Source organism: Heteronotia binoei, chromosome 10 (genome assembly GCF_032191835.1).
Source record: "Heteronotia binoei isolate CCM8104 ecotype False Entrance Well chromosome 10, APGP_CSIRO_Hbin_v1, whole genome shotgun sequence".
NCBI classification, from domain to species: Eukaryota; Metazoa; Chordata; class Lepidosauria; order Squamata; family Gekkonidae; genus Heteronotia; species Heteronotia binoei.
Window position 1 is genome coordinate 46,276,894 of NC_083232.1, and position 144,179 is coordinate 46,421,072.

The 144,179-nt window shown below is 42.9% G+C and overlaps 1 protein-coding gene across 8 annotated transcripts; it reads right to left on the reverse strand.

The window, feature by feature from the left end:
- Nucleotides 1-1,007: 1,007 nt before the first annotated feature.
- ICA1 (islet cell autoantigen 1) lies at nucleotides 1,008-93,999 on the reverse strand. 8 transcript variants are annotated; one of them, XM_060248574.1, is made up of 15 exons: nucleotides 93,728-93,999; nucleotides 81,377-81,415; nucleotides 80,869-81,037; nucleotides 77,926-77,998; nucleotides 73,755-73,878; nucleotides 67,626-67,824; nucleotides 41,020-41,145; nucleotides 40,737-40,835; nucleotides 24,851-24,948; nucleotides 21,259-21,308; nucleotides 19,462-19,521; nucleotides 19,331-19,372; nucleotides 11,911-12,195; nucleotides 2,713-2,808; nucleotides 1,008-1,913 (listed from the first exon to the last, which is right to left on the reverse strand). In XM_060248574.1, the coding sequence occupies exons 2-15, from the start codon at nucleotides 81,391-81,393 to the stop codon at nucleotides 1,792-1,794; spliced, it is 1,560 nt and encodes a 519-aa protein (XP_060104557.1). In that variant the 5' UTR covers nucleotides 81,394-81,415; nucleotides 93,728-93,999; the 3' UTR covers nucleotides 1,008-1,791. The 8 variants fall into 8 exon arrangements, with proteins under 8 accessions (XP_060104557.1, XP_060104554.1, XP_060104550.1 ...); XM_060248571.1 differs by having other exon boundaries at nucleotides 19,462-19,524; XM_060248567.1 differs by having other exon boundaries at nucleotides 19,462-19,524; nucleotides 80,869-81,040; nucleotides 93,728-93,990.
- Between the last annotated feature and the right edge of the window lie 50,180 nt (nucleotides 94,000-144,179).

Genomic DNA, 144,179 nt, shown 5'->3' on the forward strand with positions numbered 1-144,179 from the left:
ACACCTCCTGGGAAATGTCTACTTAGCCTCAACCAGCGCCAGAACTTTTTCAGCCCTGACGGAATATGCTCCCACTTGTATGATGGGAGTTGTTCCGCCAGGCCTTTGGGTGAGGCAGCAGGCATTAAACTGTCTCGGCCTCCCCTGACTTTGGTACCTGCTCAGTCCTTTCAGATACTGTCTATTATGGGGCACTGTATGTTAGGGTGCCTGCTACTGTCTGATTAAATATTATAAATCAGGCCATCTACTACTGCCTGTTAAAATGTTACAGGCAAGGTTGGACTACTAGTGTTTTAGTGCCATCTTGTTTACATTGTTTAGCTGTTTTTATATGATCAATCTTTTGTTATGTTGTGAGCTGCCCTGAGCCCACTTGTGGGGTAGGGTGGGATATAAGTTTAATAAATGAACAAATACATCGTTATTGCTGGCTGCAAGCAAGGATTGTTTTTTCCTATACAAAAACCTTGCAAGTAAAACAAAAAACTAGCACAGCAAAGACAAAAGGAAGGACATAGGGAAGTTTTTACATGGGGGAAGCCTTAAAAACAGTACCCTTGCTTGCAGTCTGACTTGGCCCAGTCTGCTTAGCCTCATGACTTGCACATTATTGCTCTGCTGTATGTGTCAATTTGCTTTTTAATAGAGAATCTCTCTTTTCAAAGAGAAGGGGAGGGGGGAGGGCAAGCATGCTGAATACCCTACTGCCAACCAATTCTTCTTCCACACTCTTCTCAAATCACTTGACCAAAGTAAAGGATAGTACTGATCTCTTTAGCTTCCCATGTTATGAAGGCCAAGGAAGAAAGGGTTGGAGATATTAATCTGAAGAGAAAGGTCAACCTGAAGCAACATCTTGCCGACATGATTCTCTTGCCAGCTGACTGCATGAAACATGCCTTCTGGCAGTGAGATGAATTAGTACCTTGTGACAGAAGATGATTGTCCTCACTGGGCGAACAGCCCACATTCCAATTGACAAAAGAGAAGGTGTCCACACGCACTTTATTTTATGTCAAAACCATCTTTATTAAAGAAGAGTGTCACAATAGGCTCAAGAACATGGGTTTATGAAACCAGCTGGGATGAAAAGTGCTTGGAGTGGAAACTGCAATGACTGTAAATGCACATTCTGGCAAAGGCAATGCCCACCTGTTCTCCAACTGCAGAAACCGTTGGCACAACAGAATGCACTAGAAGGGTGTCGTCTGGGCAGTAGGTGTGGACTTGTGCAATGCTGTTGGCCTAATAATTTAAAGTTAGAGAATGAGCGTGGCTGATTCATGGACTCAGATATAATTCTTGGAACGATTAGACCCAAAGTATTGATTTTTCACTACGGATACTAAAAGAAATGTAGTTTACATTTTCACATTGCAGCAGCGTACTGCATACTACTGTATATACAACCGATACATGCAGCTTTTTTGCCATTATTTTCTTTTCTGATTTACACAAATATAAAAAATAGGTTTGTCATTTATATGTTGCTCTTGTATTAGCTGTGAACACCCCTCAGCCAAGAGCTGGTCTACGGCAGCACATTAATCTGGATAGTCATCTCCCCAAAACGGAAGCCCTCATCAGTACATTCACAGACAAAAAGGTGCAGCTTCTTTATACAAAACAAGAGCAAGGAACTGTTACCTACAGAAAGGGGAGGGTCAATCCCTTTGATTTTATTAGAATGGCACAGATGTGAGAAGTCGTACAACAGCACACTGATCTCCTTCTATAAATCCTCTAAAGGCCCCAGAACAATGTTGATGAAGTGTGAAGGCAGACAGCTCAAGCATTGAGCAATTCGTGTTCTTTATCTGTTTTCCCAACAGCATCGGGGTTGGACAAGGGGTCCAGATCAGCAAAGAGGCTAAACCAAGCAGTTAAATCTTTAGAGGTACTTGCAGCTTCTGCAAAAATAAAACACAATCCCCACCAAGTCAGGTTTCTGTTTTTTGTTCTTGCTTGACAGCTATTTGAAACAAGACTCATTCTGACAAGAGATTTAGGATGCCCTGCTGAAGAAAGAATACATTTCTGAGCTCCAAGGAGATGCATTTTAACATGCTGGTGATAACAGAGAAAAACCAAGCATTGGGCCATTTTGTCAAACTCTTGTTCTCTCTCTCTTGTCTACCACCACCCAAGTAATACATGCTCATTTTACCTAGTCTGTTCCTCACAGCATCCCCCGAAAGCCTGGAACATATCAGTCTTCTGAGACAATGGCATAGTCCTAGAACTTGCCTCTTTCTTGGGGGTCAGGTGGGGATTAAAAGGGCCATCAGGTGGCAAGATCAGGAATGCCAAAAGCTTGGCAAGGTCACAGAGTAGGGTCTATGCTGCCTGCAGGCAGAAGTGTTTCAGTTCAGATTGCCAACTGGAAACGGGAAGTGGTTGAGTCAAAACAAAGCAGGGTCTCCAGCTGATGAAGTGGAGGTTTGTGGCCAACGGCCTTTGTAACTCAAGCGCTGCTGCTGCCTTGCCATTCTGCCTTGGCTGCACTAATGCCAACGAACACACAGGCATAGGAATCTCCACACTGATTGCTTAAATTATGCTTCAATTAAAGCATAATTCCTGAAAGAAAACTGTTTCATGTAAATAGATCTGAGAGCGACTGGGGGGGGGGAAGTAGGCTTTAATTACTTTGCTGGTAAAGCAAACACAAATGACACTGAACACCCCAAAGGGGAACAGATTTATCACCTTTCATGGGCGTCTTGTTGAAGCTCGTGGTCTGGTTGCTGGGTTTCTGCGCTGTCTGCGGTGCAGGGGAAGGGCTAATGCTGCTGGCTGCCCAACCTATAATTCAATAGCAAAGTCACACTCATGTCACTCATCAGTAATTACTTAATGAACTCAGACTTCTCACGGCAGCAATACCTAAAGTAGACCCATTCCTTTTTTGCTCTCATGCAAATAAACTCCAGTTTATTTTTAGGTGCTATTTACTTAAAACAGCAAATCTCACTCTCTCTACCTGTCTTGCTCACTTAAATCCATCAGCCTACAGAGCAGTATACTGATGACAATTCTGATACTTAACAGAAATCCTGAACAGATTTGGTTGGGTGGGGGAGGGGATTCTGGCTGTTGCAAATGGCAGCCTGAAGCCTCCCCAGCATGCAGTGCTGTGCCACCTGAAAGAAGGGTGCTAGCCAGCAAGAGGCTGCAGCTCTTTTTAGGTAGTTTGGCTGCTTGTGGCATGACTGGCAGTGGCAGTCTGTCCTTTGCACAGGTGGGCTCTGACAAAAACAACAGTTTAGGGAAAACCCTACAGAGTAGCCCTATAGAGAGTGGATTTTCATTATTTACAAACGGTGAATCCAGAAGAGACAAATTTACCTGGAGGAAGATCCTACCCCCAGTTTTAAAGCCTTTGCTGGCTGAAACTCTATGCTTGCTTGCATTCAAAGAGCAGCTAGGGGCAAGGTTATCAGGGAGAAACTCAGGAAACCAAGCCTCCCGTTCCTCTGCCAGCCACTGTACGAAATAGGGAAAGTTGACACAAAGAAACAAAGAGTCATCCTCCTAACCCGCCCCCCCCATTAAACTTAAAAATGGAGGCAGTCACCAGATTATTTCACTTTTGCCAGAGAGCACAGTTCCTATACATATAAATTAAATACAATTGCTTTAATTATTAGCAAAATGGAATGTAAGTAGAGCTGGTGGGAAGGAAGAAGTGAATGCCTTTTATTTTATATTAAAGCAGTCTGTACAATGAGACAGGCAGCAAGATGAGAGAAATATATCACCAGCAGACCACTGAAAATACCTACTTGATTTTTCTGGGAAGCCAGGCTCTCCATCTGCACAGAGAGTGCTTCAAGCAACAATAACTTGTTCTACAAAAGGGCCGAGAAGGCCTTCCCACCCCCACCCCCCCGAAGTCAAAACAGGATAAATGTGCCTAAGAACAATATAATTTTGTAGACAAACAAAACAAGAGTGACAGAGAAGGCCTGCATGATCCTTCTTTTGCCAAAAGGCCAGGGGATGGGAGGAAATGCTAAAAATAATTTCCTGAGCCTGCGAAATGTCATATATATGCTTAACTTGGTGTCACCTGTACCTGAAGGAAGTCTGTCTGGTCTGTGGTGCTTCACAGATATGCAAAATTGATTAATAGCTTGACTGAAGAATTAGGCTGAACTTCTACGATGGGCTCAGTAGGATTAGGCAGGGTAACTGCACACAAGTTTGCAGCCTTAGAAACATCTCCAATTAATCACATGAATGAAAAACAGTAGCCTGAGCAGTTTTCCGCATGCACTGCTGGGAACCTTGGTTACTCTGTGCATTCTTCCATACTGATGAAAGTGACCCACTATGGAGAAAGTGTCACAAAGGGTGGGGGGAGGGGAGAAGTTCCCCAACAATCTAGGATTCCTTTTGGCAGTGATGCAGAAGAACCTATTGCTGCAAATCTTTTTGGCAAATCTGCCAGACATCAAACTGAGATACTCCATTTCAAGCAATGCACTACAATTTAGGTCCAGCCTGCACCAATTGAGGGATGTTGCATTTCTTGCTTATTAAACTGGAAAGCCAACAGCAGGTCAAACACTGGAGAAACTCAAGGACATAGGCATGCTTCAAGTCCTTGCTGGTTCTGGCTCTCTGAGGCATTTATGACACAGGTGGGCCATCTCCTGTTGCTTGTAAAGGGACTCTGATGTATGCACACGCAGTACACCTAAGCAAGCAAAATTAATTCAGTACTGGGGTTGTTCCAAATGTTCATTCCCTATAGTCCATACAACACTGACATGGACAGACAAGTATGGAACTTCAGACTGATATAGCTAGAAATGCCTTGGAGTAATTCATTATACTTAGAAACATACAGAATTTTTTTTTATAACATGATTTTTACAACTGTGGTTACCTACCCAATAGCAATGTCCCTTTCTTTTGAATAATAGGGTGGGAATGGATTTCTAGGAACACCTAGCTCAGGTTTCCTTCTACTCCCACATAGCGGTGGTAGGATTCTCAACTATTTGTATCTCTAACAAGGAAATTCCACAACTTGGAGGAGGCTCAGTGGAGCACATAATTCAAATTCCCAAAGATCCCAGGTTCAATCCCTGGCATCTTCAGCTGAAGGCTCCCTAGTAGCAGGTGATAAGAAAAGCCTTTCTCTGCCCTGCACAGCCACTGTCAGTCTGGACAGACAAGACAAAGCTAGATGGCTTCATAACTTTTCATGACAACAGTATGACTCTTCTTGGACATTTATTTTGGCATGCAAATTAATCTCTGCACTGCTTAAACTTGAGTATCAGCTTTGCCCTTCAAATATCTCCTGGAACACTTCCTTTTTGTTTGTTTTTCCAGAGGGCAGACATGTTGGTTGGCAGCAGAACTGTTAGATTCAAGTCCAGGAGCACCTTAGAGACCAACAAGGGTTTCAGGGGATAGTCAAAGCTCAGTTTTGATTCTTGAAAGCTTATCCCCTGGAAATCTTACTGGTCTCTAAGGTGCTTACTGTTACGTTCTGTGCCCCCATTATTTTCTCAAATGGTATCTATTCCAAGCCCTTGACCAACTTTGTCATTGGTCTGCTCTCTCTGTGAAAAGCCAATAATTCAAAGCTGTGGGTAACCCAGTATCCAATGGAGCAACACCTATTAATGCTTTCATCCTGTGTATGAGGCCTTTGCTAATACAATTCACATTGGCATTAGTCTCTTTGGTGAGCAGCAGCATTGGGCAGGTGGCATACATCAATCTTTTGTGATACGCTATAATCACCATGTTCTTCAGTGGAGCCTGCTCTCTCCCCCTTCTTTGAATTTAGACATTCTCTTTGGAAATGTGCAATACTTCACAGCTGTCTTTATAAACTTCAGCCTACACCACAGCCGCAGATCATGCAAGGAGTCGCAAATGGAAAATGTGTTGTTTATGATTTCAATAACACACTTTCTGCTTTGCCAAAAGCAATTGTCTCGTTCATCCTCTCAATGACCTGCTTCTTACTAACTTACTTAGTTTATTATGATCCAAGATTAGCAGTCAAGAAAATCAACAATACATAATACACGCTGGATGCATAAAATAGATATTCTGTGCAGAAAATGTACAATTACTGGCAGCCCCGTAGCTAGGGACCACAGGGGGAGGGGGCCACTGGGGGAGGGAGCCCTTTAAATTGTGCAGGAGGCTGGTGACTGCTCCTGCCACCCCTCCTGCATAATTTAGACCCCACCGATCAGCTGATTTCTGGGCCCTATATATGGCTTGGGAGGGGCAGCAGCTGCTTCTGGATGCCCCTCCCATGTGATTTAAATCACGCAGGAGGGAGGCAGCAGCCTGAAGATGAGGGGCCACCCAAAACTGCCAGGAGGTCAGGCCCCAGGGGCCCCTGGTTAGCTACTGGCCTGATAATATTACTGGTAATAATGAAATTATTAAAATACTAGACTAAAACTAAAATACTAGACTGTCTTCATCTGCCTTGCTGAACATGCCAGAGCACAGAATCTTGCTACCTTAAAAGTAGATTCATTAAAATGAACAGCAAGAAGAAAAGAAGTATAAAAATCATTTGGTCTGGCTGGGTATTTGGGGTGATGTATGTCTTCCAAATGCCTTGGTAAAATCAACTATGTAAGAGGACGTGTTTGATTGTTTCAACTGTTCCAGACGTTGCACATATGGGATATGCGCACATCTCCCTTCAAGAAGGGCAGATGGAAGTACTTTAAAATCAGCCAGAGTGAAGACTCTGTGATGTTTGGGGAATTCTAACGTATAGAGGTAATTTGATGGAATGAAATTTTTGTTGCAGTTCCTATTCCATAGTCTGTTTGATTAATGCTCTGGTTCCTGAGTACCCAAGATGCAGTAAGGCTGAGCAGGAGAAACAAAATAGTTGTAATTTGTTCTTTACTGCTCTCACCCATCTTGAGTGAAAACTGTCTAAGGATTAATGAGGTTACTCGGGAGGGAGGGGGATAGGTTTAACCTGAGCCAGAAGCATTTAGCTTGGAACCAGGCACGTGCTTCAAGACAAATCAACCCTGCTTCTAGCCTCAACAGGGCACTGGGTACACAACAAGGCACTCAAAATAAGGATCTGAAGAACTGTTCCTAGTTTAAGGTAATCATTGTACAGACATGTCTGTGAACTATACATAATCTGAGGTACCACCTTGCCCTGAAAGACTTTTAATGTATAAAATATGTGAGAACCCCCTTTTTAAAAGAAGAATCTCATCTTAAAGTTGCTTTGGCTGCTCTTTGGGCAGACTTAGTTACATGGGAAAGCTGAGCTGAATGACCTGTCTCAGAAAAACTGCCATACACTCATAGTACCCTCAAGGATCTCCGGCTGAAAGACTTGCCCAAGGCCAGTGGGAAACTTCATATCTTGGCAGGGATTTAAATTCACGTTTCCTTGATCCAAAGCCAAAATGCTTCCCTTTAAAAAACTTTAGCTGGCATGGTCAGCTGTTCAGAGAAGCAGTGATTGTCCATGTAATCCAGCAGAGTTTCAAGAGGGCATGTTTTTCTTACCATTAAAGGCTGTCCCCCTGTTAAATCACTGAGAGACTATTATAAATGCAAATAACCCCTAATTTGCATGAATGAAGGACCAATTGTGGCAGCTTCTTTTTCCAGAATTGTCATTTATTGTAGTGTGAGTGGCTTGCTTATAAAGTACACTTAACTCAGGCCTTGCTTGTTAAATAAAAACTGAATGCATGTCTAAAAGAACAAGCATCTTGTGCTTGCATATGTTACAACCCAGTCTGCGTGTTGCCAGAATAACGAATTACTGTAGAGTAGGGATGGGCACGAACTGGGAAAATCGAGGTTCATTTTGGTTTGTGGGGCTGCACGAACCACGAACCTTCACTGACCTCCCTGTTTATAGAACCAGTTAGTTTTGTGTGGTTTATGATGTGATAGAATGCACCCCCTGAACGCTGCAGAAGAGCCGTAACTGATCATGGGGTCAGCTTCTCCTTCTGTGGCGCTGTTTAAAGTGTGCTGCGGGAGGAAAATCCATTGCAACAAGTATCTGTTTGTGGCTGAGAAACAGATACTGCATGAAGCTGCATGAAGCTCCTGGGGTTGCATTTCTCCTGGTTGTGTGAAGCTGTGGCCAGGAGAAAGTGGGAAGGAGATCTGCCAGGAAGAGTCTCCCATTCTGGCTGTGGTGAGCCTTGGCCATGAAAAAGCAGAAGGGATCTCCCATCTTTCTCCTGGCCCCTGAGGCACTTCACATCCCCACCTTGGGCTTCCTGGAGCAGCCCCTTTACAGGCTGCATGAGGAGTGACAGTTCAGTGGTGGGGAGGGACCTTTCTGTGCTGGCCCAGCTGTCTCAGGCTGCCTGGGGCAGCCCCTTGGAACAGGTTGCACAAGCAGACCTGAGACAGCTGGGCCAGCAGAAAGGAAAGGGTGAAGTACCTTCCCACAGGCACTTCACCCCCACCTTTCTGCTGCCTGCAGCTCATCACAGCCACCAGATAGGAAGGGGTTAAGTGTCTTTCAGGAAGCAATTTACCCTCTCCTTTCTGCTGGCTACAGACAGGAGGGGGTCCCTTCGAAGCAGCAGGGAGCAGAACTAGAGGCTTTAAATGGCTCCACCATTGTAGACAGGATCTTCCTTTGTCTGAGAGACCTCTCTGCCACATGCAGATCCTGGGGTCACCTTTTTCCTGGCTGTGGTGAGCCGTGGCCAGAAGAAAGTGGTGAGGGGATCTCCGAGGACGGTTCTCCTTTTCTCCTGGCTGTGGCATGCCTCAGCCAGGAGAAGTGGGGGTGGGAGTGAGAAGGATTGCTAAAACGGCTTGCATTGATTTCAGCCTAGTAGCTGACAGGTGCTCCAGCCATGCTGTTAAGTTGAAATTGATTCAAGTCATTTCAGTGATCCCTCTCATTCTCCCCTCCGCTTCCACATGAACGTCTGAAAGAGAAACACGAAGAGTCATGGAGGGGAGCTTGCATGAACCTCAGTTCATGAACCATGACCTAGGCTATTTTAGCCTGAAATTAGGTTCACGCGCAAGTTCATGCCCATCCCTACTGTAGACCCTCCAGCTTCAGACTGGGAGTATACAAGATCTGTGTTCAAATCCTGTCTCAACTAGGCCCAGGTACAACACATGAACACATGAAGCTGCCTTATACTGAATCAGACCCTCGGTCCATCAAAGTCAGTATTGTCTGCTCAGACTGGCAGCGGCTCTCCAGGGTCTGGACCCTTTTATAGTTGGAGATGCCAGGTATTGAACCTGGGACCTTCTGCTTACCAAGCAAATGCTCTACCACTGAGCCATCGTCCCTCCCCTGGCATCAGTTCCTCATCTGAACCTGAGAACTAAAGCAAAGAGTTGTGTATCACCCATCTCAGAGAACAGCTATGAGATCAAAACCAATGCTGTAAAACTGTGCATTCAAATATAAAAAGTTCTGCCTATTTGAATTCAGTACTGTCCTTGGTGATATTAGATCCCACAGCAGAAGCTTTGCTTGTATCAGATCCCAAGATCAGTCCTACCATTTAAAGCAGGAGCGTCGAACTCATTTGTTATGAGGGCCAGATCTGACATAAATGAGACCTGGTTGGGCCAGGCCGTGTCGGGTTAGGCCAGGCCATGTTGGGCAAGGCCATGTGTGTACCTATTTAAGATTAGGTAGCAGAGATAAAAACTTTATAAAGGACACAGAAAACACAATTAAAAAAAAAACCCTTGAAATATGCTTAAAATGTTAACACTTGTTCATCTTAAAGATGCTTTCTTTGTATTTCTCCCATGGGATCCAGGAAACTGGGTAAACAAAGCTGTGGCTCTTTCCTTCCCTCCCCAGCTCTGCCTCCCCCCTCTTCTTCCCCAAGGGAGGAACCTCAGCCAATGGAGAAAATAGAGGTTTTGCTCTGTAGCTGTGCAACTGAGCAAGCCTTGCAAAGCAAGCTGTTATGCAGAAGAAAGCAAGAGATAAGGAGAGGGAAGCAGATGACAGCCAGTTGCTTGGGGGCCTGATAGGAGCCCTCCAGAGGCCTGATTTGGCCCCCAGGACGCATGTTTGACACTCCTGATTTAAAGTGAAAGGATGTTATTAGTAAGGTTGGGAAAGCCCATAGTTGGAATCACTTCCAGTAAAGACAAACGGGAATAGGCAAAGATAGAACTATGTTCTGATTAAACACATCCTGATTTTGTTCTATATAACTGGCCCCTGACGATCCCCCCACCCTGGGGGTGCAGTCAGGATTAGATGCTTCACCCTACCCCATCAGCCATTCTTCCTCCCCAAATGCTCTTCCCTTCACTGGGAAAAAAATAAGGTCCTCATGTCTTTCCCCTCAGGGGAAGAACAGCCGCTTCAGGATGGCAATTTTGAGAGAAGAAATGGTAGCAGGAAAAGAGCTAAGCACTCTTTCCCCCACCCTTGACTACTGCTTCTTGTGTTTCAAAAGTCAGAAGAACCTACAGGAAACTCTGTGCAACACGCAGTTTGGTCTTATGACAAAGTTTAACAAGGTACGGCATACCTTAGCAGTAAAGCACATGCTTTGCTTACAAAAACAAAGGGAGAAAAGCTGGCACAGGTCAGCACCTGAGATTTTGGAGATCAGCTGCCAAAGAATTCAGTATTTAGTTTGGTCACCCTATAGCCCTATTCAGGAGAAGACGACCTCCCAGATAGCACTTGTATAGCACCTGAAGTGTTGAAAATGCTTCCCATACATCTATCTCAGCAATGCTTACAATGAGCTTGTAAAGCAGGCCAATATTAATTCATGGCAGAGGTGAGATCTGAACTGCAGGCTCCCTGATTCGCAGCTCAGTTTCTCAAGCCATTAAGCTTTCCTACACTGGGCTACTCTACAAGCCCACAAGAGCTTTAAATTTTCAATACTTTGTTTTATTATACATTTTGAACTAGAATGAGAAGCCAGTCATGTCCCTAGTGACACATCTATGAAGCCAAAGTACAGGGATTTCAGCCACTGATGCCATGCTCCTATCTTAGGTCTGCCAGTCTTGACAAAGTCCCTTTAATAACAGCTTTCGTACTGCTACAGCAAGCTCTTCTATTTTCCTCTACCTGAAAAATGTCAGAGGAATAATTTTCCCATCAACAAATGACAAGCAAACCAGCCCACGTTAACACCCTGGAGGAGTTAAGAACCCGTCACACACGTCATCCCTTCGCTCTAAAAATAATGAGGAAATTTTTTCCTTTCACCCTTTACGCCTCCCTCCCACAACCACCATCTGCCCAAGAAACGCTGGAGAGGAACACACAGAATATTGGCAACAAGGAGGCTAGTCTGCGTATGAAGCACTGAAGTAACCAGCAGTGCGAATAAATAGAGCAGTTTCATTTTAAGCCTGGATGCAGCTATGTGTACTTTGCAACACAAGTAGGTAGCTACATGACGCATACGGAAAGTGAAAATGGGAGGGGGGGAGATACAATATATACCTCCCCTAGTGTGGCTAATTGGAGGGAGAGGGTCATCCTGGGATGTATGCAGGCAGACTACCTAAGGGCTTGGATCCAGACAGAATTTTCCAACAGCAGTTTCTGCCTTCTGCCCCTCTGTTCATTGCAGCTGTCAGATCTCCATGAAATGCTACTCTTGGGGGATAGGTGATCTCAAAGAATAACATAAAGGAGAGGGGGAGTGTTTGCAGTGAGAAGGCGGAATCAGTGAAACATGCTAATACAGTCTGGATCCAACCCAAAGAGTACATCTAGGCACATGCACTTGTCATACAAGGCACAGTCCGTAGTTAAAATACTTAGCAGGAAGGAAATGCATAGGGGCAATCTAGTTCCCAACAAATCGGGAAATGCACTAAGCAACAAGCTGTGTTGAATTACTAAAAGGTTTATCATCATCATCACTACAACCACCACCACCCCAACAATACCTTGAAGGGAGGATTGTAAATCATTCATATTTTGGTCTAAAAGCTGAGAAGGAAGAAAGCCTGAAGGTGATGATAAGGATGTTGATTGACTGGTCTCCATTTCTCCTCCTGAAGAATTTGTGGCTATGTCGGCAAGTGGATCCTCTCCAAAGACAGCTGTCCATTCCCTGCTGAATTCGCCGTCATCCAAAGAAGATGCATTGAGAATCTCATTCAGCAATAGTATATTATCCTTGTCACTAGCCTCAGGCTCCAAAGAGGTTGCACTTGGGTCCTTCGATGCCGCTGAAAAAACAGGAGCACCCATGTAAAAGATCCAGTAAAGAACAGAGGTGGATGCTTAAGGCCTGCCCATCTCGATCCACCAGGAGGGATCTAGGTAACATTAATTCCATTTAAGGAAAGTAGTTGATGCTGACAAGCTTCTAAAGACTCCTTCAACTTTGGAATTTACTCTGGAATTCCATCTGGGCATTTATGATTTCTTACTTCTCAGGTTAACCTTTTTGGAGGCCATGCAGACATTTTACTTTGGCGGATTAAGCTTCACGTCATGTACATAAATAGAAGAACTATTTTGGCCTCTCCTATGAAATATTAAAATTATTTTTCCTTTAGTAGTCATCCTTTTCTTAATATCAGATGTCATTTAGTATGGGTATACATTGAAGTTTACAAGTGGGGGTCTTTTAAGGGGCACCTCATTTTCTTTTCCCCTTTCATTGAACCCCCCACAGCCTCTCCCCTTTCCCTGCTTCCTTCTCTCCTTCCAACTCACCAGCCAACCTTTATCTGCCTCCCCCTATCCTCAGCTTTCCCTTCCTCCCTCCCCCTGGCTGCCATCCCCTGGGAAAAGGCTGGTCCAGTTGTGGAAGGCCAAGTTCCACTGTGGAGAACCTGCAAGGACTTGTGAGGGCACCTTCTTGTCCTCTGAATCTTCTTCCCCACACTATTTCCTTGTTGTCTCCTCCAGGCAGCCCCTATATCCTCAGCTTTCCCTGTTTCCTTCTCTCTTCCCTTCTGGATTTCAGATTTTTCTGCAAAACTGGGATTTTCCTCAGGTTTATAGAAAGCTTTTTTGTTTGTTGGTCCGTAGCTCTGATCTCTGGATATAAGTAACCACAAACTGAGGCATATTCTGAATAAGATATACTGAAGATGGATTACTTAGTAACAGTAACTTTAGGGCTACATTATTCCTAGCAAGTAGGGCCTTCAAACCAGGAGTTTTGCTGGACAGGGAGGAGCTTATGCTGCTGGCTCAGATGTCTGGGAGATGAAAAATTAAGGAAGTCCATGACTCAGAAACACGGGATGCCCTCTCTTCCAGATGACTGAGTAAACAGAAAGTAAGAAGGATCTGGGTGTCTGACCAATGTAGAACACAATGAGATGTGGCAGTGCTTTGCAAAGGGACTGCCTCTATTCAGACATCATAAAGAAACAGAAGTTTGTTCATTAAGGGCAAGCATCTGGCATGTCGTTGTGCTCATGACTCCCCCCACTCCCCTTGTGGTTTAGGACCTCAGGTTTGTGGGGAAGAAAATACTGCAGATTCTTCAGTTGCCCACAGAGGGATATCATGATACACCAGGATTTTATTCAGGACTTCTGAAAGTCTTCAACCTGGAACGTGAATTTATTCTGGATAAACATTTCCCTTTCCTCCCCCCCCCCCCCCCCCCGCCGATACACCATCTTGCAGAATGTCTTTTGGGCTAGTGAGCAGGTTTCCAGTTTCAGTGTGCATGCTTGGCCCCATTGGCCCCAGTTTACATACTGTGACTGTTCCTTGTGTGCTCCAGAAAACAACATTTTACTAGGCATGTGTGTGTATGGGAACAAAGAGGGAGGGAATATCAAGAGTCCCAACTAATACTGCAGTCAAAGGCAGAAATGTGATGCAACCTGGCACTGTCTACAGCCATGCTTCAAAATGCTGGAAGTTTTGCCCCACAGCTGAAGATGAGGCTAACTGGAAACTTCTGCAATAGGCTTCCTGTCACTGTTGCAGCATGGTGAACCTTGGTAGCCTCTCTCAAAGAAGGGCTAAAATGCTCAGTAAGATTTGTTTTGAAAACTTCAGTTGACTAAACACCGTGCTGCAAACTAAATTCTCCACACATAAAACCAGCAGTGATCATAAACTCTTGTAATGAGTTGGGCATATCAGAAATAGCTAGATGAAAGGACTTTCTGAAGTACAGAGGACACTACAGTAGGTTTTACTTTAAAGCAACTGTCTTCTTCCTTAGAAAGGATCTTTCTTTAAAAGAGCACAACATTAGAGCAAAGTGATTGGGGGTGTTGAGGAGAGGTAGGGGACAGAGCTGACTTTTAAACAAGCTTATGAGTCAACACCACATGGGAGAATCAGAACACCTACACATGGAGAAAACCAACTTGGATAAAAGGAAGTAGGAGCTTAAACTTTTATCAATTATTGGCAAGAAGGTCACAGGCAATCTGAGCTTTGAACTATTCATTTATATTTTCTTGTCTCCTCTGCAGCTATACACTTGTCAAGAAAGGGCATCAATGTAAGAAAATAATATTGAATATCATCATCAGGTGTCCTGCTATATCAAGATGGCAGGCAAAGCTTTCAGCTCAGCATATCAAATTTAGTAGAACTGGGTGATTAATGGCACCTCCTACCTCTATGGAGCATGCTTTGCACTTAGCAGTTCATCACAGTCAGCAAATCACACTGTAGAACATGCAAGCAAGTGCTCAGGCACAATAAAGCATATTTTACAAGCTGGTGGCGCCACTGATATGTCGCTTCATGACCTGTAGCTGCCCTGGAAGGCTCAAACTATAAACAACTGAACTAGAATGCTATTTCATTGACCTAGGAACTGCACAGCACCTCTGAGAATTGTGGCATAAACCACTGCTGCTTTGTCTTCTGGTGATATGGCTCATTCTGACCCATGTACTATCCTGTTGTGTTCTGCTGCATTAGGTAGGGTTTGCTTCCAGAAATGTAGACGCCTATCAGGGAGTGGTGAAGTGACAACAGATACTAAAAGCAGTGTTTCAATGATAAAATGCCCACCATTTCCCTGGTATGCCATCAGTGCCAGGCTTTTTGGTGCCCTAGGGAAGGCTACCTACTTGTGTTACCAACCAATTTTAAAAAACATGTTCCAGATATTTCTGCAGTGTTGCAGGATGGGTGAGAGCTGGAGTCTACTACAAGTTTCTTGTCCTGTGCAAAATCAGAATGCGATTACAGCTCTGTCCGATTATCCAGTTCATTCAACAGTGACTTGCATTGGTTTAAACTTCACATACTTCTAATAAGCATGCTAAAGATGCTTTAGAGTGATTGCATAGTGGGCTTTCTACCTGATTCTACCCTTTCTGTCAAGCCATATGGTCCCTGGGCATAGCCTCTGCTGGGACCTATGCCTTGTTTGCACAGTAGGTGTGATCCAAAAGAGGCTGCATGCAGGAGGTCTGGACTGGGAAAAAGATAGGTCAGCTTTGGTGCATGAAACCAGGCATTTTATAGCTGGTAGCTTTAAAATTCTGTCAGGGGCTGCCACAAACAAAGATGGCAAATGGATCACTCTATTTAATATGCAAACAGTGACTATAAAATCCATTCCAGCTGTTTTCCAAAGAGAGTTTCCTTCAAAACTGACATACCAGAAGAACCTTAATTAATAGAGGGGTGATTTTTGCATAATTACCAACACAAAAAGTCTATTCATTATAGTTCTGGTTGAAGTTTACTCCCCTCTCCCTGCTATGTGAAACCCTGGGTATAAATCTGCTAACTAAATGCAACACTGCATACATCTGACAAAGTGGGATCTGGCTCGTGAAATTTCTGACCACGATAAATGCCTTCGTTTTCAAGGTGTCACAGGATTGAATGGAGCTGCCTTGATGCTACTTTGAAGTTGTTCTAACAGGTTTCAAGCAGTGTTCCCTCTAAGCTGAGTTAGTGTGAGCTAGGAAAAAATGGCCCCCCAAAAAACTAATTTATGCAGTAGCTCACAACTTTAATGCCAGTAGCTCACAGAATAATTTTTTTGCTCACAAGACCCCACAGCTTAGAGGGAACATTGGTTGCAAGCTCTGCTACCCATGAGATTTTTGCACCACCATTTTCTCTTTTTGGTGTGCATCTATACTGCATTTAATGTTGGTCATTTAAGTCATAACGTATTCATATTCTCCTGAATACAGTGTAGGATGATTTTTGAAAACTGACTTTAAAAGCTGCTTGTGTCATATGCACACCTTTAACATAAGAAACTAAAAGTCTTCAATGGTGGACTCCCATTCAAGTACTAACCCTGCTCAGCTTCTGAGATCTGCAAGATATCATGCTGCTTTTCTGCCTATGCTGAAAGAAAGGATTCTATAAATTAACTTGAAAAGCAACTCTGACGAGGGCTGAGTATGCTCAGAAAGGACAGAATATAGAGAGCAATTAAGGGGGGGGAAAGCCTTCCAAAGTTTCAGAAAGCTTAAACTCTGAGAATCGAGGAGAAGGAACTGAGGGGTGGGATTTCCAAATTGCTCATTTGTTTGTGGGGCCCCAGCTAGTATTGGCCACTTATGTACATTAAAAGACTGCTATAGAGAGCATCTGATTATTGCTGTGACTGTTCCTCTACATAAAGAAGGATCCAGAGCAATAGGGAAGGGAGAATCCAGTTGAGGGAGGCAACGGCAAGCTCACTGACAGGATCTGAGGGAATGCAAATTGTGATTGGGGCCTTGCTGGGGAAGAGAGAGGCCGCTGCTGTCCTGCTGCTGCTGGGCCCGGGCTGCCCCCCCCCCAGCCCTCCATCCCCAGGGGATGATCCCAGCCCAGAAAGGCTTGGACTGGGGTCCGTATGCCTAGTGTGTGCCCTGCACCCTCCCACCTGCCATCGCTTCCTGCTGGCAGCTTGCAATCCCAGGGAGTGGTTGCAGTTCAGGCATCCCAACCCCCCTAGCTGGCTGGGGTGCCAGCGTTTCCCAACCTGCCACCTGCTGGATTCCACTGGGGGGCAGGAGGGCTGTCTGTGGGCACTTGGCCTTCTGCTTGGAGGGGGGGAGCCCAGCGGGCATCAGTTCAAAGTATGTAGTGGAGGCAGCAGGTTTGGGGGGGGGCAGTGTGGTCAGTAGTGGGCAAGCGTGGGGTACCCTTGCTCTGGTGGAGGAACTTGGTGCCCATGCAGTCAGTGAAGTCCTGGGCATGCAGCTTCTTGAGGTCCAGGCCATGACTGCACTCGAGCCACTTGCAGCCGCAGCCACGCACATCCCCCCCAGCTAGGTGCCTTTCTCTACCGCACTACGCACCTTTTCCTCCTTGTTCAATCCCTGGCTGCAGTGGCCTGCCCTTGCCACCAGATGGCACCCTAGGCAGCGGCCTACTTGGCCAACTCCTTAGCGCTGGCCCTGTATGCCATAATTCACATTTATCACAATAGGGGAAAAAAAATTGAGATCAGTATGATCCAGAGGAAAGCTATTGAGCTGCCTATTCAGTAATTTGAACTGCCTATTCTTCATGAAGATATATACATATGATATAAGCCATTACTTATCCTAAAAGTGCAGCTGAATATTCATTAAGAAGCTATTGTCAAGTCCTATAGCACCTTAGAAACCAACACGATTTTCAGGGTATGAGCTTTTAAGAGTTAAAGCTCAAATCTAGCTGTTCGGTTGCAGACCAATGCGCCTGCCCTCTGAAACTAAGAGGTTCCTGTGGCACATCTCAGTAAGCTTCATGCTTGCTCATTTGTTTTGCTGTAGCTTTCCCCTTTCCCTTCCCTCCCATTCCCTGCATCAACTACTTCTATGCCTTTTCCCAACGGTAAAACTAGCCTTTATTTTCCTAAGTTGCTCTCACAATATTTAAGAAAACACGCCACAACACATAACCTGTTCCTAACCTCTCCATGTCAATTTAGTACACGTAAAAGAAATATGAGAAAGATGTGAGAACACATTTTTTAAAAAGGGAACAACAGAATCAAACTTATGTGATAATCTTAGCAGGTAAAACTGTATTAAACAAAACTACAGTACTCTGCATGCAGAATCTAAATGAAAACTGTGCGCCATGATCAGTGCTGGTCTTTCTTTTAGGGGAACGTGGAATGATCACCGTTGATAGGTAGCAGGTCAAAGTTGCTTTAACTGCTGTTACTGCCAGAAGCCTGACCACTTTGCTCTTCAGGAAGTCTGCTGCTCCAACATTTGAAAGCAAATCTGGCAGCTTGATGTGGGTTCCTCTCATGGCACCGTGCTATGTTTCGCTGTTATTTCCCTTTAAAAAAACCCTCCAACCCTGTGCATATGTACACATGAATGGTAACATTTAAAAAATATGGATTTGTACTAACTGATTAGCAGAAATTATTGACAACAGTAGCTAAGAAGTTGCCCTTTTCTGCACTTTTTCCAATGCTATAATTTCTTTTTTGAGGTGCAGTGACCAGAATTGTACACAATATTACAAATGAGGCTGCGCCATCAATTTATACAGGGGCATTATGATGCTGGCTGATTTGTTTTCAATTCCCTTCCTAACAATTCCCAGCATGGCACTGGCCTTTTTTATTGCAGGCGCACACTGTCTTGACATTTTCAATGAGTTATCTACCACAACCCCAAGATCTCTCTCTTGGTCAGTCTTTGCCACATTTGCTAAGGTGGCAAAAGCATCAGAAGCCACTGATGGATATGAAAGCTCAGTAGTTTAGACAGCATTATCTGCTAAAATTATCGTGAACTTCTGATTTTGTTATAATAAGCAGTATTACTCTCTTCTTTAAGATGTGTTCTCATGCCCTTTCACACATCTCCAACTGGGAAGCATCTTTAAACAGTGTGATATTCACTTGTGGAAAAAATAGGTTTTAATTGTTCACCTGTTTTTCAGGAATACACAAACACACACACACTTCAGCATGTCAAAATGGGCTGTGGGAAGTCACCCTCAGATGCCAGCAACATTGGAAGGACTGGTATAAGAAACCTCACAACAAAATGCGACCTTCCCCCCTCCCCCCAAAAAAGGTAGTTGCCAAGGTAAGTACATTATGCAACACAGGGGCTTAGAAACTCATACATCTGTAACAGACTACTTAAGAAAAGTTGGCCTCAAGCATACCTGGCAAAAATCCACTGGAAGAACATCCAAGGCCTACAATAATATCTAACATTAAGGAAACTGAAAAATAGTACACTATTGCTGTCAACAGTATCTCAGGAAGCGATATGTTTCCATACCAGGATCACACCAAAAGCCCACAGATTGAGCTGAATTTTCTCTTATATCCCCTAACCATCCACAGCAAAATGAACACCCTGGAAAAAAAGGTAGATTCTACAATGTAAAAATTAAATTATACTACATTTGGTGTCTGTTTGCAGAACCCAGTTGGTCAAAGACATTACATACCATTTTCCTCAGGTTTCAAGTCTAACAAGTCATCTATAGCTCCTAAAAATAAGGCAAAGGAAAACAGAAATCATTAATCTGTATGTTTCATAGTTACAGTGCTATTGTTTTCATTAATCCAGGAAACATACCTGAACTCTCTCTGTGGTTGAAGCTCTCCCCAAAAGTACTCAGGATGTCCTTGGCATCTTCTGCTACGCAACCAAAATATTTACTGAGTAAAGTCACATCCAGTAGAGACATAGTTTCAGATATGGAATGCTCTTCAAAGCGTCTTCAAAGCTTATCTAGTAGGATCACCTGGCAGGATTTCTTACTTAACTACTCCAGACTGTTGATTCAGCTATTTACATGTTCCTAAATATATGCACTGCTCTTTAATAACATTTCCAAATCAGTTCACAACCCACAGATAAAACAATAATCTTAAAACACTTTTTAAACATTCAAGCCACAGACAACACACACAAACACTGAGGCAAGCAGAAGTACAGCAACAAGAAAAGTCAATGTGCCAATCTCAGTTCTTACATGCAAACTCACCCAAATCCCTGACAGAAGAGAATAGTCCTTATTGACATACTCCCCCAAATGAGATGACTGAAGAGGGCAGGGGAGTATCAAAAGGGAAAGCATTCCACAATTTTGGAAAGACCTCTGAGAAGAGTCTGTTTCTGATCAAAATCAAATCTCATCTGCATATCTTAGCAGATAATCCAGTAAGTTTTTTTAAAAAGGAGTTTTCTCAATATTATCTTAACATGTCTAGACTCTCCCCCATTTTGTAGACAATTGGCAGGCATTGAGGGAAACCTTTGTTTAGTTTACAGGGGTGCTTCTACAAATCAATCCCCCCCCCCTCAATTCAGGTCATGCCTACAAATGAGTTCAATTATCACTTCCATTAAAATGCTAGGATTTTATGTATTCTATGTAATGGACCAACACTTCCAAAGACACTAGATTTCTTCCAAATACACTTGTGGGTTTAAAAAGATTTTTTTTAAAAAAGAAAATGTATAAAATTCAAGATTAGTTTTGACACAACCTTCCCTGCTTTGTCTCTTCTTAAACCAAAGAGATCACCACAAAATGGAAGGTTGCCTGTTAAAACAAGATACTTAAAGTGATGTTCCTGCTTTTCTTTAAAACCCTAATACTGTCAGACAAATAACATTTCAGTCTTCAGTATCTACTTGATGGAATATCTCCATCTGCAAAGTAATTTGGAAACAGAGGTACTTCTGATCATGATGTGGAATGGATTTATTACAAAATATTTCAAAAGGCAGATCTTTTGCTTAGCTGGCATTATTTAATTGATAAGATTCCTCATTTAGGAACAGAGAGTCTACCTCTCCAATTTATTACTGATTTGTCAGAGCATCAATAATTTATGATCCTTGACAATCTACTTATCCAGGGCAAGTTAAATCTGCAACCAGGCCTATCATATCTGTGCACATACTTTCACTTCTTGAGAAAGCACACACACACAGAACCTGCATATTCTAAGAAACATAGCAAAATGCCATGGCTGCATTAGCTGCACATACTTTCTCTCCTGGAACAGGGTTGGGGACAGAACGTACCCCAGGAATAGCAGCAGTCATGGTGTGATGCCATGTTTCTCCAGCTGAAGGAGGTGGAGAGGTTCCATTGAGCATGGTAGCAAGCAAATCCATGCAGAGGGTTGATGCTTACTACACATCATTTATGTTTCAAGGTGCCTTGACAGTTGTTAAAGAACCGCCCCCCAAACTACTCATAATTGATTCCATGTGATTTAAATTTCTAGAGCTAGGATGGAAAACACTCTCAGACAATGCAGTACAGATAGGCAGCAAAAAAATAAAAATAAAATTGATTTTAAGATAACTAACAAACATGAGACACATGGCATCTGAAAGACATAATAAACAAAATACCTGAGCTTGCCAATTCCTTTGTGTGGCTTTCATCATCTAACGAAATCAACCTTAAATTGAAGGGAGGAGAAGAATATGAGAGTTTTGTTTTTGTCTCTGGCATAGCACATCCTTACAGGGAATATATATAAAATATAAAATGGATGCCTTCTCCATTCTTTGTTCTATAGAATAATCAAGAGACCCTGAAATTTTGTGGATGCTTGTATTTTAATACTGTCTATGAAATAAAGTTGTGAATGACTGGCATTTAATCAACTGCTACGCAATTTCCAGGCATATTCTTAAAGGTTTTCTGCTCCAGCCAATTAACACTCAATGTGGGATGCACCAACTGCTACAACAGTTTATCATCATAAATACTAGCAGTTCACTTCCTCTAGTACTACAAGCTTCTGCTGCTGCTACTGAGTTATAGAGTGGGATCTGATGCTCTTATTGGAAGGTGTCCTGAGGTCATAGGCAGTGACTGCTACTACTACCTTGTGCAGGTGCACAGCTGCCGAGTGGGCAGACATTCCTGCCACTTGCAGCATTGTCTGCGCTGCTACCCACTCAGCATCCATATGCCTGCAAGATGGTGAAGCAGCAAGCCCCAGTGCCTCCGCTGCCACGTCATGGTGCCTTCCAATAAAATTGCTGGATCACGTCCCCCCCCACTAGTAGCTCACCAATAACAAGATGTTGCTGATCACAAGCCATCACGCTAGGTGCCATGAACAAACAGCATGACAGCATGCCAGATAGTAAAAGTAACCAAGACAAGAAGAAGGATGCCTGTGAATATAATTTCTCCAGAGGGCAGAATGTGCTGCTCAGCTCACATGAGAAGATTCAAACAAAGCCCTTCCAAAACAGACTGCGGCAAAAATAAATTGAAGACCATTTTTGTGTTGAAATGTCTCCATCTCCACAATGGCTTTATTGCCATAGTGAATTCTTTTTACCATAGTTCAATTCTACCACATTCTCCAATGGATGGAAAACAGTCTTAATAAGCACCTGTACTGAGAAATATTAGATTGAGAGCACTTTGGGATTTTCTTCTAAATATTCTAAGCATTGTTCAATACTCTGGTAGGAGGAGGAGAGCAGCTCCTTTCTTTGACCTTGAAGAAGAGTGGCCTGCAGAGCCAGTGGACTGGTTACATGGCAACTGATGCACTGGGTTGGCAGGGATCACTGCTGTACTATGCCTGATGTCACACCATGATCTTATCTGAACCACAAGCCAAGCACTGAGGACAGATCAGCTGTTCCTTTAGATCTATAACAGGAAAGCAGACACAGCGAGGTTACAGATGTTCTTTGAGAGAAGCTCTGAATTGAAAGTGGGGGGGAGGGACCTGACAGCATACTGCTTTTACAGACCCTTCCAGCTTTGCTTCAGAATGAAAAAAGAACTTGCACATGTACGATTCTGAGCAATTTACATCAGGCAGGCTGGAAAAGAAGTCTGCATCAGTTTTATGTACACTCTTTAGAGCACAAAGTGCTTACCCCCACCTAGGCTGCACAGCTTAACACAGTGAGGACTCAGAGGTTGGTGCATGTCAGCGAAAACAAAAGAAATAGCTACTGAAGAATTATGCAGCTTTAAGGTTGGTGATGAAGAAACTGGAATTCTTAAAACATTTTCTATTCCTTGGCTGAATTATCAACTAAAAAGGAAACTGCAACCAAGAAATCATAAGGAGACTGAGACTGGGAAGGGCAGCCATGAAGGAGTTAGAAAAGATCCTTAAGTGTAAGGATGTGTTGCTGGTGATCAATATAAATCATACTGTGGTATCTCACATTACTATTTATAGGTGTGAAAGTCAGACAATGAAGAAAGTTGATTCATTTGAAATGTGGTGTTAAAGGAGAATATTACGGATACCATGGACTGCCAAAAAGACGAATGGATTCCAAATAAAATTGAGCCTAAACTCTCCATAAAAGCCAAAGTGATGGAAAAGAAGCCACAGTTATCAGACTACAAGATCTGAGCAAGGCTGTTAATGATAGGACATTTTGTATGTCATTAATTCATAGGGTTGCTTTAAATCAGAAGCCACTTGATGGCACTTAGTGCACACACATACACACACATAACCAGAAGTGCCTCAGGCAACTTAAGATTCTACCTACAGGATGTGGTTTCATGCAGGGACATTCTTTGTAGCAGTCATTCAGAGCCACTCATCAACAGGCTTTTACGTGGATGCCATTTTTGGTGTAGGCAATCTTGAGATGCTTCCATGGGCACATGTGGATGTAAAAATGGTTTCTATGTGTTCAACCTCTAAACATGCAATGCCAGTCAGCATGTTTATTGTTTATCTGGAAACATAATGCTAAGACTTTTTGTGAAATGTGTAGTCAAACATCAAATGGCCAGTACTCAAGAGCCTGTTCTTCAATACATGCTGGCAACTTAACCCTGGAAATTCAGAATAACAATTGGCAGTGGAAACATAACAATGCCGATATCTTCAGATCTGACTCTGGGTGTTCCCCCCCCCCAGAAGAAAGTTCAGTTCTCTTCCTCCTTTTCTCCTCACAGCCTGACCAGTCTATTTATATATTTCCCCTGACACCACTAACTAAAGTTCCACCAGGCTTAATTCTCAGGATATACTTTTACAGATATACTGAATTACTTGTCAAACTTTGTATAAACTACAAAAGTGAATGAGTGCTCACAGTGCAGATTAGATCAGTTCCAACTATTGTGTCCAAAAGTACACTGTAGGATGGAGTGAAACATGCACATGCCTCCCATAGGATAGTCTTTGTCCCACAAAACTGTAAATGAAGAGAAGTAAAACTGGGCAAGCTATGCTCCCAGGACTTTGCCCGGCTGAGGTTCAAGCAGATTAGCAGACAAAAAAGATTATTCCAGTTATAATGCTGTTATAATGGATATCCACGGAGACATGCATGGAACACTGCATGAAAGGCGAAAATGATGTGCATTTTGCATTCAGACATAGTGTATTTCAAATGTGCTCTTCCATGAAAGGAAGGGGAAAATGTGATGGCTTCAGCTTTAAGAGAAATATCTGCTAAATATTCAGCTCAGGGAAGCAAACAGTGCATAAAACCAGGTTATTCCAACAGATTCAGCCACTGTTAAAACAAAACTAAAGGGAAATTTTCTGCCTCCCATCACAAACAAAAAGCTCAATGAAGCACTCCACTTTTCTCTGGGATGTCTGCCATGCTCTGAGATAAGGAAGATTAGTCCTTAGGCACAGGTCCTCATGTCTATGCAGAGGCTGTCACCCAGAAGTTTCCTCTGCAGCACCCCATCTGAGCTGTAACATGACATTCTTGGGGGTGGGTAAGGGCTGTCAGTTCATGTGACCAAGGCAGTTAGAAATGACTAGTAGAAAAAGACTATGGGAAAAGGTCAAAGTGCAGGCACTGACAGGAGGCCTTCACATTAACATATTGTTTCAAGTCTCATCTGCTCAGATAATTGCTAGCTTTCTATACTTTCAACCAGAAACACGAGGTTTTTTTTAACTGACAAAGCTAAAACAAACCTGGAAATATCATCATGTAAAAGGTTAATATGTCTCCAGATGTATATGTCAAGACTTACTGACTCTGCTGATCATCTTTTGATTTGGTGTTCTCTAGCTGCAATTCCTCCTCCTTTTCTTCATTCTCTGTTAGTTTATTTACAGGTTCTTGTAAGCTCTAGGTCATCCATCAATCCATGCATGAAAGAAAACAAGAATTCCACAATAAGGAATTTTGGGTTTTTTTTTTTTTAATGTGGCTGATAAATGTTGCATAAAATAGAAGACTCACAGTGATAGGAACTACTTTAAATAGGAAGTATTTTAAATAGGAATAATAAGATGTTTGTAGCAAAAGAAGGTCAGTAGACAAACTACTGTGAAAATAGAATAAAAACAGGAAGACCAATCCTATAAGCTTGCGTTAGTTATCAAAGGGCAACCATCAGAGCTAGCTTGGTATTGTGGTTAAGAGTGTTGGACTAGTATCTGGGAGACCTGGGTTCAAATTACAATTGCTCCATGGACCCTCATTAGGTGACTTTGGGACAGTCACACACTCTCAGGCCAACCTACTTCATAGGTTATGAGAATAAATTGGAGGGCAGCAGAGTGACATAAACCACTTTGGGTCCCCACTGGGGAGAAAGGTAGGGTATAAATTAAAACATTTGTTAAATAATAAATAATAAATGGTCATTGCAAAACCAAACCCTGGTAAATAGAACTATCTTAGAGAAGAGATCTGCAGTTAGTCCAGCTGGTTCAGCTACACAAAACATTGAAGCCAGAGACCAAAACTGTCACTATACCAACAGCTGTGCTGGGTCCCTTCATTAGTTTAAGAAATACCACTTTATGCAATTAAGTAGACCTTGGTTAATGAAAGCTTGTGCTAAAATGATTTGTTCATCTTATGGTCTTTTTGCTGTGGCAAATTAACATGGCTTCTCTTTTTGAAAGGGTGCTCAGCCCTGAGGTACTTATGCTATGGGCTCTCCATGAGGTTTCGTCTTGTCCCCCCTGCTGTTTAACATCTACATGAAACCACTAGGAGACACCATAAGAGGATTTGGAGTAAAGTTGTCACCAAAGTGTGAATGACATTTCTCCTTAAAAGCTGAGTCAGGTGAGTCTGTGGAAATCTTGAACAGGTGCCTGAAGAAGGTAATTGGACAGGCAAGGGCCAATAAAGTGAAATCCAGCCCAGGGAAGCCTGAGGTGCTGTTGATCTATGACAAAGATCCTCAAGGAATGAAGGGTCAGCATGTCCTGGGGATGCCCTCTTCTCAAAGGAGGAGATTAGTAGTTTAGGATGCTGCTGGAACCTGGCCTAAGGCTACAGACCCAGGTCTCCTCTGTGGCACATGGAACCTTTTATCAGCAACAGCTAAAATGGTCCTTCCTTGAAAAACATGATTGGGTCAAAGTGACCCATGCTCTAATAAACTCCAGGTTAGATTACTGCCAAGTGCTCTACATTAGGCTGCCTTTGAAAATGGTCCAGAAACTTCAGTTCATCCCAAATGCTGTTGGCAGGTTAGAGTCAGGGCTGGATACAGGGATCATATCATCCTTGTACTTCAAACACTGCACTGGCTGCCCATTTGTTCCCGGGCACATTTCAAAGCACTGGTTCTTACTTTTAAACTGCTTAGAGATAAGGTACCTGAAGGACCGCCTCCTCCCATATTGTCCAGTCTGCCAGTTATGATCTGCCTCATAAGCCCAGCTCCCTGTGCCCCCACCTTCAGAGGTGAGGCAGGTGGCAACCAGAGGCAGGGCTTTTAGTGGCACCTTGCTTGGCATCTACTCTACTATCTTTCAGGGGCCAGGCCAAAAGAGCTCCATTCACTCCAAGCCCATAGCAACTTACTCAGGGCCGCCAACTGAAGAGGAGGTCACGGTGGGTCTCCCTGCTTCTTGCATCTGGCTTTAAAGTCAGCTGCAAAAGCACAGAGACCTGGCTTGTCGGCCTGGCCTCTTTCCCATCCTGCTCAAGCTGAGCAGAACAGAAGGGAAGAAGTGGCAGGTCTCTCTCTTCCTGCTTCTTGCAGCCAGCTTTAAAGCTGACTGCAAAAGCACAGAGACCTGGGCTGCCAGCCCCACCTCTCTCTCTCTCTCATCTTGCAGGACAGTAGAGCAAGAGACAGTGGGTCTCCCTGCTTCTCACATCCATCTGGCTGCGAGAAGCAGGAAGACCTGGCTGGCCAGCCTCACTTTTTTAGGGGGGGGGGGGGGCTTTTTAGAAATTGGACTGCCTCAAAAATTTTTTAAAGCCCCCCATTCTAAAAAAATCTTGGCTATGCAACTGGTTCACCCATACTTTTATTGAAGAAGTTTTGCCTGGAAACAGTTAAATTCATTCTAAGCTCCTCAGTATTTTATGCCCTGGCTGGGCTTTTAATGCTGGACTTTAATTAATAACTCTTAATACTTTATATTGTTATTTATCCTGCAATCCACCTTGGGCAGGTTCCCTAGAGAGGCAGAATAGTTTCTTTTTTTCTAAACAAAAAATACTCGCTGTGCCTAGATGATCTTTGGAATTCATATACTATTAACATTGAACAGCTGCTTGCCTTTGCTTCCTGTATATTTGTTTTGCTCTTTGTTCATCAGTTTTTGCTGGCTCTGTCTGTTAGAATACATATGGCAATCTCCCAAGTTTGCAGGAAAAAATCCAATTTTAAAAATTCCTAATTCAGGACTAACTGTACCTGACATGTGCAAAAGTCAGCATTCTCTCCTTCAAAGAAGCCAGAGTTCAGGGAGCATTTGGGGTTGTTATGGCATGCAAACAATGGAAGTGGCCAGCAGAAGGCAGAGAGGAAAATTAGGCAAGAAGAGCCTGCAGGCATTAACAAAGCAGAGTCAAGTAGCATCTTTAAGACCAACAAAGTTTTATTCAGAATGTAAGCTTTCGTGTGCTCTAAGCACACTATTGGTCTTAAAGGTGCTACTTGATTCTGCTTTGTTCTACTGCTTCAGACCAACATGGCTGCCCACCTGGATCTATCTGTAGGCATTATGTTAGAACAGGACTGGAGAATAAAGAGGGGGATTTTACCTATCCTGTAATCCCACCCCCATTTAATTCGTTTTGTTGTTCTTTTTTCTGCATTCTTGTATGGGGACTATTAGCCACAGACTAACCACACTATAGATCTACTATGTGCTGATGTCACTGAACATATTTTGCTCAGTGCTGCAATCTTGCTATGTATGAAAGGTGAGTTTTATTTATTTAGGAGATTTTTATGCTGCCTCTCTAGAGTCCTGCTCAGGATCGCTTACAATTTATTTATTTATTTCCGTATATTTCCGATAGTGGGCTCAGGGCGGATTCCAGCATAATAAAACCATTAAAACCAACAATAAAACATCTGTGCAATTAAACAGTTAAAACAATAGGTCAGAATTAATTGAGGGTGGCCTATTGATAATTAAATAATAATTATCAATATAAAAATAGACAAACTATTAAATCAAGCCCAGGGACATAAAAACAGCTTAAAAGTGTTAATAAAAGAGACAACAGACCAGAAGCAAGCCCATAAAGCAGCTGGAAAGACACAACTCCTTAAAAACCTTTGTAGAAAGACATGTTTTGGCCTAATGCCTGAAAGATAGCAATGTAGGCCACTGAGCAAACCTCAAGAAGGAGGATATTCCAAAGGTGCGGGGCCACCACAGAAAATGTCCTGTCTCTAGTTGCCACCAGTCTTACTTTTGAAGACAGGGGCGCAGAGAATAGGGGTTGGGAAACAGTTATCAGCTGCTGGGCTGGACAGTGTGGGAGGAGATGGTGCTCCCAGTACCCTAGTCCCTAGCCATTTAGGGCCTGAGGTAAAAACAGGCAATTTGAATTGTGCCCAGAAACAGACAAGTAGCCAGGGCAGATCTTTCAGCACAGGGGTGATATGAATCCTGTAATCCAACCTCTAATAATAGCCAAATAAGGTTGCCAGGACTTTAGCTGGCTTCTGGCAGGGGGACCATCTTCATGCACATGGTGCAATGATGTCACCCAGAAATGATGTAACATTGTTGGGCTTCATGCAGGGACTCTCTGGCATTTGGGTAAAAAACTCTCTGGCACCATAGAGTTTCTTCACTCAAATGCTAAAGCGTCCCCTTGTGACATGCCTGGCACAATTATGTCACTTCCAGGTGATGTCACTGTACCAGGCACATTGGGAGCCAATGGAGCACTTTGGGGGTGGGGCTCCCCCACTGGCCAATCCTGTGTGAGTGGATTGGAGGCTCCAAAATCAGGGGAACCCCTACCCCCAGTTCAAGGCTGGGAATCCTATAGCCAGCCATATTTTGGACCAACTGAAGTTTCCAGATAATTTTCAAAGGCGTTTTCAATGGCATATAGAGTGCATTACAGTAATCTAACCAGGATGCAATCAGAGAATGGATCACTATGGCCAGATCATGCTTTTCAAGGAATGGCCATAGCAGAAAACCATTTGGAGCTGTTAAAAATGCTACATGCCATGGAGGAAATCTCAGCCTTCAACCATAGCCCAGGATTTAGTAGCACTCCTGTCACAAGCAGAGAACCAGGGAGGGCCTCTACAGATTGCCACCACTGGAAGGGACCAGAGCACCCACCAAAACTCCTTTATCTTCCTTCCCAGCAAGCACCTGAAGAGGCATCCTGGCCCAGGCAGTATAACAAGTTTGGTTGTTTGTGAGTTCTTACAATAAAGTGGGTTGTAACTTTTTAAAAGTGCAATAGAGAACAAGGAAAAAAGAAGACAGTAATAGTGGTTCAAATAAATAAAAGCCCTGATGCAACTAGCTACACGTTCCCTTCTTCCCTGCTTTCAACTCACTCACCCTTCCCTGTATGAGGGAACCCTCATGACTGCAACCTCTACCCAGCTCAACCTTTTCCAGAGAGAACACACTTCCCTCTCTAGCATGCCTATTTTTGCTCTTCTCTCAGGTCCTACCCCTCTGGGCAAGTTTTCCCTCCAAAACTGCTGCCCACCCAATCAGAGGGACAGAAGGGATCCTGGTCACTACTCTAACACAGGCTTCCCTGGAGCCTGTGGGCCACCTTAGGCATAGGATCATGACAACCTCCAAGCTACAAACCTGCTCCTTCCAGTAGAGTGCAACCTCCTCCAGGACAGGCTGGCTCCACAGCCCACAAGTAGCTTCTACATTGACCAACAGCATAGGGTTGCCAGGTCCAACTCAAGAGATACCTGGGGACTTTGAGGGTGGAACCCAGGATAAAGGGTGTGTCAAGCATGACTGAACTCTAAAGGGAGTGTTGGCAATCACATTTAAAAGGACCACACGCCTTTTAAATGCTGTCCCTCCATGTGAGAATAATGAAGGATAGGGGCACTTTCTTTTGATGCTCATAGAATTGGGCCTCCTAATCCAATCTTTTAAAACTGGGAGGGGGGTATTTTGAGGAGGGGCACTGGATGCTATGCCGCAAATTCAGGGCCTCTACCTCAAAAGCAGCCCCTCCAGAGCCCCAGATGCCCACAGATCAATTCTCCATTATACCCTATGGGAACTGGTGTCCATAGGGTATAATGGAGTGCCCAGCAGACATCCTCCTCACTTTTGGATAACCCTGAAGCTGGTGGAGGGCTTCCAAACTGGGGGATCCTCTGCCCCCAACTGGGGATTGGTAACCCTACAACAGCATCTCAGTCTTGTCTGGATCAAGTTTTAGTTCATTGGCCCTCATCCATCACATTACCTTTTCCAGGCATCTCTTCAGGATTCCCACTCAGCTGTTAAGAAAGAGTCAGGAGTCATCCACATATTGGTAACACCTGACTCCAAATTTCGAATTGACCTCTCCCAGTGTTTTCATGTAGATGTTAAACAGCATGGCCAACAAGGTGGATCCCTGTGGGACCCCACAGCAAAAATGTCATGGGGCAAGCAGCAATCTCCTAGCATACCTTCTAGATTTGACCAGTCAAGTAAAAGTGAAACCACTAAATGCTCCCTATCCAGAAAGATGCCATGGGTGACAGTTTCAAAGATGTTCAGGAGAATCAGGAGGAACTCACTTCCTCATCACTTTCCTCATGAAGGTCATCAGTCATGGTGACCAAAGGTATACAACAAAGTGGGGCACAATCAGAGTTTCTTCTAATATTACCACATTATCTACTACAGGGCTGTAATTCCAGACAGAGCGCCAAGTGGAAAATATTCCCTCTTATCTAGTTTGGCTCTTATGTTGTTCCACAGCTAAACAGACTGATTCACTAGTGGAGGCGTTGCAAAGTCCTGCCAATGTAATTTTGATCTTTCTTTAGCTGAAAACAGCTGTTCGCACTTATGTTACCTTTGGTATTTTTAGGCACTAACATGTAATTTCATTTTCCCCCTATTAAAATATAGTTTTCCATGAATATTTACATGGATAAGAAGCCCAGGAGACCATTTATCCCAAGAACAGACCATGGGAAGTGGCAATACCAACATTCTTATTAAGGAACATTACTTTCTAACCAAACCCAGATTTAAGATTCCAAGATGAGACATTTATGTTAGTTTTTTTCCCTTTTGTTTTGCTTTAATGGCATGAGTATTTATCAACAGACCAGAATTGAAAATAACTACCCTCTGATTGCCTGTGGGAATAAGAAATCACCTCCAGGTGACCAGAAAGAAAAACTTTACAAAAGCTGGTGGTTCTTGTCTTTTTTTGGCAAAAAATATAAAACTACTTTTAATAAACATAGCATATGTAGACAGACAGTCTAGTAAACATTTTTGTGGCCTAACCATCTTTGTGGACATTTCCAAGTTTGCATCAGCCACTTAATCAAGAGTCATCCACATGAACATAGTTAACGGCATGATTCCCATCCTAGTTCCTCAAAAAGAGTTTTAAAGGAACCAACAAGCTTTAGGTATGTACAGGAATCCTGTCGTACTAAGAACATAAGAGAAGCCATGTTGGATCAGGCCAATGGCCCATCCAGTCCAACACTCTGTGTCACACAGTGGCCAATATATACACACACACACACACACACACACAAACACACACACACATGTACTGTGGCTAATAGCTATTGATGGACCTCTGCTCCATATTTTTATCCAATCCCCTCTTAAATCTGGCTATGTTTGTAGCCGCCACCACCTCCTGCGGCAGTGAATTCTACATGTTAATCACCCTTTGGGTGAAGAAGTACTTCCTTTTAACCTGACTGCTCAGCAATTTAATTGAATGCCCACGAGTTCTTGTATTGTGAGAAAGGGAGAAAAGTACTTCTTTCTCTACTTTCTCCATCCCACGCTTAATCTTGTAAACCTCTATCATGTCACCCCGCAGTCGACATTTCTCCAAGCTAAGGAGCCCAAAGTGTTTTAACCTTTCTTTATAGGGAAAGTGTTCCAAACTTTTAATCATTCTAGTTGCCCTTTTCTGCACTTTTTCCAATGCTATAATATCCTTTTTGAGGTGTGGTGACCAGAATTGTACACAGTATTCCAAATGAGACCGCACCATCGATTTATACAGGGGCATTATGATACTGGCTGATTTGTTTTCAGTTCCCTTCCTAATAATTCCCAGCATGGCGTTGGCCTTTTTATTGCAATCACACACTGTGTTGACATTTTCAGTGAGTTATCTACCAAGACCCCAAGATCTAATAACTGGATGAGTATAAAAATCATGTATTCACTCTGCAACAACGATCAAAATCAAACACGTTAGGACTGCCAATTCCAAGTTGGGAAATAAATGGAGATTTGAAGGTTGAACCTGAGGAGGGACCTCAGTGGTTGTCACGCCCCTGGTGGCCCCCACCACATCCCGCCGTGGCTGCTGCTCTAGGTGTGCCCTGACTTGGGGCTGGGCCCGTCTAGGCATCCTGGAGGTCTCAGAATTTGGGAGGGCCGAGCTGCGTGCTTCACCCTTTTTACTCCTGCCTCTCCACAGCTGTGATTGGGCTCCACTCTCTCTCAGTCGGCTGCCCTTGCGCTGCATCAGCCTGCTTCCTCCTCGACCTCTCAGCCTCTGACCTTTTATCCTTCCCATGGCCCTCTCCCTGCCTCCCAGGTCCAACTCCTGGTTAGCTCTGCCCCCGCTCATAAGCGAGGATGCTGAGGATGGACTTCCTGGGGCGTGTCCTCCTTGGGGCTGCAGAGGTGACTGGGGTGTTGATGCTCTGTCAGGGTGGAGCGGCACTAGCCACCGCAGCTCAAGGTTTCGACCTTCCCCACTCTCTCTGCTGGGCGTTGTTCTGGCTTCCCCCTCCACGCTGCAGTGGTGGTGGCTCCACCAACTTCCCTGGGCCTGGGAGTGGGCACATCGACTCCTTGGGCTGGCGGGCGTTTCGGCCGGTGGGGCCTCACCGGGAGGCCGGGCGGTAGGTCGGGGCCCCGGGGGGTATGGGAAGGGCTCCAGGCAGAGTCCCATCTCAGCCAGGAGGGGACAGTGGTGTATAATGTCAGTGTCCACCATCTAAAGCAGCATTTTTTTTCCCAGGAGAACTGATTTCTGTTGTCTGGAGATCAGCTGTAATTCTATCAGATCTCCAGGCCCCAGCAGGAGGCTGGCAACCCTAGGACAAGTACAACCATGCAAGGAAGGTTGTTTGGGGAGTCAAGAGTTCTCCCTGATGTTTAATGGCAACCACACCACTTCCAGCCAAACCACTTGGGCCTGTGCGTATTTAGCTGTCTCTTATTTCAGCTGATGTGAATGAAATAAGAACCAGGCACAATAACTCTGGAACTGACCCAAAGCTTGATATGCATTGCGAATTACATATGCATACCTGTGGGCATAAGGATCTTCTGTATCAGGGTGTCTGATGGCTTACTGGCTGAGCAGGGAAACAGAGGCAGAGGTTCAGTGTCTGTCAGAACAAACACAACTGGCTGTACAGCATATAGTGCTATGCAGTGTTCCCTCTAAGCTGAGTTGGCGTGAGCTAGCTCACAGATTTTTAGCCTCGGGCTCATTTTTGTCTTAGCTCAGGAAAAATGGCGCAGGAGCACACTAATTTATGCAGTAGCTCACAGCTTTAATGCCTTTAGCTCACAACTTTAATACAAGTAGCTAAGAAAGTAGAACTTTTGCTCACAAGACTCTGCAGCTTAGAGGGAACATATGGTTTCCTTTGGTGTCCTTTTTATAATTAAAAACATCTAGTGTATTTGTTTGGATCCTCAGTACTGTGACAGACACTTAGAATATCTGAGACCAGCAACTTCAGTAGGGCTGGGGGGAGGGGGGGGAGCACCTCGAGAATATCCCCCCCCCCTTTGGAGCTCTCTTTCACAGGGATTGGGAAGGGATTCCTATAAAGAACAGACATGTCTTGAAACATACAAGCATCTCTTCACCTCACAGCACCTTAATCCTCAACTCCTTTTTGGTACAAAAACTTGAAGAACATTCCGCTCAACCTTAATTCTTACATTGTGGATATTATCCAAAGGCACTTGACAATATGAGCAGAAAACAAAGAATCCCAGCATGAACTCATGTGCCAGAGCACAAAATGACCAAGAGAAACAAAAGAACCCTCTACAACAGATTCAGTTTCTATGGTGAGTCATGTAAGCTTCTCCTGAAAATAAGGTCTTATATTGGCTTAAGTCAAGGGTGTCAAAATCATTTGTTATGAGGGCTGAATCTGACATAAATGAGACCTTGTTGGGCCAAGCCATATGTGCACCTATTTAAGATTAGGTAGCAAAGATATAAACTTTCTAAAGAACACAAACAAACACAAAGACTTTTTAAAAAAAACTTAAAACATGCTGAAAACATTAGCGCTTATTGGTCTTAAAGGTGCTTTCTTTATATCTCTCCCATGGGATCCAGGGAACTGGAGAAGCTCTGGCTCTTTCCTTTCTTCCCCTGGGGACCAGGAGGGGGAGGAGCCTCAGCCAATAGAAGGAAGAGAGAACTGGCTCAGTGGCTTTGCTCTGTGATTAAGAGAGCCTGGCAAAGCAAGTTCTGCTTCCCCCCCCCTCCTCCCCAAGGGAGGAACTTCAGCAAATGGAGAAAACAGACTTTGCTGTGCAAAGCAAACTGTGATGCAGAAGGAAGCAAGAGAGAGGGAGAAAGGAGAAGATGGTAGCCAGTTGCTCAGAGGTCTGATCTGGCTCCCGGACTGCATATATGACATCCCTGGCTTAAGTAAAGTCCAGCTCTTTAACAAATAGCACCTTACAGAACAATTATCTATCAATAAGCATACCAAAACACAATAGACAGAGTTCCTGCAATGGATCCAGATGTGCAAGTTAACACCAGCAACAGAGTTTTAGGACCAAACAATACTAACTACATTATGGGGGGGAAGTCTTACATCTTGAAGAAGAAAAAGAAGAAGCTGCCGCCATGAACAAAATGTCTTGCCTAAATTTATTCCATGAATGGCCTGTTTTAGCCCAGTGTTAAAGAAACAAAGGAATGGATATCTCCAGAACTAATACAGCAAAACCAGTAAGTGAATATTTCAGCCTTTTTGGAAAGCATTAGAGACATTAGGGTGGCCATACTTAAGAAAATCAATTTCGTTGTATGCTTACAGCATCAGAAAAGGAATTCTGTTCCTATCCCATTAAAAACAGGGACTACTGAAGGTAAAACTGCATTAACTCTCTGAACACCTTTCTGCTGCTATTTACATCCACCCACCCCCTATTTATGCCCTGATGTGGAAAGCCCAGGCTAGCCTGCTCTAGTCAGATCTTGAAAGCTAAGCATGGTTGGCTGTGGGTGGTATTTGGATGGCAGATCACCAAAGAATATCAGGCTAATGTCACAGAGGCAAGCAATGGCAAACCACCTCTGAATGTCTCTTGTCCTGAAAACCCTATGGTGGTCACTATAAGTCAGCTGGGACTTGACAGCAATAAATACACACACACACACACAAGCCCTGTATATATACACACAGGGCTTTTTGGTGGAAAAGGCCCAGCAGGAACTCATTTGCATATTAGGCCACACCCTGATGTAGCAATTATTTTTAACTGGGCTTTTTGTGGGAAAATCCCAGTAGGAACTCATTTGCATAGTAGGCCACACCCCTGACCTCAAGCCAGCCGGAACTGCGTTCCTGTGCATATCTATCTATCTATCTATCTATCTATCTATCTATCTATCTATCTATCTATCTATCTATCTATCTATCTATCTATCTATCTATCTATCTATCTATCAGTCCCGGCTGACTTGGCATCTGTGGGTGTGGCCTAATATGCAAATGAGTTCTTGTTGGGGGGTTTTCTTCAAAAAGCCCTGTGTGAAACAATGGTGACATCAGAGGGTGTGGCCTAATATGCAAATGAGTTCCTGCTGGACCTTTTCTACAAAAAAGCCATATGTGAGTGTGTGTGTACACACACACACACACAAATATATGACCCCTGTGATGCAGAGTGGTAAGCTGCAGTACTGCAGTCCAAGCTCTGTTCATGACCTGAGTTCGATCCCAGCTGAAGCTGTGTTCAGGTAGCCGGCTCAAGGTTGACTCAGCCTTCCATCCTTCCGAGGTCGGTAAAATGGGTACCTATCATGGGTACTGGGGACCCTGCAGAAGAAGCTGAGCCTGCAGAAGAAACTGTGCCCCTGCCACCTGCACCAGTGCCCCTGCCTCCTGCTGGAGAAGATCCAAGCCCCCCTGCCTCGCCCTCTCGGGTGGCTCGTGTGCATGACCGCCTTCGTCAGGACCTCAGGGATCGGAGGAGGGCGGCACGCTCACGAGCAAGACGCTCCCTGAGCCCTGAGTTTTGAAAGGATTCTGGCCCTTCTAGGAGTGAGGATGCTTGAGTCTCAGCAGGATCCTGGCTGCCTCTCTGAGCCAGCAATTAGCCCAAATGGGCAACAGACAGTAGAGGGCTATATAGCTGTGGGCTTTGGGAGGAGGCTTTGTGGAAGCAACTAGTCACTTACCGGACGTTCTAGCATCCACTCCGGCTTTTGACTTTGGCTTCTGGACCCCCTGACTTTGGCTTTGATTTCTGGACCCCCTGACTTTGGCTTCTGAACCTCTGACCTGCGATACCTGGACTGTGATTTGGTTTTGGCGCCTTGGACCCTCGTTGCTCACCGGCTACAGATCTTGGACTGCCCCTGGACTTTGCCTGACCCGGCCCCAGCCCATGACAGTACCCAGCTTGCTGGGGGTAAATGTAGATGACTGATGAAGGCAATGGCAAACCACCCTGTAAAAAGTCTGCCATGAAAATGTCATGATGCGACGTCACCCCAGAGTCAGAAATGTCTGCTGCTTGCACAGGACACTACCTTTACCTTTACACACACACACACACTTTCTCACTAGGATTCAGGGTGGATTATGCTCTTGTTAACCTGTTCAGGTACTACTAAGGTACTCTTGAAACAGTAATGTAACCAAACACTAGCACAACTAACTAAACATCTAAATAAACAGAGCTCTCAAATATCCAAGAAAGAATACAGCAAGACCACAATGAAAGCCCCTGCTTCCTGCATTAAGAAAATATAACTATAGTGCATGACCTAAGACCTGGATTAAATTGAATTTATTCCAGCTAACGAATTAAAGCAAAAGACATCTTACAGGAAAGAAAATTCACATACAATTTGCTTTTCTTCTTCACCTATCAAAAGTAAGATTTTTCTTCTAGTAAAAAGGGGGGGAGAATCTACCTGCTTGTAAATAACATGGTTTATGTTAAAATTTAATTATATTGAATAAAGGCAATGATGTATCTTCTGGTGACAATTATTACATAACACAGAATACATTAAAACAATTAAGAAAATTAGATTACCAGCAGTGATGCAATTGCAAAGACAGTAATTTATATCACAGGCTTTGGAACGGCCTCTGTGTCCAATCAAACTGGGTAAATATCAGTAATATCCCTTTTTTCCCTCTCTTGAAAAGATACAAGGCGAACATATAATATAATTTTGAACATAACAGATGCCAGACATGGTTCCTAAAAGTCCCATATGCCTTTCGATGAAGCAGTTTAATGCAGTGATGGTTGTCAGGTTTCAGGGCTTGCCTCAAAGTTTCAGAAGAGTCTCTTTTTCTGAGCCTCCAGGAGGTAAATCTCAGCGCATAGAGAGCCAGCTATCTTCTTTACAGATCAGCCCCAGCCCTCTTCAAGAATGTCTAAGAAACCCCACAGGCAAACTATGAGATGCTGCTATTGATGTCTGCACCCTGAATCATCAGTTCTCATTCAATTCAGCCCACTCATCCATCTTGTGACGATGATGATATTATTAGATTTATATCCCGCCCTCCACTCCGAATTTCAGAGTCTAAGAGCGGCTCACAATCACCTTTATCTTCTCCCCCCCACAACAGACACCCTGTGAGGTGGGTGAGGCTGAGAGGGCTCTCACAACTGCTGCCCTTTCAAGGACAACCTCTGCCAGAACTATGGCTGACCCAAGGCCATTCCAGCAGATGCAAGTGGAGGAGTGGGGAATCAAACCCGGTTCTCCCAGATAAGAGTCCACTTAACGACTACACCAAACTGGCTCTCTCGATGCCAAGACCTACCACACCCTGACCATCCAATGGCACTAGGATCTGTCCTCCAGCTATCTACCACTACTTTGAGCTCCCAGGCTCTGACTTATGATCTTCAGGGAACCCAACAACTTTAATTCCACTCCCTCTCTGGAACGTTCAACCTCATTTCCATCTCTGGCCAACATCTTCTTTCACTGCCACAGGACTGTCTGATTATTTGATAGGATTAATAGCTGCAGAAGTTTACAGTAAGCATGGAAAAGCCATATGAAAAAGCAACAAAGGTGGTTTGGGACACTTCCAAATGGAAGGGAAGGAAATCTTAGTTAACAAAAGACCATCTTTAAGAAAACAAAGCATTTATTTATTACGCTTTTATCTCATTCTTCCTCCAAGAATCTTGGGGCCCTTTGCAGCAGTTTCCCCTCACCCATTTTTCCCTTACAAACATCCTGTGAGGTATATGAGGCTGAGAGAGGAGGACTGGCTCAAGGTCACCAAGTGAGCATCATGGTAGAGCAGAGATGTCAATCTCTCCTCTCCTGGGTCCATAGCAGTGCTTAAAAATAGACCAGCAAGGGGGAAAAAATAGCATTTTGGATGTTATCAAATCAAGCCATTTCAATTTACTCTTGCCCTTACTTCCTTGCTTACACCCTCCTTACCTTATTTATTCCTATAATTCATTTTCTTCTCCTTCTACCCCTGAATACTTCATTAGCTACAGAACAAATCTAACCTTCAAGGTGCCACTGGACTCCTGTTTTATTCTGCCACTGCACAATAACATGACTACACATCATCTTCATTAGCTACAGACTTTTATAAGTTTAATAAGTGCTGGATTCAAGTCCAGTAGCACCTTCGAGATCAACAAGATTTTCTGGGTATGAGCTTTTGAGAGTCAAGACTCCCTTCATAAGATACAAATTAGTGTATTTCTAAATGGTGTCCTTTTTTCCTTTCTTGATATAGTTCAAAGGTCAAATTGTTAGTCATTAAAGAAAACAAGAGAACAAAGAGCAATTAGCATTCGCTCAGTGACCGAACAGAAGGTATTCAGGGGAATGAATCTTGAAGCCTGAACAGCCTCCCCTCCTCCCATAACTGTACAGCAAAATCCTATCTCCTCAACAGGATGCTTGGAATTGTTAGTGCATTAAAAATTGTTAGTGCATCAAACACAAACTTGAAAATCAGGAAATACACCTGCAATCACATTAGTCCTAGAATACACCCTGAAGCAAAGAAAACAAATGGTTCTCATTATCCAAGGCTAGTCAAAAGGGGGGGGGGGGGATTTTCCTAAAACAATGCATTCTTTAAAGAAATAATCCTAAGGGCATTTAAGAGTCCTTCTGTAGCCAACACTTCAGAGTGAATAAATTATCAGTATGTATAACTAATTAAAACAGACCTCTGAAAGTAAGCTGTCTCTTCAAAGGCCTGACATTCTCCAAGTTGAGCTCAGATGCATGCATCCTTAATTTAGGCTATTCCAGTGTGGTCTATATAAGTACATGTTGCTGGTTTTACAAAGGGATAGGTGTCCTTATATGTCTGACTCAAAACCCAGTTCTGAAACTATCAGCGTGTACTTCCATTTGCAAAAAAAGGAAACCTGGTTTATACGGTATGTTGACACAAGTTTAGAAAAATGGCGGATGAATAAAATTTTTCATTGATATTTTTATTTTTTTAATCAACTTTTACAGCTGGCTTACTTTATTAGGATCCCTTCCATGACTGCTCTCTCTTATGTCTTTTTATTATATTTTATTGATTTTATTGTACCTATTCATTGCTATGTAAACCACCTCACGAATTACACAGATTAAAACACTTGCTTCAGCTTCACTAAGAACCAAGTGGCAGGAAGGTACCTGTGTTGGTCTGCAGTAGCAAAGACTATACTGGAGTCTAGTAGCACCTTAAAAAGAGCCTTGCCAATCTCCAGGTGATGGCTGGAGACCTCCCACTGTTACAACTGGCCTCCAGGCAACAGGGATCAGTTCACCTGGAGATAATGAGCACTGTGAAAAGTGGACTCTAGGGCATTATACCCCATTGAAGTCCCTTCCCTTCCTAAACCTCACCCTCCTCAGGCTCCACCCCTTCAAATCTCCAGGTATTTTCCAACCTGGAGCTGCAAGCCTACTTAAAGACCGATAAGATTATCAGGGTATATGCTTTCCAGAGTCAAGCTTTTACTCTCAAAAGCTAATGCTCCAAAAATCTTATTGGTCTCTAAGGTGCTATGGGACTCGAAACTAGGAACAAAAGTTGACTTATGAGAGATTTATAACTGAAATTAATGGGTCACAAATCATATCAAATATACAGCTTATGAAGTCCACTCCAAAATGTTCTGCAATGAAGTCCACAATCCCTTCTTTATCTGATTCACTCTCTAGAGACTAGAAAGTAAATATTTAAAACACTATATACAGCTTACCTTCAGCATAGTGAATACATATGGCTGATAGCCCTTGAAACTTTCATGGATAGCAGCCATGGTGTGAGATGTTTTTTCCCAAAAATGAAGAAGGGTTGTCTGTGAGGAAGAGAAATTTCTGGTTTCAATATTCATACATTCACTAATGGTTAATATTCCCTGCACTAGCCTGCACAACATTTACCCAGCTTCAGTCTTACGACTAAGATGACTTTATTACACAGCCATTTAAAATGTACATTCTATCAAGGTGTAAGCCCTAGGTTACTTTCTTGCTAGTTACCTGGTATGTTGTCAACACATGAGACAGAAGATTGCATCTGCTTGCTCCAAGAAGATCCACTTTCTGACAAACATCAGTTTTCAGCTTGTCAAAGTTCAGTTTTGTATGACGGACTTGTGCTTGGACCTGTTAATATAAACAATATTTACCACTGATGTCACCAAAAGATACCTGTTGGCAGGGCTTTTTGCAGCAGGAACTCCTTTGCATATTAGGCCACACACCCTTGATGTAGCCAATCCTCCAAGAGTTTACAGGGCTCTCCTTACAGGGCCTACTGTAAGCTCTTTGAGGATTGGCTACAACAGGGGTGTGTGGCCTAATATGCAAAGAAGTTCCTGCTGCAAAAAAAGCCCTGCCTGTTGGAAAGAACAGCTCCTTCAAACAACAGCAGATCACAAAAAATGTCTAATCTTAGCATGTCCAATGGACTGTTTATTCCTTATGTTAAATTCTGTAAACAGTTTAATACCTGGGAATACTGTTTGGCTGTCATCTGCTTCCTTCTCCCTCTCTCTTGCTTCCTTCTCCATCACAGGTTGCTTTGCAAGGCTTGCTTAATTGCATAGGCACTATAGAGTGGCGGGGGTGGAGGGGAGGCAAAGCTTGCTTTGCCAGGCTCTCTCAATCACACAGTAGATCTACTGAGAAAAGCCTCTCTTTCTTCTACTGGCTGAGGCTCCTCCCCCTCCTTATCTCCTGGGGAAAGACGGAAAGAGCCAGAGCTTCCTTTGGCCAGTCCCCTGGATCCCATAGGAGAAATACAAAGAAAGCACCTTTACGACCAATAATTACTAATATTTTAAGCATGTTTTATTTTAAGTTTTTTAAAAAATCTTTAATTCTGTTTGTGTCCTTTATATCTCTGCTACTTTGAGCATGCCTCGGTGGGGAGGGTGGGGTATAAATCGAATTAAACATTAATCTTATATAGGTACATACATGGCCTGGCCTGACAAGGCCTCATGTCAGATCCGGCCCTCATAACAAATAAGTTTGACATCCCTGCACTAATAGTTTATTTAAAAGGTCAGTGTTTCAAATGTTATAAACTTGACATCCAAATATGCTGGCTGTTCTACCTATTGTGACTGTACAAGAGTATTTCTATCCATATATTTTCTTTTGTTTACTGCAGGGTTTCCATTTCTAATGCCAACTTTTGCTTGTCAAAAATTAAAGTACCGTACATATACTAACATAAATCGGGTGCAGCAGTCCACACTGCTCTCTCATTCACAGTTTTTTTGGAGCAATACTAAGGCAGACATTCCTGAAGGCCATAACTATGCCAATTAATAGAATTTTATGTTAAGTTTAAAATTATGCATTTTATGTTGTTTAAATACCAAAGTAAGTTCAGGTTTGATAGAAAATATTACATATATTTCAATTTCCCAAAAAAGTTCAAGTTTTTGTTTTCCTTTAAGGAAAGGAAGGCAATTTTGGCTTTGTCCTTGGCTTCAATATTTCTGCAGATTTTCCATTTTTTATTTGCAAACAAGCAATATTAAGCAGAGCAGAGCAGACCCTGCCTAGTTACAGCCATGTTCAGCATAAAGGAACCACATAAGCAAGGTGACCAAGGTGCTTTGTTCTCCTATCCATTTCAAGAGAAAGAATCATGCCTTGCCTATGCTTCTTCTTCCATCAAGATGTTAAGGGGCCTCTGTTTCCCATGGCTACAGATTTTCTATTAAGACTGTCCTCAAGTCAATGGAATAATCTGAAACCTCACCCAGAAATATTACCATTGCTGTTTTCTGTACTCAAACCTTATCAGTTCTAATGTTGCGGCTTGACAGTGGTCACATCTTTGCCATGATGTGGGATTCAATCTCAATTGCAGCTTGAAAATCTCTTCTCAGCTTGGAAAAAAAGTCTGAAACACCTTATATTCAGTGTTTTTGAAGGATCCTCTAATTACTCCTCTTGTTCCCCTTCCCTCTCTGTACATTCACTGGATTATAGAGAAAGCATCAAGAAAAATACCCTTTACAGCATCCTTGCCATTCTAGTGGGGCTGTCTTTTATTTTTCCTGCCTCTCAGATGGCAAAAATTAGGCTATGCTACGTTACAAACAATACTCCCTCTAAGACTTGTGAGCAAAAATTCTACTTTGTGAACTACTGGAATTAAAGTTGTGAGCTACTGCATAAATTAGTTTGTTCTGGGGCCATTTTTCCTAAGCTAAGACAAAAATGTGTAAACCAGAGGCTAAAAAACTGTGAGCTAGCTCACACCAGCCCAGCTTACAAACAGCTTTCTACTACAGCCTTAAACAAGGTAATGGACTTTGTTACTGAAAGAGCCTGGTCTGTAGCTGCCCCATGCATGTCAAATGAGCATTAACCGGAGGAGCACTATCAGTCTTTGGAAGGCATATGATTAATTAAATGTTTCATAATCCAGAGTCATGTCTCACAGTATACTGTAATATCCACTCAAAAGCTCATATGAGATAGCCTAGCATAGATTGTTATTGTTGTTGTTATGAGAGACAAAGTTTGGCCTATGCAAAACACATTTTTCCTGTTTTAAAGGAAAGATGGTTTGTAAACAGGAAAGATTAAGTAATATTAGATCTTCTTGACTTAATATGTAATATAAGACCATATGCTTTCTGTGTCAATACTGGTTATTATGATACTTAATGCACTGCTGTGTTCCCAAATGCTGCACATTTTCCTCTGCCAAGCAACGGAAAGGATCCAGTATGAAGCACTATTAAAATGTCCGGCTTTTGTTTTGTATACCCTTAAGTGGTATAACTTGCTGTGTCCCTAACACAGCTGTACAAGACAGTAACCCCAGAATTTAGAACAGCTTCATCAGCATGAAGCTACACCTATTTTTCAAAATCTTTGCAAGTTCAGAAAATGATCAAAACTTACATTTTGAACTTCAAGTCACTTAATGGTTGAATGCACACATACTCGATCTGATCTCCTAACCTACACCAGAACCAACAACACTGATGAGGGCTGGTTCTATATAAGAATTCCCCCCACCCATGTGGAAAGTTGGAAGGCCCTGGCTTAAAAGGGGACATCCACATTATACTGTGTTACTTCTGAGCTTGATACAGCACTCCTGTGATTTCCTCTTTAATCTGGAGGGGGAGATGTCTATAAGAGAAATCATGGCCACGGAAGCGGGGGGAGTCTGTGTGGACATCTCCTCTGCCATCACTATGGGGATGTGGCAGAGTGAAGCTCCACTTTCAAAATGGCACAGGGCAGCTTGCAGCTGCTTGCCGTTTCCCTCCTTCTGACCTTCAAAAGGCTGTTTTTCTTTCCTTGCTGAGCTGTGCAAAATGTTTGGATATGTTTGTTTTGCATGACACTATAACACGTTGTCAACCTCTTTAAAAATGGATATTGCTGGCATATTACACCATTTCTACCATTAGGTAAGATTCTTGGTGCAATGGTATGCTAGTGCCAATCAACTCAAACTGGAAAAAAAAACATTATAGGGGGATACTTATACTGACAGAGAGTTGACCAAGGTAAGTTCATGTCGCAATCCTGCTTCTGTCAAAATTTGCAGCATCCCTAGTCTGGGCCTCTCAGCTGTATTAATGCTCAAACATTACCGCTGCTCAAACATTACCTATGTGATCTGAGTCCTAAACAGCAACAGAGCTATTTAGTAATTCAGAGATGGTGATGTCATCCTGAGAGCAGAGGATGGAAAGAGAATGATGAACAGATCCAGAGGATGAGGATTTCTGCTGGAGCATATAAATTGCTAGACAGATTCTAATGTTAACGAGATCAGATTGTTTTTACCTTCCCCTCCAACCATGCATGTTGAGAGTTCACCATCAAAAGGTGATGCTGCACTGAAATGTCCTGCAATAATATTAACTGCATTTAACATCATTTGTATACCTGCTAGAATTCCAAATGTTGTATGCCCTTTCCAAATACCTAAATAAAGATGTAAAGTGCCCATACATTGAAGCACCCTCCTTTTTTCCTCAGGAAAAAGAATGAAAAATTCAGGAACACAGAAATATATACAATACTTTCCTCAAATGTAAACTGATCTTGCTGTTTTAATTATATAAAATGCATCATTTATAACTATAACTTTGCATATTTATGGAATTCAAAAGCATAATGCCTACATTTCCAAGAGGTAAAACTGCAAATATGCCCATTACACAAGACAGTGCAAACTGCCTCACTCTTTGCTAACTTAGTATATCCTAATTTTTGTCATCTGAGAGGCAGGAAAAATAAAAGACAGCCCCACTAGAATGGCAAGAACTTGTATCAGAACATTGTAAAGGGTATTTTTCTTGCGGGGGTGGGGGGAGAGATGCATTTTAATTTGTCATTGTAGCTTACAGGTGGTCATGCCAAATTTTTAAAGGAAATGTTATAGTTGTAGTACTGTTTAGCCCAGGATGCTCCCATGGTGCTCACAGTGCTTAATCTTATTCCATTCCACAGGCCTAATTGGACAATATGATCCTCTGTTAATTGCCTTTCTAGTTTCTAAGTCTGGGGGAGAAAAAAAAAACCCTTGAGATCTGGACACTATTTTCTAAGCCTGCAACCCCCATTGAAACTTTCCAGTGCTGACACTACAGAAAAAAACTAAATGTAAATGCATTCAAGTCCCAAATGCTGGGAATAACCACCACAGGAACCAGCAAGATCACAGTGTTCTACCATTATGTAATTGCTTATTTCAATTTCTTCTCTAACTTCAGACTTCAGCAACTAAAATGAGAATGTTAAACATGGCCGTTTGAAGCCAACCCAGACAATGCACCTTCTAGAAATTATTTATACTCTAAAGCAAGTAGAGAAAGGGGAGGGGAGAGACAGAGTGAAATATAAAGTATGAAGAAGTGAAGGATCTTCTTCGTTTTCATATCCAGTTTGTGGGTCAGCTGCAGAACTATGTATTAAAAATGAATTACAGCTGGAGTAGAACAAGGGAGAGAGAAGAGTAAAGAAAGAAGAGATGCACGGAAGAGTAAACAGGAAGGCAAGACAGCTGTTGGGTGTATACCGTTTACAGAAGAGATTTGCTAGGATTGCTACTCTTGCTTTTTAGAGTGTTGGGATCATACCTAATGTGCACCATCTGCTTCTCTTTTATATAAATTAACTGCAAGCATAAAACATAAATGACGTTTCACCTCCTTTCTTCTGCTCAAGACTCAAACACAAATATTGACTGAATTAAAAAGACAAGCACACAGTTACCGAGGCTAGTAAGCCACTTCTAACTTTGAGTTTGAACTGCTCTCCCCTTAGATAAATGCATATATTTCTACGCTGAAAGCCAGTGAAACCTGAGCAGGGTGACAGAAAAGACAGCCTAAAGGGCATGGTTAGAAAAGAGCTTCTAAAGTTGTACACATGCATGGGAAACTGCTCAAGATCAAGTTATTCCAAGGAAACTGAAACAAGTGCCTTCATTCTTTCCATTCAGAATGAAGTTGAAAATGTGTAATATTGGAAAAGATTTCAGCCCCAACAGAACTGTTTATTTAAAATGAATTTATCTTCAAGCAGAGCTGGGATAAGGTTGACTTGGCCACACAAGTTCATACACAGTGAGCAATCTATACTAGTGGTTATGATAAGCAGTTGCAAAACTGCATCATCTGATTTCAAATTATGAGTGGAAACATGGAATACATTATTAATGTTAGCATCTCATTTATTTAAAAAAAGTCTGAATACATGTTTTAGAGTCCAAGCTTATCATTAGCCAGACTTTCGAACTGGCCCCAAACCACATTATAAGAAATAAAAATTCATAAACCTACTTATTCCTACTTATTCCAGAAGGGTAGCACTATTAGTCAGTTGCAGTAAAAAAATGCTAGAGCCTAGGGGCACATTAAGATTAACACAATTTATTCCTGCATAAGCTTTTTGGGTCAGAACACCACTTTGCAGACACACTAAGTAGTAACCTAAGTGGCTAATATGCAATCCTCAGCAGACCTGTGCTCTTATAAGTCCACTGACTTCAACGGACTTGGAAGGGCTCTGCTCGGAACTGCACTGCAAGTAGCTTTACCCACAGGGCTTTTTGTAGAAAAAGCCCAGCAGAAACTCAGTTGCATATTAGGCCACACCCCTGATGTCACCACTGTTCCACACAGGGCTTTTTTGTAGAAAATACCCAGCAGGGACTCATTTGCATATTAGGCCATACCCCCTGACACCAAGGCAGCTGGAACTGCATTCCTGTGTGTTCCTGTTCAAAAAAAAGGCCCTGGCTCTACTCTTAATAAAGAGAGGAGGGGAAAAGGTTGCTTTTGTCAAGTTGGACAGCAGGACAAGAAATGAAAGAGATAGCTGTATGTGTGTCACAATATTATGATCAATATAAAATCCAGTCAAAGGAATCAGACTGAACTACTGTTACAGACCACTCCTGATTTCCATCCACCACTACAAACAGGCACAGCAGGATCCATAGCTTAAGCAAACTAGGTGACAACTACTTTTTTGTAGTAAGGTAAGAATTCATAGGATTGGCTGAGACCAATCCTCATTGTTAAATCTGCTGATGAATTCAGTAGCTTCACACTGAAGTTTTCTTTGCAACTTTGCTGTCCAAGCAGAGTGACTTTAAGGTTTGTTACAGAATGTTCCAAGAGATTTTGAAATATGCTCTCACTGGTGTCTCAGCATTTCCATTTTTTAATGTGTAACTCATACCCATTAATCTTTGTGGACATAACCTGACCTAAGGTCTGATCTCATAATACTGAAGGGGCAAAAATGATGTCTTTACTGTTTGTTACTCCTTCCCATTTGACTCAAAGAAGGAAGAAAAATCAATCACAGAATGTCAAAGAAGTCAGAAGACTCCATAGCAGAAGAGGGAACTGCAGCAACCCATACTACAGTGCCATTCTATGTTAGAAATACCATATTCATTTTAAAGTATGGAGATTCCCGTGAAATCCCTTTTTAAGAAATCCTTACTTGGCATGAAATCACCACAATATAAAATACCTGTTTACACAGTTATTTCAGTGTACCAAAATGTTAAAGGTAAAGAAAGGTAAAGGTATTCCCCTGTGCAAACACCAGTTGTTTTTGACTCCAGGGTGACGTTGCTTTCACAATGTTTTCACGGCAGACTTTTTACAGGGTGGTTTGCCACTGCCTTCCCCAGTCATCTATACTTTCCCCCCAGAAAGCTGGGTACTCATTTTGCCAACCTCGGAAGGATGGAAGGCTGAGTCAACCTGGAGCTGGCTACCTGAACCAGCTTCCACTGGGATCGAATTCAGGTCGTGAGCAGAGGGCTCCGACTGCAGTACTGCAGCTTTACCACTCTGTGCCATGGGCTTTAACTCATATTCTCACTGAAGAAGAAATTAAAGAGATAGGTGAAGAAAGAACACAAATTCCCTGTAAATTTTAAGTGCACAGACTGCCAAGCTGTTTGTTCACATGGACATTTGGCTCCATATCTTCCTAAAGCAGATCTGTCTTCCTGAAAGAAAGCTGGCTAGAGGAAGATTGAATGTTATCTTCATCTGAGCTCACAGATTGTAATCTTTATGGAGAAAAATTGGAACTTGCTTGTCCCCCTTAAAGGAGGGGTTATGGCCCAGTGGTCATACACAAATCTTGTATATAGAAGGGCCAAGTAAAATTCCTGACACCTCTCCTCAAGTATTTCAAGATTCAACCCTGGTAGATTCAAGGTCTTATCTCTGGTAAATCACAGCAATACTGAAGACAGCTACAAGACAAACTGCTCTGTAGCACTTGTCATTTATTTATTTACGTATTTATTTACTTATTTAAGCACACAAGAAATTTTAATGTCCACACCAGTCCCGTGCTCCTTATAAAAAAGAGGGACAAAGGCAATACAGTGAAGGCAAGTAGGTAAGTGGATCCAGTGAAACTATCCTACTAGGGCAATAAGTTCTACAGTTTTACATCAATGGAGTAGGGGGAACTACTCACAATGGAGTAGGGGGAATTTACAAAAGTGACCAGAAGTCTGGGCAGGGCTGGATTTTAAGTAATAGATATTATCTATATTATTATCTTTAGCCACTAATGCAGTCTGTGTTACAAAAACCCATGCAGTGCAAGGTACTCTAAAGTCAGTTCTGTGACTGGCACTTCAGATGCATAACCTGGCTTGAAAAATCAGCTGGGGAAGGATTGATTTGGTTTGGATGGTGTGGGGGAAGGAGGAGATTAGCTGTCGTCCATGACATTTCCCTGACTGAAAATGGCCTCACCTAGGTTCCTTCAAGGATCAATAGGGGGGAAATATTATAACAGCAGCAGTACCCATCTCTTGTCCCTATCAGAGTTTAAAGCAGCCTGAGGCAGCCATTTTCAGTCAGGGATATGGTTTCCCAGGGAGAGGAGACAAACACCCATGTTTCCCCAATGTCTTGACTCTATCTCGTATTGCCTCCCTCCCAGATGCTTTTTAAGGTCATTAAACATGAGTCCTGACCATGGCATTCTGGGTGTCTGATGTAGTTTGATCCTAAGTGGATGAATGAGACCTCACTGGGTTCAAATCTAGCTCCCTATCTGCTAACATTAGCTTTCTTGACTCTAATGTAAGGAATTTGCTTTTAATTTTAATTGGACACAGAAAAGTGAGCTTTGGAACATTTATTTTATGTCTCTCCTTTCTTACTTAACAAATTCTATTCACTAACTGAAAACAACAAACATGGGACATTGCTCTCTCACAGAGTGAGAATAGGAAGTCTTGCACAGTGACAGGAGGTATGTATTAAGTTAGAAAGTAGACACTTATTTCTCAAATGCTAAATATATATTTAAAACATTACCAAGGTAGGTGAATAGAGCATTTAACTACAGGGATGACCCAGGTGATTTGTGTGGTCAGCTCCACAGTATTATTTCTTTAAAATACCCCACCTTTAAAATAACAAAATTGTCTTAAAGTAGTTTAAAACATGGAAGTGTGTTTATTTTGATCTATAGCTTTGGGGGGAGGTGAATCAAAACAGAAATGTAAACAGGAGATGCCACTGATTTTTATCAGAGACCTCTGGGAAGACAAGAAAAAATTGTTTGTCGGCTATCTGAGAACTATAATCACTTTGCTAAAAGGGTTTTGTTTCCAGGTGCTGGAAGTCTTGCTTGCAACAAACAAATCCTGCTCAGCTACACCATCTTTTAAAAGGAAATATTTATGATGGTGATTTAGATTTCATAGTCATAGAGAGCATAAAAATTAATATATTTAAAAATGACATCTTTTAATTCTTTAAAATGACGTTGCTTCTTTAAACACATAGTTCAAAATGAGTCTCTATACAACTCAGTACAAAGTTAAAGTACTCTTACACTGAAGGCAATTTTTTTATAACTGTAGTAAAACTGGATCATAATCTCCTTGCATGTTCCCTATGTATGCTTGTGTGTGTGTCTATATATATATATAGACACACACACATCTTTTAGCATACAAATTTCAAAATGCAAATCTTTATTTAAATCTTTATTTTTTTGGTGGTGATTTAAATTGCCTTGATATAAAAAAAATCTGTCCACCCACCATCAAGGATTTTTCATATGCTCATAATAGTAGAAAGGAGGATCTGACTAATAATGAAACTTCTTTTGTAGCAAATTTTGAGTCATCTGTATAGAGGCACCTAGAAATATATGGTATCCTGTCATGAGAAGAAAAGGAAGGCTTTGTTTTGCTTGTAGTCTGTTAGCTCTTCTTTATTTTCAACTAACAGCACCAAAGCATTTTAATTCAATTTTTTAAAAAGATAAGTAAGCTCCAGGCAGATCTTTTCTATGAGGCAGAAAAAATGAATTCCACACACCTTCAACTCTGTGAGTAGAATATTAAATTGTAGGACTATGCACCAAATATAGACAAACCTTCAGACAGATGAGAGACTATAATCTGATTCAGGGCATGATGCTCCTATATACAAAAAGTGAAAAATGCTACTTTAAACTATCGGTTGCCCTTTCCTGTTAATTTTATTTAGTTTTGAAAGTCAGTGCCAGCCACATCACCGTTTTCTGAGTGTTTGAGGAAAAGGTTACTTGTTTGAACTCAATGTGTACTCAGTGAAAGCTTTGCTACTCACGTTTTAATCTCACTTAATGGAATGTCTACTTTGCTTAATAGTACAGTGCTTCTCTTGCTCCATACAGTCTAAGCATGAATGGATAACCAGCATCTGCATTGTGAAGGGCAGAAAAACCATACCCCTGAAAAAGGGATCTCACAAGGCAGAAACCATGAGAAGAAGCAAATCAAGAGTGGATAAAACACAGGTCAGTTAAGAAAACGGAAATGCATGTGCAACAAAACGTGCAATGAAGGCACAGTTGATCTCCAGTGTACAAACAGGAAAACAGTTATATGCAGTCTTACAGGAGTTGAAGAAGATTGGAGCCCTGGAGCAGGGCCAGGGCGTCAATCAATCAATCAATCAATATTGCGGAGAGGGCGGGATATAAATGTAAAGTAATAAATAATAAATAAATAAATCCCGCCCTCCACACCGAAGCAGGCTCAGGGCGGCTAACAACATCAAATACAATAAATTATATAATATTTAAAAACAGTAACTAGTTTTAAAACAATCTACCGTAATTTAAAAAAAAAATTAAATTAACATTCTGGTGCTATTTCCAATAAGCATGGTGGTGAAAATCACTTAGGCGAGTCACTCTGTCATTTAATCGGTAAAGGCCATCCCAAAAAGGATGGTCTTGCAGGCCCTGCGGAACTGTTCAAGGTTCCGCAGGGCCTGCACTTCTTCCGGGAACTGGTTCCATAGGTGTGCAGCTACAATAGAGAAGGCCCGCATATGAATCCTCTGCAGTTTTGCCTCCTTCGGCCTGGGGATGGTCAGTTGGTTCTTGAGTAGGCCGTGAGTGTAGGCCAAGTAGGTGGCTGCCTCGGATGCCACTTGGCCCCCCCTCCCCACGCCTGCTGCCGTCCCCGCCCACTGCCATGCTGTGCCACCCGTCCACTGCTGTGCTGCTCATGGCTGCCCCCTCCCGCCACTGTTTGCCTTGCTGCTGCCCCCTCCCAGTCCCTGCCCACCGCCGTGCCATGCTGTGCTGCCTGCCGCCACCCTTCGCTGCCGTTCCCTCCCAGCTCCCACCACTCGCCTCCCACTGCTGCTCGCCTCCCTGTGGCCTCTCACCACCACTCGCCTCCCCACGGCTGGCTGGCTGCCAACCGCTGTTTATTTTCCTGTGTCCACTGCCGTCCCAACTGCCCCCCCCGCCAGCTGGGCAAAGTCCGGGTGGACGCACATGGCAGTGACATCATAACGGCATCATTGAGGTACGCGTGCTATGCACGCGCGAAAATAACCCTGGGGGGGCTGAGGTGAGCCGTTCTGCCTAGGGGCACAGGCACCCCTAGCACCGGGCCTGCCCTGGAGATAACAGAGGGAGGTGGCTGTTTATTTATTTTTCTCCTCAATGGGAACTCAAAGCAGCTTACAATATTGTTCTCACTTCCTCTGTTTTTATCTTTGCAACAACCCTGTGCAATAGGTTAGGCTGAGAGACAGTGACTAACCTAAGGTCACCCAGCAAGCTTCCATGGCACAATTGGGAATTTGAACCTGGATTTCCCAGATCCTAGTGTGACACTTTAAGCACTACACCACACTGGTTCTTCAGCATGATGTGATCCAACCCTTCTGAGCAAATTGTACAAACAGAAGAAGAAAATGTTCACCTAAACAAACTATTGCATTGAGGTTAAGAAGGTAGCTAAGAGCTAAATTGCTTTTTGCCAGGGTTTCATTCTTTATAAAAATCCTTTTATCCCACTTTTCTTCCTGTAGCTAGCCCCAAAAAGGCTATAAATATATCAAAACTCAACAGGACTATACAAGCTGCAATACAGCAGTAATTAATAATTTAATTGTTTGTAGATGCGTTTACACATATTTTTGTTTATACTGCAATGCACAACCAAAGCATTTTGACCACTGATATTCAAATGCATATGTTGATTGTGACTGTTTCGAAACAGACAGGTATTTCTTACTTGTTGAGATATATCAGTAACTCCTGACAGTCACCAGTTAGGCCTCTTTATTTCAGGGAGAACTTGCAAGATATTTCTGGGTCTGTCTGTATGTTTACGATAATAGAATTTGATATCCCTTGCAAAATAAACATTAAATCTTCAGGATTCCTGAGTAGATTCTAAGAAGCAATTTAGCCCAGACTACCTGTATTACAGAATAGTTTGAGATAACTGTAAAAAAAATGCTTCATGTCTACAAGATCACTTTTAATTCTAACCACTGATTTAAAAGCACTTGTCCTAGATAAAAAGTAATTTTTAAAAAAGGAAATGGAGCAGTTTACGATAACCACTAAAGAGCTTTTTAGTCACCCTACAGTTAACATTCTACAAACAATACCTCTTAAGATGATGTAATATGTTCCCAGAAGCTTGCTTCTATTTTTAAAGAGCAGTCTTTTCATTATGCTTTTGAAGGGCATCTCTATTAGACATTGAAACATTGCTTTTAACCTATGAACAGCAATGATATAGTCCTCCTGGCTGTATATAATATATTCTGACACAACAGGTAGATGATTATTGATCACACAGTCTACAAAGCTTTGACCAGTAGCCCAGCTATAGAAATTAAAATTCATGCAGGATATACATTTGCATAATGAAGACATTTCTTAAAACATACTGGTAATTCTAAAGAGAGTGCCCTTTTTCCATTTCCCCCTGAAGAGTAATAATGGTATGAAAGATCATAAAGTGATCTGGCACAGACAAATTAGGAACAGAGTCATAGAATCTCCTGCAGCAGTGTGCAAAGAGAACCAAAACAGATCCCAGAGAGGGTGCAGACAGGCCTGGCCCTGGACCCTTTGGCGCCCTACACAAGGCTAACCATTTACTTCCCCTCTGGGGGTCACTGGAGAAAGATCTCTCCATTCTATCCTATGGGCCCACAGGATAGAATGAAGAGATTGAGCTGCTGCTGTGGTGTGACCACAGAAAAAGTGTTTAAAGTTTAAAATCTCTTCTGCAGTGTTGCATCGTAGTGGCAGCCCAATCCCTCCATTCTATCCTATGGACCCATTCTATCCTATGGACTCCATTGCACCTCTGGGGTGCAAAAGCAGGGAAAGGATCTCCCCGCCCCCCACAAGCTGCTCAAATACTCTGAGAGATGCGGTGGTAGGGCAACCCCTTCTCGGGGGCACTGCCATCCTATTCCCCCATTCTATCTTATGGGCCCATCGGAGAAAGCCCCGCTGCCCACTCCTCTTGAAGTCTTCGAGAGACGTGGGGGGGGGAGAGATCCTTTGCACCCAAGGGTGCAAAAGCAGGGAGAATGCCCCTCCACCCATGCCTCTTGAAGACTCCGAGAGGCCTGCACGGAGGGAACTCGGAGATGTGGCCAGGCTGGGCAGTGGCATGACCTCACCAAGTCACATGGGGGTCACCCAATTTGGTGTCCCCAGAAGGCTGATGCCCTAGGGCCTAGGCAATCGCCTAGTTTGCATAGTGGCAGGCTGGCCCTGGGTGTGGAATTTAGTCAGCTGGTCCAAACCTCAAGGTGCTAGATCGTGATATGGAGATCACCTCTCTGACTTTATGCCACCAACCCACAACATATATAGGATTGATTCCCTTCCCTCCCACTGCCATCAGCAAGTTAAGAGTTAGATGTAAACTTGTCTGATAATCTGCAACTAGGGTTGCCAATCCCCAGGTGGGGGCAGGGGATCCCCTGGTTTGGAGACCATCCCCCCACTTCAGGGTCATCAGAAAGCAGGGGGGAGGGGAGGGAAATGTCTGCTGGGAACTCTATTATTCCCTATGGAGATTTATTTCCATAGAAAATCATGGAGAATTGATCTGCGGGTATCTTGGGCTCTGGGGGGGGGGGTTGTTTTTTGGGGTAGAGGCACCAAATTTTCCGTATAGCATATAGTGTCTCTCCCCAAAATACCCCCCAAGTTTCAAAAAGATTGGGCCAGGAGGTCCAATTTTATGAGCCCAAAAAGAAGGTGCTCCTATCCTTCATCATTTCCTATGGAAGGAAGGAATTGAAAAGGTATGCCGTCCCTTTAAATGTGATGGCCAGAACTCCCTTTGGAGTTCAATTATGCTCATCACAGCCTTGATCTTGGCTCCACCCCTAATGTCTCCTGGCTCCACCCCCAAAGTCCCCAGATATTTCTTGAATTGTACTTGGCAACCCTATCTGCAACCTGTACCCTCTTCTGGTTCAAGGAAAGAATCAAACTTCTACTCCAAACCACCATGATATGGGAAACTGTGGATTTGTCCCTTATAAGAGTGATTCAGATCCAAGCAACAGACTCCCCATATTCACATTTTAATTTGGTAAGCATGAACAAAGGAAGAGTCTTAATGGGCACTAACTAATCATATAACACAAGCTTCAGGAAGCAATTTTCTCCAGGTCAGTTTGGCCAGGGACCTAGAGGTTTTGGGGGGTTTGTTTTGCTATCTTCTGGGTGTGGAGTAGGGGTAACTGGGGGTGTATAGAGGGAGGTATTTGTGAATTTCCTGCACTGGTAGGAGGTTGGACTAGATGACCCTAAAAGTCCCTATGATTCAGAAAAAAAGAAAAAGACAACTTTTCTTGTAAAAGCAAGTTATTGGTTACAAAAAGAAAACACCAAAGCCTTCAATCCTGTCTAGAATTTCCATGGCTGCATGGGGGGGGGGGGGGCGGTGTGTGGATCACCAATGCCCCTTTGCCACAGGTGACATGATTTCCCAGTAGCAACACTTCAGGGAAGCCCATATGGGGCTTCTGTGGGAGGAAGAAATCAGTGGAAACTGACTTTGAGCCTGCAGACATTCTAGGGTGAATCCAAATCATACATGTGTGCAAAAGAAAATAAATGAATCTGACCAAAAGAAAATAAATGAATAATATATGCATTCTCTCACCAGAGATCTAAAACTCACCTCCTTTTGATAGTGAATTAGGCAGTAGGCAGAATAATCTTAAAGCCTCCAGATTTCTGTTCAAGCTCTGTGCATGTCAGTCTTTCTCCGCCATTTTCTTGGCTACCTTCCTTCACAAGGTTTCACTTGATTCAACTCTTTCCCCCTGGAATTCCCAGTATCATCAACTTATTCTCCCCCTTCTCTTTCCTTCTTTTAAATAGCCCACGAGACTTTGCCCAGTCTACCAAATGGAAAATTAATAGCCATCTCCTCAAAAATTCTCTACTGTCTTCATTGCCTAAGTGCAGCTCCTGGGTGTTTCAGGGAAAAAAAGACAGGTTGCTTACCTGTAACTGTAGATCTTCGAGTGGTCATCTGTGCATTCACACTCATGGGATAGTGCGCCTGCGCCGATCCCCGAATCGGTATCTGAAAAAGCCCGGGATTTTTCCGCGCTCGGCGCCAATGAGCATGCGCAAGCGACCCACTGCGCATGCCCACCAGCGCTCGCGCGGCAATCCCGCCAGTTCCTCCCTGACCGCTGAAAGCCCCTTTACTGAAGAGAGACCGTCAGCAGCGGGGAAGGAGGGCGGGTAGTGTGAATGCACAGATGACCACTCGAAGATCTACAGTTACAGGTAAGCAACCTGTCTATCTTCTTCGTGGTCTCTGTGCCTCACACTCATGGGAGATTAGCAAGCAAAGCATACCTGGAGGCGGGAAGACGGTCAGCCTGAAGAAACAGCTTGCAACACCGCAGCTCCCAACCGAGTCCTCTGCTGAGCATGCACGTCCAGCGCGTAGTGCTTCATGAAGGCATGCGGAGAAGACCAGGTAGCCGCCTTGCAGACATCGGAAAGGGACACACCCTTCAGGAATGCCACCGACGTGGCCATCGCCCTTGTGGAGTGTCCACGAACAGGTCCAGGTAGAGGCTTCTTAGCCAACAAATAACAAAGTCTGATCGTCTCAGTGAGCCATTTGGACAGTCTCTGAGAAGAAATTTTGGACCCTAACTTTGGGGCAGAGTAGGAAACAAAAAGTTGATTGTCCTTACGAAAACCCCGTGAACGGTTTAGATAAAACAGGAGGGCACGCTTAACATCTAACGCGTGCAGTCTGCGTTCCTCATCCGAGGAAGGGCTAGGGTAAAAGGTGGGCAACCAAACCTCTAAGTTAAGGTGAAACTGGGAAACCACTTTCGGGAGAAAAGTAATGTCCGGGGCCAGAGAGACCCCAGCCTCTCTAAAGGCAAGGTATGGGTAGTCACACCGCATCGCTGTGAGCTCCCCTGCACGACGTGCCGAAGTGATGGCAACTAAAAATGCAGTCTTCCAAGACAAAAGTTGCAGGGAACATGTCGCCATAGGCTCAAAGGGGCGACGAGTCAACTTGTCCAGGACCAAAGTCAAGTCCCACAGCTGTGGAGGGGATCTAGACGGGGGATGAAGGCGGAACAATCCCTTCATAAATCTCTTGGACTGCGGGTGAGCAAAGACAGAGTAACCCTCAACTGAATCATGAAAAGCAGAAATAGCTGCTAAATAGACCTTAATGGATGAGAATACCAGCCCCTCATCCACCAAGGACAAAAGAAAGTCAAAAACTGTGGGCAGCCCAACAGTGTCAGGTGACATTGGAGAGTCAACCACAAAGTCACTGAACTTTTTCCACTTCCTCTCGTAAGAGGCACGGGTGGAAGGTTTCCTGCTACTCTGGAGCACTTGCTGAACCCTGGTGGAGAAGTCTAGTGGTCGATGAACCACGCTGTCAGCTTCAGGTGCGGCACGTTGTGATGGAGCACGTGCCCTCCCTGGGCCGACAACAGGTCCGGTTCTGCCGGGAACTGGTAAAAGGTCCCCCTCGACTGCTGGAGCAGAATCGAGAACCAGCCCTGACGGGGCCACCACGGGGTCACCAGAATGCAACGTGGCTTCTCCTGCACTAACTTGTGGACCACCCTCGTTAGCAAAGGTAAGGGCGGGAACATGTACAGGAACCAGCCCTCCCACCGAAGTAGAAGTCCGTCTCCCAAGGAAGCCGGATCCGCACCTCCCCTGGCACAGAACAATGGGCACTTCTTGTTCTGCGCTGTGGCGAAAGCATCCAGCTGTGGGTAGCCCCAGAGTTGGAACACCGGCTCTAGGAACCTCCATTGCAGTTCCCATTCGTGTGGGGAGGCTCCACCCCTGCTGAGAGAGTCCGCCTGTATGTTGAGGACCCCCGGCAGATGTGTAGCTTTTACAAAAATGTCCCACTGGAGACACTCCTCCCAGAGATCCATCGCCAGCGAGCATAGCCTGCGAGACACTGTCCCCCCCTGTCTGTTTATATAGCACAGGGCAGTGGTATTGTCCGTAAGCAATGCCACAGTCTGTCCCACCAGCAGTGGACGGAACGATCGAAGGGCAAAGTGAACTGCTAGCAGTTCTAGGTAGTTTATATGGCACCGGCTCAGTTTCGGTGGCCACTTGCCTCCCACACACAGCTCCTCCAGGTGGGCTCCCCACCCCCACATGGAGGCATCGGTAGCGATGGTTACTGTAGGGGTCGGCAGATGAAAAGGGGCCCCTTGACGGATGTTGCTCTCTGTTCCCCACCATTGCAGGGAGCGGGGAGTCCCGGGTGGAATGGTGAACCTCTTTCGAGGTGAGTCTCTGAGAGGCCGAAAGTGGCGCAAGAACCAAATCTGTAGGCCTCTCATGTGCAGTCTTGCGAAACGTAGCACGCTTGTCGTCGCGGCCATCAACCCCAGCATCCGCTGGAGCTGCTGAGCCGTGCCCCACCGCCGCCTTTGAAGTAGCTGCACCAGATTGATGATGTCCTTCGCTCTCTGCGAAGGGAGGAACGCTCGATGTTGTTGAGTGTCCAACAGAGCCCCTATGAATTGAACTGTCTTTGAGGGAGTGAGATGGGATTTCTCCAGGTTGACTTGCAGCCCCAGGGTGCCAAGAAGACGCAGAGTGGTAGCGATGTGGGTTGTTAGACTCTCCCTCGACTTCGCCACAAGAAGCCAGTCGTCGATGTATGGGAAGACAACGACTCCCTGCAGACGAAGATGGGCAGCCACCACACTCATCAGCTTCGTGAACACCCGAGGAGCAGTAGACAGTCCAAACGGCAGGGGCCTGAATTGGAAGTGACGAGCACCCACTGCAAACCGTAGGAAACGCCTGAACTCGGGATGGATGCTGACATGAAAATAAGCATCCTTGAGGTCCAGGGTCGCCATCCAGTCTCCCTGATTGATGAGGGGCAGGATCGTTTGCAGCGTAGCCATTCTGAACTTCTGGTACAGAATAAATTTGTTCAGACTCCGAAGGTCCATGATAGGCCTTAGGCCCCCGTCCCTTTTGGGAACCAGAAAGTACCGGGAGTAGAAGCCTCCCGTCCTGGCCTCCGGTGGAACTACCTCTATGGCTTGTTTCTGTAGGAGGTTGTTCACCTCCGCCAGCAGAGGTGGGGAAGGGGGAGTGGTGACTACCACGGACTGGTTTGGGGTCTGAACAAACTCTATTTTGTAGCCCTCTTCTATGATGGACAGAGCCCACCTGTCTGTGGAGATCAACTCCCAGGCAGGCAGGAAAGGGCGTAGGCGGATGGATGAATTCCCAACGGGGACGACGACGCGTGCTTGGAAGAAGTCAAACCCCCTGCTTCTGGGAGCGAACCCCCTTCGACTTGCTGGGCGGTTGTGATCCATAACGGTTCCTGCCGTTACCCGAGTAGGGTGATCGCTCAGACTGGGCAGGGCGAGGACGCCATTGCTCAGGAGAGAACTTCTGATAAGGCTTCTTGGTCCAGGGTTTGGACCATTGCTTGGATTTGGAAGCCTTAGGAGCAGATTGGACACCCAAGTTCTTAGAGGTTTTAACACTCTTGTCGAACTCTTGCAGCGCCGAGTCAGTTGTGGTGCTGAAGAGCCCGTCACCCTCGAACGGCAGATCTTCGATGAAGGTCTTAGTGTCCTGGTGGAGCGTGGTAGACCTGAGCCAGGAGTGCCGTCGGATACAGACTGCAGACGTAATCTGTTTGGCCGAGGCTTCAACCATATGTTTTGCTGCGGCCAGTTGTTGTCTGGCCACAGCGAGACCTTCTTTTTGTAGCCTGGTTGCAGCAGCCCTCTTTTCCTCAGTTAACGAGGAAAGGAAGGGGGAAAGTTGTTCCCACACGGCATACTGATATCTAGCCATGCAGGCGGCATAGTTAGACACCTTTATGCCGAGTGCCCCCGCGGAGTAGACCTTGCGGCCCATTCCATCAATCTTCCTCCCTTCTTTGTCCGGTGGGGAGGAGTGGACCTTCCTTGCCTTCGAAGAGGAGGAGACGACCACCGAGTTCGGGCGCGGATGGGTGAACAAGAACTCAGCCCCAGTCTCTTGGACCCTATACATATGGTCCAGCCGTTTCGATGAGACCGGCGTCGAGGAGGGTCGCGCCCAAGGCTCTTTGACCACCTGGAGGATCACCTTGGTCACTGGCAGGGCAACCGCAGTGGATGTGTTCCTTTGCATTATATCGAACACATTGTCGTCCACTACTGGCTCCGGTTGCGTCACAGGCAGCTTGAGGGTGGCGGCAATCCGCTTCACAAGGTCCCCATAGGACTTCAGATCCTCCGACGGCGAGATCGGAAGATCCTCGGCCGTCTGGGAACCCGGTGAAGGCTCCAATCCCTGGACTTCACTCTCCGACTCCGACGACGAGGAGTCCTTGTGTGTGGAGTGCTCCGAGAGCATCGGGGTCGATTCTCGCGGTGGAAGGATCGGTGGTCTTCGATCCACATCTACCGGAACCAACTGTCGATCCGGGGGAACCGACGCCGACGCAGAGGCCTTCCGAGACCGATGGGATACCCTCGACACCGATGAAAATTGGGATGCTTGCTCCCAATCGTGGTAGTCGTCCGGGTACCAACGACAGGTCTCGTACCGGGAGTAGGGAGGCTGCCACCTGCGTTGCTCCCACGGTGGTATCGGGAAGCGTTGAGGAGGATAGAATGTGTCTCGCCTGACTCGAGGCTTGAATGGTGGGTCGATCACCGGTGCCGACGCATCAACCTCCGAGGTCGATTCGCTTTCGGAGCGACGACGGGAGCCCGAAGATGAAGACCGTTGGGTTAAGTCGATTTCCGGCTCTTGTTCCGACGCCGACAGGCGCTGCTGGTCAGCTGGGCTACGGCGCGGAGGCGTCCGAGGTTTTTTCGGAGGTTTTGCCGACGTCGATGTCGACGCACCGCCCGATAGGGAAGGAGTGCGGGGTCGCTTTCGCTTCTCCTTCGACTTTTTCGGAGGTCGGGTCCCCGAATCCTCCTGGCGCTTTTTAGCGGGCGTATCCACCGCGCCCTCAAGGGAGCGTTTCGTGGAGCCACGCTCTTCCGGTGAGTCCAAAGTCCGTATCGGAGCCGCATCGGCCGATGCGAGCTCCAGGGCCGGGGTTTCGGACGACTTCGGTGCCGATACCTCCATCGGTCGATGGGGTGTAAGCGCCGATTCGATCAGTGCTGCAGATAATCGAGCCGCCCGGTTCTTCCTCGTCTGCTTCGAAAAGCGGAGACAATGCGGACACGAGTCTACTCGGTGGGCCTCTCCCAGGCACAGTAGACACAGGGAATGACCGTCTGGAGGGGCGATCTTCTTCCCACACGCACGACAGCGTTTGAAAAACCCCCAGCGACTTTCCATAGAAAGTAGCCGCAAAAAAACTCCCCAGAACAATCTGAGAGAGAAAAAGAGGAGTGGGGGAAAAGCGCGGGCGAAGCGCCCCGAAGGGCCGTCAGGCGGGCGAACACAAAACGCTTTTTTTTTTTTCTAACTAACTAACTAACAACTATGAACTACAACTAACTACTAAACAACAACGGTAAACGGGCTAGAACGAGAAGAAAAGGCGAAGCCAAAAAACTTCTCACCGACCGGGGAAACGGAAAGGTAAACCTCTCAGCGCAGCGGTCAGAAAGGAACTGGCGGGATTGCCGCGCGGGCGCTGGTGGGCATGCGCAGTGGGTCGCTTGCGCATGCTCATTGGCGCCGAGCGCGGAAAAATCCCGGGCTTTTTCAGATACCGATTCGGGGATCGGCGCAGGCGCACTATCCCATGAGTGTGAATGCACAGAGACCACGAAGAAGATCTTTTGTTCTGCTAAGTTATTCCATCAAAATATGAACCGACGGCCTGCTCCTTTGTGAACTGGAATTCAGAAGGAAAACTTGTTCTGCAGCTTTTCAGCTACTGTGATGTTAGGTTTAGGTTTGTTTCCGAGCATTCCCAGAATGCAGCTTGCAAAGTTGTACCCAGATACTTGTGGTGAAATATATTTCATCACAGAAGGAATTTGCTTCTGTGCAAGCTTCATTTAACAGAGCACTCAGTGTGTTATGTGCCATGCAGATGCTTCAAACCTATGGCAATGCTATGAATCTAAAATGTCCTATTAACAGCCTTGCTCACTGAAGGCGTGCCTTCCTTTATTAAGTTAATCCATCTCATACTGGGTCTTCATCTTTTTCTGCTGCCTTCAACTTTTCCTTCCATTATTGTCTTTTCTAGTGTCTTGCCTTCTCATGATGTAACCAAAGTACACTAGCCTCAGTCATTTTCGCAAGTTTTGGCATGGAAAGCACACTACAGAGATGTGCTCTGGTTCAAGCTAAACCCTGTTAAAAAAAAAACCCTGCATTGTTGCAGCTAAGCAACAGCTGTAAAATTAGCTTTCCAAAGGGAATGCCATTAAAAAAAAAAAAAAAAAGGAACAAGCAGGGAAACAAAGCACTTTATAAAAATTCCTTGTCCATAATACTTGAAGGTGAAGCCACTGGGTATATCCTAAGCAACTTATCTCCCCTTCTTGCAGGTCTCAATGCTCCTTGCAATTTTTCTCCTGCAGAGGGAGGAGGAAATTTACAAATTTAGGGCAAGCAGAAATGCTGCTTGCACTAAGAGAATGAGCCTTAGAATCCACCCACAACAGTTTTGCATGTAACTGCAACTTTCTAGTAAAAATGCAAATATGTAAAGAAAAAACGGAGGTTCAAAGAGATACCAAGAGACATCCTTTTAAATGATGTACACATTCTTCCTCTTCTGGCCTAGGGTTTAATGTGTTAAAGAAGACGTGCCACAGTATAAGCCTACTTGAAAGTCATGACACTTCTATCCTAGTTTTAACGTAAGTAAAATGTATTATGTACACATACGGGCCATTCCTGTGGTGAATGATTTTTATTGCTGTATATACTGTGTGCTAAAGCCTTAAATTCTGCATGGCGAAAAGATGAATTTTACAACTTACATAAATTATAAGTATTTGCATGTATTTGCTTACTTTGCCCATTTATTCTTCTTCTAACCACAGAACATGACTATGGTGCCATGTGGGGAACTTAAGCCTTCACCTTCTTCAACTTTCCCCAGACTTCTGGGATTCTGCAAGGCATTTTTTCAAACCTATTTCCAGTCTTCAGGATTTACAAAAGCCAAGATCCTCGGGATGCTGAATTATGTTTCTGAAACTAAATTATTCACTTGCACCAAAAGAACAGTGGCACACTGAGAGCTGTGGTCTGTCAGGATAACTTAAAGTAATGTCTACTGGTATACACACTCTAAGAATTTCATTACTTTGCTAACAAAATGGTTGCCTAATTGAAGAAATGGGAGAGAGTGAATTTATCATTAAGAAAATAAGCCAATATTCCCTTTCTATCCTGCATACCTGACTGATGGCAGCTCTGCTGGATCAACAAACCTCCATCTGCCAGCTATCCTCAATCAACAGGAAGCCTACCATATCTGACTTGATTAAAGTCCAAATATTAGAAGGAGACAGTGAAAATAAAAGCACAGAGAGCAAATGATCCCCCCACCCCATTAAGAAACAAGTGTTCAGTATGCATACAGAAAGGCAGCTCCCACGTTCTCATCAGCCTAATAAGACAACAAGCATGGAATTACTGCTCTAATAAAAGCCATAATTCAGGAAATGTTTAATTGTAAGGATAGTTGCCCCTAGGATTGCCAGACCTCAGTCTGGCCAGGGGATCCCTTGGTCTTCGGGACTTCTACATGCCACCAGCCAGCTGGTTTTGGAGGAACCCTAACCCCCCCCCCCACCCCCCCAAAAATGGTTGTCATGCTTCGGCGGGGAGGGCGGGATATATATGCGAAAATAAATAAATAAATTGTGTGACATCCCTGACACAATGACATCACTTGAAAGTGATGTCATGTTGCTGACATCATGCGGTGACGCTGGGTTTTTTGGACAAATTCTATGGGTTTGCAGCCAAAAAGCCATAAAGGTTTTGCCCAAAACATAGAGTGTCACGTGCAATGTCAGCAACACAATGATGCCGCTTCTGAGTGACATCATCATGCCTTGTGCACTTCACTTCACAAGCCTTCTGGAGCAGCTCCAGAATCCCCCAGCCAGCAGTGAGGTAGGACCTGGCAACCCTGGTCTCCTCCCCCCCTTCATATCTAAAACAAAATATAGGTTAGCTGAGAAGATGAGACTAATAGGTTTGTGGACAGAACAAAGATCAAAACTGCACAGAATATTTGTTTCTTCTGATTTGGCACAGCAAAGGCAAGGCAGAGAACCAAATGTATTAGAACAAAAAGACTGTTTACTTATAATCCAAAAAGCACCTCTGGAATACCTGTGTGCAAACCCATCATAACTTTTTTATAGTCCAATCAATTAGATACATGATGAGAATTAGCAGATCCATTTTCCACTTCTTAAAATGAGATGCTTGTTTCTGATAACTCATTCTTGCTAAACATCTTAATTGCATGGACTGCAGTTGACATATAACATTTAACAGAAGTCCGAAATGTGGCAACATCCTGTGGCAGAGTGGGTTAGATATGGTTCTTGATTTCTGCAACAGCACTGTAAGCTGTTTTTTGGTTATCAAGATGGGAACAAACACCATGACACTAGTGCCATGCAAACAGAGATACTGCTTGCTGGGCAATAAAGTAGTTGAACACAACAATGTTAAAATCATCTCAGAAGTCACTGCGGAAGTGGTACAAACACACTAGTGCTGACTTACTAACTCCAAATGGAGCAGACTTTCAAAATAGTTTTTTTTAATTAATACCTTTTCAATTTATGAAACTTGTCCTCTCTTTTATACTCCCAAAACATGAAAAACTCTATCTGTAACTATATGTTCAGAACTAGCTTCGGGTTTTGTAATAATTTATTGGGGGAACTCCACCAAAGAGTTAGAAATACTGACACCCGCTCAAATAAAAGTACTTTGATGCATCGTACCTTAGGCCAGGTAGTTGTCTACATTTACAATAGTGTGTGCATTAATCTTGAGAGCAGACAAGGAATGCCAGCTAATTTTTCCCCTTCTAGCCCAGTGCTTTGAATAAAACCATTAGTTACATTTAGAAGACAAACCCGTTATGAATACTCCTGTTAAAAATAATATTCTAGTAATATCTTACTTGGCTTATATCAAGAACTATGAAACTAAGTTTAGCAAGATTAATAGTAGGCATGGCTATTACAGATTTTGTTCTCCGAGTACATGCACAATTATCTCCTGAACAAAGACTCAGTCTCCCTTATCCTATAACAAGCCCAAATAATTCAGTAAAATACTGCCACACAGTGGTACATAACAGATTTGCACTTAAGAAGAATAAAAGCAGTGCCTCTTGTCTTTTCAAAACTGCAGAAATCTGAACATGGATCTGCTCATTCTCATCAAGTACCACACATGAGCACCCCCCCCCCCAATATTTCAACCATGAAGTAATGCAGACACCCTCTAATGCTAAAGGATTCACCAGCAACATTTGGTTTCTGGACTGCAGTTAGCCAATTCAAAATCACAGGACATTCGAGCTGGTGACTTTTTGTGTAGCCAGTTCTAAAGGTAAGCTACACAACAAATGCTACACACTCTAAAGCCCAACACTGTAATGTTTCAAACCTTTTTTGGGGGTACTGGCCATTCTAGTTAGTAAGGTCAAGAGTTAAAAAGATCCCCCCTGTGAATGAAACATGTGGCCTCCTCTTAACATTTTCAACACTCTCAGTGATCTACACACACAGCTATAGACCAGCGGCATCAAGTTACACCAGACAACTTCCTTATTGCTCTAGCTGCAAATCCTCTGACCTTCCCCCACTATACACACAGCCAACTAGTTGTACTTATGGGCTCACAAGGCTTTAAAAATGTTTTTCTTTCCCCCAAACCTCCATAGTTTCATATGTTTCCATAGATTCATGGAAGTTTCATATGTATCTTCTCTCACTTATTTGTTTTCTGTTTATTTATTGAAAAAACAAGCATAAATTATATTTTTTCAATGTTTTTCTACTAATAAAATTTAACATAAGATCTAGGCTTGCAACCAAATGCTTTATTTTCATGAATTTTCTATGACCAGAAGGGGAAAAAAAATACTTCAGGCACACTGGATAAGCACTATGCAGATGTTTTTAAAATGCTAATGATACTTCTAATTCATACTTCTAATCTGTAACTGAAAACTGCATCAATGTTTTCAACACTACACTTCAGTGATACAGTTCAGATTTCGGTCACGTAAGCATGAAAATCAAAAATATTTTTGAAGTGTCTGAATACAGATGCCGCAACATGTAAACTATGGAGATCTCCCCTCAAAACTGAACAAGAACTACTTCTCTACCCTCCCCACCCTCTGCATTCTTCCTTTATGCTTTTTCTATTTCCATTCAGTTGATGAGGCCTCATTTTCAAACCCCGCCCCCCCCCAACCTAACCCCCCAACTGGTATCTGGTAAAAGGAATTTTGTTTCTTGAAAGCTTATGCTCCCAACATCTTGTTAGTCTTTAAGGCTCTACTTTTCTGTTGCATGGATACCCTTTGAAACTACCCCCAAACTGTTATCCAGGAGCCTGCACCTGCTGAGTTGAGACTTAGGAATCCCAAACAATGGAAGGTTTTGAAGAGTTGTTGCAACTGGATAAAAAAACCAAACTCTGCTAAAGAAAATATCAGCCTGCTATCAAAAGTCTGCACAGGACATCACTGACTGCTCAAACCCCGACTGATTTCACATTACGCTTGTTCCAGTCTGGGAGCCCTTTTCCCCTTGGAGCTTCTGTCCAATTTCGCACAAGCTGCTGCGGGCCTGCGACTTGCCCTGCTTCTTTCCTGCAGCAAGCAAGATCCTCTGAAAACCAGTTTCTGCTTGCCATGGGAAAGAGGTGGGGCAAGTCACAGCCCCGTGGCAGCTTGTGCAAAATCGGACAGAAGCACCAGGGGGAAAAGGGCTCTGAGACTGGAATAAGCCTAGTAAGAAATCTGTCTCCCTTTCCCTGGGACCCTGAAGAGATGCTTACTTGCTATGCTTTTTGTAAGGGGAGGGGGCAGGAATTATGTAGGTTTTTAAAAGTCATATCTAGTTTGAGTCAGATACTTAGGAAACAATTTCTCACTATTACCTTTCATGGATGAATAATATGTTCTATGCCACATGAACCAATACCTTGCCACATGGAAAAAGAAATTTGTGATTAATATCACAGTGCTGCCTGCTCAATTATATCTTTCTTAGAGGTATCCAGAACATGCTCTATTATTGTCACCAAGTATTGCCATCCAGGAAATTGCTGAAACTTCATACCTTCCTAAACTTCTCCATCTGTTTGTAAAGATCAGGATCCAGTTCCTGAGACACGTCTTTCATCCACAACAATGCTCCTCGATATTCAGTCCGGCACTGCTCCATTCGATTGACAGTCAACCATGTATCAGAAATAGCTCGGTATCTAAATGTCTCCACTTCTTGGTATAGCCTACACAAAGGTGTGCGCAATGCCAACCTGTGGCAAAGATTAAAAAAGATAAACTGAAAGTGTAGAGGACTTTGAAAGCAAACAAAAAGGCTTTTAAAGTCTTATTGTGAGTAGCAACCCAAAGAGAGATACAGAGTCACAGGAATGGAAGCTAATATTAGGAATGGCACCAAACAAAAACCAGAATAGGTAGAAACCTTCAATGCTGAATTCAGAAGGAAACATTTAGGCTTATTTTCTTCAGTACTTTAGACATCATTTCTGAATGAAGGAATTACAACTGTCACCACTTATCCAGCTGATGCCAAACTTTTATCCAGTAGTCATATTTTTAAGTGCCATCCCCCCTTTAAATATTTCTAGAGAAGGTGGCAAGTATAAGAAGAAAATTCAGTTATACTGAACAGGAAGACAATGTGCTATATAGTTTTTCACAGATAAGCAAAACTTCTAATGATAATTTTGGTTTGCAAGCTTTAATTTAAATTAATTCAAACAGCAGTTCTGCCTTTCAACTGCTCCAATGTGTTTTTACTCCTCCCAGTGGTAAAAAAACAGCACTGCTTACTAGAAATCTTTCTGCCATCACTTGAAATAAATGGACTCAATGTTTAAGTACAGCAAGGCTGATTTAGCTAGAAATGAAAGAATTACATCAACATAGACTTCTAAATGCATGGATAACTTGGTCAGAAATTCAACAACTGCCAGCTTAAGGGCAAACATCTAGTGGCATAAAGGTGACTTTCCATTTTGATTTGCTGATTCACATATCATTTATATTAATAGGTGCCTTTATTTGATAGCTAGCTAATTTTGGGGGGATCATTATGGAACTCCCAGTTTCTACCATCTGCTTCACATGCAGATGGTGTCATCCCTGGCAGCTCAATATAAAAAAAGAACCAGGTGATGTGGAAGACCTCTCTACCTGAGACCTTGGAGAACTGCTGTCAGTCAAGAGCTGGCAATACTGGCTTTAACAGACTAATGCTCTGATTCAGTATAAGGCAGCTTTGTGTGAGCAGGCTGCGATAAAGCATGCCAATTCCCCATTATAATTTAAGCAGCGGTTTAAAAAAAAATTATTTCTCCAGCAGTAGAATTTTAAAATACCCTTTTCTTTATGCTTTTGAAGGAACCTCTATCAGACTTTTTTCTTTAACCTGGGAGCGGTAATGGTGCAATGTTACCATCATGTATCTACCCTAAACTTCCTGGAAAGAATTTCTCCATCTTTATATTTGCCCTGGAATTGTTGTGACCCACATCTAAGTATCAAAGCTTGCCTGTTGGTCAAAACAATTTCTAACTAATAGTTTAAACCAAAGGTTAAATACAGCTTCATAAATAAGAGTAAAACCTCATAAATGTAGCCAAAGACATATGAACATATGAAGCTGCCTTATACTGAATCAGACCCTTGGTCCATCAAAGTCAGTATTGTCTTCTCAGACTGGCAGCGGCTCTCCAGGGTCTCAAGCTGAGGTTTTTCACACGTATTTGCCTTTCACACCTATTTTTTGGAGATGCCAGGGATTGAACCTGGGACCTTCTGCTTCCCAAGCAGATGCTCAACCACTGAGCCACCGTCCCTCCCCTAAAAGACTTTTTAAAAGTTATGTTTTGCATCTTTTCCTAAGGTGTAGCTGAGATGTTATAGCCCTCATTTCTTTGGGCAACCTGTTCAATTGAAGTGAGGCCATCACTGAAAAAGCCCTCATTGGAGCTGCCACAGATCCTACTTCCCTCGCAGAGGGGACGGTCAGTATTCTGCAGGGAGGAGAAGCCAATTCTCATTGACTGGTAAGAGAAAGGCTGCTCAGTGAGTATGCAAATCCTAGGCCATATAGTGTTTTAAAGGCTGAAAGTAGCATCTTGAATTTAACCCAGAAACAGTTCCCCCTAATCCCACCTTCTAAGTGGAGCAATTTTTCTGCAAGGACAGCCCTATGCAAAATGAGTTGCAGTAGCCTTAGGGTTACAGAAGCATGGATCAGTATGGCCAGATCAACTGGATCCTGGGGAATGTGCCACTTCAGAGAAAGATTTAACCAGAAAAATGCATTCCTAGCAATACCGTCATCCTGCTTCTCTAGCCATAATCCATCAATTTCAAGGGTACGTCATTCAAAATTGGTACAGCAACTCCTCCCATAGAATCTGTTTTTCAAGCTGCATCACTGCCATCTGTTTTAACCTCATTCTTCCTTACCTATCTGACCACTGCCTTCCAAGCAGCACCCAGGCAAAGCCTGCCTTTGCCTGACAGGGAGGTAGGTAAATTTTCTCAAAAGTGTCTGGACATATGGATTTCCTCACAAGAATCCTACTGTGAATAGGTAGCTTTGTGCCTGCATAAGGAGGAGCAGAAGGGTTTCTACAGTTGCCCCTTGACCCCCCAACCACTGAGACCCATGTCTTTGTGTACCCCAAGATCATTTTATCTTGCAAAGTTGGAGGCTTGGATGAAATCATATTTTGATATCAAGGCAGGGACTCTCGATCCAGGAATGTATTTCCCCAGGCACTTTCAAGAGAAAGTAGCCTGCCTACTTGAGAATTCCAGAGACACATTAATCAATTCAAGGCTCTTTTGTGTGATCCTCTAGCAACTCCACATCCTGGCCATGATCAATGACCAAGGGTCATTGCAGGACAGAGGATGTCAGAATCTCCTTCACTATTACAATGTAGCTTTCTTCTAGAAATTCAATCAAGAGCCCAGGAAGGGTCATCAGTCAATCTGCTAGCCAATGTCATCTAGTCAAGAGGCACAACTACCACAACTGTCCAACAAGCAACCAGACACTCCTTCTTTCTCCATCACCTACAGGTACCCCCCCATAACTAGTTTGAATTAGCCAATGGCCACTTACATTCTGACCCTTTCATTAATGATATCTCATATCCTAAAGTTTTATCAGTACTGTGCAAGCCAAATTTCACCAATAGCAGCAAGACCCTGAAGTCTGGGCCCAATGCCATTATGGATTCTAGTTCTCAACCAGTTTTGGCCTATAGCATTATTTTGCCTATGAATGCCATCAGGGCTTTTTTGTAGCAGGAACTCCTTTGCATATTAGGCCACACACTCCTGATGTAGCCAATCCTCCAAGAGCTTACAGGGCTCTTAGTACAGGACCTACTGGAAGCTCCAGGACGATTGGCTACATCAGTGGTGTGTGGCCTAATATGCAAAGGAATTCCTGCTACAAAAAAAGTTCTGCATGCCATAAATCCAAGTGTATATAAAAGGCAAGTCATGGTCCTCATTTTTTTGTAGTTGGTTCTGCTCTCAAGCCTTGATTAAGGACTCCTTCCTTTTGTATCCCAAAAACCCTTCCCCATTTACCTTTGTATCTTCCAATCCCTTTCTGGCCAACCCCTACAATTCCCTCTTCTCTTTTGGCAGTTTTCTGTGAACTAGGCATGAAAGAGGAACACCATTTGGGCCAACAATAACTTTAACTGGGTTAAAGAAATACAACACTAGGACTGGACAACAGTGAATGTTTTTTTATTAGACTGCCACAAGTAAATTGCTATAGCTGAATAATTCAATTTTGTTTCCTTATATGGCTGCCATTTTGCTTTCTCTTTTCAATTCTGCAGGGGTCAAATAGCTTACTCTCTGGTTAAGTATTTGTTTCTTCTTCTTCTGCCTTTCCCTGTAAGACTTATTGCATCAGGCTGGAAACTTTGTAAACAAAGGCCTCAAACTTGGGCAGTGTCCTAAATTTACATATGTAGAGGAAACCCTTTATGTGCTTGTCCTGACATGGGGACTGTCCTAACATGGGGACAGAAAATACAGCCCTGCTGCTACCTTAACAGCCTTATATGAATTTCAGAGATGAAATTAGTTGTACATGTAAGCAGGAAACTCCTTTATTCCCCCCACAAATATTTCTGTAGAGTTAAGTAAATTGCTCTCATTTTGTGCAGAGATCTCTTATTTTAGGCTATTAATTCCTGGCATTGCAGCCTTCATGGCTGAAAATGCTCTCTTAAGAGTCAAGAAAGTTAGGCATTTCATTAAAAGATTTTGGTACTTCTATTGATCATTCACTCTGGAGATATCATAAACATTATCAGCAATCACCGTATCCAGGAAATGCACTAGTCTAAAGCAGTGCTTTGAAAAATCTGAGCAGATGTCCCATGTTATTCTCATAATCCTATTCCACTTCTCTCGATCAGAAAAGGATCCTTCCTGAACTGTGCCTAGAATGACATTCAGCTATTCGTCATGTTAACAATGAAGTTGTTGGCTATTCGGCAAGCTATCAATGAAGCTTTGAGTTTCCAGAATGTGCAGTTAGCATCCTGACATCCCAGCCCCTAGATGGGGCTCTGATTAGCAGGACATCTAGGATCAGATACAGATGAATTATCTGCTGAGATGAAACCAATGTTTTAAATTGTTGGTTGGTGACAACTCCTGGCTTTAATGCCCTAGAGTCCAGAAACTGGCTCCTCTTTGTCAGAAGAGACCAAAAACTGGGAAGGAACTCTTTTCTCAAACGTGATAACTTATGAAGAGATAAGAGATAACTGGAAAGAAGAGATAACTTATGAATGGAAAGAATAACTCTTTTCCTGTCTGTTCTACAAATGAACAAGAAGCCAAGGACAAACAGGCATGGAAAAGTTAGAAACAGGACAGACAATAAATAATTTCAGAGAGGATCAGAGCTGAACAAAGCAAAGAGGGTCTGGAGGGGTGAGAAATCTCCAAAAAAACAAGACTAGGGAATAGCCAAGAAGGGTTGTTGACCAGCCACCCAGCAGCCTCTTTCTGCTTCGTAAAAACATAAGAAAAGTCATAAGAACATAAGATCAGAGCAGTAGTCCTTCTAGTCCAGCATCCTGTCTCACACGGTGGCCAACCAGTTCCCCTGTTGTTGGCCAACAACAGGGCATAAAAATCAAGGCCTTCCCCTCCTGGATCTGGGATTCTAAGGATTAATGCTTCTGAATTAGGGATGCCAGCCTCCCCATGGGACCTAGGGATCCCCTAGAATTACAGCTTATCTCCAGACTACAGAGATCAGTTTACCTGGAAAAAATGGACACTTTGGAGGATGTACTTCATGGCATGGTGCCCCACTGAGGTCTCTGTCTTCCCCAGGGTCTATCCCCAAATCTCTAGGGCAGGGGTCCCCAACCCCCAGGCCGCAGACCGGTACTGGCCCATGGCGCTGTGCAGCCTCACTGCCCCACCCTCCCACAGTGACACACAGCTTCACCACCCTGCTTCCTCCATTTTCACAATTTTAAGGCCTGAGAAGGGATCTTCAAAGGCTGACCGCCCCTGCTAATCAGCTCATCACTGGGGAAAACTGCAGCAACAGCGGCGAGTGACCTGCTGAAAAAGTGGCACTGCCCTTGCCTCCTCCCCACTTCCTTCCTGGGTGTGGGAAGGAAGTAGGGAGGAGGCAAGGCAGCGCCGCTTTTTCAGCCAGTTGCTCGCCGCTGCGGTTTTCTCTGTTGATCAGTTGATTGGCAGGGGAGGTGGGTCGGCCTTTAAAGAGTCCGGAAGGCACTTCACTGCCCCTTCCCGGGCCTTAAAATTGTGAAAAATGGAGGGAGGAGGCACTGCAGAGGGGGGGGGGGCGGGGAGGCTGAATGTGGTACTCCCACTCTTCCGGCCCTGGGGCCACGGTGGGCAGGCTGGCCCTGAGACTGGTCCCTGGTACCAAAAAGATTTGGGGGCCACTGCTCTAAGGGTTTCCCAACCTGAACCTAGCAATCCTACCCACCATCCCCCATTGATGGCAAGGGTGGACTTGGCAACTCTACTCTGAATGTGCAAATTCTTCCTTTTACATGGGTTTCTGGAAGTCAAAGCCAAGAAAGCAGAGAATATTGTGGTCTTGTATGGGTTTTCCAAGGCAGGATAAGGCAAAGGAGACTAATCCTTACACAACATCTCAGTAACAGATCAAACATACCTTTGTTGAGAAGAAAAGCACAGGGCCTTTCCTGTAGCTTGCATCATTTTGCCTGCTCTAGTTTTATCCTGAGAACCTTGTGCTCGGAGAAATTTTCCCAATTCATTTTCTTCTTGAGACAGAACTAAACACACACACACACAAAATTACCAAATATAGGTAAGAACAACACTCTGCATTTTGTAAGCAAGACAAACAATTCTGTGGCCTCCAAGAAACACAGAATAACCTTCCACTCTCACTTTGCAATTTCCAATTAACCTTCATGCATCTCCTGCACTTACGAAACAGAAGATCAGATTCACTTCAGCACATCACTTCAATGTAATGTAACAAGAACTGCAAAATGACCCCTACACTGAAAAGGCAACAGGAGAATGTGCTATTTCTTGCTTGAATAGAAGTATTCGCTTGATGGGAGCAGATGAAGTAGACTACTGTGACCTGACTACAATACCTCTCAACTGAACTGAATGCTGATTTAAAAAGCGTAGCCATCTTGCTTTCTAATTATCTTCCCTCTGTATAAATATTGGCCCATGAAAACTCTTATTATGAAGATTTGATTCTACAGCAGTGTTTCCCATTTGCAGGGTTGTGACCCGGTACCGGGCCACGGAAGCCTCACTACCGGGTCACAAGAAAAGCCAAAGCTAGCCCCGCCCCATCTCTGTGCTGTGCAGAGAAGAGCTGGGCTGCCTCTCCTTCCTTCTCCCCCACTCCCAGTGTTTGAGAGAAAAGCTAGCATCCACTGGCACTTTAGACCCATGAAGTGTTCTTCAAGGTATGAGCTTTCATGTGCCTTGCAGTATGTTCTTTGGGGAGATTTCCCCGGGAGGCTTGGGCGGCAAAGAAAGGTGTGCGTGTTTTTTTCAGCTGGGAGGGGCAGGGAGTGGGCATTCCAGTAGCTATTTTTTTTTTTTACCAAATGACCCCTGGGCAGAATTGTTGCTGGCTGGAGTCATCTGATGGTGAGGAAGGCTTTTTTTTCTTTGCCCCCCTCCTTCCCTTCCTTCCTTCCTTCCTTCCTTCCCCTGCAAGTGATGCTCTGTCTGTATTCTTGGTGCTGGGAGGGGGGGAAGCAACAGTGGGAGGACTTCTAGTGCCCTGGCCCCACTGGTGGACATTCTGGTGCTTTTTGGGCATTGTATGAGGGAATTTTGGACTGGATAGTCCACGGGCCTGATCCAACATGGCTCCTCTTATGTTTATGTTCTTTCTTTCCATGTCTTTCTTTTCCTTTCCTTTCCTTTCCTTCCATTTCTTTCTTTCCCTTTCTTTCCTTTTCTCTTTCTTTCTTTCCTTCCATTTTTACTGGATGACACTTTTCTGTTCATCATACTATTGCTGCAGACTAGGAGCTCTGCCAATGAAAAGTTGGCACCCCCAGTTGTAACCAGGTGGCCTTTTATGAGATTTCTGTGTGAGTGAGTGAGAGTAAGAGGTGTGGGGCAGAGAGAGATTATTGGAGATTACTGCAGTATATCTCAACAGCACTGGAAGAGAAGGTACTGTGAACTTGGCACCATTTTACTGGTCCTGCTTTTAACAGCTGTCTGACACCAAAATTAAACTCCTCCTGTAGATATTAAAAAGGATGAAAGTAGTTCACTGGCTAAGTATCTGCACAACAGGTTGCTTTTAAAGGCATGGGAAACATAGCCAGTAGAAAGCTGCAAGCCCCTCATAAATATCCTTTTTGGGATAACTGCAGAAAAGCTTGTATGAACTTCATATAACTTGAAATTAATTCATTAATTGCAATACAATTCTCTGCTACCTTTTACAGCAATTTCCCTGTGTTCCAACCAAAGAAAAGTATGAAAAATAGCTGTCAAAAGATTTTCTTGAAACCAAGCAAGCTTGGTTGTAGCTTGAGGCAGGGTTCCAGTAGTAGGAGCTGAAGGAAGGGCCTACTAAATGTGTCAGCATATTTTGAGGTAGAGCAGCTGCCAGGGCCCAGTGTGGGTGGTACACAGTGCTGGCATTCCTGATGGCAATGGCAACAGCACTCCCAATTGCATACACTGGCCAGTGCTGTCGAGGAAGGGATGTGTAGGTGGTGCAGGCAATTGAACATGGGCATTAGGAGTACTTGCAAGCTAGAGAAGAATACACAAACAGGTGCATGCAGGTGTGGGGGTGAAAAGAGAGGACCGCCCACTTTCCACCGCCATTTTGGCTCAGCATGAATTTCAGAGAGATTTTTCTGAAACTGAATTTACTTCCGAAGAAGAGGCAGGCTTGGGGGAGTGCCCTGGAAGTGACAACATAGAAAAAGGTGGAGTTTTGGTTCAGTGTGCCCCGGAAGTGACATCACTTGGTCCTTGACACCACAGGAAAGGACATAATTCCTGTCTCCCGGCTCCACCCCCAAAGTCTCCTGGCTCCACCCCCAAATTTTAGTGGGCCACGAAGGAGAAGTGTAAAAATAACCGGGCCACGGGAAAGAAATGTTTGGGAAACCCTGTTCTACAGGATATTTTTTTAATTGAGCACTGATTGCGTGTTTCTAAAAACACAAGGGCAGAACATTTTCTTTGGCCCTAGGCCACACAGAGGAGGAAACAGAAAAGAACAAGAGTTCAGTTGCACCTTAAAGACTATCAGGGCTTTTTTTGTAGAAAAATCCCATCAGGCACTCATTTGCATATTAGGCCACACCCCCTGACATCACCATTGTTTCACATAGGGATTTTTGTAGAAAAAGCTCAGCAGGACCTCATTTATATATTAGGCCACACTCCCTGGCACCAGCCAGCTGGAACTGCGTTCCTGTCTGTTCCTGTTCAAAAAAAGCCCTGAAGACTAATAACATTTGTGGTAGGATATGAGCTTTCATGAGTCACTGCTCACTTCTTCAGAAGTGAGCAGTGACTCTTGAAAGCTCCTATCCTATCACAAATGCTGTTAGTCTTTAAGGTGCAACAAACTCTTTTCATCTGCTACAGACAAACATGTCTACCCATCTTCATCTGTCCCCAGAGGAGGGATTGAAACGGGCCAACTCAGACATTACAAGGGCAACATGTGAAGAGCCTTCAAAGAGCTTGCTGTATGTTTTTTAAATCAAAACAGCTGCAAGAGCTCATACTTTTAAGTGGAGGAACAGTAAAGGACAGACAAGCTGCTTAATTCTTTCTCCTTCCTTTATTTATCAGCTCAGAACAGTCTTCACTACATTATTTTTATGCCTGCAGAAACAAAATTACAAAAAACTCATTTTTCCCAGATTGCATGTAAGAAAGCAATTTAGAGGGGAGCAATTTTAAGTGAGTAGAAAAGATTTATTTCCCTACTCTTTCACTTCAAATGGCAGCCTCTGCGGCTGCTTTTCAGCTTTAAAAACTGCAAATTGTTACCTGACCATTCACACATCTCCTGCATGGCATTCACTTTAGCTTAGGGTTGCCATTCCCCCAGCGGTGCTGGGGAAACCCTTGATTTTGGGGCTTTTGAAGCCCCACCTCCAAACAGAGTTGTTGCCTCATGACTCTCCAATGTGATGACATCACCCAGAAGTGAGATGCCATTGAGTCGAAAACATAATGCAGGGATGTGCCAGTATTTGGGCATGCTCTATTGTTTTGAGGCTGAAAAAACCATAGAGTTTGCCCAAATACCAGAGTGGCCCCACCACAATGACACACCAGCCAGAACACCCACCAAAGTCCCCTGCTCCAGCAAAAGTAAGACCTGGCAGCCCTATTCTGGCTATGTTTCCCTACTCTTTTCAATGTAATATCACACTTGGGACATTTTTCATTAGCTCTAAGAAGTGTTTGTCCAGATTAGAAGGGGTAACTTTGAAACTTGGGAAGACATAAATAATTTTAATAGAAACCTGACATAAATAATTTTAGTATAAACCTGGAATTCTGATGAAAGTTGCAGCTGTTCCACTTTTTTTTTGCCGTCAAGTCGTAGCCAATTTATGACAAGCCCCATAAAGCTTTCAAGGCAAGAGACATTTACAGGTGGTTTGCTGCTGCTGCCTGCCTCTGTGTAAGCACCCTGGTATTCCTCAGTGGTCTCCCATCTGAATAATAACTCTGCTTGGCTTCCAAGATCTGACCAGATTGGGCTAGCCTAGGCTATCCAGGTCAGGGCATTCCACAATTATAGCTGATTAAGTCTGACTGAAAACAGAGCTACAATTAAAAATACTTACAACAAATCCTTTTTTGATATAGTTCAATTGCTTTAAGTAAATCCATACACGTCCTCTGAATTGAATGGAAAAGCTGAAATGAAAAGTAAAATACAAAAAGTAAAAGTAAAATACAAGCTAACTATTGTATAAGTGTTGTTCAAACATAGAAAAGAAAAAGACACTCCCTGCATACACACATAGTATGGAAATTAAGGTGGCAGCTGTTGGGGGAGGGAAGGTAGTATGAGCTAAATCATAAGTACCCAGAATCTTCTCTTATGCTTGTTTCTCTTAAGCTTTTTTTTTTTAAATTTTACAATGTCCTTTTGAAAAAAAAGAAAGAAAAACACTGAATTGTATGAGCCTTTGTTGAGAACACTACATGGCAAAATTGTGTGTGTGTGTGTTTCCTCCCTTTCTGCAAAAAAATTAATGTGCACCAGACAGAAGGGCAGATTTTGTGGATCAGGGTCATAAGCACATTCACCAATTTTCTTGCATATCAACATAAGCAGAGGTGAGGACAGTGATAATTTGTTCTTGTCAGGAGGATACCAAATGATTTTTATTTCAACTGCTTTGTTCATGCCCCTAATTTCAACTGAGATTTTAGCTCTGTATAATCTGAGTCTGATTAGTGATTCTATAAAGAATCAGTCTATGGAGTATTTTGGGGCTAATGTGTACCAATTTACTTTATAGGGGGATTAGCATGTTTTCCCATTTGAATCTTTCCTTCATTTGGGGAGCATGTATCTTTATAACAACATGTATAAAGTCAAAATGTCTCTGAGGTGAGGTGAGGCTTACTTGCTCAGCTGCTGTGGGAAAGATTGAGTCAAGGTTGCTTTTTTGAGATAAGAAACTATACATGGTTTGTGAAGGGGAATGTAATATACCACCTTTTTGTGATCAAATGCAAAATTATTTTGTGTGTTTGTTTTAAGGGATGTTCAAGAATCTAAAATAGGAGTTCTTAATTGGAGAGATTCAGACTGAGCTGGCGATAAGAAATTAAGGGAAGGTTATGCATGTGAAAATAAGAGCCTCGTGGCACAGAATGGTAAAGCTGCAGTACTGCAGTTGGAGCCCTCTGCTCACGACCTGAGTTCGATCCCAGCGGAAGCTGGTTCAGGTAGCCGGCTCCAGGTTGACTCAACCTTCCATCCTTCCGAGGTTGGTAAAATGAGTACCCAGCTTGCTGGGGGGAAAGTGTAGATGACGGCGGAAGGCAATGGCAAACCACCCCGTAAAAAGTCTGCCATGAAAACGTGAAAGCAACGTCACCCCAGAGTTGAAAACGACTGGTGCTTGCACAGGGGACTACCTTTACCTTTTTATGCATGTGAAACAGCCTGACAGAACAATGCCAGGACAGAGCATTTATGCTCAGAAGGAAATCTAAATAGAGCTGCCAAGCTCCTGCTGGGGGCAGGGGATCCCCTGCCCTGGGGGGCCCCAACCCGCTGGCAGGGAGCAGGCTGCCAGGGGGATCCCTGCCTCTGAAGAGCCCCATTGGCGTGAGCCATCCCTTGTGTGATGTCACCCAGAAGTGATGTCACCGCACTGGGGACATCGTGACGGGGACACTCTAGGACTCGCTCTAAAAACTCTATGGTACCATGTAGTTTCACCAGAAATCGTAGCGTGTTTCTGGTGTGATGCTCTAGGATTCATGATAAAACTCTATGGCATCATAGAGTTTTTAGAGTGAGTCCTAGAGAATCCTTAGTGTGATGTCCCTGGAGCGATGATGCCACTTCTGGGTGATGTCATTGTGCTGCACAAGCTGCGTGTGCAAGGAACAAGTCTCCCACTGCAACAGTGGAGGGACCTGACAACCCTAAATCTGAACCACTGCTCATACTTTATGCTTTTGTAAACCAAAGGCTAAAAAACTTAAGAGTCATCCTCTGACACAGATACTCAGCCATGTTTACAATAAAGACATTCATTGCCAGGAATGTGATGCCACAGCTTTCAAAAGGTGTAACTAAGATTGTAGGTTGAATATAAATAGGTAAAATGTCATTCCAAAGTTAGTCTGAGGCCAAGAAGCAAATGCTTAAGCTATCCAGGCCTTCAAAGAGGAGATTTACATTGGTTTTTAAAGTTTCTCAACAGTCAAGTGGTTACAAGAAACCAGGGTTTTATTTGTAACAGGAACTCCTTTGCATATTAGGTGACACCCCCAATGTAGCCAATCCTCCAAGAGCTTACAGTAGGCCCTATAAGAAGAGCCCTGAAAGCTCTTGAATGATTGGCTACATCAGGGATCTGTAGCCTAATATGCAAAGAAGTTCCTGCTACAAAAACAGCTCTGCAAGAAACAGTAACAGTTAATTCCAAAGGAATTGTGATATGCATTTTTTGCTATGGCTGCTAATTACGCAATACAGTCAAGCTATTTTTTAATTTCTCTTTTCCTCAACCATGGGGGATATGCATTAAAACTTTAAATGTATTTTCACTGTGGGAAAATATCAGCTGGGCATCCACAAGGACACACTAAGGAGAATTAAAATAATGGCCAAGATCACACACATCCATGACCACAGTCTTGAAAGTTGGCAGAATTCTGTGCATCTCACTGAGTTATTCATTTCAGTTGCATCCTGATTTTCCTTAAAGGAGTGGAGAGCAGTTTTATTTTCATCACTCTGGCCGGTAAGTTATCAGAGATGCAAAGGTTGTGTATGTGCTGAGTGGGTAATTGGGTGTGTTTACAGATTTCTCCTTCTATTGCAGTCCCATAACTTCCATAAAATGCCATCCTGAAAAGTGCCCCTGTTCTGGTTGGTAGCTTTCCAGGGGTTGAAGGAAGTTGCAGAAAACAATATAGGGTTTCACCATACGATGCATCCATTGGCCTCTGGATCACAGCTCAAGTTAGCTTTCTTGATATTCTTTCAAAAGAGGTTTTTCCATTTGGGGAGGGAAGTTCCTGGTTTGCACACATACCTCCAGCTTTGCATCAAGATCTGCATCAGAGGCTACCACATGTTCATCTTCCTTCTTTCCTGTGACTTTGATAAGAGTTTGTTTTGTTTTCCAGTATTTTTGCTGCATTTTATTGACTACAGACTTTTCTTGGCCTTGGGCATATCGGTCATAAAGTTCCCTTGAATAGCTGCTGAGCATTAAAGAGAAGAATTAAACAGACCAAAATTAGTAGATAAATATTATGACATCTAAATAATGCATATATTATATAGTCAGATAAATTTAATGTAATATCTATGCCCACATTTATGCCCCTTGAATTTAAGTTTACATTGTTTTACAATGACTTGCATGTTCCACCCCCTTTGCTATTAAAATCACCATCACAAACTTCCCAGGCTGCCTACATTTATGGCTCTAAATGCAATATTATACAGCCAATATGTTGTCTTTACCAGTTTTGGGAAATAACAGGCTATAATTTTATTCATGCTACAGATCTACATACACAAACAAATTTACTTACTATCTATGGCTGTCCATGTTTCTTAATTTTCTTCAAGCACTAAGATTTAAGAAAAAGACATGATTAAAATTATTACTGACATTAACAAATCAAAGTCTTTGGGATGAGGCAGGTCTAGGACTAAACATACTAGCTAAATAGATTTAAAATCACTGATCCTTACATAAAAATAAAACAAAAGTCCAATGGCACTTTAAAAACTAAGTTTATTTCAAAGTGAGAGTCCAGTGACACCTTTAAGACTAACCAAGTTTTATTCAGTTCAGGTGCCAATGGACTCTCACTTTGTTCTACTGCTTCAGACCAACACAGGTACTCACCTGGACCAAAGTTTATTTCAATGCATGTTTTTCTGAGTCAGATCTGACTTCAGTGAACTCTGACTCAAGAAAGCTTATGCTGGAATAAACTTTGTTAGTCTTAAAGGGCAGCTGGATTTATAAACTAAGACAACTACACCTCTGGAAAACAGTACATCAGTTCCTCATCCAATATAATGAAGTATGTTGCAGCAAACGCACAGCAGTAGATTCTACAGTACACTCTGAATGAAATGCTTATTACAGCTATCCCTGTCCTCAGAACTCATTCTCTGACATGGTACAGCCTTCTCCTCTGGCCAACTGAGATTTCCCTTTCCTCTGAAGCAACAGGTTTTAATTTGAGAAGTATTCCTGTCATCTCTTTCAAATAATCTTCTTCACCATTTTCTGTTCTTGCATTCCAACCATCATAAAAATCCAGTAATATTGTATTGGTTAGGATTGCTTTGTCATGAAACTCACCAAGTGACCATGGGTTGGGATTTGAGAGGACCTAGGTAGACAGTTCATATCGCCAGCTCCCCACCCTTGCCACCCTTTCCATCTACCTGTGTGTCTCCCACCAGACTGTACATCCTTCCCCTTTTCACAAGGTCTCCTGAAGCCTGTTCTTAACAGCCACCTGCATCACATTTTCCTTCATTGACAGAACTGCCTGGTGTGCAGCTGGTGATGCTCCAGCTGTAGCCATGAGGAGTGTCTCCACTGTGCACTACCTGCATGTACCTCCCCATCAGTACTGGGAAACTTGGCACATGGGTGGTGGAGCACTTGGAAGTGAATGGGTGGGGAAGGGCATATGGGCAGGTGGGAGGGAGATGTGGAGGGGTCAGTCAGATGTCCTGGACTCTAGAAATTGCCCCACCTCAGGGCATGCTGATGCCAGTTCTATGGGCAATCAAATCCATATTAACAAACAAATCTTTATTACTTACTTGACATTTAGTTGAATGCTAAAAATGTGACAAAATATGTTTAAATAACAAGATTACTTCTGAAATGCCAAGCTTCACACCCCCCCATTATCTTCTGCACTTAGACATACACTGACAATGCCCTGCATCATTGCTGAATTGTAGCGAATCAGTTAACATTATGCACGGATTCTGAAGTTGTTCTAAGTACACATTATAGCAGAATCAGCACTGTTTCTTCTGCAGAGGCGGATGACGTTACTACAGTTATTACTATACTAGCACTAAGCTGTGCAAAGGCTTAGTCAATACACAGAAAGACAGAGCCTCCAAATAAGAGACCTGACTATCAATTTGATATCCAAAAGCAAATAAAAGTGTAAAGAACAAGGTTATTCCGATATATTTAGAATGCGTCACTGGAACACACACTTTTTCAAAGTGCGCAGTTTCCTTTCTTCATGGTATAATGGTCTGAGTATCAGACTACAATCTAAGAGACTCAGGTTTGAATCTCCACTCTGCCATAGAAGGTTGCTGGGTGACCTTGTGCCAGTCACACACTCTCAGCCTAACCTACCTTTACGGGATAGTTGTGAGGATAAGCATGGAGGAGATGAGTTACTTAAAACTGCTTTGGGTCCCCATTTGGAAAAAAGGAAAGGTAAAAATGAAGCAAATATACAAACTAACAAATATCAGAATCTGAGCTCTTAAAAACGCTAACACCAATTGCAAAAACAAAATTTTACCACTAGTATAACTTGAGTGCTATGTATTTAATTCATTCCTAAGAGCAGAAAACAAACCCCACTGAAATTCACCAAATTCACCTGGAACAACTATTTATTATTATATATAATTTGCAGCTAAAAATACAGGCTTGGATGAAACACGTTGATCCCCAACATGGTGTCTGGGAGGACCTTGGGGCCCATCAGGGTGTTTCCTGGTGCCTGCTTATGTCTTGACTCTTGGAGAAAAAATCCAAAGAGTGCTGAATGAAACAGGGAAACAAAGGGAGTTTTGGGTTGCTCCCTACCAACTGATTGACTAAATGAATTTACTGAGTGCTGAATTTACCCTAGGCAAACGTGTCATATCCGTGCGATCTTTAGTTGATTATAGCCATAGACTTTCATATAGTGCTGGGCTTGGAAACTATTCCCTGTGAGTATGAAGTTCATACCAAAAAACAGTTCTTCCCCAAAGCAGATCCCCAATCCTTAATTTCTTTTGATTCCTCAGTGCAAGAATTCTCCAGAAGAGCCCAAGAGTCATCCCCTTTGCACTTGTACAGAGTACCCATATGAAAGCAACTGCCTCTGTAACATTTGCTTGAAAGCTCCCAGTGTTGTATCCATGACAGCTCACAGTGGTACCTGCTGATGTTTCTCAAAATTGCTAAAGCACCTGCAGCTTTAGAAGAAGAATTGCAGATTTATACCGTCCTTCTCCCTGAATCAGTCTCAGAGCGGCTTACAATCTCCTATATCATCTCCCCCCACAACAGACACCCTGTGAGGTGGGTGGGGCTGAGAGGGCTCTCACAGCAGCTGCCCTTTCAAGGACAACTCCTGCAATAGCTATGGCTAACCCAAGGCCATTCCAGCAGGTGCAAGTGGAGGAGTGGGGAATCAAACCCAGTTCTCCCAGATAAGAATTCACACACTTAACCACTACACCAAACTGGCTCTCTACACCAAGCCAGCTTTATGAAGATTGGTAGCCTCTCTAAGCAAACCATGGTTTGAAAATTGGTAGCTAGCATTCTGAGCACATGCTCCCCTTTTCTATCCACTGATCAGCGTCACTGAGAAGGAGGGGCATAAATCAAGGGGCCCAAGTCAGCTGGAGGGCCCTTGAAGTCTGCATCATGCTACATCCAGGCAAATGCTTTCCCAATGATACTATGAAGGAAAAGGAGGGGAGAGGAAAAATCACTTGAGGGAGGAGATGGAGGAGTTGGCAGGAAGAAATTTTCCCAAGAGCGGCTGTCAACTTGAAACCTAGGGTTTGTAGGAGCTGTGTTAAATATCCGCCCTTAATAACAGGAATCATTCCTTGTGCACAGTGAAATGAAAACAAAAACAAATTATTGAAAACATTATTTCTTAAGAAATGTTTGAATGTCAGCTGAAGAGAAGGAAAACAACCATTTCTGTTTATGCTTTCTACGTTTTGAAAACCATTTGCTTTGGGAGATGGCTTATAAAATAATATTGTGTTTTATCAACCATACATGAACAACTGGATTATGTAATATGCTTAACACCAGTTTGTTATTCTGAGAGTCTGTTTTCTATGGTTGCCAATTATAAAATTTAACATCTGTTGTGAATTTTCTGTTTCCATGTACTACTACTGTGATAACAGAACCATTTTAACAAGAAATGAATGTACAAAAGATCTGAGAAGTATGCCTGTTTTGGTTCCTTCATGCTCAGGTGACCTTCTGTTAATTTCTCAGTCCCTAGTGGAGATGGAAGCCTTAATTAGATATTCTGGAAGATAGCTCTTTATAGTCATCCCTCAGCTTTTCAGGAACTAAGTCTGCAGCTACTGCCTTGAATGTAAACCAACAAATTCATTGTTTCTTCTTCAGGTCTATTTAGTTCCCAAATAAAGAAGTTAATCAAGGCAAGAGACTTACTACTAAATAAACTAAATTTGAATAGGCCTCGGAGTCTAACAGCCAGTTCTGTGCATGTTTGGGGAGGGACGGTGGCTCAGTAGTAGAGCATCTGCTTGGTAAGCAGAAGGTCCCAGGTTCAATCCCTGGCATCTCCAAAAAGGGTCCAGGCAAGTAGGCGTGAAAATCCTCAGCTTGAGACCCTGGAGAGCCGCTGCCAGTCTGAGAAGACAAAACTGACTTTGATGGACCAAGGGTCTGATTCAGTACAAGGCAGTTTCATATGTCCATGTTCACAGAAGAAAGTCCCACTAAGTTAAATGGGGCTTACTTAGGCATAGGAAATCTAGTACATGCACCAAGTAGGATGTTCCTCCAAAATGCTCAACAAAACATAGACCATAACGGTGTTGTTAACCCTGCTCAAACGGAAAAGGTAAAGCCTGGGTTTTGCAGACATCGTTATTGTTGTTTATGGAGCCAGGGAGACCAGCAGGCAAGAAACAAATATGAAAGCAAAATCCGTTATTTGTGCCTTGAGAAAATTCTGGCTCATCACTGGCACAAAGTTTGTTTGCTTGCTTTGAGCTAGACCACTCACCAAGGTAACTTCTCTTTTCAACCCTAAAATTCAGAGAAATCATCAACAGTATTAGAGAAACCGTTTGGTTGCACAAAATTCTCAAGAAATGGTCTGTACTGCTTGAAAATTGAAATTGTATGAACATATGAAGCTGCCTTCGACTGAATCAGACCCTTGGTCCATCAAAGTCAGTCTTGTCTACTCAGACTGGCAGCAGCTCTCCAGGTCTCAAGCTGAGGTTTTTCACACCTATTTGCCTGGACCCTTTTTTGGAGATGCCGGGGATTGAACCTGGTACCTTCTGCTTACCAAGCAGATGCTCTACCACTGAGCCACCGTCCCTCCCCAAAGAATGAACATATGAAGCTGCCTTATACTGAATCAGACCTTTGGTCCATCAAAGTCAGTATTGTCTTCTCAGACTGGCAGCGGCTCGCGAAGGTCTCAAGCTGAGGTTTTTTCACACCTATTTGCCTTGACCCTTTTTTTTGGAGAACCTGGGACCTTCTACTTCCCAAGCAGATGCTCTACCACCGCCCCAGACATATGACATAGCAAATACACTGTCTGTGTTTCTGATGTTGTTTGTTAGTGTTGCCTTGGTTTCTGTCAGTAAAAGATAGGGGGAGGGCCCTTTCCAATTTTGTTTGGCCTTTGAGAGAGGACTCATTGGAGGCTGGCCTGACATCAATCACCTGGTGATTTACTACACAACTTCAACGATTCTCTGGGCTTGCCAGGTCCAACTCAAAAAATATTTGGGGACTCTGAGGGTGGAGCCAGGAGACTTTAGGGGTGGAGCCAGGAGCAAGGTTGTGACAAGCACAATTGAACTTCAAAGGGAGTTCTGGACATCACACTTAAAGTGACTGCATTCCTTTTAAATGCCTTCCTTCCACTGGAAATAATGGAGAATGAGGGCACCTTCTTTTGGGGTTCATAGATTGAATCCCCTGGATCAATTCTCTGTTGTACCCTACAGGGAACTGGTCTTCCTAGGGAATAATGGAGTGCTCAGCAGACATTCCCTTCCCGCTTTGATAACCCTGAAATGGAGGGAGAGCCTGCACACCAGGGGATTCCTGTCCCTCAACTGGGGATTGGCAGCCTTATGATTCTCCCAGGCCCAGATGCTTTCTACTGTTCAACAGCAGCCACCCCACGAAAACCACTGTGGCGCAGAAAATAGAGTTTCATGCTATGATGTGGGAGACTCCACTCTGCAATGGAAGTTTTAATCCTCACTCTGCCACTGGGTGAACATGGGCGAGTCACATACTCGCAGACTAACCTGCTTCACAGGGATGTGTGAAGATAAAAGTGGAATAGAAGAGAATGATTCAGGTTGCTTCGAGTTTCCACTGTGTAGAAAGCAAATAAATATAGCAAAAGATGGGGGCAGATAAAAAATAGGTGGGGGTGGGTAGGACAGAAGGAAGCAAAGAAAGGGGAGGCAATGGGGGCATCACGATGAACAAAAAGGGAAACAGTGTGGAGAAGGGAATACAGGAGAAAGTAAGGTGCCCCCCACAGGTCCTTACAGGTTAACCACCATACAACTGGGTTCTGCCCAGCATTTGGCACTGCACAGTTGGGCCTTGGTCTACAGATACAAAATGGAAATTCTGAAGCTTTCCACACCATGTTTTCACAAAAAAAAAAAAAAGGAATTTTTATGAAAAACTAAAATGCATGCAATTTTTATTGTCTTATCAAACCCAACCTTACTGCTTTAACAACATAAAATGCAGAGTTTATAACTTTCTTACCATATAAAATTGCAACATTTATGGGATTTAAAAATTATAAAAGTCTGAGTTTTCTGTAAACAAAGCTGCAAATGTCCCCAATACTTGAGAGAAAGCTGATGATCCCTATGCTATCATAGCACCATCACAAAACCATCTCTCTTCATTCTTAATTATCAAATCATCCACTACCAAGAGCCCCCATCCTAGGGTTGCCAACCTCCAGGTGCAGCCTGGTGTTCTCTTGTAATTACAATTGATATCTAGACGGCAGAGATTAGTTCCCCTAGAGAAAATGGCAGCATTGAAGGGTAGACACTATGGCATCACATCCCTGCTGAGCTCCCTCCCTTCCCCAAACTCCACCCTCCCAAAGCTGTATCCCCAAATCTCCAGGAAGCTCCCACCCGAGTTACCTACCCCTAATCCAGGCGAACTATCCTCAGAGGGACAGGGTATCAGTTCAGTTACCAGAATAAACGATGACTGTTGATTTTGGAGGTGGGTTAGGAATTAAAGAACAAAACAACTGCATAATTTATTATTAATCTTTCTGGGTAATTGTGCACTGCAGTTTATCAGATTAACCTTTTCAAACTGTACTCTGCAGTTTTTAAAATTATCCATTACCTAATTTATGAAATGTTTTTCATTATAACCTCTTCCCGTGGTTAAAAAACGTAAGTGGCACATTTTTTTCCTTTGCATCAAAGTATGCAATTTTAAACACCTACTTATGAATTATAATGCTTGTTTTGCTGACTGGCAGAACTTGAATAACTGATAATCTAAGACATTTAGCAAAAGGGTGAAAAAGAAAGGAGTATGATAGTCTCTCATATTCTAACTGCTACCTATTCGTCTACACAAAGGCCATTTCAGGGTAGGGCTGCCAGCTCCAGGTTGGGAAATATTTGGAGATTCTGAGGGTGGTGCCTGAGAAGGGTAGGGTTTGGCGAGGGACTTCAATGGGGTATAAATAATGCTATAGAGTCCTCCTTTCAAAGTGGCCATTTTCTCCAGATGAACTGATCTCGGTTGCCTGGAGATCAGCTGTAATGGCAGAAGATTTCCTGCCACCACCTGGAGGTTAGCAAAACAAATAGATAGAACATATGAACATATGAAGCCGCCTTATACTGAATCAGACCCTTGGTCCATCAAAGTCAGTATTGCCTACTCAGACTGGCAGCAGCTCTCCAGGGTCTCAAGCTGAGGTTTTTCACACCTACTTGCCTGGACCCTTTTTTGGAGATGCCAGGGATTGAACCTGGGACCTTCTGCTTACCAAGCAGATGCTCTACCACTGAGCCACTGTCCCTCCCAAAAGAGCCCTGAAGTAGAGCTCAAGTCTCTGTGGAACAAAAAAAACAACAACCTCATACAGCTTTAAATATTTATATAACACATTTATTGTTAATAAATTATTATCATTATTATTATTATTCCCAAATGAGTCTCCAGGTATAGACCTGGCAACCCTATTTCTAGATGTAGTCCTCCTTAGGCACAGAAACTCAAATGTAAACATAAGCACTAAGCGTGTGTCACAATGGGTGCCAGTTGATAGCCCAAGATCTCCTTTAGGCAGATCTACAGTAAAGAGAATTTTTTCCATTTTCTCTGAGCACTAGTCCTGCTGCATATATCACAAACTGCTTCTGAGACTTCTTTTCATTTCACAAGTGCTTTGGCATGTAAAGGTGGTTAGGGCTCCTATTCAAGAAACATAAATGTAATGTTGATAGAGTGGCTAGAGTGTCCGACTAGGATCTGTGAGACCAAGGTCTGAATCCCCACTCAGCCATGGAAGCTTGTTGGGAGAAGCTGTGTTAGTCTACTACAGCAAAATAAGCAGGATTCCAGTGGCACCTTAAACGTCAACAAAAATAATTCCCAAGTGAGATTTCATGCCAGTCACTCTCATTCAGCCTCAGAGGGCTGTTGCTGTGAGAATAAAATGGAGGAGGGGAGAATACTATAAGTTAGTCAGGGCCGCCATAGGGAAAAATAAATAAAATTTCCCCTTTGATGCAAACGCAATGAGTTTACTTACTTTCTCCAAAGATCTTATGAGCCAGTTTGGTGTAGTGTGCGAACTCTTATCTGGGAGAATTGGGTTTGATTCCCTACTCCTCTACTTGCAGCTGCTAGAATGGCCTTGGGTCAGGCATAGCTATTGCAGAGTTGTCCCTGAAAGGGCAACTTCTGGGAGAGCTCTCTCAGCCCCACCTACCTCACAGGGTAGTCTGTTGTGTGTGGGGTGGTGGTGGTAAAGGAGAATGTAAGCTGTTCTGAGACTCTGAGATTCAGAGTGTAGGGTGGGGTATAAATCTAATATCATCTTCCCTGCACAAACAAAACTACTTGTGATGCTACCATTTCCCATTCCTTCTTTCTCACTGAGGATCCTCATGCATCCTCATGTATACTTGGCACCCTGGGAAACTCTATTAACAGAATGGGACTTTCCCTAATATTCACAAACATTACTGTAGTGAAATTAGCTGCCTAGACTTTTTTCAGGTCATAAGCAGAACACCTGGATAAAGCACGCAGGGGGGAAGCTTTTATAGGGAGAGAAACAGGAAAATGGCAGATGCATGCAGGCTGTGAAATGAAAGTAAAGAGAAAGTGATGTAACAAGGCAAAAAGAATGAGAAAAAAACTCAAGACAGGTTCAGAAATGCAGAACCACATATATAACATCGTCAAAGAGAACTAAACAAGTATGATTGTACATCCTGTCAAAAGCTCTGTCCCACTTTCTTTTTGGAAGGATAGAGAAGCTAAAAGCATGGGGACATTGGAAAAAAGCAGATCCTTGCAAGAAAACACAGAGATTCCAGACTTGACTGCTGTTGAGGATATATATCGAAAGTGATGTTACTTTATATTAAGTCAAGCCATTGGTCCAACCAGCCCACCATTATCTGTCCTGACTAGTAGATTTTCCTCAACCTTTCCATATTTTAACTGATAATGGAGGAATGGAACTTTTTGCACGTCAGGCAGGAATTCTACCTCTGAGCAGGAATTCTACCCCATTTCCTTCACAGAAATTACTAACCCACAATCACTCTCACTGACTTGCTTGCTCACACATACAGTCATTTATGCCATTATAATAACCAGTTTTTATAAAGTTTCCCTGCCTAGAGGCAATTTTTATTTGGTACTTTCTAGACTAGGTTTAACGAAAAGTCTCATTAGTAATTCCTGACATTTGTCTTTGTCTTTTAATGTTGCTCTGCATACTTTAATGCAAGGCTATACAGTGACAAAAACCTTTGAACAGTCCTTGCCTGTATTAATATACAATGGCTGAAGGCAGAGCAATTATTTAGACAAATATTTTACAAATACACATATTTACTTTTCTGCCTCACAGGGACCCAAAGTAGTATACAACATGCCCCTCCTGCTCCACTTTATGGAACAAAACATATTTCTCCTGACATTTAAAATAAACGTAAGTTTGCCACCCATCTTAAACAACCACCTGAAAGACTTTAAAAATAGTATTTTATTTAGATTCTTCATATTTTTGACCTGGTTTCCAAGAGGCATTTTAAACCAGTTTGCTGGGACCTACTATAAAGAAATGCAGTGTCTGCACACAGCATACCACTGGCCATTTTTATCAGCAGAAAATCTCACATGCAGGCATCAGAATGGATGATGATGATATTTTTCTCCTCTTGAGACTGATCCAGAAACACAACTGCTGGTCCAGAATGCAGTAGCACGGGGGTCCCTATAGGAACAACTATTGTTGATTTCGGCCTCCTTAGAAATGCTGTTTGCTGTCACTTCAGAATCCTATCACTCATATTGTTTCATCAGTCTTCATTTTCTTTAGTCATTTTTGTCCCAACTGTTTTATCTGGTTTAGGAGCAGCTAACATACAGACAGCAGGCTATTTCTATTTTGAACTGTCCATAGCTTAATGACCGCATTACTCATGGCAAATTCCTACATAAGCTACTACTGATTTAAGATTGTCTTATTTAAATTAATATGCCCCAAAAACCAGGAAAAGGACAGCACCACAATCATAAAAAGTTATTCAAACAGAAATACAAAGTCTTAGAAACATTTTCAAAAATCTAGTATGCCAAAGTAAGTTAAAAGCAGAAGTGATGAGCTACACCTGTTGCATTTCAGCTTGCCACACTGCAGTTAAAGGCAAAAGATCTCTGTGCAGAAAAAACCAGGCAAACATGGTGGGGAACAGTCTTGCTTAATGTTAGGAACAAAAACATTGCTTAATTTTATAAACAAATCTTCAAATTAACAGAGGACTGATTTAAACTAACGTTTTTACTTAAAGAACTCTGTGGCGCAGAGTGTTAAAGCTGCAGTACTGCAGTCCTAAGCTCTGCTCACGACCTGGGTTTTCAGGTAGCCGGCTCGAGGTTGACTCAGCCTTCCATCCTTCCAAAGTCGGTAAAATGAGTACCCAGCTTGCTGGGGGGAAAGTGTAGATGACTGGGGAAGGCAATGGCAAACCACCCCGTAAAAAGTCTGCCGTGAAAACGTGAAAGCAACATCACCCCAGAGTTGGAAACGACTGGTGCTTGCACAGGGGAGCTTTCCTTGTACTTATTAATTTGTATCCTTCCCTTCCTTCAGTGAAGTCAGGCTATAATAAGTATAAATAAAACCCTATACAGCCCCCCTCCAAACCTGATTCAGTGATTAATATTGATGAATTGTTTTCTCAAACCCATAATATTTTTTCTGATATACCATGCCTATCCACCTCTGCCCCATTGCCTGGTCCAACCATTTATCTAGTGAGAACAGCAGCATGGTATAGCAGCTGTGCTTCAAACCCTAAAGTTCACAACCCCCTGCTCATCTAGGAAACTTGCTGGGCAGTTCAGGACAAGTTGCCACCTCAGAGGGTACTCTGACAAAGAGGGGTGGAACACAAATGTGAAATCAGCATTCAAAAGGATTACATGCATGTTTCTTAGGAAATGAAGCATGACATTTGAGGCCTGAATAAGAGATACTACTGTACCCGTGCTACTGTTAGCTTCCTGATCCTCCTGGAACAGGAACTTATTGCTTTATATTTCTTCCTCCATTTTCACCTCATCCTTTCCCCCAAGGAGCTAATGCTGCCCATGCAGTTTTTCCTGCCTCTATTTTAGCCTTACAAACACACTGTCAGGAAGGGTAGGTCCAAAACATATGATTGAGTCAAGGTCACCCAGCAAACTTCATAGCCCAGCAGAGATTTGAATTCAAGCCTCCAGGTCTTAGTCCAACATTCTAACCACTATCCTGTATCACTACCCCCACTATCTAGCTTACATTATTGTGCTGTGTGGGAAAAGGGGCTTGGGCTTTAGACAATCACATGGGCAAAAACAGAAGACACACCACCACGTCTGTGTAACCAATAAATAACCAGAAGAGGACCAGCTGTCATGAAGCTTCAGCCTTTCTGGTGGTGTTAACTGTAAGTCAAATTACACTCAAATCATCAAAGCTCCCCCCGCCCCCAGGTGAAATCTACTTAACACCGGCTTCAGGACTGAACAGCACCCAGCAGGCTGCTGACAGCAGTTGGCATTCGCAGCAATAGGGCAAGAGCAGCTTACCGCCCGACTTTCCAAGCATGAGGTGGCTTCCAGCAGCAAGAGGTCAAGTTAATGATTAAAGGCAAGCCTCGACGAGGCACCCAGCAAGTAGCATTTAAAAAACCCAAAGGCAGCCATACACCTGCAGTCGCACTATTTCGTTAAAAGGATGAGCGAGGAGAAAACCAGCAGCAGGCAAAGGGGAAGAGATGCCATTTTGGAAGCACCGCATGTGCCCCCGGCTGGCGTCAAATCCTGGCTCAGGGCTCCACAGGCGCGCTGCATCTCCCTCCTCCCGTGCCACCCCCGCCTGCCCCCTTCTGACCAACCTGCCGCTGCTCCGGAACCTCCGCCGTTCCCCTTTCCCTCTTGCCGGCCGTGGAGCGGGCGGTGGTGCCTACCGAGCCCTGCCGCCGAGGTGGGCCCTGCCCGGCATGCGCAGCCCCGCCCTGCCGCAGCCGGTGCCACTTGCCCCGGGAAGAACCTGCTCTTCCAGTCGGGGAGGCCGCGGCTACAAGGCCGTCAAGGGGCGGCCCTCCCTCCGCGCCGCGCTTACCTCGTCAGTAGCTCCGCCTCTGCCTCCACCTGCTCCGAGGGCCGCCCCCACCGGCCCTCCAATTTTGTTTTCCCTCCGCCACCCCCGCGGCCTCAGCAGGTATTCCAGCGCCGCGATCGTCACAATGCCGGAGAGGAGAATGGCCCCGAGCGGGGCGGAGCCTCGGCCACCTCCTCCATCCTTTCCCTCCTCGCTCCGGGACTCCGAAGAGCTGAGTTTCTCCCCGTCGCCCGAGGCTGACTTCCTGAAGCTTAGCTGCAGCCGCCTGGCGCGGGCCGCTTCCTGCTATTGTCTTGCTTGGCCTCCAGCAGCCACCATCGGAGATGACTCCGCAAGAGGCCTCACACCGCCTCCCCTTTCTTACAGAGGTCAAAATAAGTTCCTTTTCTCCTACCGCTATTCTAGGACATTTCCCCTCCCCTTTTCTTCCCAGGACTGTGCCTGTTTCTTTCCCTTCCTCATCTGAGGCGCTGTGAGGTAGGTTAGGCTGAGACTGAGAGGTTGATTTGCTGAGGGTCACCCAGGGAGTTTCATGGCAAAGCGGGAGTTTAACTTTGCGCCCCTCCCCCCTCCCCAGTCAAGCCCACACTGACCAATATACCATTTTGACTTCTAGGGTGCACTCTCCCCCTACTCCCCGCAGGGATCTTGTGCCTAAAAGTAGAATGATAAGCAGAAATCCAACAGGTGCTTTTTAAAAAAGCACAGTTCTATGCATGCTTCATAGATAGGTTCTTCTGCATTTATACTCTCTGAATTATATGCTGGAGAACCCTTCTGTTGTTTTTCTCTCTGCGATGCATAAAAACACTGCTGGGAATAAGGTGACAATACTAGCTAGCTGTATGTCAAGCATTTCCTATACAGAAAGTGTTACCATGCAATAAACAACCTGACTCATGTATGTAGAATGCAACTTATTTCTGTTCCTCTGCCCTGGCCAGCTAATTTCTCTCCAGGGAATTGTGTATTCTGATTACTTTGAAAATTCATTATTCCTTATTTAGTGGACATTGTTTCATTTAATTCCCCCCTCCCCCTTTGTTCTAAAATGTATCCAAACCCATCTGTGTAAGCATCAGTTCAAGTGTAACATCTTTAATTTTAGCCTCAAATGCCTACAGCTTAAAAAAGAGCTGAGAGGAGCTTCTTTTTGATCTTTTGTAAAAAACGATGTGATAACAGTTAATGATGTGCTTCACTTTCCCTGTGATATCCAGGCTATTGCAGGGGTCTGCAGCTTGTGATTCTAGATTGAACCCAATGTGGCTCAGTGTAGAATATACCTCTTTTAAAAAGATCTATTATATACAAATATGTGTATAGACTAAAAGGCCCTTAGAGAATGGAAAATGTTAGAGGAGAACAATTGCCAGCTTTCCAAGTGCAAAGCATACACAGGTTTATGCCGGTGCTCTGAAATAATCACAAAGGGTGCAATTTATTGCTTATCGTGAGGTCTCATATGTACCTCTTCTTAATAATGGTCTCAGTACAACCAGTGCTTGAGCTTCAGAAACTTTGAGTTATTAATCCCTTTAGAAGAATGAAAGAAGAAGGCATGTCTTTAGCCACAATGGCATTTTGAAGATTAATTTTTTATTCTTTTTCTGCTTTTCCACCAAGCTCAGGAGATATCCAAAGTTGCAGTCATTTATAGCCTGTCTTATATAGTTCTCTTCTCCATTTTATCCTCAAAATAAGTTAGATCAGGGGTGGCCAACGGTAGCTCTCCAGATGTTTTTTTGCCTACAACTCTTATCAGCCCCAGCCAGCATGGCCAATGGCTGGGGCTGATGGGAGTTGTAGGCAAAAAACATCTGGAGAGCTACCGTTGGCCACCCCTGAGTTAGATTGAGAGCGTGTGACTGGCCTAAGGTCTCCCAGAAAGCTTGCATGGAAGAATCCCTGGGTTCACTGCATTATACTGGCTCTACTTTCCACCCTTTGTCTTTGCAGTTGCAGAATATTCAGCTGAACAACCTGATGTCTGTATGCTATTAAATTATGGTAAAGTGCTTAGGAGGTGTTCTGTTATTTATGACCTATGTTGAATAGCTGTTAGAGACACATGACCTGTACTTATGTCCCAGTGTATGGATAGGAACTGCTTGTTTTCTAATACTTGTTCACTGTATATTGCCTGATTAATTAGTTCATTGGAGCAATATTAACATTATTAAATCTCCCTCTCTCTTCCCCATCATTGTATAGTATGTATAGTACATTATGCTTTACACTCAGATCATCTTCCATTTTATATTCCATCAGTGATATACTCTTTTTCCTTTTGCCAGCATTTTGATATGTAATACATATGCAAATAATCAATAATGGGCTTGTTTTAATTTGAATAGCAAGATTGAAGCATCTGGAGTGAGCATCTGCTGGGTGTTCTATGAACATTTAACTCTCATAAGCTGGAATTTTTCTTTTGGCTGAAGAAGTACATAGCAGGAGGACAAGAGTTGGCATGGGGGTGGATCCATTTAGATTTCTAGTTTTAAAGAACAAAATATGTTTGTATGCGCACACTTTCATAATTTGTTAATTTGTTCATGCATTGATTACACTAAAATCATTCAGACTTTCTAAAACCATCCACTCAGGGTGTTCCTGTGGATGTTGGCACATGAAGGAAGTAATGTTTGACCTAGCTAGCTGACTGATCCCAGCTGACAAACAATATGAATAATGTGACCCATTCTTTACCCAGCAGTCTCACATAAATCACCACAGACAAAATGACAATGAACATACACTGAATCAGGTAATATTTCCTGATTCCTACCTAAGGGACCGTCTCTCCCCGTATGAACCCCAGAGGGCACTGAGGTCAGCAAGTAAAAACAAAATGACCATCCCTGGGCCGAGAGAGGCCAAACTCCAAAACACCAGAGTACGAGCCTTTTCAGTTGCGGCACCTGCACTGTGGAACCAGCTCCCGGAGGAGGTGCGGGCCCTGCGGAACCTCGACCAGTTCCGCAGGGCCTGCAAGACTGCCCTTTTTAGACACGCCTATAATGATACGGACTGCTGAGTTGCAATGAACGAAGAACCGCCATCTCTAACACCATTTAAACTGGCAGAATCAGCGCCAGAACAGTTATTACTGCCAGATATATATATATATATAATGTAATGTAAAATTAAGTATTTTAACTGAATTAACGGGTTTTTATATGTGTAATTTTAATTGCTAATCTAATGTTTTACTATTTATGTTAATATATTACTTACTGTTAGCCGCCCTGAGCCGCTTTGCGGGGAGGGCGGGGTAGAAATAAAATTTATTATTATTATTATTATTATTATATGGCTGCAGAGATGCTTGCATGAAGGATTTGGAGAACCTAAAGCTAACTATAGAAGAGAGGCAGTGTTGAACCAATTTGGTTTCTTTTCTTTTTTTGCTGCAAAACTATCTGTAATCCCTGACAAATATGTTTATAGTATTTTCTAATTAATTGCTCTTCAAACTTGATGGAATCATGCACCTTTTAAAAATCTCACACTTGAACATCCCCTCTTTTGTTGAGGATCATCATCTGGCTACCACATTATATGTTGTTTCTTCAAGTCCAGCTGTATTGTACATCCCCTCATGCTGCCTTTCTTTCAAATCCCACATGCACTTGTCCTCCAGATCATTACATCTTCAGCTTGAGAGACTCAAGCCCACAAGAGGCAGAGTTTTAGAACTCCATTTCAGTAACCCTGGTATACCGTGACGTGTACCCTCGGAAAGCCTTCCCTTGAATATTTATAGACCACTAAAATATGCACTTTTTGGAGTTCCACTACTGAATTGCCCCCACCTTCACTTTGAGAAACATTCTCCTAATCTATTGTATAGGTCAATGCTCATTTGTTCCCATTACCAGAATTACTGAAAGAAAATGACTGCATTCCTTCTCTGTGGAGACAGCTGATTTTTCCAGATTCTCAGTGCTGACATTCATGGCAGAAGCAACTGGATTCTGAACATGGGTTTCATATGGAAAGTTGGTGATAAATATTCCAGGAGGATAGTTAAAAGGTTAAAAAAAATTGCCATAAAACTGCACCTGCTGCTTGTTGCCACACCATCCTGTGTATCTGGCACAAAAGACTGGAGAGTAAACATTCTGCTTCCCTTACCTGGTTGAAATGATAGAGACATCTGTATGCAGGGCTGCTGATCCTGTTGCTGCCAAGAAGGCTGGACTGTAGGGCAGCTATTGGTTTTCAGTTGCATGTGTGGACATGAGAAGAGATGTGATCAGTTGCTTCAGAAGACCATTATTACTGTTTAGTTGTGTCATGAGGTAAAAATTTCAGAGAGAGAGAGTCAGAGTCTATTCTACCACGGTGTGATTGACTCAATTCAGAATTTGCTTGGTATTTATTTTTTAGAGAGAAGATACTCCTCAAATAAAAGACAGGTCATGTGGTCTGGTCATGTATTTCACAGCAACCAACAAGCACTTCAGTGAGAGGGATTACAGACGTTAAAGATTTTCTGTGTGTGTACATTCAGAGCAGTTGGCTTTGTAGGTAGCAATCCTAAACAGGTGGATTCAGAAGTAAATCCCACGTTATGGAACCTCCTTAGGACTGTTGTCATAATGGCATAGTTTCGCAGCAATCATGGAACATTCCGCTCAGGAACTAACATTAAAGAACATGCATTTACAAAAGTAGCCTGATTCGCTTCAATACGGACCATGCATGTCCTGAATTCCATTTCCCATGTTGAACAACACCTGGAGGGATGGGAGTCAATATGTTCAACAACTAAGGGTTACAAGTTGGTTGAATGTATATTTTGAAACAGATAATTATGGACTTCAGCGAAGTCTCTACCATTAATTTCATATTTATACCTCACCTCTCTATATAAATATCCAAAGGTGGCTGAAAACACACACACACAAACACATGCATCACTGTTAGGTAAAAATATCAGCAGTAAAACAAAGGTTAAAAAAATGCAGAGTAACAGTTAAACCCAATTGTAGTGTACCAGCATATCACTGATACCACTGTGATTATGCTATCCAGGTTGTCTGCTTTGGCAGCCTCCTGCCATCAGTCTTCCACCTCGTCACTGCCTGAGAGGACAGCAGAGGGAAGATGGGAGGGGTGGAATTGTGTCCTGTGGCACTGCAACTTCATGTCTGGCTGCACAGCCAGAAATGACATCACCACATTGTTATAGTCTTTACCATAAAGTTTCAGATGAATCCTGTAGCATCCCATGGCGCAGTGCCATCACTTCTGGTTATGTAGTCAGAAGTGACAGTGTAGTGCTGCAGAATGCCCTTTGAGTAAGTCCTACTTTTGCAGTCTCCCATGGGTTGCCAGCCAAAGGCCTAAGTGTGATGCTGGTTCCATGAGTACACTATGCAGATGAAAAATATGTACAAAAAAATCCAATAATTTAGTGCAGAGAGCACAGAGTTGTACCAGAGTCCACAGCAACCTACCAACCACAGAGCAGTATGATGTATCACTGTATGATGTACCACAGAGCAGTATGATGTGCTGTAGTCAAATCCAACTCAAAATTAAAGATTTTGGAATCCCTGAAGTATCACAAAAGAAAAAAGTCTTATAAAACAATGACGACATAGAAAACAGAACAGGTAATACAGCTCCACAGGGTTCCCCCCCTCGAAAGACTTGGGGGGGGGGGGGAGTCTTTGCTTAAAAGATTGTAAATTCAATACCAGATAAGCTCTGTGGGGAAGGAGTTGTCACCACTAGTAAGAGGGCAGTGTTTCTAGGATGCTCCCACCTGGTCTCTTGATTATCTTAATTAGCAGATGAGATGAGATATAGTACCTCCTAGCATCACTTTGAGCCAACTGTCATTTCTGAACAACCTTCATCAGCAACCACACATAAAAGACATTGCAGTAGTCTAATCACAATCTGAGCATGGAAAATTGAGGCCAAATCATACCTCCTCAAGAAAGGCTGTAGCTGGTAAAGCAGCTAAAGCAGCTTAAAAGTGCTATGCACTGCAGAAAGAGATCTGCACCACTCTTTTAGTTCTGGATATACAAGGAGCCCTAAGCTGCATATTTACTCTTGAAGGTAGGTGCATTGACTTCACAAGCTGCTGAATTGGTTTTCCCTTTGTTTAAGCAGGACTCTGTCGCTCTATAAGCTAAATCTTCTTGGTTACTAAGAGATGAAGTAACTTTGTGTGTGGCTAAATTTTTGTGAATGTAGTTAAATGATGTTGTAACTCAGGTAGTAAACTTTAGGCTTCCCCTTTAGTGTGTAACAGCTCACTGTTTATGACTTCTGTTGTGAAAACAGTAATTAAGATGTAATGTACTGAGAACCGAGACGGTTTGAAGACAACATAGTTTATTCAGTAGCACATTACAAGAGAGAGAGCACGTGGGCCAGGCCCCGCATTGCCCAGTACAGCCCCCTTATCCGCCCAGGCCAATCCTGGTCAGTCAAACTCCCCGCCACAGATCTTGATGGGCGGGGCCTCAGGCGAGCTCCATCCGGGGACCCAAGGGTTGCCTTTAGTCGCAATCGCCATGCGGTCTGGTTGCTTATGTTCAATACATAACATAAGAAGAAGAAGACGACGACTCCACAAGCCTTGTTTGCTGGCCCCCATCCATCCCACTACTATCTCTTGACAGCAACTCAGGACATCTGCTGTTTGCATGACTCAGTTGAAAAGGTGAAATAGAACTAGCAGTTATCCACATATTGATGGCACCTCAGCCCAATACTCTGAGTGATGTCTCCCACCAGTTTCATGTAAATATTAAACACCTTGAAGTACAACGGAACTCTACTGGACCCTATATTTAAAATGTCATGAGGTCGAGCAGTTGGCTTCTAGCACTGCCTTCTGAATCTGGTCCACAAAGTACAGGACCACTGAATTACAGAGCCTCAATAGACACCTTTTTTAACTAGTCCATAAAGAAAGCATGGTCTGCAAAGTCTGTTGGAAAAACTGGAACTTTGCCTAATCCCACAACAATGTGGCTTTCTTGCTACAGAGATGTAGTAAACGGAACCTTGTGGTTATTCAGAGCTCTGTCCTTCTGCAGGAATTTAATCAGAGGGCTAAAAGTGCAGATCTATCAGAAATGCCACTGCAGTGGATGGGGTTTATGCTATCCTTATGGACCAACTGTTAGGAGGATTATGTGCCAATCTCCATGGGGAACCAACTGAGAAATGGATTCACTTTATGGCCCGCTGCTTTTCAAGGGGGCATGCCATAGAATATTTTACAAGTTTGGTTTCTGAATGGATCTATGTCCCAAGTTAAGCGTACTCCCAATTCAAAAAGATTGTGTAAAACAGGTCCAAGAAACAAATGGAAGTTTAGTAGGGCTGTATATTTTCCCTATGAGCTCCATGGCGCAGAGTGGTAAGCTGCAGTACTGTAGTCCAAGCTCTGTTCACAACCTGAGCTTGATCTCAGTGGAACCTGGGTTCAGGTAGTTGGCAAAAGGTTGACTCAGCCTTCCATCCTTCTGAGGTCAGTAAAATGAATACCCAGCTTGCTGGGGAAGGCAATGGCAAACCACCCTGTAAAAAGTCTGCCATGAACATGTGATGCGACATCTCCCCAGAGTTGAAAACATAAGAACATAAGAGAAGCCATGTTGGATCAGGCCAGTGGCCCATCCAGTCCGACACTCTGTGTCACACAGTGACCAAAAAAAAAACAAACAAACCCAACCCAAGTGCCATCAGGAGGTTCACAAGTGGGTCTAGAAGCCCTTCCACTTTGCCCCCCTCTTCAAGCACCAAGAATACAGAGCATCACTGCCCCAGACAGTTCCAGTAATATACTGTGGCTAATAGCCACTGATGGACCTCAGCTCCATATTTTTATCCAATCCCCTCTTGAAGCTGGCTGCGCTTGTAGCCGCCACCACCTCCTGTGGCAGTGAATTCCACATGTTAATCACCCTTTGGGTGAAGAAGTACTTCCTTTTATCTGTTTTAACCTGACTACTGAGCAATTTCATTGAATGCCCATGAGTTCTTGTATTGTGAGAAAGGGAGAAAAGTACTTTCTCTACTTTCTCCATCTCATGCATAATCTTGTAAACGACTGGTTCTTGCACAGGGGACTACCTTTACGTATATTTTCCCGGCTAGAACATGTTTAATTTTTGAACACATTTTTGTTCTGGTGTATAACACCAACAGAAAAATGAGAAGAAGAAGACTGCACATTTATACCCCGCCCTTCTCTCTGAATCAGAGACTCAGAGCGGCTTACAATCTCCTATATCTTCTCCCCCCACAACAGACACCCTGTGAGGTGGGTGGGGCTAAGAGAGCTTTTTTACAGCAGCTGCTCTTTCAAGAACAACTCCTGCGATAGCTATGGCTAACCTAAGGCCATTCCAGCAGGTGCAAGTGGAGGAGTGGGGAATCAAAACCAGTTCTCCCAGATAAGAGTCCGCACATTTAATCACTACACCAAACTGACCCCCCCCCCAATAAGTAAATATTAATGATAGGTTTCCCTTCTAACAATTAAAATTTTCTTGTATGTATTAAATAACGTTTCTTTAGCTTTCCTTGATTATACCCTTACTGCAAGTTGAAAGGTGGATGATTGAAAGGTGCATGACCCAATTAAAATGTAGATGAATCCATTAAAATTCTTAATTCCTTAATCTATAAAATCCCTTACAGCCATTAAGTATTGCTTCTTATCACTATTTTTGCCATTTTGGGAAATGTTATGTTCATCTTCCCATACGGTTTCTTGTGGGTTGCTGAGTGCATCTGTTTGAGAGTCTCTTATTTGCCGACAGCTGCACCCCCCCCCCCCCCGCCCTGCTGAGGAACAACATTTGTTTAAAGAAGAAAACCTGTGGTTTTTCTGCTCAGAACTACCAATTGGTGTGGAAAACAAGTTTTTCAACTCAATTTCTAAGTACAAGTATTGCCTACTATCTTGTGCATCTTTGCTGAATCGAGAAAAAGTGAGGCAATTTTATCTGTATTCTCCAAAACTGGTATTCCCCCCCCCCCTCAAAAAATGTGGCTCAATCTGTTGTGCAGCACTGAACAATTTCTTGCTTTAAAAGTGCAGGGGTCACTTGGCACAGACGACACCTATACTGTAATATGGACTGTTTTCTGTATCGTGTCAAATGTTTATTATTTTCCCCTCTGATGATTTATTATGGTTTAGATTTCCTGGTTCTCTGGACCAAAAAGAGACTGTTGACCTATCCGGACTGTGTTTCCAGCAGTGCAATCCTATATAGCTTGTTGACTTTCATGGATTTAGAAGGGAAAACTCTGCTTAGGATGGCATTTAGAGAAGCCTCTATTCTATTCTGCATAGAATGTACCCACTAACCCTCAAGCTACATCTGCCAGTGCCAGGTTTTACAGGGAGCCATTTAAAGTGATGAACATGCAGCATTGCGAAGAGACAACAAACTTGCAAGACACAGAGACATACTCGGTAGCATTTTTCATGGATTTAAGCTGTTGGGCTCATTTGGTGCCACAGGTCTGGTGACGGGGCATTAATTACAAGTAAAAACAAAGAATCCAATCACCAAGGGTGCCTGGCCATTCTGTATGTCTCAGTCTAAGCAACCATTCACTCACAGACTGTGCTCCTGATGCCCACTTTTGAAGATTCATCAGTTGGGAAAGACAATTAAGTGATGGTGGTAAGTAACTACTTTTCTAGTTTGCTGCAGGGAATTTGTTTGAACTTCTCTCTGCAGTTTCTTTCTGTTCCCCATATGCTCTACATCATATCTTGTAAGGAAAAAGGATTTGTGAGGGCTTGATCAGATCTGGCAGTCACTAGAAAGAAGTAAGTAGCATTTACATGCAAAGTTGAACTGTGCTTTTGCAAGCTTTGCAGGTACATGGGGATTTGCCTGGGCTTGTACGTTTGTTACAAACAGACCTCCCTCTTCCTGCATGGAATATAAACGTTTATTTATTTTTATATATTCGTCTGCAAAACTTATATCCTCTTATAAGGGCCAACAAGGTGGCCAACAATCTAAAACATATGATTTTTAAAAATTAAACCATTAACTCCCCCCTCCCCCACAAAACACATGATTATACCAGTTTAAAATGGAGTTAAAACGTGTACAAAAACATAAAAACAGAAATAAAAAAATGGATCAGGAAGGAAGGGATGTCAGTTCATCCACTGATGGAAGATGACAAAAGAAGGGGACAGATGAATACCCCTGGAAAAAGATGTCCAAAGCTCTGGTGCCAGGACAGAGAAGGCCCTGTCCTGGGTTGCCACCTGCCTGATCTCAGGAACTGGGGATGCCTGAAGCAGGGCCTCCAAAAATGATTGTAGTGGCCGGCCAGGTTCATAAGGGAGTAGATGTGCTGGCCGCAAAACATACAGGGCTTTGAAGGTTGAGACCAGCACCTTGAATTATGCCTGGAAACAAGTTGGGAGCCAGTGTAAGTGGACCAAGACTGGAGTAAGATGCTCTCTGAGACCCCTTTTATCATCTGTGCATCAAATTGTGGATACAACTATTATCACCTACTGAGTACAGAAGGTTGCAATCCTAAGAACACTTGCTTGTTGGGAGTCAGACCCATTGGGATTTACTTCTGAGTAGACATGCTTGGGATTGCTCCCAAAAGGTCAGTAGGCAGTGTTACAATGTCCTCCATAAGTGTCTGTGGAGTTGGAGGGATAGAAATCTCTGTTGGCTTTGCTAGGAGAGTTTTAACATAACATCACCCACTTCCCTCTCTGTGCTGGAAGAGTCTGTTGATATGACTGCATCAGCCTAAGTTTTTCTGCCAACATAGCCTTGCTCAACTTTCCCAAGGGTTTGAAGAGCAATCCACTCCTGCCAAGCAAGCTCAGAGGCCTGCTCTATTCAGTTATTAGATCTTGTCATATAATGCCTCTCTGTAGTTATATTAGGTACCCCAACAGTGATTTCAGGAGACTTTCATTATACAAAACCCCCAAAGTTGTTTTTTTTTTAAAAAAAAATCTTTGTGTGTGTGTGTGTGTACACACACACACACATAGTTTTTAATTAACTTCAATGCTATATGATGGGGGTGGATGACTTTGATTTAAAATATTGTTTTATCATATGTTTTAAATTGTTAGCCACCTTGGAAGGGGTTATTATTGTTGTAAATAAATTAAAGATTATGTGTCACGCAGGAAGAGATTCTCAATAACCCTCATTTCTTCCTCTTCGGTGTTTTCAGTTAAGACTTAATACATTACCCTGACATGCTTCTTTTTATGGGATGCATTAGAGCACCTTATAATTTCCAAATTCCACTCCATTGAAAATAATTATGTCAGATCAATAAGAGTGATGCTCAGTGGACTTTATTGCACAGCTCATCTGAAGGGACTGCAAATATATTTTTTTTCATAAGCTCTGTATTATCCAACTCAATGGCCAGCAGTTGGCTGATGATCTAAAGCTTTTATTTTTAGTGCCTGAAATTTCCATTGAAGGCACCTTTGAGAGAAAAAGTTGCTGAAGGAGCATTATGCTGCAATGAATGACTGTGCTGAACACAGTGGCAGAACACAATTAAGTGGCCTTTAAATTTTGCTTTCCAGAAATGAGCTGCAAGTCAGACCAGAGCAGGGTTCTAATCACAGCTTCCCCCAGGGAGCTGGCTTGCACCTAAGAAAACGGCTCATAAAGAACTCAGGCCATGATCCCTTCAGGGCTCTAGAAGGCAGGTTTGCCTTGCAGCTTATATGAGGATGATTTTTTTTTTTGCAAAGAATTTATTTAAGAGCTGCCTTGCTTCCTGTGATTTCCCCATGAGTAACAGAAACCTCTATAACCCTGTTGCCAGGCTTGAATCTCTCTGTCTTTTATTGGGGAAAATGCAATATGATCTGGGTGGTTATTTTTAAGCTAACAAAAAAGAAATATCCCCATGAAAACTTACGAATTATAATGAATGTCTTCTTATGAGTAATAAATGCAAGTCACACAACGAATTTTTTGATGAAAGAGGAAACTGGAAATGGAATTTTTACAAGCTGGCCCTCCATCTGCCAACACGCAACATCACCCAACAGCTGCCAGGGTGCTGAGATGAGATTGCAGAGATGGGTGGGGGTGTTCCAGAGGGTGGGCCCTTTGGAGGCCTGCCTGCACCCCTCATCTTGCCCACCCACCCTCCAGTTCCTGCAGTTTCAAAGTGGGAACCACCTGCCAACCACAAACCCCACTGGGCAATGGCCTTGCCCACTTTTCTGAAATATGTGGTGGATGCCTCACTACAGAACAGCATCCAGAACAGCCACAGGTGGCTCTAAAGCCATGGAGCGAGTTTTGCTGGTTTAGGCAATGCCTGACTTTGCATAGGATCAGGCTCTGTGCATGGGGCAGCCTGTAGGTGCATCATATCCAAACAGCAAGTCATAACATTTAAGAAAATGTATTTTTGTATTCCAGGAGCTTTTGTTGTTGTTGTTTGCTTACAAAAAGAAAACTGTTAAGTGGTAAGTGACTGTAGTGTGGATTCATTGTTGCTCTGGTGACAAAGACCTAAAAAAAAGAAAAGACAAATAAAAGTGTAGAGTCACAACTCCGCACATTCTGCCCAAAACTCTGCATCAATGACTGGAAGTTCAGTCCAATGCCATCTTGTAAAATGGGTTGGAGATTCAGCCCAAGGGCTGCAGTGCAACCTAGGCATGTTTACTTATAAGTGAAGATCAGTGAAGTCAAGGCAATTTACAACCCAGTAAATTTGAACAGGATTGCAGCTGTACAGTTCTGTGGTTCTCCCTCATTCTGATTCATGGCTCAATAGTGATAGCCCATAACCTATGATTACACATATTTATGATATACACACTTTTAATCTTTTCAAAACAGTTACTAACACTTCTTCTCATTAACTACCTAAGTAATAAATGCTAATTATTCACTGACCAAAGCTGTGAACTCAGAAATTGTATTTATTTCTAAGGGTTTAACCCACAAGATGTTGAAATACTGTATCAATGCAGCAAGAGTGACATCTAGTGGCAACTTTTGTTCATTACAACCCCATACTATGTGTGGGTAGGTAAGGCTAGCCCAAGTCAGAAGCTAAGAAGGATTGGTCCTGGTAAGTATTTGGATTGGAGACCAACAAGGAATTCAAGAACTGCTATTCAGAGGAAGAGAATGGCAAACCATCATAAGTCTGTTGCCTTGAAAACCCCACGAGGTTGCTGTAAATCATGTATGACTTGATGGCACTTTACACAGAGAGAAAGAGGGACACAGACACACAAAAGCAGGGATAGATGGGATGTGGAATGGTATAGCATAGCCCAATATTGTATAAAGGATGCATCTCTTTTACAAAATATAATTGAGCCATTGTAAAGCAGTGGTTAGACTGCTGCTCTGGGAATACCGAGTTTCAAATCCCAGTTCAGCCATGAAACTCAGTGGGCAATCTGAGGACACCAGGGGTGTAGCCAGAAATCTTTCGGTGGTGTGGAAGTAGGAAAAAGACCTCTCCCCATGTCTCTCTGACTGTTGGAGAGGTACGGGCTCACTGGGTTTTTTTTCCTGCTTCTGAAGTCAGCTGCAGTAGCAGGAAGACCTCCCCCCCACCTCTCCGACTGAAAGCTTCTGGGCACGGCTGGCAAGTCAAGGTGGCATGGCCCTGAGATGCCCCTCCATAGCTACAGGCCTGGGGGCCATTCACACTCTATCATCATGGAGTTAAGGTGAGTTTGAGGTAGGACAGGACCAATTCTCCCTCTAAGATGCAGAGTATTGTGAGCAAGAATTCTACTTTGTGAGCTACTGGTATTAAAGTTGTGAGTTACTACATAAAGTATTGTGCTCTGGGACCATTTTTCCTGAGACAAAAATGTGTGAGTTGGAGGCTAAAAATCTGTGAGTTAGCTCACGCTAACTCAGTTTAGAGGGAACACTGGACAGGACCATACATGCTACTGGAGCTTTTTTGGGGAAAGGTGGGATGTAATAGATAACAGAAATGCAATAGAAAATAATCACACAAGTTGCAAAAGCCATGTGATAACAAATCACTCAAAGAAGTGTGTGTGGTGGCCTCTTCCAGACCTAGCCAACTTGTGCAAATTGTTTGAAGGCTGCCACTAGACCCAAGTCATCAGATTGCATGGTAGCAAGTTGCTGGCTTGGCCTGGTCCTAATGAATTCTTTCTCAAGGGAGGGACGGTGGCTCAGTGGTAGAGCATCTGCTTGGTAAGCAGAAGGTCCCAGGTTCAATCCCCGGCATCTCCAACTAAAAGGGTCCAGGCAAGTAGGCGTGAAAAACCTCAGCTTGAGACCCTGGAGAGCCACTGCCAGTCTGAGTAGACAATACTGACTTTGATGGACCGAGGGTCTGATTCAGTATACGGCAGCTTCATATGTTCATATGTTCAAGGGGAGCAGGAGTGGACTGGGAGGCCAAAATACCCCTGAAAAGGGCCTTTTACTGACAGAAACCAAGGTCTGAAGGCTGGGAGTATTGTTGTGGTTGCATAGCAATCTGCACAATTTCCTTCCTCACAAACCATGCATTATCATGTGTTGTACCTTCAAGAGTCCATTGCCCTGACCTGTATAGCCCAGGCTAGCCTGATCTTATCAGATCTCGGAAACTAAGCAGGGTCAGTCCCAGTGAGTACTTGGATGAGAGGCCGCCAAGGAAATCCGGCATCTGTGAAGAGGCAGGACATGACAAACCACCTCTGATTGTCTATTGCCCTGTAAACGCTATGAGGTTGCCATAAGTTGGCTGGGATTTGGCAGCATAAAAGAGAGTTCATTAAAGTTTTTGCAGAGAAAACACAAGCACTGCTATGATCACACAGTTCAGGTTCCATCCTATTAAAAGATGTTTCTGTCCTGTGTCTAGGTCTGAAACCAAACTGAGATGGGTCAAGGGCATTTCACATGATGTCACTGAGGTGAACCTGCTTTGCTGGTGCTCACTCAGTTACCTTAACCAAAAAGGCAATATTTGACAAGACCTATGACTGCCTATGCTTCTTTAAACAAAGCTGGTTTTATAAAGGTCTTATTACAGTTTTCTTTAAGCAGCTGAGGAAAATTTTCCTCAAACTAACAACATATTAATTATCTTAGCTAAGGACATTTTAGCCTTCCCCTGGCATGATTTAAACAGGGCAGGGATCCAGTGAGCAGGAGGTGACCAGCAGGCAGGGCCAACCCTAAGGACCCGCAGTACCCCAGGCAGCCTTGTCACCCACCGCTCCCCCATCCCCACTCTCCCTTCCGCTCCTTCACAGCCCAGCAGCTGGGAGAAGCAGCGGCAAAGGGGAAGGTAGCAGCGATCGGGATGGGGAAGGAGGCGGGGAGGAGAGGTGGCAAGGCAGTGGGGGGAAGACAGCAGTAATCGGGGAGGGGAAGGAGGTGGGGAGAAGCAGTGACAATGGGAGGAAGAAGCAGTGATCGAGGCAGGCAGGGAGGGGAAGGAGGCAGGGAAAAGTGGCAGCAAGGCAAGGGGGGGAAAGACAGCAGCAATTCAGGGAGGGAGGGGAAGGAATTTTTTAAAACAAAAGGTGAGGGCACCCAAGGCAAGCACCTAGTTTGCCTAGTGGAAGAGCCAGCCCAGCCAGCAGCGTCAACAGCAGTGAGGGAAATCATCCCCAACCAATCCATAAAACTGATGAACACATACTTCTGATTCCTTTGAAATGGCCTCTAGGTTGAACCCAATAACCCAGGAAAGAAACCAACACAATAATCACAGCTAATCTCCATACCAGATTCTACAGGAGACTGTGTAGTTGTCAATAGATCTGTGGTTGTCAATAGAATCTGTCCTCCCATGCCATAATATGCTGTAATATTCTATCTCTAAATCATGCCTGCCAATGAATCACTGGTTCCAGCTTGTAGCTGTATGAAATTGGACTAATTTGCCTTCTGCCTGAAATTGTTTTAATTGCTTTATTGTGTTTTATTGTTTTAATTGTTTAACTTTGTTGTACTCCACCCTGAGCCCATTTGTTGGATAGGACAGATTAGAAATCAACTAACAAAATAAATAGATCATGGATCATCTGGCTTAATTGTGCTAGATGGAAATCAGCCAATGTAATGGTAGCAGAGCAAAAACCTTTCTTCATTGCCATCACTACCACTTCAGGGAGGTGCAAATAGGCGTGAGTCTTCTAACAACAATACTCCTGCCATTTTATCACTCTCTCCAACACCTCCCCAACTCCCTATTAAACCACAAAGCTAAGGGAGATAGAACGTGCTTAGGAACAGCTCTGTTCATTATAAACAAGCATGCCATGCTCTGACCAGGGTTGCCACATGCAAATAACAGCCATGGATGAAGGAGGCCATTTTCCCAGCCACAATTGTTCCCCTTCACCTCAACTGGGTATTTGCCTGTGGGGAAACACTTACCTGAGGCAAGGAGCATCTTAAAGTGGGTGTTGACTGAGGCTGGGAAACTGGCCAGGAAGGGCGGCTTAAATCACCTTTCAATCTTATCCCAGTTCCACTTTGAACAAATGTTCCTGTGGAGAAACACCATCTTAGAGTGTTGGTGCTTCATTGGCAGGGATCAGTAAATTCCCCAGCAGGCTTTGTAGCCTCCCTCCAACCCCCCCTCCCTTCCAGAGCCAAACCAACAACTCTAGGGGGAAAGCCTCCTAGAGAGGCAGGAAGTTCTTTTGTTCTTGGCATGTGCTAGGAGGAGGAGTTGTTCAGTTCTCAGCTGGAGCTCGAAGGGAGAGGTTGCCAGTGGGAGAGCTCCTGCCTGTGCATGCGGCCTATTCAAAAGAGAATGAGGCCTCCAGGCAGTAAGACAAAGTAAGTCATCCAAAAGGGCAGGGCATGTTTAGACCAGGGCCAGCAGGATGCGTTTATAATCAACTTTTCTTTGTTATACTGGTTGCTGTACGGGTGCTGTGCTGTGCTAACTTTTTAAAGGCAACTGTTTTTGTTTTGTTTTTCTTTCCCTATCTTTTTCTCTTTTAAATAAATGTTTTTTCTGTTTTAAATACTGGCAGTCAATCTCTGTACCACATAGATCCCCAAACCGCTTTAGACCACGCTGTGTTGAGAAGGGGGCCCCGGGGAAGGGGGAAGGCATGTAGTTGGATAAGGTGCCAATCCTCCAGGGGTGCCCCAAAGAAGCGCTGAGGCCTCTGTGAAACCCAAGTGCAGGGTGGCAGAGGACCTGGAGGCCTAGCCTCATAGCGGGAGAGGGGGATTGGGAGTCCTGTTCCTCTCAATCTGAACCCCGGGACTGAGCAGGTGGTGGCAGCGCGCCCAAGGGGCAGGAGGAGAAATAGCTCCCTCCAGGAGTTGGCGACTCAATAGGGAGCTGATGGGACCCGGTCTGAAGGCAGAATCGGGCCGGTTCCGCCACAGTTCCCAATGGCTGCTATTTCCTCTGTATGAAAGTAAGATCCATCCAGAGATCTTCCTGTGGCACATCTAGTTTTACCTCATTCTTGCATAAACTTAGTTTGTGTGTGGGCATGTGGGATTTGGTTGGATTGTATGAGATAGTTTCAAATTGGAGGGGGTCAAAATAATGGATGAATAATGGAGACGTTACAAGAATATATAATGCAGTCATTGATCTGACTCTGACAGCAATGAAAGCCTTCTGGTCCAAGATAAATGGACAGTAGATTCAATGATAAAATAGTAGTTTTCTGTATGGCTGCTAGCATTTCTGAAGCAGCATTTTCTTTCTTTCTTTCTTTCTTTCTTTCTTTCTTTCTTTCTTTCTTTCTTTCTTTCTTTCTTTCTTTCTTTCTTTCTTTCTTTCTTTCTTTCTTTCTTTCTTTCTTTCTTTCTTTCTTTCTTTCTTTCTTTCTTTCTTTCTTTCTCTCTCTCTTTCTTTCTCTCTCTCTTTCTTTCTCTCTCTCTTTCTCTCTTTCTCTCTTTCTCTCTTTCTCTCTTTCTCTCTTTCTCTCTTTCTCTCTTTCTCTCTCTCTCTCTCTTTCTCTCTCTCTCTCTCTTTCTCTCTTTCTCTCTTTCTCTCTTTCTCTCTTTCTCTCTTTCTCTCTCTCTTTCTCTCTCTCTTTCTCTCTCTCTTTCTCTCTCTCTCTGTCGGTCTTTTCCCCTGCCTTTCTTCCTTCTCTCTCCTCTCTCCCCCCCTCTTTCTGTCAGTCTTTTCCCCTGTCTTCCTTCCTCTTTTAGAACTGTGTATCAGAATAATTTTTTTGTATTAACATACTCAAAATAGGGATATTGGCTGTTTATCTCATTTTCACTATATTTTATTGTATTCTTTTTTTCTATGGGAAACTAGAATGATATTTACATGTTAAAAAGTAAATTAAATTTTAATGTATTTTAATGTATTTTTCTCCTAATGACAAACTATATGTATGTTGCATGTTTAAAGGTGGGTTAGTTGGATGGGAAAACATAATAATTCCTTCCTTTTGGCCCAGTTCATAGCAATAATAATAATAATAAATTTTATTTATATCCCTCCCTCCCCGCCGAAGCAGGCTCAATAGAGTCATTGACAGACACACTTATATTTTGACATACTACTGTTTTGTTGCTTTTGCATGCTCATGCTATTCAGATCAAAGGTTTGCTCAATTTGTTAATTTTACTATTCTGTCATTGAATCTTATATTTGTACCTTTACATTCTAAATCACTGCCTACCAGATAATTCTACTTCACTGTCATTGGTTCTTAAATCTGTACCATTTTGCATTCTGGGCCACTGCCTACCAGCTATATATGGCTCTGCTCACTGTTCCAGATTCCTCGTCTGATGAAGTGTGCTTAGAAAGCATACGACAGCTTAAGTTCTGAATAAATCTAAGTTGGTCTTAAAAGTGCAATCGACTCCTATTTTGTTAAACTATAGATGTTAAGTATTGCTTGATGACCCTTACATACAGGATGGGAGAATCTACCAGGTGTGGATGGGGGGAGGCAAATCAAGGTGAGGGGAGGTTTTCTCAGGACACATTTTAAAAGATTTAAGTATTGATTTTTATGGTGTGGAGAAGAGTTGTTAGTGAGTTATCTTCCAAAAACATTTCCCAGCATCCATTTTGGCCAGCATCCATTTTGTTTGTACCAACTCCAGTTTTTTAATTTCTAGGACATGCAGTACAGGGCACATATACGTTAGGGGTGATATTTAAAGAGGAGCATTTTGTCTCAAAGTGCCCATCCACAGGAGGGGTCTGACTGCTAGCAGGAAGACTGGGATTTCTTTGTTCTTGTTGTTGATTTTGGTTCTGAGCAGTGTTCCCTCTAAGCTGAGTTCACAGTTCCCTCTAAGCTAGCTCACAGTTTTTTAACCTCTAGCTCACACATTTTTGTCTTAGCTTGGGAAAAATGGCCTCAGGGCAAACTAACTTATGCAATAGCTCACAATTTTCATTCCAGTAGCTCACAAAGTAAAATTTTTGCTCACAAGACTCCACAGCTTAGAGGGAGTATTGGTTCTGAGATAACTTGTCCTGGTTCCATACAGCTGTTGACCCTGTACACTTGGCTTGTTGTTCCTGGTCTATCACAAAATGACTATAATATATTATATACTAATTTGCTTTTCATCCCTGCCTATAGGTTTGGATGGTTTTTTTCCTTCTGTTTCATTGTGTCTGAAGAAGTGTGTGTGCACACAAAAGCTCATACCTTGAATAAAACTTGGTTGGTCTTAAAGGTGCCACCAACTTTATTCATCAATTTGTCCTGCAGTCAGCGTTGGCCCAAGGGTGCATAGCGCCCCAGGCAGGCTCCCCGCTCCCCTGCTGCCGCTCCTCTGCAGCACTGCAACTCAGTGCTGTGCTCCATTGCCGCACCCCCACTCCCGCGGTGCAATCAGAGCATGCCTTGGCTCAGCCTTACCGGCTTTGACAGGGCTGGCCTCTGGCCAGTATTTGAAGAGCGTGCTGGAGGAGGAACTGGAAGGGAGGGGGAGAGAAGTCTCCAGCGCACTCTTCAAAGACTGATCAGAGGCCAGCTCTGTTGAAACCGGTAAGGCTGAGATAAGGTGTGCTCTGATCGTGCTGCGGGGGGGGGGGGGGGGCAGGCAGAGTGCACGGGAAGGAGAGGGAGGTGGCGGTGGCAGGGGGTGGAGTGCAAGGGAGGGAGAGGGAGGCGGTGGCGGGGGAGTGGGTGGAGCACAAGAGAGGGAGGTGGTGGGGGGCGAGCGGAGTGCAAGGGAGGGAGACAGCAGCTGCAGGAGGAGGTGGCAGGCAGGCAAACTGGGCAAGCCAGCCCTTCCTGCAGTTATACCTGGTTTTTTAGTTGCTGCTTGGGATATTTTTTATCTCTTTATTCTGATGTTATGCCCTGATCTGGATAGCCCAGGCTAGCCTGATCTTGTTAGGTCTCAGAATCTGGCCTTGGCAAGTTTTTGGATGGGAGACCTCCAAGGAATACCAGGATTATGACACAGAGGCAGGCAATGTCAAACCACCTCTGAATGTCTCTCGCCTTGAAAATCCCATGTTATAAATCAGCTGTGACTTGATGGCCAAAAAACCCCAACCAACCTGATATGTTGCTTTTGGCATTTTCTGTATTGTACTTCCATATTTTTTGTAATCTGCTTTGCCAGCTTTCACACAGAAAAGAACAGAAGGAAAAAAAATAATGAAAGTTATGGAAGGGGTGGTTCTTTTCCACTCTGTCTCCCATAATTCAAGCACTGGCCCTTGGCTAGTTAGTCATAACTTTCCTGTATGAAAGGGCTAATGACCAAATTCACATGATTGATGGATAACCAGATTGTGAAGTACCTAAACAGTAAAATGGGCTTTGGGAAGGAAGAATAATCTCATATTCAAATGCTATGCCCACTGTTCGCTCTCAGTGTTTTGTAAAGCTGTAGTCCTGACATCATTGCTTCTGTTAAATATGTTGCAGTTGTGGAGAGCCAGTTTGGTGTAGTGGTTAAGTGTGCGGACTCTTATCTGGGAGAACCGGGTTTGATTCCCCACTCCTCCACTTGCACCTGCTGGAATGGCCTTGGGTCAGCCATAGCTCTGGCAGAGGTTGTCCTTGAAAGGGCAGCTACTGTGAGAGCCCTCTCCAGCCCCACCCACCTCACAGGGTGTCTGTTGTGAGGGAGGAAGATAAAGGAGATTGTGAGCCGCTCTGAGACTCTTCGGAGTGGAGGGTGTGATATAAATCCAATTTCTTCTTCTTCTTCTTCTTCTTCTTCTTCTTCTTCTTCTTCTTCTTCTTCTTCTTCTTCTTCTTCTTCTTCTTCTTCTTCTTCTTCTTCTTCTTCTTCTTCTTCCATAACAGTGCATAAATATGTTGAATGCTTTGGGTATTTTTAGATCCCCAGAAGCAGTTATTTGGTTACTCACTTCCCATTTATTGTTAATGGAATCTAGCCTTCTGAATTGCTATGGGAAACTTTAAAAAAAAATCACTATTACAACAAGAATGTTCTTTTCAAATAAGGGAAAGCATACTTTTTGCTAAACATAGAAGCTGAAGGATCATAAGTTGACTGCTTTATTTCATCTCCACAAAAGGAGACTGAATGCTCATAGGAGTTTTCTGGTTCTTGAGTTCATCAGAACTCATTCCAGTTAGGGAGGCTCAAGAGACTTCAGCTCATGCAATTAGAATTACTAGCTTTGATGAAACTAGTTCATTGCTGTATTCTTCATTAGTAGTATATGGTAAATAGTTTCAGACTCCTTCAGCATCCCAGAGCTTTCCATTTATATATTTTTAGGTTTTCTTAGAAATGTCTTCCTAGATCTAGTGCTTGCTTTGAATCCTTGGTACTTAGAAAGTAATAAGATTAAATTCTGAAGCAGAAAAGTTAGAAGTATGGTGCAGGATGAAGTAATTGTTGGTGGCTTCTTATGCTTTTGGATGCATAAGGACATAAAATGGAACAATGGTCCATCTAAACCAGCATCTGGTTTCACACTGGGAGCCAACTGCCCTGGAAGACCAACTAACAGGCCGTTGAAGCAAAGTTCCCCTCTTGATATTGCCTTCTAGCACTGATATTCAGAGTATTATTTGGCTAGTAGCCATCAATGAACCCATCCTCCATGAATCTGTCTCAGGCAAGGTTTATATTACAAACAATGCAAAAAGTGGAATTTCAACAGCAGATGACAATGCAGCAAAACCCAGTAGGGATATGATGCCATGCACGCTACCTTCCAAAGCTGCCATTTCCTCCAGGGGAACAGAACTCTATATTCTGCAGACCAGTTGTAATTGCAGGAAAAACTTCAGATCCCACGGACTCTAATCTGGAGAACTGAGTTGGATTCCTTCACTAAGAGCCCTCTCAATCTCACCTACCTCACAGAGTGACTGTTGTGGGGAGAGGAAGGGAAGGTGATTGTGAGCTGCTCTGAGACTCCCTTGGGTAGTGAAGGGTGGGATATAAAGCCTCTTCCTCCTCCTTACATTACACTCAGCTTTGTTTTGGTTATTTCTCATGAAAATATCAAGGGCCCTCAAAATGCAGGTTTTATATTTTTTTTCTGCCTATCTCTCCATATATAATATCTGACGGCTGCTTTACCTTCTGTTCACCCAACTCTGTTAAAATTCTTCAAACGTGCAGTAACAATGTTCATAATCTTTTGTTCATTATCTTAATTAGATCTCCCCTATATTGTCCTGCTGTTCATTCTCATTAGTTTAAAGGTGATCAGCCTCCGAAAGGAATGTGAGCAGAATTCACTGAAATCTATTGTGGCCGCTCCACTCTCATCTGCTTTGGGATCTTTCAGGTGTGGTAATGATAGTGTGGCTGGTCCATTTAATTAAAAGTTGCTTTCAAATGATGTGAATACTCTTTCTGGAAAATGAAGACCAAATTAACTTGAAGATGTAAAGATGCCTGTAATGGCCCGAGAACCTGAACTTTATTGGACTCCCTATTAAAATATAAATGAGACATTTAAAAATGACGTAAAAACTAAGGTCTTGGACCCAGAGATGTTTATTAATGTCTTGCCAAGGCTAAGAACTCATGTCTTTTATCTGCATTTCTCTTTTTAAGCTAATATCTTCATGGGTGTCTTGGGAAGTTAAAATGTCCCAGACGCAAGCAAAGGTGAATGTTCCCAGCAGGCCGGGCAGTGCTGAGGGGATGACTCAGCTCTGATATGTCCAGCAGGGGCACCAGAGTGAGCCTTTGCAGAGTGGGATGAGTCCAGAATCCCCTATTGGCACTGCCAGCCTCACTGGGGCTCATCTTCACTTGATCCTGGGGACCAGTAGCCCTGCAGAAAAGAATTACAAAGAGAATTTGTTGTGGGTATATTGTACAGTATAAAGGCATACATTTGGATCAGTGGAACAAAGTTTGTGTTTCAAACAATTTTATTAGTAACATATGGTAATAAATTTCAATTTCTTACATCATTAATAATTACTTTTTAATCTATCCCATATATTACTTTCTACCCACCCCTCCCCCCATTACTTGACCCCTGCTGGTGTTATGTACTTCAAATCTTAATATTAAAGGTACCCTTAATTAATAAGAACCAAAATTAATATCCTCCTCCCTCTTATACTTAGTCATTATCAAAAATTGTCCAATGTCCTTTTATTTTCCACTCTTTTTCTATGTATCTTCTGAACTTTTTCCACTCCATCTTAAATATTTCTAAATCATAGTCTCTTAAGGTTCTTGTTAAGTGTCCATTTCACTCCATGTCATAACTTTTACAATCCAATCCCATTTCTCTGGTATTTTTTCTTGCTTCCACAACTGCGCATACAATGTCCTAGCAGCTGAGAGCAAGTACCAGATTAAAGTTCTATCTTCTTTTGGAAATTTTTCCATTTGTAATCCCAACAGAAAAGTCTCTGCAACTTTGTTAAATTCGTATCCCAAGATCTTAGAAATCTCTTGTTGAATCATCTGCCAATACTTTTTCGCTCTTTCACAAGTCCATCACATATGGTAGAAAGAACCTTCATGTTTTTTACATTTCCAACATCTATCTGGCATCTTATCGTTCATCTTTGCCAACTTTTTAGGAGTCATATACCATCTGTACATCATCTTAAAACAATTTTCTTTAATACTCTGACATGTTGAGAATTTCATAGAGTTCTTCCACAAATATTCCCATATGTCCATCTGTATTTCTTTATTTACATTAATTGCCCACTTAATAATTTGAGATTTCACTACTTCCTCTTCCATAGACCATTTTAAAAGTCACTTATAGATTTTCAAAATTAATTTTTCATTATCTCCAAGCAGAACTTTTTCCATTTCTGTTTGTTCTCGTCTTATTCCTTCAGTTTTAACATTGCTTTCCACCAAACTTTTTTATTTGTTGCATTTGAAACCAATCATATTTATTATTCAACTCTTCAGCAGTTTTCAATTCTATTTTACTGCTTTGTATTTTTAGTAATTGATTTTATATCATCCCTTTATCCTCTCCTGTCTCAGCGGTTATTCTTATTACTTCTGCTGGCACTATCCATAGTGGTTTTCTCTCATCGCCATATTTCTTGTACTTCATCCAAATATTTAGTAGATTATTTCTTATATAATGGTGAGAAAAAAAACCATCCAACTTTTTCTTTCCATAGTACATATAAGCATGCCAGCCGAATTTATTTCCATGACCTTCCAACGTTAAAAGTTTTTTATTCAACAGCGTCACCCAATCTTTTATCCACACTAGACAAACTGCTTCATGATATAATCTTAAATCTGGTAGTTGAAATCCTCCTCTTTCTTTAGCATCTGTTAAAACTTCCATTTTAATCCTTGGTTTTTTCCCTGCCCATACAAATTCTGAAATCTTTCTTTGCCATTTATTAAATTGTTTACTGTCTTTCACAATCGGAATAGTTTGAAACAAATACATTATTCTCGGCAAAATGTTCATCTTAATTGCAGCTATTCTACCAAGCAATGACAAATTAAGCTTGTTCCATTTTATCATATCTTTGTCCATTTTATGCCATAACTTTTCATAATTGTTTTTAAACAGATCAATATTCTTCATTGTTATTTCCATGCCCAAATATTTTACTTTAGGGGTAACTTTACATCCCGTTAATCTCTGCAATTCCTCCCGCCAATTCTCCAAAATCTTGTATTTTGGCTAACAACAAAGATGCTACTTGCATAGGATTTTCATTTATAAACATTATATCACCTGCAAATGCTCTATATTTATAGGAAAATCCTTTATTCTTGTTCCTTCAATTTCTTCATCATCTTGTATTTGCAGCAATAAGATTTCAAGAGTCATTATAAACAACAATGGTGAAAGCGGACAACCTTGCCTTGTACTTTTGCTGATTGTCATTTCTTCTGTAAGATCTTCATTTATACATAACCTTGCACGTTGTTCAGTATAAATTGCTTTTATCATTCTTATAAAGTTTTCCCCCAACTTTATTTTCTCCATTACTGCAAACATAAAGTCCCAATTCAAATTATCAAAAGCTTTCTCTGCGTCCGCAAAGTATAATGCAACTTCCTTCTCTGGATGTCTTTCATAGTATTCTTCAATATTTACAACAGTTCTAATATTGTCTCTTATTTGCCTTTTAAGGAGAAAACCCGCTTGGTCTTCCTTTATAAAGTTTATTAGATATTGTTTAAGCCGTTCTGCTAAGATTCTTGTGTATATCTTATAATCATTGTTTAATAATGAGATTGGTCTATAGTTCTTTACATTGGTGACATCTCTATCTTCCTTTGGAATCAACGAAATTACTGCTTCCTTCCATGTATTTGGTATTTTCCCATTTATTCTCATCACATTCATTAATTTTTGAGGTTTCGGTATTAATTCTTTTTTAAACGTTTTAAATTTTTTTGCCGTAAATCCATCTGGTCCAGGTGCCTTTCCAATTTTCATTGCATTAATCGCTACTTCAATTTCTATTTTTTCAATTGGATCATTCAAAACTTTTTCCATATAATCAGTTAAGGGTGCTATTTTCATTTTCTGCAAATACACTTCCATCTTTTCCTTCTTTACTTTAACACCTTTAAATAGTTTAGCATAATATTTTAAAAAATTCTCTCTTTATTTCTTCTTGATCTACCATCTCTCTTCCATCAGCCACAATTTTATTAATAATTTTACTTTCTCTCTTTTTCTTCAATTGCCAGGCCAAATATTTTCCAGGTTTATTTGCTCCCTCGAAAGATTTCTGTTTTAATTTCTTCAAATTCCATTCCAATTCTTTATTTAACAGATGTCTCATTTGTGCTTGCAATATTGTAATCTCCCTTATAATTTTCTTTTTCCCTGGCCTTTTTCTTAATTCACCTTCTTTTTTCTTAATTTCATTTTTAATGTCCAACATCTGTTTATCTTTTGCTCTCTTGTCTTTATTATTCAATGTTATTAGTAATCCTCTCATTACTACCTTGTAGGCATTCCAAACCGTCTGAAATTCTATATCTTCTCTGTCATTTACTTGGAAGTACGCTTTGGTTTCATTTTCTAGAGATGTCACTATTTCTTTATTTTGTAGTAAATCTTCATTTAATCTCCATCTTCTTGACTTTTTTGACAGTTTTGTAATCCACATTATTGGGTTATGGTCAGCTCCTATTTTAGGAGAGCCAGTTTGGTGTAGTGGTTAAGTGTGTGGAATCTTATCTGGGAGAACCTGGTTTGATTCCCCACTCCTCCACTTGCACCTGCTGGAATGGCCTTGGGTCAGCCATAGCTCTGGCAGAGGTTGTCCTTGAAAGGGCAGCTACTGTGAGAGTCCTCTCCAGCCCCACCCACCTCACAGGGTGTCTGTTGTGAGGGAGGAAGGTAAAGGAGATTGTGAACCGCTCTGAGACTCTTCGGAGTGGAGAGCGGGATATAAATCCAATATCTTCTTATAAATCCAATATCTAGGTAATATCTCTATTTTCTTTGTTATAAGTCCCAAATCTTTAGAACCCCACAACATGTCAATTCTAGAGAAAGAGCTATGTCTAGCTGAAAAGAAGGTATAGTCCCGTACTTCAGGATTAAACTTCCTCCATATATCTTCCAAACTCTCCTGTTTAACCAATTCAAAAAAAAGACTTTGGCAATTTCCCTTCTTTATCATTTTTTTTCTTCCCAGATCTATCTATCATGTTCTGAATTGTTCTGTTAAAGTCCCCCATCAATAAAATTTGCTCATAGGTCACTTCATCAAAATGTCTTTAGCACCATTTGGAGCATAAAGTCCCAACAACAACTTTTTTTGGCATTCAAAGTAATTTCTACCGCTATATACCTTCCATCTTTATCTCTAAATACCAATTTCGGGTCTAATTCTTGTTTAATATAAAAGACTCCTCCTCTCTTCTTCTGTTCAGCCAATGTAAAAAATTCTAGTCCCAATTGTTTATTCCACAGAAATTTATAATCCTTTTGTCTAATATGCACTTCTTGTAAACAAACTATATTACAATTTTGTTTTTTTATCCGATGAAATGTTGCCTTTCCTTTTTGTGGTGAATTTAGTCCATTTACATTCCAAGATATCAATTTGTAATCCATTATGGTGCAAATTCTTTATTTTCTTCATAAAATCTACGCAGTTCCTGTGTATTTGTGATTGTAATCCTTTTCCCTTGAAGTTCAAGGCTCAAACCTTCAGGTATTATCCATCTGTACCTCATTCCATTGTCATGTAATTTTTCTGTCAATTTTTTATATGCCTTTTATCATTTAGCACTTGTCTTGGCAGTTCTTTCATAATTCTTACTCTACTGCCTCCCACTATCAATGACTTTTCAAAAGTTTTTATTCATGATCTTTCCCACCATTTCTTTTGTCATAAATCTTATGACCACATCTCTTGGCAGATGGTTCTTTTTTGCATAGAGTGAATTTACTCTATACATATAGTCATACATATTTCTATTCCCTTCAGGATCTTACTCCAAAAATTCTGCAATTATTTTTATTATGTATTCTTTCAGGTCTGATTCTTCATCTTCAGGTACACCTCTCAGACGGATCTGAGTTTCCATCAGTTGGCAGTCATGAATTATCACTTTTTCTTGTAATTTTAGCAAGGTGGAGTTATGTGTTTTCACTCTCTCTTCCACTTCTTGTACTTTCTTTGTTATTACCACACAATCATTTCTGAGATTCTCTATTTCTTTTTTTTTAAATTCTTTTTTGAGTCCTCAATATCCTTTCTTATTTCTTTTTTAGAGACAGTTATCATTTCCTTCACCCCCTTCATTATCCTAGCTTCCATTGCATCTAAAGGGGCTTGCATTTTCTCTATTGAAGCAGACCTAGCACGAGTTTGTTTTGGGTCTGACATGTAAAAAAGGATCAAAAATTTTGATCTCACCAAATTAAATTTGAACCATCAGGTTTGATAAAGTGAAGCTTGCCCTTTCCAATGCACCCAATTTCGCTGTCCTCTGAGCCTCCCAGGCTCAGATATTAATATTTAAAGCTTTTATTTCTCCCAAAAGGGCAGTCGCAACTTTTGCTTCACTTTAATTTTTTTTTCTTTTTTCCCTTTTACCAGTTCAAGTCTTTTTATCTACTATCCAACAGGAGTAATTTTTTAATTGCCAAATCTGTTAACTCCACCAATTTTTAATGTCCCAGTCACTTTAAAAATGATGTTAAAACTTAGTCCTCCCAACAACAATGGCCACTGATGTTTCTCTCTGGTATTATAATCCTAGAGTAGGCAGTTTACTTCATTGACTTCCTTCTTCTTCCTCCAATACTTCCTGCTTTTCTTGCCTTCAAATCTCGTTTCACTGGTAGAGAAATCTCACGATATCTGATGTATTTCCTGTGTTGACTATGAACGCTGCAGATCTGTAATGATGGGAGTGCCTCCTCAACCACAGATAGACTAAACAATAAATTCCTTTCTTCTTTTAACACTGTCTTTTAAGTTCACAAAGTTCAAATTTAGCCCCTTATGTTCTTCTCCTTTCAGGCTTTCAGTATTTCCAACTACCACCTTTTACTTTTGTTTTGTTTAACTTTAATTAGTCCCAGAATGAAGAGATAGCAGTCAATACCTTTCTTTCGTAGTTTATCCAAATCAACCCCAGATTAGATGTTTAAAATTGTAAAAGAAGGTTTGGATCCTGTTGAGCTTATGCCAAACTGATAACTCTGAAAACTTCTGCAGATGATGAATAGGCAACTTCTCTCTGGAGATCCCTCAAAGCCTCAAAGGAGACCCCCCAGGACTCCCTTTCAGCCAAGGTAAGTCTTTTCAAAGTATCTGTGCATATCTTGGACAATTCTCTAGCTGAGAAATGTAGGCAGAAGGCATTAATTTGCCTTTTACTACTCTGAACAGAAGTGCCAGCCTGCCCCCGTTAGGGAAAGCAACTCAGCTTGCCATTTTCCAACCCCGGAAGTCCTCATCAGTGGAACAAAGTTTGAGTCCAGTGGCACCTTTAAGATCAACCAAGTTTTATTCAAGGTTAGTTAGTCTTTTGTGTGCAGGCACATATCTTCAGATGTAATGATCAGTGGTGAGAGTGCTGGATCAGGAGCTATGAAACCTGTGCTCAAAGCCCTGTTCTGCCATGAAGCTCACTGATAAGGGTCAAACCTTCCCTTAAATATGGTGTAGCATGGCAATTAGAAGGTAAGGCAAGGATCTGGGGACCAGTTTCAAATTCCCATTCACATGACGCAGTCAAGGATTTCTAAAGTGAACATGAGTCTTCCTTTCCAAGGTCGGCCATCAAGGACAGCAGATCAGAACATCTTGGCTGGACATTCCTTAGAGTGGATTTGAATTATACTGACATTTACATAACTTGATATTTATTTATGTAGGAAATTTCTACACTGTCTCTCCAGACTGCTGCTTGAGGCAGTTTACAAATAAAAAACAGCACCACAAAATCATCGTAAATAACCAGTAGTTTGTGCACCTTTGCTACCATCTTAGATGCTGAGATGCTTCTGTCCCCTTCCCATTTCTAGTCCTTCATATGCATTTGTTATTTATATATTTAAAATATTTACATCTCTCCTGAGATGGCAAACAATTGACAAAAGTTTGCCTCAAAAATAATACAACAAAAAAGCAGCAGAGACACCATAATAGTAGCACATGGTTAACATCCCGTTTAAAAAACCCAGCACATTTATTTGTACAAAGCCAACCTTTGATTATAGAAGGCTGTTAGTCTTAAATGTGGGCCAAAAACAGTTTTCTAAACTTTTTCTCATTATAACCATTACACAAATAGATGGAAGTGATTACCCTACTTGTTCTGAAACAGGACTGCTCTTGGCTTTTTATACTCAGACTATTCCATTTCTGGCTACGCTAGACAGGATTGCCCATTGGCTGACAGTGTTGAGTGTATAATTGAATAAAATGAAACCAGAAGAAAGACTGCGAGGTTCCATCCTGTCTGTGATTGCATCAAGAAGAAGCCTTATCGTTTCTTCCTTGAACCTGGTGATGGAGATCTTTGATTTCCCTTTGGCGAGTGGCACTCATAAGCATAAGAGCAGGGAGACAAGAGTCACTATAAAGACAATGTCTGGCTGCTGAGAAGAGATGGAAGTTGTGCAAGTGAAGGATGAGATTTTCTTCTTGAACAGTTTTGCTTGAAAAAGGCAAAAAAAAAGCTCCACCCAAGAACTTGTAATAAGTTACTTGCAATAAAAAGGAAGATGAGCACTACTGTTTTGAAAACATGAAAAATATGTTGTGTTAGATGGATTTTGCCCCAAATTTTGTGGATTTTAGCTGTGGAAAATGCTTTGCCCCCCCAGTCGGAATAATGAAACAGACACCAAGTATTTGGTACTAAAGAGCCACTTTATTTTAACTCAGAAAAATGGCAAGGGCAAACTGATGGAACAGGTCAAGCTAGGGGTCAATCCTTAGACCCCTCCTTGTCCTGTTTTGGGTGAGCACCAGCCCCTGCTGTGAGCCAGTCTACAATGGCTCCCACCAGGCCGGGTAGGCAATAACAATCCCTGTCTTCAGAAGCTCCAGCCTCCCTATAGCATACAGCTTGAGAGATGGCTGCCTCATGGTGGTGGTGGTCCCCCGGCCATCTGGATTCAGATCCCAAAGCCATACAGCCCCATAGCCAACCTAGATAGACCGATACACCACCAATGGTGTTCTGCCCAGGTGTGCACCGGATTCAATTTCTAACCTGCGACCAGCCTATTTAAACAGCCCACCATACCAATAGCCACATCCTCTGCTTCGGCAGTGCAGGGTAGGCGAAAACACCCCCAACATTGGCCAGTCAGTTTGTAATGTACTGGGGTCGGCACAGTAAGAGACCAGAGTCGGAGAGTGATTTCAGCAAGCTTTACTTCAGGAACACACACACAACACACTGAGCTCTGTTCAAACTTCCCGCTCCTTTATACAATTCTTGCCTCGTTCTGATTGGTCCTTAACTATCTACATGGATTGGCTATTTACAGGGCCCTAAGGGCCTATCAGGGTACAGTATGAGCCTGGATGTTGATTGGCTACTTATGTTTCAATCCTTCCCCTGATTGGGCACGCTTAGGCCTTCTCTGAAACCCTGGTGTGGAGTTCAAGCTCTGGCTTGTTCGGCTTCCCTCCAAAAGTAACAGTTCCCTCCAAAAGTAAGTTCTCCCATTTGAGCCTAGGACACAACACAGTTGGAGGCAAAAATTTCCTACCCAGTCCCCCCCCAAACAGCAAACAGCCTAAATTTGCACTGCTTACAGGGTGGGCCGAGAACAAAAAAAACAACTGCACCACTGGGGGTGGAGCTGGCTCTTTCAAGGCCTAAAGCTCCATCCCCGAGTTCCCCCCGGATGCCTGGGAAGGAGCACATGCTTCCTCTCCTTCCGGGGCAGCAAAGGATGGCTCCTGACCTTAACAGCTGATAGGCTGTTCGGTTAGTTGGGGGCCAAATTTTTCCAAGCTAGATAGCTCCTTACCTTGACATTTGCTAATCTGTGCTGTGGAGTGGAGTCTCCATGGATCTGGAAGACAGCTGTTACAGAATGTCACATCTTGATTACTATTGGGAGTAAGACAGAGTATGAATATTACACTTACTCTGCAGTTACTATATTGGCTACCAATTAGTTTCTGGGCTCAGGTCAAAGTACTGATTATTACCTATGAAATACTTGGTCGCCTAGGACCTGCTTATCTGTAGAATCAACTCTCCCAGTATATTTCACCAGGACACAGGGCTGGATTAACAATTAGGCCAAGTAGGCACTGGCCTATGAGCCCCCATGCCTTTAGGGGCCCCAGACCAGCTTCACTCCCCCCCAGTTTCCCCCCAGCTTGCAGTCCTGAGAGCCTGCACACACAGCCAGCAACTGAGCAACTCTTTGCCAGATTTGCCTGGTGAGGCTGCTGCTAGTGTCGTCACCAAGTTTGCCTCTCTCTGCCTTTCCCCCACAGCTTTGTCAAAGGGACTTTTGAGAAGGTGCCCGCAGGTTACAGTGGGAGAAATGGATGGTGGGGCAGGCATAAGAAGCTCACTGACTCTGACTCTGAGATAATTAGCAAAGGGACCCCTGAGATTTTGACTGCCTAGGGGCCTCCACAGGGTTTAATCTGGCACTGCCAGGGCAGCTGCATTCATTGTAACTATTTTAATGGCATTGGCTTATTTTTGTTAAACACTTTTTTAATGGCATCTCCTTGTTTTAATGCCCTGTTTAATAGCTTGGTTTTAATGGTTGTATTTTATTGTTATAAACCACCTCAAGCAAATCTCTGGAGAAGTGGCATATAAATTTTCTAAATAATTAACAAATAAAGGTTTTTCAACATGCCACCCTGCAAGTGAGTAAGATTAACAGCTGCCCATATCTGAGCATTCTCTGTTCGCTCTTCCAGCTGGTGGAATGGCCTACCTGACAAATTTGCAAAATGGAACTGTTCAGGGTTTTGTTTGTAGCAGGAACTCCTTTGCATATTAGGATACACTCCCCTGATGTAGCCAATCCCTCAAGAGCTTACAGCAGGCCCTGTAAGAAGAATGCTGTAAACTCTTGGAGGATTGGCTACATTGGGGGGTATAGCCTAATATGTAAAGGAGTTCCTGCTACAAAAAAAGCCCTGGAACTGTTCAGGTCAGGAGGTAGGGCTGCCAAGCTCCCTGGCAGGGCGGGGGCTCTCCCACTTTGGGGGTCCCCAACCTGCCGGCCTGCAGTGGGCTGGTGGGGGGATCCCCTCCCAACATTGCCAGCATGATGACATCACTTGTAAGTGACATCATTGAGCTGGCACTCCCAGGAAAACTCTATGGTTTTCCTGAATGCTCTAGCAATGTGGTACCATAGAGTTTTCATCCCAAATTGCTAGAGCATCCAGGAAAACCATAGAGTTTTCCTGAAAGCTCCTCTAGAGTGGCCAGTGTGTGCTGTTGCTGGCGCGATGATGTCACTTATGAGTTATGTTATTGTGTCAGCAATGTTGGGAGGCAGCGAGGGACTTGGCAACTCTACCAGGAGGGAATTCTTATAAAGTAAAAAAAATTATAGTTAATGTATTTGGAAGTCTTCATGGTGCATATTGTATTCTTCTTTCTTACATTGTTCTGTAATTTTGTAATCCACCTTTATTACTCTGTTTATTATATGTAATATAATGTTTCGCTGCATAATTTGCCAATGTTGTAATTCTGCTTTACTGTCCGTATTATTCTGCATTTTTATGTGAGCTCTAATCTTGTTGGTTGCATGTATTATGATTTTCTTTCTGCATGGTTTTTGTTGTAATCCACCTCTAGTTTCAGCAAGGAGGGCAGGCTATAAAGAATATACATAAAAAGTATATTCTGCTATATTTTACTCCCAGATTACCATTTTCAGATTGTGTGTGTGTGAGAGAGATAAAGATTTCAGCAAAAAAGGAAAGAGTCTCAGGAGAGCTCACTTTCGGATGTGTTCAAGATGAAATTATAATTTTTTTTTTTTAAAAGTATTTGTGATGGGTATATTGTATTCTATAAAGACAGCCATTTTGATGAATAGTTAGAGTGTTGGATCAGCACCCATGAAAGCTGTGCTCAAAGCCCTGTTCTGCCATGAAGCTCACTCAGGGACCTTGGGGCAATTGCTCCCTCTCCATTTAAGTGACCTCACAGGATTGTTGTAATGGTAATATGAGTAATTGTGAATAGTGAGTGCTGCTCTCAGCTCCTTGGGAGAAATGTGGGATAAAAATGTGCAGGTTGGTAGATATACCTCATACCAACAATGTACAGTCACACTTTCCTGTTTTTTAAAAGGAAGTTTTGCCTTTGGCAGGTGTAACAAGTTCAAATAAAGTTGAATAAGAGGGGTGAGTTGAATAGGAGTGGGTCAACTGATTCCCCCATATGGGTTATGAACTGAACCCAGGTTGCCTTTTCCTGTTTGGCCCTCCCCTGGCAGGCAGTCTTAAGGTTACCAATCTCAAGGTTGTGTGGAGGTCTCCTGGAATTGCTGCTCATATCCAGACTACCGAGATCAGTTCTCTTGAAAAAAGGAAGCAAATTCTATGTTATACAGCCTAAGAGAAATGGAAGTCCTAGAGTGACATGACATCTCCATATGGCACAACAGAAATTTTGGGTGCTTTTACATTGGCAGTTTGTGACTCTCTATCACCACATTGGAAACTCACCTCTTACATTACCTAACAGTTCTCAGAACTGTTTAGCATCATTGCTGCTTGAAGCATCTATATTTGTTTTGGTGAGATGAGTTTTGGAGCTGCTCCTGCAACGTTTTCCTCCACACTAGTTTTGATCTGGTCTTTTCTCTACAGGCGTTTCAAATTTGTATTGTAGAAGTTTTCATGCGTTTTAAAAGACACCTCCAAAAGTTTCCACAAGGTGCACTTGAAATTTTTACATATCATTGCTTGCCTCATCTAGTAATTTAAATTTGTATTGTTTTTGCAGTGTTGACATGATTTCCAAGCAATCGTATACATTTAACTGAGCACTGGTATTCTGGCTGCCCTCTGATCAGAGACACCCTGCCCCCAAATTGAAATGTTTAAATGTAAAAGGAAAATAATTAAAGCGGAACAGTGGCAGGCAATTTGAAGACTCTAAAACTCTGGATCAAAATGAATGTAAAAACACCCTTTATCCCAAATCTTCTTTGTTTGTGTGCTGACTGCCCCTTTGAGAGATTTGTGGATGCAGTCAGTGAAAGTCTCCAGGGTCTCCTTAGTTTCCATGCCTTTCTTGCTTGCTGATACTACTGTTGGCAGGGGTCGTTTTGTAGAAAAATAGGTGGTGGAGCTCATCCAGGGATTGTTATGCAGCTACACCTACTATTCAGTGGAAAAGGAGGTGGAACGCTCAGAAGGAGGAGGAACTCTCAGAAAGGTTCAGAAGCTGTGCTCCTGTGAGTTCCCACTGAATCTGAGGCCTGACTGTTAGTATTACTTTGGCTTGGGCTAAATTTCTGATGAATTTCTGGCTGCTATCTGAGGATGGAAAGAGTGCTAGGAATGCTGCCTGCTTGTATGAGTTTTCATTGCTTTCTCCTTCAAATACTCTGGCATGTTTATCCAAGCAAACATGTGGTCAGCACTTTAAAAACTTTTAGGAAAAGTCTTCATATCAAATGTGTCTACTCAAAAATATTCTGGAGAAAGTATTTTGACATGCAGCAGCAATTTAATATGATTAGGGTTTGTAGAATCTTTCGGGATCAAGTGCCGTGTTCTACTGGAGAAAGTTTTCCTTCCAGACGTTCCGTTCTCAGCTGCGGAGAACATCCTCAGTGGCGTTGCAGCCGGAGCAGGCGCTCAGACCTTCTTGGCTGCTGTGCATTGAGTGCATTTAATATGAAATTCTTAGGCTTTTGCTGTTTCTCTAGTGCTTGGGGTACACATTTTCTTTGGTTGCAACGCTGTTTTTACATCAGATTTCTTAGTGACAGAGGGACTAACTAATCAGTTCTGTGCAAGTCCATCTTCTGAAAAAAAGTTTTCCCCTAGTCTCTGCTTATGTTTGCTTTTTAAAAGGAAATAAACTACAAAACAAATACTGTGTTTTATGCTTTCTTTTTTGTACAATTTTGTACATTTTGTACTTTATAATATAAGTATTCCAGAGTAATAATCACATATCTGTGTTCCTTAAATCACATTCCTACTGGTTTTGTGGCAACTCCTTTTCCAAGTGTGATACATGATGGTAACTATGTGTTATCCTTTGACACCCTAAAACCAAGGTGTGCTAAACATTATTGCAACTACAGCATACACTTTCCTCAATAAAACTAAGTAGATTGGGGTGGGGGATAGGAAACAGCTTGGTGTGATGGTAGCTGCACTAATTGTATCTTTGCATCTAATTATATATACTAGCTGAAAGACAATAGCACTGGGTGACTACCACAAAAACACGGAGATATAGAGATGGTTGTTGAAAACAGTCTTACATACTTATGAAATGCAGTTTAACATCAAGTTTAGAGGCAGATCTGGGGCTTCATCTAGGTAAAACCTCATTTAAATTGGCCAGGACTTATCAGCATCCATTGGGGACACGAGAACATTCTGATTCCAGAATGTTCTCAGAGTTTGCTATGAGTACAGACCTCTGCTATGTCACATGGGTCACAGGTATGGAGGCCTCTGTGTGCATAGCTGCAAAAATCAAGTATGTTGAAAAAATGTCTGCTTTTCAAAACTTTTTTTTAAAAAATGTGTCCTCTCCAAACCTATAACTTTCTACAGGGGAGGGCTGTGGCTTAGAGGGTAACTTTACACAGGTAACTTTATCTTTTTTAGCTGAAAGATAACAGCTGAGTGAATCCAGTGACCAGGGCTTTATTTGTAGCAGGAACTCCTTTGCATATTAGGCCACACCCACCTGATGTAGTCAATCCTCCTGGAGCTTACAGTAGGCCTTGTACTAAGAGCCCTGTAAACTCTAGGAGGACTGGCTACATCAGGTGGGTGTGGCCCAGTGTTCCCTCTAAGCTGAGTTAGCATGAGCTAGTGCACAGGTTTTTAGCCTCCAGCTCACATGTTTTTGTCTTAGCTCAGGAAGGATGACCCCAGAGCACAACAATTTATTCAGTAGCTCACAACTTTAATGCCAGCAGCTCAACTTTGATGCCAGTAGCTCACAAAGTGGAATTTTTGCTTACAAGACTGCAGCTTAGAGGGAACATTGGTGTGGCCTAATATGCAAAATGTACTGCTACAAAAAAAAGCCCTGCTAGGAGTGACTTACCTAACAGGAAGCCTGGGACTCAAGGCTTTGCAAGCCTGAGAGCTCCATCTGCCCAAAGAAAGATGGTTTCCCTTGTGATGGACATAAGGGCAAATCTATCATCTACAGACTTTGCACTGGCTGATCTAATGATCATCTGAAAAATGACCCAGGGAGGATTTTGGAGAAAAAGTTAAGCTCTACAAATGGCATGAGAGCAAATGCCCTATTTACCATTTAAAGATGGGAGGGGAAACTATTGTATACTCATTGAAATGAGCTCTTCAAGGATAAAAAAAGAGAAAGAATTTGATCGTCATGCAAGGAAAATATCAAGATGGTTAGAATGAAAAGATGAGCACTAAATCTCAGTCTCTGGACTATAATTTAAATGAGCTGCATTCATATTATTTCCTGTCCTCAGGTCTCATTATAGTCATCTTCCCAACGAATACATACCTAGTATGCCATTTCCTTTTCTCATTACCATCTTTGTCGTGGAATGGAGGCTATCAGAATCTTAATGACTCCGTTATTTAAGCCATTTCTGTATTCTTTATATTTTGAACAACCTCTCTGTTTCAATTCTTCCCCACAGGTTATTAATGCTGAGAATAGGTATTGCCATCAAATTGCTGAACAATGAAAAGGCCAAAGGATCAGGACTGCCATTATCTCCGCAACAAAGATTGTAACAAGAGTGAGAATGAACTGAGCAGGTGCCTCCCCAAGGCAAAAGACATTAGCAAATATAAAAGGCCAGACTGAAAGTCCACAGAAGTGAATGGAAAGACTTCCAAGGTTCCGGAGTCACTTTCTATGTTGGCACACATGCAAAGTTTACTACATTGGAAAACAGTGGCAATGCTGCTGTGGAAAAGAGTAACAAAGGATGGTGCAGTTAAGTTAATGTTTGGAGGAGAGGCTGCCTGCCTACTGCTGGTGTCTGGGAAAAAGAAATGGTCTTGTGGTTAAGATGGGTGCTGGAGTTGTTACAGCTAGGGTCTCTATATGGAAAACCTGTTCAGTTCCTTCATCACAAGTAGCTGGGATCAGTTCTTGGGAAAGCTGGAGGATCTTCCAAAGCTCCTATTATAACAGCTACTGAAGCATGTAGTCTTGGGTGTTTGGAAAGTCTCTGAGGGCTTGAAAGATGGACCTTCGGTCATGTGGTCAATTTGAGCTAAGTTTCCTGCAGGTGGCTAATTTTGTGGCAGCTTGAACTACTACCACTTGGATAACCTGTGGTGGTGGGTGGGATTGGCATTTGGTTCAGGCCTCCCTCCGGACTTTGTAATTGAACTAACCATGTTTCTAAATTTAATTGAATCATTCCAACACAGCATCAAAACAGAAATTTCAACTCATAGAAACTCAACCATTTAAATAAAGATTCAGGATAACATGGACAGTTATTCTCTAGCTGAAGGAGTGATAAAGATTAATCAAGATAAGAGAATGGGAAAAAAAGAGCAAAATTAGTAGAAAAGGAATAAAAGGGTAGCACAGAAGTGATAAAATAACAGTCAAATAACAGTTAAAGGAGGAGTAAGAAAGTACAATTGCTGTTGATTTAGGTTCTACCACTTCTAAATTGCAAGTCATTAAATGAATCATGCATAAAGGTGTCCATACTGTGTTTAATAGCAAGGAAAGGCAGGGTCATGCATGTTTCTGGCAAGTAGAAATTCTCCATTCTTCTGATTCTTTGTGCACATTTTTCATTCATGCTGGTTTGAGGATTTAAATAAAGCCATGTATGGAATGTTGTCAGAAAGGTGAAAATCTGGTTACTTTACAATGTACATTTTCTTTTTATGAAGTGAACGCTAAATTAAAATAGCGTTCACTTTTTATGAAGTGAACGCTAAATTAAAATAGCGTTCACTTTTTATGAAGTGAACGCTAAATTAAAATAGAAAAATAAATTAAAATAGAAAATAAATATTTTCTAGTTCTGTGAAGAGAGATTTCTTGTTATTGATTACTGGGGGTACAAAGGGGATGTGTGGGAGTGTTGGAACAGCCACATCCTTGGCATTTGAGATTGCCGTAAGTGCTCCAGGTTGAGCTTGTTCACAGCCTTGGCTGGGTGCCATTTTGCCAGTGCCCACACTCTGAATTAGCTTTGCTTGCCTTCATTGACAGCATGCAACCAAACTGTTATCTAACTGGCAGGGAATGGCATCACTGTTGCTTAGAAGAAGGCCAACTGGAAACAAAAATGGAACCAAAGCAGCAGCTGATGGAGGCAGGTTTTATGGTATGAATAGAGAACATCATGTGCTCTCCAAGAGCCCCTTTAATATATTTGCCGCTCATGAATATTTCTTGTGCCTTCATTAAAATTGTGCTTGAAATTGATTTGTGGCAAAAATCAGAAATAGGAGTACCAGAAGGCACAAACTAAGATTAACAGGTTGTTAGTTTTCAATTAATCTGAATGTGTTGGTCGACTATCTTGAGTAGTATCTATGAACACATGACTGTGCCTTTTAGGGAGTCAGACTGTTGGTCCTCCAATCAGTGTGGTATAGTGGTTAACAGCAGCAGACCCTAATATGGAGAACCAGGTTTGATCCCCCACTCTTTCACATGAAGCCAGCTGGGTGACCTTGGGTAAGTCATAGCTCTCTCAGAATTCTCTCAGCCTCACCTACCTCTGTTGTGGGAGAGGAAGGGAAAGCAATTGTAAGCCACTTTGAGACTCCTTAGCAAGTTATAAAAACAACATCCTCCTCCTTCTTCGCCAGTATGGTCTTTTCTGACTGACAATGGTTTACCAAGGCTTCAGACACTGGTCTTTCACATCACCTGCTACCTGACTTGATCCTTTTACCTAGAGATGCCAGGGATTGAACCTGGGGCTTGTTGCATGCTAAGTGGTTGCTCTACCGCTGAGCCCCACTACCTCCCCAGTACTCTTCACAACACTGTGGCTTTGCACCAAGGTTGTTCTCTGCAATAAGCAAGGACATTTGCTCAAAGACATACCCAGAGACAATAGCAGCAAAGGAGCAATCATCAAATATCTTTCTTTTACCCTGTCCCCATCTTGATTTGCATAAATAAAGTGCCATCTTGGGCTATGTTGCTGTGCTGATAATAAGTTTTCAAGCCATTTCCATGCTGATATATTTCAGTTTGCCTATCAAATGGGTTTAGAATGGTATTGTCATTGCACAGTTTTCTGCACTGATGGCCTCCGTGTTGTGGGTCCTGGGCCTCAGTAAACAGTCTGAGTGTGTACATCGTTCATATTAGGCCATCCTTAATGACCTGTAATCTAAACCCCCTTATTTGGTAATGAAACTCAACATATTTTTCATGAATGAATTTACTTTCATTTCACACCCCGGTGACATGAAAATATACTACATTTGTATTTGAGGTTATTCTACTCTTGCATTTTGCTTGGCCTAAAAGAGTCTTTAGATATGTGTTCCTAATAACATCTGGCAGAGTGTAGCTATTCTGCTTGGATCAGGTCCCCTGTCTGTAGTAATACCACTGCAAGTTCGAGATATATGTTATGGTTAAATGTCACAACTTCATAATAGTATTAGATGTTAATAGTTATTTTTACTTGTGCAAAGCAATCCTTGTCTACTGATTGAGTCAGGACGTTGGTCCATCTAGCTCAGCATTTCTCCTTCAGGCTGGCTGTGGTTCTCCAGTGTTTGAGGCTGGTATATCACTCTTACCTTCCACTAAACCCACATGTTCCAGAGGTCACATCAGGACACAAAGTGGATCATGTTGACACTAATGAGTCAGCAGTTTGGGTGTTAGATGATTAGTGGAGGAGAAGAGCATCGGCAACACCTGCTGCGATGTGAAATCCAAATGAGCCCTTGTAGTGCTCATGCTAAAAACACATGGCTCTCCGTGTAAATTTGTTAAAACTTGCTTTCCAATTGTGAAACAGCTGAGAGCTGCAAACACCACCAAAACTTTAATGCCACGTATAGATCTGGAAAAAGGAGGATGTTGAAATTAAAAGTGACATTTTAAAAACCCTCCCTGTATTATCTAAATGTATGTGTAGAGAATTTAATTAGTATAATAATTTTCCTAAGTTCAAATCATCCCCTGAGTAACCTTAATGTAACTTCTGAAATTAATTAGAGCATATTAATTCTCAGAGAAACAACCGTTCACATTTCTCTTTGCAGTCCCTGTTTCTTCATAATATCTTTTAAATATCTTCCTGATCTTCAATGAAAATACCAAATAATAAAGTTCTTAATATCAAGTGAGGCCTGCTGAACCCTGTATACATTATTTCTCTATCCTTGCTAAGTGGGAGTTCTTGAAATTCTTATTAAAAGAGTTTGAAAATGAGAAAGAAATCAATGAGCCTATTATGAAAAGAATTTCCTCCCCCTCTTCAAATTCTTCTAATGAAGCACCATTTATCATTTCCAACCCTTTATTTCCCTTGAAACTGAGTCGTAATCCAGTTATCTATTTAACTCACACTTTAGAACATGCACTTTCCTCGATGGCAATAATAATCAAATGACATAAATTAAATTAATATCTTATTGAGGCAATAAATTAAATAACTTTGCCAGTAACTGTCTCTCTTTATCTGTCATCAGAGCACAATAACATATAGTAGCAAATGGAAGATCTAAACAAACATTCATTTTGGTGTCAGAGATTCATATATTAAATTTTAAGCTTTGCTCATTTAATCACATAAGTAGTATCTAGATTTATTTAGTGTCCTTTTCAGTTATGTGAGTTTGGTTTTCAAAGAGATGGGTAAGACAGGACTGAGGATATGGCCTTGTTGTATGGATTAGGTACTGGAGTGGAATACACTCCACTTTTCAAGATCATAACTATACCAAATGGTATGGCTCATGTCAGTAACAAAAATAACTACACTAAGGCTGCCACCATAATAATGCTGTCCAGGGTGTAAGCACCACTGAACAAAATGGGACTTACTACTGAGTAGACCACTGTAGACCTGCTCTTTAGGCCAGCCACAGCTAAAATACTTGTTTATGCAGGAAACAATGACTGTGTAAATTATTATATAGAGTTGCCAACTTTTAAACTGGTCCCTTGAGCAGTCCCTTTGATATCAGTTTGATCTGCAGTTATAAGGTTGTGTTATTTAACTTCATGCCATGAAAAGCTTCTGTTGGAAAAGTTTCATGCCATGAAAAGCTTCATTTCCACTCTTTATGTTTCTGTTTCGGGGGGACATTTGTGGAATTTCCCCCCCCACTGCCAGTTGGCAACCTTATGGTTTTGTAACTGATTACTTCTTCTTGGTGATTTAAAAATATTGACAAGTACTGAAAATAACCAGTGATAAATAATAAGTTGCACTACACAGCTAAATACCACGGTAAGCTTTGTACTTGCTTAATAGCAGTAGAGCTCTTTTAGCACGAATGCCCTGTCTGCTCAGGTTTTGAGCTAAATGAATGGCAAGTTAGCCCTGGAAATAGAAAAGGGATGGGTATTTTTACATTCCCCCTCTTGTGATCTTTAAGAGAATTAAAGCCAGAGAATTGGTATTGAAGAATGCTTCACTGTTGCACAGAACCTCCAGTCTGAATTTCATCCCCATTGCAGGATAAGTGACTGAGAAATTTACCTCCAATTGAAATTTCTTCCTCCAGAATACTATCAGCTTTAATGCATCTCAGGAGACCCATTTCCCACACCCGCCTCTGTTTTTGTTTTGTCCTTAACAGATGCTCACCCATTCTCAAGATTCCATCTTCTTAAAGGGTATTGGGTATGCTCAGTTCCTTTCAGCCCCCTCCCCCCCCGCTTTGGTTCTTTTACAAAGTCATGATCTTTCTGTTTAATATAGTGAGTTCGATGCACTGAAGAGGCCAGGTGGAAGTGATAATCATCTGTTTATTAGATACAGCATGGTAGGTGGCTGCTCTACAAAGACTGGAGAACTGGGCCAACTATATACAACTCTGAGTTCCCACACAAATATGTTATTCTCGCGCAAACACGGGGCCAACTATATACAACTCTGAGTTCCTGCACAAACACGTTATTAGATCATTCAAACCAGCAGGGGGCCTGTGATTGGAGCAGGGCAGCAGGGATTTGGATCCTACTGCCCATTGTTCCCAAGTCTCCAGGCTCAGTCCTTCAGGCTCCATTGAGCCAGGCAGGAACACCATTGATGTCTATATTCATTCACATACATTACATTCTGCATTCCTGAGGAGGAGCATGAGCAGTCGGACATCCCTTCCTTGTCTGTGGTTCATATCCATTCTGCTAGCAGACTGATAGGCAGTCGGCCATGAGATTTAGAAGGAACAAGTTAGAGTCATGAGTACTTGCTTGGGACGGGGAGAATTATATGAATTTTTTTTTACTCAAACACAGCTAAAATCCAGCAATCCAGGATTCCCTAAGCATCCAGAGGTTTCATTATTTGTTTGCCCCCCCCCTCCAAAAAAATCCCTCGATGACTAGCCACGCTTGATGAAATTTACAACTGATGCTTAAGTAGCACAATGGCAACCAAAACACTTGGACCATACACACAGAGAGTGATCCTGAGGACCATACACACAGAGAGTGATCCTGCCATGAGGTCCATGGCAATCTTGTTTTCCCCCTTTGGTGTGCTTTAAAAGGTGTGGAATGGAAGAATGAGCTCACCCATTGCCACCACACTGAAGTCTCTTGTGGCAAATTTCAAATGGCTAAACTCTCCTCTAAAATGGTGTTGCTGGCCATGGGTTGCATGGCCACTCTCATATCTAAGTCTGACCTTTGGTGGTGGGGGAAAGTGCTGCCAAATCACAGCTGATTTATGGCAGGTACCCCCTCTCAGGGCTTTTTATGTATCAGGAACTCCTTTGCATTTTAGGCCACACCGTAGCCAATCCTCCTGGAGCTTACAGTAGGCCCTGTAATAACAGCCTTTTAAGCTCTTGGAGGATTGGCTGCATTCAGGCCTCGGATTCAGTGGGAGCTCACAGGAGCACAGCTCCTGAACCTTTCTGAGAGTTCCACCTCCTCCTCCTGAGAGTTCCACCTCCTTGTCCATTGAAGAGTATGTGCAGCTGCATAATAATCCCTGGATGAGCTCCATCACCTATTTTTCTACAAAATGACCCCTGGTAAATCAAGGGTGTCTGGCCTAATATGCAACGGAGTTCCTGCTACAAAAAAAAGCCTTGCCACCTCTTGGGATTTTCAAGGCAAGAAGCATTCAGAAGTGGCTTGCCATTGCCTGCCTCTGGGCAGCGACTGTGCACTTCCTTGGTGATCGCCTATCTAAATATCAACCAGGGCCAACCCTCCTTAGCTTCTGACTCTGAGATCTGATGAAACTGGAGTAGCCAGGGCCATATAGGCAAGGGCTTAAATTCAATAACAGAACACAAAACATAGTACAGGATTAGAAGGGGTGGTGAGGTAACATGGTGACAAAAGATAGCAGATTGAAGAAAGCTATAAGGCTGACCCTGCTTAACTTCTGAGATCTGATGAGATCAGGCAGCTTGGGCCTGCCAGGTCAGAGTAGTTTGACCAAATATATATGTCCAGGCAGCATGCATAGAGAGATGATTATGCATATGAAGAATAATCAGTCACAAATCCATGACTGGGAAGAGGCTTTCCCCCAATATTCCCAGTTTTAGGGATGAAGCCCCATGCTCATAAAGTTGCTCTGCACCTAAGCTCTGTGCCAATGTTGAGATGGATGTGTGTAGGAAGGGGAATGGGACTAGTGTGCTTTCCCTCTAAGTGTATTGTCCTGTTCATATGTACAGTATGACGGTTTTCGCACACAGCTTACCTCACAGTCACAATCCTGTTCCCTCCGCAGCGTCTGGTCGGATTTCCCACCATCTGTGCCAGAGTTACAGGAAGTGCCGTGGCTTTTGCGTAGCAAACGTAAACTGGGTTTTAGCGGTTTACGTTTGCTACGCAAAAGCTGCAGCACTTCCTGTAACTTTGGCGCAGATGGTGGGAAATCCAACCAGACGCTGCTGAGGGAACAGGATTGTGGCTGCGAGGTGAGCTGTGTGCAAAAACGGTATATGTTGTGTGTTCAGGGCTAGTGCATTCCTTCCTATGGAGGGAAGAAGAAGATATTGGATTTATATCTCGCCCTTCACTCTGAATCTCAGAGCAGCTCACAATCTCCTTTGTCTCTCCCCCCCCCCAAAAAAGACACCCTGTGAGGTGGGTGGGGATGAGAGAACTCTCACAGAAGCTGCCCTTTCAAGGACAGCTCTGCAAGAGCTATGGCTGACCCAAGGCCATTCCAGCAGCTGCAAGTGGAGGAGTGGAGAATCAAACCCAATTCCCCCAGATAAGAGTCTACACACTTAACCACTACACCAAATTGGCTCTCTGGAACTCCTGGGCAATTATTTACTGCAATTATTTACAGCAATTATTTACTGCTTTCCATAGCCCTGCTTAATGCCTCAAACTTTTTTTAAAAAAAATCTCATTTATCATTTTTTTTCCTTTTCCGAATAAACTCAGAAGGGCTTCTTAAGGTTAGTTTGGTGTAGAAGTTAGAGTATTGAATTTAGCAGTGGAATCCTAAAGAGAATTACTCCAGTCTAAGCCCATTATTTTCAATGGTCTTAGACCAGAGTAACTCTCTTTAGGATTGCACTGTAGGAGACCTAAATCCTAATCCCTGTTTAGCTACAACATTTACTGGCTTATATGGAACGTGGGAACATGCAACACCTGAAGTTGCCTTTATTCTGAACCAGACCATTAGTCTACCAAGGCCAGTACTGTCTACTGTGATTGGTTCTTCACCTACCACCATATCCCTTTAACTGGAGATGAAGCTGGGACCTTTTGCATGCAAGAAAGATTCTCCACCACTGAGACTTACTGCAGTCATTATTAACCCAACCTACCTCACAAAGCTGTTGTGAAGAGAACCTCCTGTCTGCTACCTCAAGCTCCATGTAGAAAAAGGAGAATTAAAAATAAAGGGCATTTAATAGTAGGTTTCTTTTCCCTGTTGTTACCATTCCCTTCCCCAAACTCTTACCTGCCTATCATCGCATATCTCTCTGGTGCTGTTCCTGCCTTTTCTCCAGATATAAATTGTGAAGGAGGAAATAGCATGTGCTATTCTGTCTGGTTTTCAATGGAGTAAAAATAGAAGCAGAAGACTAAGTTTAAATAAATGCCTCCTTTAATACAGTGTCCCATGTGCCAAAAAAAGGAAGACTGTTTTCATGGAAATGTTCAAGAAGTGATTTTTCAGGAACAATATAAAAAAGAGTGATGAGATTATTAATGAGTTAGACTCACACAGCTGGGTCTGAAAAAAGAGACTCGAGCACTTTCCATTTTAAGATGATGCCTCTTTCTGTTAAGCTAGCTTGGGAAGAATTGTTTGGGAAGAAATTTCTCTCTGTTGGATGTTCTTATTATTTTCCCTGAAGCCTCACCTGATTCTATGACCCTAAGAAGGCTTCTATGTTGGAGCAAAATTTACAAAACATTTCCATGGTCTTGTCACTTACCTCATCCTTATCCTCACATGGAAGAAACAGACTCTGAAGTGGCTGCTCTTCAAATCTCCTGCCACTCTGAGAGATGTGGAAATAGCAGATGAAACAAAGAATTATGATTTCTACTTATCTTTCAATGGTTCACACAGACTTTGTACTTTTACACCCTTGTTATCTTTATCTTGTGAACTGTCTATCCATTGATAATATTTGTAGTCCATTCTCTGACCCAATGAACAGCACGTCTTCTCCAACTAGTTAGTCAAGTGACTACTAGGGCTTTTACCTGATTGAAGAAACCTTATAGAGGAATCTTTAAAGCTAAGGAAGGCAAGGAGCATGAACCAAGCTCTCCTCTTGCCATTGTTCCTTTGGACCACTCCCTGTCTGTCCTTTTTCTAGAGCCCACATGCTGTCATGGCACAAGGCACTGAACCTCCTGGTTTCATGAACTCCTCCAGGGGGTAGCCACTGACATAGTCGTCCTCATAGCGTTCTCAGCAGAGAAGCCAACAATGCAACTATCTTATGTTTCCAAGGAGGTAACCCTGTCCCCATCCTCTGACTTCAAACATTCATGTCCAGAACCACCAGCAGGTCAGGAAGGATCCTTTCCATCAACCTAGGAGCAACTAGAGGCATTTCACCTCTGCTAGAGCACACACTTCTGAATCCTGAGCTGGTCCCTCCCCAACCCCCCCATCTCCCCCCAATGTCCAGGCAATCCACCCCACCCCCTCCCAAAAAAATGTCCAGGCATTTCCCAACTTGGAGTTGTCAGTCCTCGTCCTACTTCTGTGAGTGTCTGATGCCTGAACCAATCTGCTTCTTATTTGATTCCCAGAAGGAACCAGGACAATGGCATCCCCAATTCTAATGGCCTGGGATGGACTTCTCAAGGATCTAAGCAGCTTAGCTGGAAACTTTCTCCCTGCTCTGTTCATCCATGTAATTTGCTACTTGGCCAATCATTATCAGAGGTTTCTTCACCACCACCAAATGCTTCAGTGCAAGACAATATGTTTGGGACCAATGATGAAACTGGATTACATATTTTACTATGTGTTACTGGCACTTTGAACTCAGCAATGAATAGTTTGCTGGATCTACATAATGCTTTGCTGATATTCTGTACTTGGATGCCTGAATGCATGAAGTGGAGTTAGACCATTGGTTATGAAGATCAGTATTGTCTGCCCATCTGTCAAACTCCAAAAATCTATCCAGAATTTTAGTCAGAGGTCTTTCATATCACCTGCTACCTGATTCTTTTAATGAGAGATATCTAAACTTGAACCATGGCCCTTCTGCATGGAAAACAGATGCTCTTCCACTGAACCATCTCCCTTCCTTTGAGGGATCCATCTCTGACTACTTTTACCACTCTTTTGGAATCACTGTCACAACAAGGGGATGTAGTGGTGGTGGTGGGGAGGCACCAAGCCTTCATGGGATAGAAGAAAGTGTAAACAAATGTGTGCAATGTGATAACTTTTTTAATGGGGTAAGGAGGCTTAAGAGAAAATCTGTATTTGGCTGAGGAGGGTCACAGCAATCTCATTTGCTTCTCTTTGATGCTGCAGCTCAAATCTCTCCTATCCAGTCTAGTGATACACAGCCAGATGGAAGAGCAAAAAAAGTCAGCACGTGTATTGATTTTGAAAGCCCTGACAGTTCCCAGGGATCCATACCTAGCAGGGAGCATTGCAACAAATTTCTCAGAATAGCAGCATTCAGAAACTGTGGGCAGATGCACAAGAGATTGCAGAGTGCCAACAGCTAATAAGGGTTTGGAGCCAACAAAAGGTCACTGTACTAAGATCAACAAACTATTAATGCTGGAAAACGAGACAGAAGGAAGGCTCTGACCACAGGGCCTCTTCTTTCAAAATCAGCCTGGGATCAAAGAAGAAAGTGGCATCTGTGAGTGCTCAGATGTAATTCGAGTTCTATCTGCAAACATACACCATCGGTGCTGATAGGTGTTTGTTGCCACCTGACCTCAGAGCCACCTGATGCCAGTCATGGAATGAGCTGCTGCAGAGCAACCTTTTAGACTGTGTATGTATTGGGGAGGGAGACTATATGAAAGCCAGCGGAGTGGAGCAGTCAGAGTGTCAGTCTAGAATCTGGGAGACTTTGTCATGGGTGACCTTGAGCCAATCCCATCTTCACAGCCCAACCTGCCTCACAAGGTTGCTGTGAGGATAAAATGGATGAGAAGAGAATGATGTAAACCACTTTGGGTCCCCATGGGGTTGAAAGGCAAGGTATAAATGACATGGGAAGGTAAATCAGTCAGTCAACCAATCAAATGATGACAATGACAGAAGTTCCTAGATCCCAGAGTCTGGAAACTGTTGTGCCAGATGACATTTTCCGTTAGTTTGCTTTGTGGCAGAATGCTAGTGCTTCTGACTTCAAGCAGTTTTGCAGCATAGTGATTATACATACTGCTTTCAGGCTTTAGCCAGTTCTGCTTTCATCTAAAGGACATTGAAGAGCCAGCCCAAAAAATATGTTGGATTTCTGTTATTCGATTTCATCATCTAAGTTTGAACCTGGATTTTCCAGATACTTTCTTGTAAATATATAGTTCCTAGTTGAGCGCAAAGTGTTTCAGATTATTTCTACTCTTCCTGCAATACATCAAGGACATCCATTCAGACATTAACAAATCAAAACCCAACCCGAAAGGCCTTTATTTGCTAATTAGTGTAACATATCAAAAATGAAGAGACAGTTGGTAGTAGTTCTAATATTTTGCACTTGTCTGTTATTGTTGTACCTGGCTGTTGAGAGTTCATAATGTCAGTGATGGAAGAGAATGACTAGAGGTTGAGTAAGCAGATATTTACTGACAGGGATGTTTTCCAGTCAGTGAAATTATACAGATCTTGCTAAGAGGATTAAACTGGTAGATAATATTTCTGAACTATTTAAATTAGACCAATAACATTGCTGGCTTGTATCAGAGAAGGAACAGATTCTATATTATCAGTGAATCCCGTTTTCTTGCTCCCCTTACTCATATTTTTTGTTTTAAAATATGCCTCTCCCCACTTTAGAAGTGAATGAGTAGAGAATTTCCTGGAGAAAAAGCATACATTCTGTGATCAATATCATTGAGTTGGCAGAGAGCGTGAATGTTGGCTCTGCCAGCTGTGATCTCAACTGATCCATTCCTTGCATTCCCAATAGAACTATGTCTCTGTATTCTTATGAAATGTGGTGCCTGCCCAGTGTCATTTTATTTCTTGATTATATGTGCCTTGCCTGCCGTACTGCATGTCATGTACATTAGGGGGTTGGGTAAGCATTGTGAAGAAACCACTCTATCCTTATGAACCATTTCTCAAATCAAAGCTGCCCCCACCAGCTGCTGGGAAAGACATTGACTTTTTTCTACCCAGATGAATAGCAACCTGAAAGGACAACTTCCGATCAGAGTAACAACATGGGGAGGTGGGGCACACAAAGAATTAACCCCTTCATCAGTGACACAGATCCAATTCATCTCTGCCCTCAATCCCTTCCCCCAAGACTAAGTTACATATCAAGGGACCCAGACATAGATCCCTGTTGTAATCTTATGTTGACCTTAAATGCGCACATCTGAAACAGTTGCCCACTGAGGAGTGGTGGTGTGGGGTGGTGGTGGGATGTGCCGTCAAGTCACAGCTGACTTAGGGCAACCCCATTGGGTTTTCAAGGCAAGAGTTTGCCATCACCTGCCTCTGTGTCATGACCTTGGTATTCCTTGGAGGTCTCCCATCCAACTACTAGCCAGGGATGACCCTGCTTAGCTTCTGAGATCTGAAAAGATTGGGCTCAAAA

Bases quoted from the DNA above. Each gene is read 5' to 3' on its own strand.
- ICA1 (XM_060248567.1), bottom strand. The intron at 12,196-19,330 runs GTATGTAATGTC...CTGTTTTTTCAG, and splicing joins CTTGAAACCTGAGGAAAATG to CGGCATCGAAGGACCCAAGT. The intron at 2,809-11,910 runs GTATTGTTGGGG...ATTGAATTATAG, and splicing joins TTTACAATCCTCCCTTCAAG to GTTGGGCAGCCAGCAGCATT.